Here is a 124,485-nt window from a genome sequence, read left to right as displayed (position 1 = left end):
TGCAAGTCCAGTGTACGATAACATATCTAAAATGTCGGATTAAGTTTTTACATTTATTGTCGCCATCACAATTAGGTAACTAATAAAACGGATACATTCGTAACACACGTGCAATGCAGAACGCCATGTTTATAAATCACGTGAGCATATTTCCATAAATTACTAGCCAATCATCTTTCTATAAGTGATGTGATATTTGATTGGGTGGCTTGTGGCCCCGCCTCTGCATGTAACAGTTACTAGGAGACGGTACTGTAAACTAACAAGATAGAGGGAAGACCATGGCTACAAATTACAGTGCTAATCAGGTACTTTTCATTTACGAAATATTACTTGTACAGAGAAGACTATAGCTAAACATACATTAAGAAATAATAATATAATAATAACACATCTGACCTACCTATGAAAAATGTTGCATAGTGTGTATGTATTTGTAAATCTGGGGATGTCACAGAAAGTGCTGCCAAGACATACATTATTTAGCCTAGAGTAAACCAAGGGTAATAGTTTTAAACATATTTTTCTAACATATTTCTGAATATATTTGAAAACTAGATAATCTGTAAGCACCAGAATCCTACAGTATACTTATGTTTATAGCACTGCAGAAAAAGAAAATATATGTGCGTTAATTTATTAGTAACATTCTTACATTTTCTTTTAAACCTGACATTTGAAATGAATGCCATTATATATTCTAAGTATAGGTAGCCCTCAATTTACACCGGGGTTAGGTTCCAGAAGGAATGGTTGTAAATCGAAACCGTTGTAAATTGAAACCCAGTTTATAATGTAAGTCAATGGGAAGTGAGGGAGATAGGTTCCAGGCCCCTCTCAAAATTGGCATAAGTAACACCTAATACATTTATTTTTAAAGCTTTGAAATGAAGACTTTAAATGCTAAACAGCATTATAAACCTAATAAAATAATCACACAGCACAGAATATATAATTAAACTAAGTTAAATGAACAAAAACATTTGCTAAACAGCATTATAAACCTAATAGAATAATCACACAACACAGACTTTACTTGCATTTTTCTGCAAACAGTTCTTTCTATGCATTCCAATCTGGACTGATTTATAGACAGGAAGATCTTGTTCCTTTGAAATCTGCTCGATAGCTCAGGTCTGGTTAAACTGATTAATTTCAGCTTGCTTGGCTTTTCTGCAACACAAGCGGACAGCTCCACCTACTGGCTATTTTAATAAATGCACTGCTTCTCAATGCTTTTCAATAGCAGTCACATGACTGGAACAAAAGGTTGTTATTCTGAAACAGTGTAAATTGAACCGTTGTAAAACGAGGGCCACCTGTATAATGTTGATTTATTGATCTTTTGATAATATAATCTGTTCTGCATTTTTATGTTATCTGATTTAGAAACTATAGAAGTTTTGTATATATAAACTGAAAACAATTTATGAACTCTGTTTTGTTATGGAGAGATGGAATGTTTTGTCTCACAATTTAAAAGCAAAATAGGATAACAAGGAAATAAAATAAGAGCATAAACCAATCATATTAATGGCCATAATAGTCTAACAATTACATGCTCTAATTCGTTAGAGCATGTCATTTTAAGAATATTGACCTTACACTGCTGTTTTTTAACCCCTGCAAAGGTGTTAAACAACAGTGTAGGGTTGACAGTTTTAAAATGACATCCTGAGTCTAAGGAATTAGAGCATGTCATTTTTTATTAGTATGGCCCTTTAAATAATAACCATTATTTTATATTAAAGGGATAGTCTAGTCAAAATTAAACTTTCATGATTCAGATAGATCATGCAACTTTCTAATTTACTCCTTTTATCAATTTTTCTTTGTTCTCTTGGTATCTTTATTTGAATAAAAGCTTAGGAGCCGGCCCATTTTTGGTTTAGCACCTGGGTAGCGCTTACTGATTTGATTGGTGGCTACATTTAGACACCAATCAGAAAGTGCTACTCAGGTTCTGAACCAAAAATGGTCCAGCTCCTATGTTTACACTCTTGCTTTTTTCAAATAAAGATACCAAGAAAACAAAGCAAAATGTATAATAGGATTACATTAGAAAGTTGCTTAAAATTTCCTGCTCTATCTGAATGATGCAAGTTTAATTTTGACTAGATTATTCCTTTACGTTTGAAATGAGCCCGGGCCAGTGTTCTCCACATCGAATGTTGCCAGCTGTGTGGCATTATGATGTAGTTGGGTGAGGGCAGTGTAATACTTTGCAATATTATTTTCTGTTGCTTATCTTCCTTAAACTATCCAAATCACACATTAATTGTATAATTTAACATAAATTAATTAAATGATAATTGATGCTACAAACTTTGAACATAACATAGATGCTGGAAGGCCAAGCAGTCTTGGTTGTCACTTGCTGTTACTGGGCTTCCAGCATCTGCCTTCATCAGTGTACTGTTAAAGTGAAGGCAAACTTTGATGAATGAAAGCCCGTTTTTTAAAAATACTATTAAAAACAGGGGCACTTTCATTCATCAAAGTTTACAAAGCAGCCATTTTGATTAAAAAACTTACCTCTCTTCTTTGCACAGCCAGAGCACCAGCCCCCCCCCCCCAGAGATCCTCTCTTCACACGTCATCAATGACTAATCCATCTTCCTCCAATCACGGTTTTCCCCCCGGGTAGTCATTGCCTGAGGCCATGCCGTGATTGGAGGAAGCTGGATTAGTTATTGATGACATGTGAAGAGAGGATCTCCCGGTGGGGGAAGCTGCTCTGGCTGTGCAAAGAAGAGAGGTAAGTTTTTAATCAAAACGGCTGCTTTGTAAACTTTGATGAATGAAAAAGCCCCTGTTTTTAATAGTATTTTTAAAAAAGGGCTTTCATTCATTAAAGTTTACCTTCACTTTTGATTAAAAACTTACCTCTCTTCTTTGCACAGCCAGAGCACCAGCCCCCCCCCCCCCCAGAGATCCTCTCTTCACACGTCATCAATGACTAATCCATCTTCCTCCAATCACGTGTTCCCCCCAGGGTAGTCATTGCCTGAGGCCATGCCGTGATTGGAGGAAGCTGGATTAGTTATTGATGACATGTGAAGAGAGGATCTCCCGGTGGGGGAAGCTGCTCTGGCTGTGCAAAGAAGAGAGGTAAGTTTTTAATCAAAACGGCTGCTTTGTAAACTTTGATGAATGAAAAAGCCCCTGTTTTTAATAGTATTTTTAAAAAAGGGCTTTCATTCATTAAAGTTTACCTTCACTTTAACATATGAAAGCAGATTGCCAGATTGTTACAGACAGTGACACGGTCTGTGTCCCTATCAGTAACAATCTCCGGTGCCGGCTTATTTTATTTGTAAATAACGCTTGTGGGGAGAACCACTACACTACAGAAAAAAGAAAAAAAAAACTACAAGTACCAAAGATGGCCGCCACTAATGGGAGGGCGAGGTTTCAGGTGGGCTCACTACACTGCAGAAAAAATAATATTTATGTTTTATTTTTTTTAAATGCTAAACTGCATACTGGAAGACTATATGGCAGACCTAAGATGGTGCGGATGAGTGTTAGTTGGGGAGAAGAGAGCTGTTTGGGAGAGATCAAGGAGGTTGGAAGTGTCAGGTAGGGGGTCATATCTACATTACTATACTGTTTCCCTTACCAGCTAACTTATTGACCCCTTCACTGCCGGGAATTTCAGAAGTGTGGTGCACAGCTGCAATCATTGGCCTTCTAATGCCAAAGCAATGCATGTCTGCTATTTTAAAAAAAAGGGGGATACTATAGAAGCTTTTGCGTATAATTTGTATCATGACTGCACAAGCAGTATGTTTAATATATGATCACATTTGGTGGCGAAATGGTGGCAAGAAATATACCAAAATGGGCCTAGATCAATACCTTGGGTTGGCTATTTAAAAAATATATATATTGTTTTTTATAGGTAAATAAAAAAACTAGGCTCTATTTCTGTTTAAATTGAATTAAAAAAAAAAACGCTAAAAATTATACAGTATTTTCGGCAAGTTTTTCTCTAAAATTTCCGGTAGCAAAGGTGTTAAAAAGGCACTGGGGAGACCAAATAATAAGCAAGTAATAAAATAAAAAAAGAGAAGGGACACTGCCACCTGGACCCACAAATATGATAATGAAAAAATGTTTCCTTCTTTAAGGGAGAGTCTTATTACGGAATATATAGTCTAGGGGTATTGTACTTAGAAGGTCATTTAGGAGGGTTATGTAGTGGACTGAGGTTACTTAGTTGAGTTTGGATAGACTAGTGGGTCTTGGTATGTTTTTTTTTTGTTTTGTTTTTTACAGTGAAGGGCTTGTGGGACTGGGGATGCTAGTAGTGCTGGGAATGCTTCTAGGGATGTCCCTTCTGCAACTCCCCCTTTCCTGTTTATGTCCCAGCCATGTTACCTGACCTTACCTACGACGCAGCCTATATCTGCTGCAGCCCTCTGTAACTCTACCTAATGGCTGCACAGTCTCCAAGCTTTGTCACAATTTCCCTGATTCCAGCCTCACACTCCTGGATACTAGCCAGCAAGTTTTTGGAGGTATGTATCTCAAATGAGACATCCTATCATACATGGAATATTTTCTGGTATAACACTCCATCACCATTTTAGGATTGGGGGCGGGGGTGTTAAAGTGTTGAAATCTATCATGAAAAATATCTCAGTTAAACAGGGAATTGTAGTGTAAGGGGTTTGGGTGTTGACCCATAACAAGAACAATGCCTCAGATAAATAGTGGTGAGGTTATAACAGAAAATACCCATATTTGAAAAATATTAGTTTGACTCTCTATGTACATTTTTTAACAAGACTCTCACCTAAGTAATTTAATGTGCTATACCACCAGAGTGTACTCACAAGGTGATCTGTGCTTCTCTTTTATAGTATCAGAGTGCCTTCACTTCCTACAAACTGCAAAACTGGAGTATCCCCAAAGCATACAAGGAGGTAAGGATAACATTGGGAAATAGATAAAGATGGGACATTTTAAACACACTGTGAGTAATATTCATAATAATGCTACAATATTTTTAGATAAAAAAAATTTCATATTCATTCTTCTCAGTATGGCATAGCATGTTGGTGTTTCCACCGTTTTTTTTTATTTAATATATAGTGTCTAAAATATGTTTTATATGGAACATATGATGTCAGTTTGTATATGACAAACATTCTAAACAAATACATTTTAAATTATATTCACGTATGTCATTATTCTCTGTTATCGTTATAAGAATACCCAAAGACAATGGGCACATTGCCTCAGTAGGATAGCAAGGGTTTTGTCTTCATGTGCTCACGCATTCCTGTTGTTCGTAGAATGAGGTTGGCTGTGAGAAGAATCATAAGGAAAGACTCAGGTGTTTCAAAAGCAAAACTAAAATCTCAGAATATTGCATTTTAGCCAGTTAGTGCTGTGCTCTGCTGATTTAATGGAGGACAGGAGTGAGCACAATGTTATCTATATGGCCCACATGAATTAGCAGCTCCCTGTTGTGAAAAGCAAATAAACAAGCATGTTATAATAGGCTATATGTAGTGGCTTATAAACCTTATAAACTAAGGGACAGTAAACCTACAAAATAATGTTATATAGTTCTGCAGATAGTGCAGAATTATATAACATTAGCTAAGCGGCAATCTTATAAATCAAAAGCTTTCAGAGGTTTTTTAATCCAAAATTGAATTTACTTAAACTCCACTCCAGGCTCTACTGAGCAGGTCATGTTTTTCAAAAGCTCTTCACGAGTGCGCTGTCTAGTCACAGCGTGTCCGATCACGCCATTAAACTTAATGTAGCTCGCTCCCGCTCTGGTCTGGTAGCGGGCGTGAGCAATATTCAGTTTAATGGCGCAATCGGGCATGCTGTGACTAGACAGCGCGCTCGGGAATCGTTTTTGAAAAACAAGACCTGCTCAGTAGAGCCTGGAGCTGAGTTTAGGTAAATTCAATTTTGGATTAATGAAAGCTTTTGATTTATAAAGTTGCCGCTAAGCTAATGTTATATAATTCTGCATTAAGTGCAGAATTATATAACATTATTTTGTAGGCTTACTGTCTCTTTAACATATATTAAAAGATCTAACCGATTCAGTAACTTGAGTTAAGAAATTCTAATTATATTTCATGACAGCACATGTAGCAGGTTTTTTGTGTGAGTTCAAATGAAGATTAGCACTCCTCAGGTTATTCCTTCAATTCCATAGGAAACCTCTGATTTCAATTTTTGTTTCTCAGTATATAAGCATTTAGGAGTAATTTTGTTAGCAGTTTTGCAAATTTCCTGGTCTCCTTTATTCCAAATAATAAAGAGACATATTTAATGTGATTGGGTTCTGATCTTAGCTATCACTGTTAAGAATATTGTAGGATCAGACACATTTCACCATAAGTAAGTATAATGGAGGCACGGATGTAAGTATAATGGAGGCACGGATGTTAGTATATAAGTATAATGGAGGCACAGATATAAGTATGATGGATGCACGGATGTAAGTATATAAATAAGTTTGATGGAGGCACGGATGTAAGTATATAAGAAAGTATGATAGAGGCAAGGATGTAAGTATATAAATAAGTACGATGGAGGCACGGATGTAAGTATATAAATAAGTACGATGGAGGCACTGATGTAAGTATATGAATAAGTACGATGGAGGCACTGATGTAAGTATATGAATAAGTACGATGGAGGCACTGATGTAAGTATATAAGTAAGTATGATGGAGGCACGGATGTAAGTATATAAGTAAGTATGATGGAGGCACGGATGTAAGTATATAAGTAAGAATGATAGAGGCAAGGATGTAACTATATAAATAAGTATGATGGAGGCACTGATGTAAGTATATGAATAAGTACGATGGAGGCACTGATGTAAGTATATAAGTAAGTATGATGGAGGTACGGATGTAAGTATAGTATGATGGAGGCAAGCAAAATAAGATTTTTTTTCCCTTTTGCAACCATGTTAATTTGACATCAAACCCAAACCAGTGTTGATACTTTTTTATTTTAATGAAGGATTTATTTATTTATAGCGTCCCTCTACCCATGATGGTCACACACAGTTCATAACCAACGATAGAGGTCATCTACTGCCTGGAGTCCCAAAATCAAAAGTAAGTTTTATTTTTAATTAACCCTTTTGTCAAAATATTTTTTATATTTTATTTTGAAAAATATGTTTATGAATGATTTATTTTGCTGGCAAGATTATTTTTTTTCTCCTGCATGAAATATTGTGTTGTGCAATTCAGAAAGTATTTTATATCATATAAATACAATTAAAGGGTAATTGATGTCCAAGATATTTCATAATATATGTTTCTTTAACCTGAATACTTTGTGGACAAAGCTAAAGGCGCACAAATATGGCAATTCTGACAAACACAGTTTTGTATTATTTAAACCATTTAATTGTAAAAAAAAAATAATAATCACATTAAAAGCAGGATTTATCAATGAGAAACAAAGCTTTTAGAATTAAAATATAGCACGGAGCATCTCATAGATCCATGGGCTTCTAATTTCTCATATTGGTACTGATTAACTGTAATAATTAAAGTCAAGCAGTGGTCCTGTGATATCTTCTCATGCTGGTATATGGGACCCCTTTATTATCTCACGCTTATCCCCACAAACATCAAATATGAAATAACTAGGAGTCCAATCGCTGGGACCACTTCATGCCTACTACATAGTGCTCTTTAAAGGGATACTAAACCCAAATTTTTTCTTTCATGATTCAGATAGAGTATGCTATTTTAATCAACTTTCTAATTTACTTCTATTATCAAATTTTCTTTGTTCCCTTGCTATCTTTATTTGAAAAAGCAGAAAGCTAAGGAGCCGGCCCATTTTTGGTTCTGAACCTTGGATAGCGCATGCTGATTGGTGGATACATTTAACCACCAATCAGCAAGTGCAACCCAGTTTCTGAACCAAAAATGGGCCAGCTCCTTAGCTTAGATTGCTGCTTTTTCAAATAAAGATAGGACTGCAGGAGAATGGGGGGAAAAATTGATAATAGGAGTAAATTAGAAAGTTGCCCAAAATTACATGCTCTAGCTGAATCATGAAAGAAAAAAAATTGGGTTTAGTATCCCTTTAATGACTCAAACAGTGCACATGTTCATGTGTATTCAATACTTACTCATATGATCATGCACATAGCTCTCTGGCACATGCTCTGCAAGAGTCACTACAACGCATTTCAAATTAGAGTTGGTATAGTCATCTGTCTTTTTCTAGTTTGAGTGTCTGTAGTTTGCAGTAATATAGGTTTTATTAACCTTTTAACGCAGTTATGCCGTTCTGACGGAATAGAACGTCATAACCGTTGGCTGTCCTAAAGCCAACTGCGCTTCCATGATGTGATTGCGGTCTGGAGGGCGTGCCCTAGCGTCACAGGGACGCCTCCCTCCCTGTCTGCATCGTTGTTCCGATGTAGACAAATTAACCCGGTCATCAAAGGATTAATCTAAGGCATAACACCTGAGTATGAAACTTAGTAAACATCAAGGGCTGTGTTCTCTACTAAGTAGGTAAACTGTTCCTGTTTGTTTTATGAAATCACCTCCCCTTGAGTTTTCATTACAAGATGCTGTATAAATTACTTAGCTTTTGTGAAATGTTTCCTTAAACAAAGGACCACCGTGTTACGGAAGATTACATTTTTCTTTCAATAAGCCATTAAAAGTATTACATCAAACTTTTATTCTGATATTTATTTATATATGCACTCCATCCTCTCATCATGTGAAAAGTAAATTCACCTTCCCTGCAGTGGATCTTCTACAGTAAATTAAAGGGACAGTATACACTCATTTTCATATAACTGCATGCAATAGACACTACTATAAAGAATAAGATGCACAGATACTGATAAAAAAATCCAGTATAAAACTGTTTAAAAACTTACTTAGAAGCTGTCAGTTTGGCTCTGTTGAAAAGGTAGCTGAAAAGCCCACTGCAAGTGGCAAATAAGACACTCCCCCCTTCTTTTGCATATGAAAAGACCCTTTACACAAACAGGAGCAAGCTGGAGAAGGTAGCTGACGGTATTCACATAAAACTTTAGGGCTTGGTTAGGAGTCTGAAAATCAGAGCAATGTTATTTAAAAATAAGCAAAACTATACATTTATTTAAAAAAAAAAACCTTTATGGGCTATATAAATAGATCATCTACAAAACATTTATGCAAAGAACAAATGAGTGTATAATGTCCCTTTAAGATGGCTCTGATTGTACTTTATAATAAATTTCAGCATGTCATTGATTCATGTGTATAGTTTGCAAAGTTGATATTAAGTCAAACTTTTTCAATTACTTTTCTTTTTGAAATTAGACAACTTTAAAAAGGGAAAGAAATAAGTTGATTTAAAAAAACTAAATGCAGTGCTATTCTAACTAAGCAGTGCATTTTCAGCAGATTCCACAAGAGGGCATATTTGTGCAAGCAACTACTACACTGGAACTTTGTTGAACCTGCTTCATGCTTGGGACCAGATCTTCTATGCTGTGTTTAATCCCCTTGCATGGAGTTCCAGAGGATATAATAAAAAAAAAATACATTTTCTAATTAAGTGGTTTTCAAATTCAAATCTATTCTAATCCATGACGAAATACTGTACATTTTAGTGGGTTTACAAACTACTTTGCACTACACTCATCCAATACTTTGCTTTGAAACTCCTTATTTCAAACCATCATTCCTCATTTTATTAAAAAATATCTGATTAGAGGCCTAATACCTCTTGAAAAAAAACATTTTTTTTTGGTCCACCAAAAAAGCCTATGATCTGAGTGTAGAAAATTCAGCTGTTCCAGAAATATCTCACACGTAACTCAGGAAAGCAAATAAATTAGATTGAAGATTTGCTCTGCAAGCTCTAAAAGACTGGAATTTGGTTAGTTTGGAACATGCACCTGCTCTAAATGGTGACTTATATAACAGATATAACTTTTAATAAAAGCATGTTTGAAACACAAGTTTGCATTATCCTGTTGTGCTGGAATATAACAAATACCTATGCTCAGATGTAGATACTTTTGGTTTTCATGGGATGATACAATTATATGAAAACTTAGGAGCTGTTCAGGAGCCAAACACACTTTTTTAGAACCAGTTCAGCATTTTGTGTTTAAACACTTAGATTGACATTGGTCAGAATAAAATAGGATCAGTGAAGTCACCAAGAAGGCAAGTTTCAGCACTATTCTAACACACTGGGCATATAGAAAATACCTTTGAGTTACAGCAGCACCGAAATGATCCATCTAGGATTCTAGGTTATATATAGGGCAAGATTTATCATGAGGTGAATGCCTAGATTGGTTGCAGGCTTGTTTATTTGAGCCTCTGATACTGAAACAGCTGTTTAAACTGCTGCTTCCTAAACCCTTTCACCAACTTGGATTTGACAGATAAAAATTACCCCAAATTAATTTGACCAGTGTGATTGACAAAGCCCCACTGTTATGCAATCAGTTGCACAATGGTAGGGGTGTCGGGATTGCATGAACAATGATAAATACGGGGATCCTATGCACCCCACAATCTGTGATGGAATGTGGACAGGTTCACAACATGTGAATTCTGTCTGTGTAATATTAGCCAAACTCTGATCAAAATGTGTCATTCTGTGAACGATCACATAATACAATTCTAATTCTTGCTGAAAGGTATAGAAGCCAGTCAGGAACTACGAAGAGGTCTGACTAGCGAATCTGGAACTAATGAGCACAAATCAAAACAGCACATCATATCTTCACAAAATTGCCTGTTTTTTTGTTTGTTTTTTAAAACCGTAACCATCTTCAGCAAAATGGATTTACTGCTAAAACAATATATATATACAGTGGGGCAAAAAAATATTTAGTCTGCCACCAATTGTGCAAGTTCTTCCACTTAAGAAGATGAGAGAGGCCTGTAATTTTCATCATAGGTATACCTCAACTATGAGAGACAAAATGTGGAAACAAATCCAGACAATCACATTGTCTGATTTGGAAAGAATTTATTTGCATATTATGGTGGAAAATAAGTATTTGGTCACCTACAAACAAGCAAGATTTCTGGCTCTCACAGACCTGTATCTTCTTCTTTAAGAGGCTCCTCTGTCCTCCACTCATTACCTGAATTAATGGCACCTGTTTGAACTTGTTATCAGTATAAAAGACACCTGTCCACAACCTCAAACAGTCACACTCCAAACTCCACTATGGTGAAGACCAAAGAGCTGTCGAAGGACACCAGAAACAAAATTGTAGACCTGCACCAGGCTGGGAAAACCGAATCTGTAATAGGCAAGCAGCTTGGTGTGAAGAAATCAACTGTGGGAGCAATAATTAGAAAATGGAAGACATACAAGACCACAGATAATCTCCCTCGATCTGGGGCTCCACGCAAGATCTCACCCCATGGGGTCAAAATGATCACAAGAACGGTGAGCAAACATCCCAGAACCACACAGGGGCACCTAGTGAATGACCTGCAGAGAGCTGGGACCAACGTAACAAAGGCTACCATCAGTAACACACTACGCCGCCAGGGACTCGGATCCTGCAGTGCCAGACGTGTCCCCCTGCTTAAGCCAGTACATGTCCGGGCCCGTCTGTAGTATACTAGAGAGCATTTGGATGAAACAGAAGTGGATTGGGAGAATGTCATATGGTCAGATGAAACCAAAGTAGAACTGTTTGGTAGAAACACAACTCGTCGTGTTTGGAGGAGAGAGAATGCTGAGTTGCAACCAAAGAACACCATACCTACTGTGAAGCATGGGGGTGGCAACATCATGCTTTGGGGCTGTTTCTCTGCAAAGGGAACAGGACGACTGATCCGTGTACATGAAAGAATGAATGGAGCCATATATTGTGAGATTTTGAGTGCAAACCTCCTTCCATCAGCAAGGGCATTGAAGATGACAATGATCCCAAACACACCGCCCGGGCAATGAAGGAGTGGCTTCGTAAGAAGCATTTCAAGGTCCTGGAGTGGCCTAGCCAGTCTCCAGATCTCAACCCCATAGAAAACCTTTGGAGGGAGTAGAAAGTCCGTGTTGCCCAGCGACAGCCCCAAAACATCACTGCTCTAGAGGTGATCTGCATGCAGTAATGGGCCAACATACCAGCAACAGTGTGTGACAACCTTGTGAAGACTTACAGAAAACGTTTGACCTCTGTCATTGCCAACAAAGGATATATAACAAAGTATTGAGATGAAGTTTTGATATTGACCAAATACTTATTTTCCTCCATAATTTGCAAATAAATTCTTTCCAAATCAGACAATGTGATTGTCTGGATTTGTTTCCACATTTTGTCTCTCATAGTTGAGGTATACCTATGATGAAAATTACAGGCCTCTCTCATCTTCTTAAGTGGGAGAACTTGCACAATTGGTGGCTGACTAAATACTTTTTTGCTCCACTGTATACTGTGTGTATGTATATATATATATATGTACAGAACTAGAAAATAACCCTGATATTGTAATAACCCAGGCTGACAAGGGTGGGGCGGTGGTTATCTTAAACATCATAGATTACATGGATGAAGTCAATGTGCATCTTAGCAACACCACCACCTACACACGCCTGGGATATGACCCTACACACAGGTTCAGCCAGGAACTGTTCTCATTCCTGGACACGGCCCTGGAGTGTGGTTTTATCACTAAGGACACTATGGAGTATTTACTCATTGATGATCCCCTTACTCCTACCTTCAGGGTCGTGCCCAAGATACATAAAACCCTTACCAAACCCCCTGGGAGACCCATCGTGGCCAGCATGGGGTCGCTCTGTGAGAGATTGGGTGCCTGGTTGGATTCAGTATTACAACCCATAGTGGTAACCTTGCCTGGCTACATTAGAGACAGTGCCCATCTTCTCTACAAGCTGGAAGATATTAAGTGGCAACTAACTTTGAGTGGCTTACTATAGATGTAACTGCCCTTTACTCTAGCATACCCCATCTAAAAGGACTAGAGGCCTTAGGACACATGATTAGGAGATATACATAGTTCTCTGATGATTACATAGAATTTGTGGTTTCCACCGCAAAATTCTTACTTACACACAACTATTTTGTCTCTGGGGGGGAATTCTACCTGAAGAATTGCGGTACAGCCATGGGGGCAAAATTTCCCCCGGCATATGCCAATTTGTACATGGGCTGGCTGGAACTCAACAGCATCTATGCTGATGACTTCCCCCTCAGAGACAACATAGTTGTGTATGGTCGCTATATAGACGATCTTATAGTGATCTGGAATTCTGGCAATCACAGAGAAGCTCACTCCTTGGTAGACCTCCTCAATGACAATTCTTTCAATCTAAATTTTACACACTGTATCATCACATTCCATTGCCTATCTGGACTTACATATCCAAATAGATGATAATCTTAACATCATGTCCACGATCTACAGGAAGACTCTAGCTCGCAATACTATATTAAGAGCTGACTCATGCCACACTAGGCATACCATCAGAGGCATCCCTAAAGGCCAATATATCAGGGCACGTAGAAATTGTTCAAACATACAACATATATGTTGACACAGTTTGCAGAGTGATTTGTTGCATCGTGCAGTGCCATTCTGTGTAAGCTTCTGTTCTGTGGTTAATTTGCTGCGGACCAATCTCTGTCTCAGGTTAGGCGGTTGTTTGAATGCTAGTATGGGGGGGTTCAGGAAATATTTTTTTGAGTGTGGGGTCCTCTGAAATTAGTGGTTGTATCTCTCATCATATATGTGACAACAACACAGCCAGACACAACAACGTGTCATACAATATTAAAGGATCCTATTTGTGCTCATCTGCTAATGTGGTGTACATGATACAGTGTACAGCGTGTGACAGAAGTTGCTACATTGGAGAAACTGGCCTAAAGCTGCATCTCAGAATGAATCTACACAGACACTCGATCAAAAAACACAAGGAAAATGAATATTGTACCCCTGTTGGTCATCACTTCACCCAGACTGGTCACTCCATCCTTAACCTCAGGATTAAAATTCTTAAAGGGAATTTCAAAGACTCTCATGAACGAAAGACATTTGAGATGAAAATGATCACACATTTCAATACCAGAAATGAAGGACTTAATGTAGACTCTGGCTTTCTCACACACTACCATAACTTTCTATAATCTCTCATCTTATTGTCCTATATTGGTTTCTTTTTCCTTTTGTTTTTCCTCTCATCTGGCCTATTTACTCTCCTCTGTTTATTTATTCTTTCTGGCTATTCTCAGCTATTTTCTCCTTCAGACACATTCTCTGCTTTTATGACCCCCCTCTCACCCCCCTCCCTTCCATTTGTTGTATGTGATGTGTATCTATATCAGAATAATCAGTATTGCTTTAGACCTGAGGAAGAGAGGAAAACTCTCGAAAGCTTGTCTTTTAAATATTATGTTAGTCCAATAAAAAAGGTATCACTGCATACTGCAATACTTTGTTTTTTGAGCATCAATCTACTGGACTAACACGGCTACTCCAATCTTCACTATAAATATATATATATATATATATATATATATATATATATATATATATATATAAATATATATATATATATATATATAGTTAATTAGCCGGTGGCCCAGCACTCCAACCTTGGTGGTGTGTTTTGCCGACCTGGGTGCAATCCTCAAAGAAACTTATATAAATGTGTATATATAAAGAAGGGCACTCTCAGGATTTTTATTTAGACTATGTATATATTTATTCTGACAATATCAGAATCTCATTTGCAGAAGATCATTTGTCGACGTTTTGGCTCCTATATGAGCCTTCTTCAAGACAAAAAACACCCAACACCATGACTACACTAGATACAATTTAATTTAAAATCACTACTGGATAAACTGTAACTCTGTCTGACCGAGAAGCCAAGCACACTCAGCCAGTCAATGTTGTAAAATCACCAGAACTCAAGTTTCAAACAGCTCTCTGCCATGATGTACCAGCCACGCAGAAGGCAAATTTCAGCCTATCCCGTTAAACTTATCCAACAAACTTGCAATTATACAGAGACTAGGTTTACAAATTACTGAGGAGGTTAACCAGAGTAATACATATGTTACTGGGAGACGTCCCTTTATATAAATATATATAATAATATATTTTTTATTTTAACCATTGTTATATACATTTTTTTAATAAATATTTGATATATACTCCTAGTGGTGATATCTTTGGCTCACAGGCGCCCTCCCTATTATTCGTTTTTTAAACTTTAATACACCTTCCATACTCAGTGGTGAATCCTGCATACTGTATAGCTAGCTATGTCCGGACTGACCAAACATGGAAACTCCCAAACAAATTAACACAATAAAATATTGTCTGGTAGCAAGTCACGTACCGCATAACAATGGCTATGCATGCCTAAATTCACTAGTGCTAGATATCCTCTGAACACTTAGCTAATGCATAAGATGAAACAGAACCATTCAGAGATAAAACACAATTACTCATGTCTCGATACCCGCAAATAAAAACATTTAAGAAAGACCGTCATCCAAAACAATCTAAGTCAACAATACAGAAAGAGCAGACCTTTACCAATGGGAGAATCCTTGTTCTATTTATACAAGACTCAATATAAATCTGTGGTAGGAAATTAAAGACTATGCTCATACCTGCCAAGGGCTGAGAAACTTATAAGAATAAAAACCGCCAATCATAGTCAATACTAGCAGCAGTCTTACTGCGAGCCTCGCTGGCATTCTGTCTATGTGAGCAATCGATACACATCACCTACGTAGCACAACCCGTATGTAACAAAAATATGCAAGCAATAACAGAAAATACAGCCATAAAAGGTATAGGACTATGCCTATTGAGAAAACAAATAAACATATAATGCATAAACAACCTGCTTTTCTAAACAAAATGTAATCCCGTAACAGTAAGATAAACAACTGATGACTATACGACAGCTGCTAACAAAACATCAGAGCACAATCACATCATAATACACTGATGTTCCAGTGCTGGAACTAAACAAAAGTACAACATAAAGTGGCAGTTGCTAACACTAAGACCCTGGTAAAAGAACATACGACTTGAAACCCACTATGTAACATAAACAAAGAAAAAAGGAACACTGGGTATGTGTAAAAACAGAATTTATGCTTACCTGATAAATTACTTTCTCCAACGGTGTGTCCGGTCCACGGCGTCATCCATAACTTGTGGGAATATTCTCTTCCCCAACAGGAAATGGCAAAGAGCACAGCAAAAGCTGTCCATATAGTCCCTCCTAGGCTCCGCCCACCCCAGTCATTTGACCGACAGACAGGAGAAAAAACAGGAGAAACCATATGGTGCCGTGGTGACTGTAGTTAAAGAAAGAAATTCATCAACCTGATTAAAAAACCAGGGCGGGCCGTGGGCCGGACACACCATTGGAGAAAGTAATTTATCAGGTAAGCATAAATTCTGTTTTCTCCAACATTGGTGTGTCCGGTCCACGGCGTCATCCATAACTTGTGGGAACCAATACCAAAGCTTTAGGACACGGATGAAGGGAGGGAGCCAATCAGGTTACCTAAACAGAAGGCACCACGGCTTGCAAAACCTTTCTCCCAAAAATAGCCTCCGAAGAAGCAAAAGTATCAAATTTGTAGAATTTGGCAAAAGTGTGCAGGGAAGACCAAGTCGCTGCCTTACATATCTGATCAACAGAAGTCTCGTTCTTGAAGGCCCATGAGGAAGCCACAGCCCTTGTAGAGTGAGCTGTGATGCGTTCAGGAGGCTGCCGTCCGGCAGTCTCGTAAGCCAATCGGATGATGCTTTTCAGCCAAAAGGAAAGAGAGGTAGAAGTAGCTTTTTGACCTCTCCTCTTGCCAGAATAAACGACAAACAGAGAAGACGTTTGTCTAAAATCCTTTGTTGCTTCTAAATAGAACTTTAAAGCACGAACTACATCTAAATTGTGTAAGAAACGTTCCTTCTTTGAAACTGGATTCGGACACAAAGAAGGCACAACTATTTCCTGGTTAATATTCTTGTTGGAAACAACCTTTGGAAGGAAACCAGGTTTAGTACGCAAAACAACCTTATCTGAATGGAACACCAGATAGGGCGGATTACACTGCAAAGCAGATAACTCAGAAACTCTTCTAGCAGAAGAAATAGCAACCAAAAACAGAACTTTCCAAGATAACATCTTGATATCTATGGAATGTAGAGGTTCAAACGGAACCCCTTGAAGAACTGAAAGAACTAAATTCAGACTCCAGGGAGGAGTCAAAGGTCTGTAAACAGGCTTGATCCTGACCAAAGCCTGAACAAAAGCTTGAACATCAGGCACAGCTGCCAGTCGTTTGTGTAACAAGACAGATAAAGCAGAAATCTGTCCCTTTAGAGAACTCGCTGATAATCCCTTATCCAAACCTTCTTGGAGAAAGGAAAGGATCCTAGGAATTTTGATCTTACTCCATGAGAATCCCTTGGATTCACACCAACAGATATATCTTTTCCATATTTTATGGTAAATTTTTCTAGTTACAGGTTTTCTGGCTTGTACCAGAGTATCTATTACAGAATCCGAAAACCCACGCTTAGATAAAATCAAGCGTTCAATTTCCAAGCCGTTAGCTGGAGGGAAACTAGATTTGGATGTTCGAATGGACCTTGTACTAGAAGATCCTGTCTCAAAGGTAGCTTCCATGGTGGAGCCGATGACATATTCACCAGGTCTGCATACCAAGTCCTGCGTGGCCACGCAGGAGCTATCAAGATCACCGAGGCCCTCTCCTGCTTGATCCTGGCTACCAGCCTGGGAATGAGAGGAAACGGTGGAAACACATAAGCTAGGTTGAAGGTCCAAGGCGCTACTAATGCATCCACTAGAGTCGCCTTGGGATCCCTGGATCTGGACCCGTAGCAAGGAACCTTGAAGTTCTGACGAGACGCCATCAGATCCATGTCTGGAATGCCCCATAATTGAGTCAACTGGGCAAATATCTCCGGGTGGAGTTCCCACTCCCCCGGATGGAATGTCTGACGACTCAGATAATCCGCCTCCCAGTTTTCCACTCCTGGGATGTGGATCGCAGATAGGTGGCAGGAGTGATCCTCCGCCCATTTTATGATTTTGGTCACTTCTCTCATCGCCAGGGAACTCCTTGTTCCCCCTGATGGTTGATGTAAGCAACAGTCGTCATGTTGTCTGATTGGAATCTTATGAATCTGGCCTTTGCTAGTTGAGGCCAAGCCCTGAGAGTATTGAATATCGCTCTCAGTTCCAGAATGTTTATCGGGAGAAGAGACTCTTCCAGAGACCATAGCCCCTGAGCTTTCAGGGAGTTCCAGACTGCGCCCCAGCCCACTAGACTGGTGTCGGTCGTGACGATGACCCACTCTGGTCTGCGGAAGCTCATTCCCTGGGACAGGTGGTCCTGGGTTAGCCACCAACTGAGTGAGTCTCTGGTCTTCTGATCTAATTGAATCACTGGAGACAAGTCTGTATAGTCCCCATTCCACTGTTTCAGCATGCACAGTTGTAATGGTCTTAGATGAATTCGCGCAAAAGGAACTATGTCCATTGCTGCAACCATCAACCCTACTACTTCCATGCACTGAGCTATGGAAGGTCGTGGAACAGAGTGAAGAACTTGACAAGCGTTTAGAAGTTTTGACTTTCTGACATCTGTCAGGAAAATCTTCATTTCTAAAGAATCTATTATTGTCCCCAAGAAAGGAACTCTTGTCGACGGAGACAGGGAACTTTTTTCTATGTTCACTTTCCATCCGTGAGATCTGAGAAAGGCCAGAACGATGTCTGTGTGAGCCTTTGCCTTTGAAAGAGACGACGCTTGTATCAGAATGTCGTCCAAGTAAGGTGCCACTGCAATGCCCCTTGGTCTTAGAACCGCTAGAAGGGACCCGAGTACCTTTGTGAAAATCCTTGGAGCAGTGGCTAGCCCGAATGGGAGAGCCACAAACTGGTAATGTTTGTCCAGAAAGGCGAACCTTAGGAACTGATGATGATCTTTGTGGATAGGAATATGTAGATACGCATCCTTTAGATCCACGGTAGTCATAAATTGACCCTCCTGGATTGTAGGTAAAATCGTTCGAATAGTTTCCATTTTGAACGATGGCACTCTGAGAAATTTGTTTAGGATCTTTAAATCCAGAATTGGTCTGAAAGTTCCCTCTTTTTTGGGAACTACAAACAGATTTGAGTAAAATCCCATTCCTTGTTCCACGGTTGGAACTGGGTGTATCACTCCCATTTTTAACAGGTCTTCTACACAATGTAAGAATGCCTGTCTCTTTATTTGGTTTGAAGATAAGTGAGACATGTGGAACCTTCCCCTTGGGGGTAGTTCCTTGAATTCTAGAAGATAACCCTGAGAAACTATTTCTAGTGCCCAGGGATCCTGAACATCTCTTGCCCAAGCCTGAGCGAAGAGAGAGAGTCTGCCCCCTACTAGATCCGGTCCCGGATCGGGGGCTACTCCTTCATGCTGTTTTGGTAGCAGCAGCAGGCTTCTTGGCCTGCTTACCCTTGTTCCAGCCTTGCATCGGTTTCCAAGCTGGTTTGGTTTGCGAAGCATTACCCTCTTGTCTAGAGGCTGCAGAGTTGGAGGCCGGTCCGTTCCTGAAATTGCGAAAGGAACGAAAATTAGACTTATTCTTGGCCTTGAAAGGCCTATCTTGTGGGAGGGCATGGCCCTTACCCCCAGTGATGTCTGAGATAATCTCTTTCAATTCTGGCCCAAAAAGGGTTTTACCCTTGAAAGGGATATTAAGCAATTTTGTCTTGGAAGATACATCCGTTGACTAAGACTTTAGCCAGAGCGCTCTGCACGACACAATTGCAAACCCTGAATTTTTCGCCGCTAATCTAGCTAACTGCAAAGCGGCATCTAAAATAAAGGAATTAGCTAACTTAAGTGCGTGAATTCTGTCCATAACCTCCTCATACGGAGTCTCTCTACTGAGCGACTTTTCTAGTTCCTCGAACCAGAACCACGCTGCTGTAGTGACAGGAATAATGCATGAAATAGGTTGCAGGAGGTAACCTTGCTGTACAAAAATCTTTTTAAGCAAACCCTCCAATTTTTTATCCATAGGATCTTTAAAAGCACAATTATCCTCGATAGGAATAGTAGTGCGCTTGGCTAGTGTAGAAACTGCCCCCTCGACCTTAGGGACTGTCTGCCATAAGTCCTTTCTGGGGTCGACCATAGGAAATAATTTCTTAAATATAGGAGGGGGGACAAAAGGTATGCCGGGCTTCTCCCACTCCTTATTCACTATGTCCGCCACCCGCTTGGGTATAGGAAAAGCGTCGGGGTGCACCGGAACCTCTAGGAACTTGTCCATCTTGCACAATTTTTCTGGAATGACCAGGTTGTCACAATCATCCAGAGTAGATAGCACCTCCTTAAGCAGTGCGCGGAGATGCTCTAATTTAAATTTAAATGTCACAACATCAGGTTCTGCCTGCTGAGAAATTTTACCTGAATCAGAAATTTCCCCATCTGACAAAACCTCCCTCATGGCCACTTCAGATTGGTGTGAGGGTATGACAGAGCAATTATCATCAGCGCCCTCCTGCTCTACAGTGTTTAAAACAGAGCAATCGCGCTTTCTCTGAAATGCAGGCATTTTGGATAAAATATTTGCTATGGAGTTATCCATTACTGCCGTCAATTGTTGCATAGTAACAAGCATTGGCGCGCTAGAAGTACTAGGGGTCTCCTGCGTGGGCAAAACTGGTGTAGACACAGAAGGAGATGATGTAGAACTATGTCTACTCCCTTCATCTGATGAATCATCTTGGGCAACTTTACTATCTGTGGCAGTACTGTCCTTACTTTGTTTGGACGCTATGGCACAATTATCACACAATTTTGAAGGGGGAGACACCTTGGCTTCCATACATACAGAACATAGTTTATCTGAAGGCACAGACATGTTAAACAGGCTTAAACTTGTCAATAAAGTACAAAAAACGTTTTAAAACAAAACCGTTACTGTCTCTTTAAATTTTAAACAGGGCACACTTTATTACTGAATATGTGAAAAACTATGAAGGAATTGTTCAAATTTAACCAAATTTTTACCACAGTGTCTTAAAGCATTCAAAGCATTGCACCCCAAATTTCAGACCTTTTAACCCTTAAAATGAGGAAACCGGAGCCGGTTACAGTTTTAACCCCTCTACAGTCCCAGCTACAGCCTTTGCTGCGACTTTACCAAACCCAGGGGGGTATACGATACCAAATGAAGCCTTCTAGGAACCTTTTCAACTACTTTCAGACCCACACACATGCAGCTGCATGTCCTGCTATCAAAAGTAACTGCGCAGTAATGGCGTGAAAATGAGGCTCTGCCTACTACAGGGAAGGCCCTTCCTGACTGGGAAGGTGTCTAAACCAGTGCCTGATGTAAAAAAAACGTTCCCCAACGTTTATAAAGTGTGAATTTCAACATTAAGCTGTATAAAATGCCCAAATAAAGCAATCGATCTAGCCCATAAAAGTGTCTACCAGTTTTATAGCCCATATTAAGCCCTTTATTCTGTTTGAGACTAAGAAAATGGCTTACCGGTCCCCATGAGGGGAAATGACAGCCTTCCAGCATTACACAGTCTTGTTAGAAATATGGCTAGTCATACCTTAAGCAGAAAAGTCTGCCAACTGTTTCCCCCAACTGAAGTTATCTCATCTCAACAGTCCTATGTGGAAACAGCAAACGATTTTAGTTACTGCTGCTAAAATCATAATCCTCTCACAAACAGAACTCTTCATCTTTTTCTGTTTCAGAGTAAATAGTACATACCAGCACTATTTTAAAATAACAAACTCTTGATAGTAGAATAAAAAACTACAACTAAACACCACATACTCTTCACCATCTCCGTGGAGATGCTGCTTGTTCAGCGGCAAAGAGAATGACTGGGGTGGGCGGAGCCTGGGAGGGACTATATGGACAGCTTTTGCTGTGCTCTTTGCCATTTCCTGTTGGGGAAGAGAATATTCCCACAAGTTATGGATGACGCCGTGGACCGGACACACCAATGTTGGAGAAATAGCAGGAGTGCAGCACTTACCATTAGTCGGCTGTTGAGCCGTACTCCCAAACAAGAAAATGAGCACGTAATGGATGAGCCACCTGTTCCTCCTTAAATAATGTCAATCACGTAGCTAATAGAGAGAAATCAGCAATCAATATTTACTCTGCCGTTAAAACAGCTGATCACAACCATAACCCGATATCCTGACAGTCCGGCAAAGGAACCCCGAGACCAATAGTGTGTATGCAACAACTAGTGCATTTACAAATATTATGCCATGGAAAGAGAGACTCATACCTGACCAAATATAACAAACTACAAGCACCCACCTGGACCGCTAGACTTGAGAACAGCTTGGAACGTATATGTGTCATCTTAACCCCGCTGAACTGGTACAACAGAACTTCCACCTAAATATCATACAGTCATGTGAGACCACACTGAATGGCTGAACTCTCCGTGTACATCGAGTCGGGTAGAGATACTGCAGCAGACACCCCCCATTAGGAACAGTGCCCACTCTCCCCGGACCACATAGTTCACTGGGACATATATACAAGACTCAAAAAGTCTAGGCATCTAACACTACAGACAGCCATATAGAGCTAACCAACCACTAACAAATGGGTGCTGTCCCTCAGACTAGTCCTAGTAGTATGGTGCGGCTGGTTCATAACAGGGCAGACATGTATGTGTTGAGCAGTGCAATAATGTCAATAATAACGGCAATTAATAGAACAGAGAATAATCAAGATATATAATATTTGTCTAAATAGTGTTTTTATACCTATTAGAATAAATTAGGGAGTGTGCAATTAACAACTTGATATATTTTAGAATCATTTTAATATACTTGTATCTCTATCACAGTTTAAATGACCATTAAATACAGTAGAATTGCCCAATCAACAAGTGCATAATAAAAATACAATACAATAGCTCTTAATTTCAAATGAGCTGTAGTTTTTTTTTTTTTCTGACAAATTTACTTAAAGGGACACTGAACTCATGAATATCTTTAGAACGTCCATTTAATGGCGAGAAAAACGGTATACAATATGTGTGGGTACAGTAAATGAGAGAGTAAAAGTACAGCTAAACACAAACACTGCAGAAACATAAAAATACTGGTCCTTAACAGTAAGAAAATTGAAAAATGGTCTAGTCACTAAGGGGTTAATGTGTTTCTAATCTATTGTGCTCATTAGCCATAAAGTGCATTTAATTTCTTAATCATGATAAAACCAGCTTTCCTCTTTATGGGGTAGTGAGTTCCCCAAACATTCCAAATATTTTAAATATTTTCAAAACTAAATCAATCAATGTCAGGGTGCCAGGAATCAGACTGAGACAAGAAGTACAAAAATAATCACACCTTTATTAATAGCAAAAAATAATCAAAAGTCCACAAGTCAAATAACAAGCCAGGAGTCAGACGAGCCGAGTAAGGAGCCAAAGCGAATAGTCAGACGAGCCGGAATCTGGAACAAGGAAACAGCAGAGTCAGGAACAAGCCAGGGATCAAGAACCAGGAAGGACGTCAGGCAGTCAGGTAATACACAGGAACTCTCACAAACAGGTCTGAGACAACGCAAAGGCAAAGCATACTGAACAGAGGCCCTTTAAATAATAAGTGATGACATCACAATTCTGAGACTGCATCCTGTCTCACATGGATGATGCACACCAGTCTGGCCATAAAAAGAAGTGCAGGAAATTAGCAGCATCCCCCACAATGCACCATAGTCAGGAAGAGAGGTGAGTAACATGGCAAACACAACAGGGAGAAAACCCTGACAGTACCCTCCCCTGCGGGAGGACAAAAGGCTTATTGGGGAAATGGGCATGGAAGGCACGGAGTAGGGCGGGAGCATGAACATCAGAGGAGGGAACCCAAGAACGCTCCTCCGGACCGTAGCCCCTCCAGTGAACCAAATACTGTACACAGCCCCTGGACATACGAGAGTCAATAATGCTGCTGACCTCATATTCCTCATGGTTGTCAACAAATATAGGACGGGGACAAGGCAACACAGTGGTAAACCAATTACAAACCAATGATTTCAAGAGGGAGACATGAAAAACATTGGAGATGCGCATAGCAGGAGGAAGGTCAAGAGTGTAGGCCACAGGATTAACCCGTCAGAGTATTCGAAAAGGGCCAACATAACGGGCAGCCTGGAACTTTTGGCGCTGCATAGAACGATGAAGCAATCCTGAATCTGCACCCACGTGGAACGGAGTTGCCGGAGATGCTCCTCCGAAGCCGGAATACCCTGAGACATGAATGAATTGGGCAACAAGGATGGTTGAAACCCATAATTCGCCATGAACGGGGATAACTTGGAGGAAGCATTAATAGCACTATTACGAGCAAACTCTGCCCAAGGTAACAGTTCAGACCAATTATTGTGGTGATCTGAGACATAGCAACGGAGGAACTGTTCCAGAGCTTGATTAGACCGTTCCGCAGCCCCATTGGATTGAGGGTGATATGCCAAGGAGAAGGAAAGCTGGATCCCCATTTGAGCACAAAAGGAACGCCAAAATCTGGAGACAAACTGGCTACCCCGTCCGACACTATCTCCTTGGGTAACCCATGTAAACGGAAGACCTCCCGGGCAAAAATTGAAGCAAGCTCCTGAGTGGTAGGCAGCTTCATCAAGATAATGCAATGTGACATTTTAGAAAAACGGTCAACCACCATAAGGATAACAGTATTGCCATTGGAAACAGGGAGCTCGACAATGAAGTCCATGGAAAGATGTGTCCAAGGACGCTCACCATTAGCAATAGGTTGAAGAAGACCCACAGGAAGACGTTGAGGAGTCTTATTCTGTGCACAAACTGAGCAGGAGGCAACATACGCAGCAACATCAGAACGAAGACCTGGCCACCAGAATTGTCGAGTGACAAACCAAATCATTTGGTTCTTGCCTGGGTGACCTGCGGCTTTAGGATAGTGGTAAGTGTGAAAAAGTTTAGTTTGAAGATTCTCAGGAACAAAACACTTACCACTAGGTTTCTCAGGAGGTGCATTGGTTTGTGCAGCCAGGATCTCCTCCCCCAAGGGAGAAGTCAAATTAGTACATATGGTAGCCAAAATATGGTCAGGAGGTATAACAGGAGTAGGTGCAGACTCCTCCTTGGACAGAGGCAAAAATTGTCGAGAGAGGGCATCAGCCCTAACATTCTTACTACCAGGCAGGTAGGAGACCATATAATTAAACCGAGACAAAAATAGCACCCATCTGGCTCGCTAGTACCCCCAAGAAGATGCCTCCATTCCTTAAGTGCCAAAATTATGGCCAGTAATTCCATGTCGCCAATTTCATAATTGCACTCCGCTGGAGACAATTTCTTAGAGAAGAAACCACACGGATGCAAGGAACCGTCAGGCGTAGGACGTTGAGACAAGAGGTCACCTACTCCAGTCTCAGACGCATCAACCTCAAGAACGAAAGGCAGGACAACGTTAGGATGAGCCAGAACTGGAGCGGCAGCAAAGGCAGTCTTAAGACTATCAAAGGCCTTAATGGCAGTAGGTGACCAATGGAGTGGATCATTCTCTTTACGGGTCATGTCTGTGATAGGTTTTACCAAGGTTAAAAAGTTTTTAATAAACTTTCTATAGTAATTGGCGAACGCCAAAAAACGTTGAATAGACCATAGACCAACTGGGCAAGGCCACTGCAGAACCGCAGATAACTTGTCAGGATCCATGGAGAACCCTGCAACGGAGATAACATAACCTAGGAAGGTTACTTGAGTCTGATGGAACTAACATTTCTCGAGTTTACAAAACAGACCGTTCTCGCATAGTCTCTGAAGAACCCGTGTAACATCAGAACGATGAGCCTCAAGTGTGGGTGAGTGTATGAGGATGTCGTCTAAGTACACCACAACACACTGTTGCAACATATCTCGTAGGACATCGTTAATAAATTCCTGAGAAACAGCAGGAGCATTACATAGGCCAAAGGGCATTACAAGATACTCATAATGCCCGCTCTTGGTGTTAAATGCTGTTTTCCATTCATGGCCCTCCTTAATCCTAACGAGATTGTATGCTCCTCTCAAATCAAGTTTAGTAAAGACTGTAGCTCCCTTGAGGCGGTCAGACAGTTCCGTAATAAGCGGAATAGGGTAAGCATTCTTAATGGTAAGACGATTAAGACCCCTATAATCGATGCATGGTCTTAACTCGCCACCCTTTTTCTTCACAAAGAAGAAGCCAGCCCCTGCAGGAGAGCAGGATTTGCGGATGATCCCCTGCGATAGAGCATCGGCAACATACTCCTCCATAGCACAATTCTCTGCAACAGACAGAGGGTACACCCGGCCCGAGGAAGAATGGCTCCGGGTTGCAGGCCTATGGCACAATCGTAAGACCGGTGAAGAGGCAACGTACCGGCATGCACCTTGTCAAACACTTCTAGGAACTCTCGGTACTCATCTGGCAATTGAAATACCGAAGAAGTGCACAAGACTTTAACTGGTTTCCGAAGACAAGTGGAAATACATTGCGGGGACCATGACAAAATTTCGGGCCTGTGCCAGTCGAGACTGGGATTGTGCTTTGGGAACCAGGGATAACCCAGAACAACCGAAAAATGCAGAGAGTTTATCACCTGGAACTGAAAGGTTTGAAAACGGAGCAGTTTTGTGAGTAACGAGTGTGGGCTGAAGGGGTCTGCCATCAATGGCCTCAATGGCAAGCGGAACGGACCGAGGCAAAACAGGAATGGAGTGCTTTGATACAAAAGCACTGTCAATGAAATAGCCCGCAGCACCAGAGTCAACAAGAGCCTGAGTGACTATGGAGGAGTCCACCCAGGAAAGGACAACCGTGACCAAAGGTTTCTCCTTAAGCGGTTCCGGGGACGAGGATAAACCACCCAAGGTCTGCCCACGACAGGACCTTAGGTGTGAGCGTTTCCCAGCCGTGTAGGACAAGACTTCAAAAGGTGGCCCTGTAAGCCACAATAGAGGCAGAGCTCCTCCCTCCTCCTAAAGGCCCTCTCTGCCTCGGAGAGACGCGTGAATCCCAGCTGCATCGGCTCAGCAGTACCTGGTGACTCGGGACCAGGTGGCATGGGTGGGAACGAACACATAGGAGACAACGGAACAGCAAGCAAGCGCTCCTTGAAAGAGGGCCTCTCACTGAGTCTAATGTCAATTAGGAAAAAAAAAACACCAATGCCTTGAGATCCTCTGGTAAGTCTCTGGCAGCAACTTCGTCTTTAATCGCATCAGAGAGCCCATGAAAGAAGGCGGCAACAAAGGCTTCATTGTTCCAACCTACCTCTGCGGCAAGTGTAAGGAACTCAATAGCATACTGAGCAACAGATCTTGTACCTTGCTGAATGGACATGAGTTGTTTAGCAGCAGAGGAGTAGCGAGGCGGAACAAAATACCCTTCGAAAGGAGGCCACAAATTCAGGGTAATTTGAAATCACAGGTTTATTAGTCTCCCACAAGGGATTAGCCCAGGCAAGAGCTGTGTCAGAGAGTAACGAGATGAGAAATCCCACCTTAGGGAAACACCTGAGGTAACATCTCAAAGAAAATGCCCACCTGGTTCAAAAACCCTCTGCACTGAATAGGATCGCCTCCATATCGCTGAGGTAGAGGTGCAGAACCGGACATGCTCCTGGTAGGACTAGGTGCAGCAGCGGAAACAGGAGCAGCCATAACTTGCGGGACACTTTGGTCCAAATGTGCAGTGTGAGTCAGCAGGGTTTGCAGGGCTAGTGCAAATTGATCCAAGCGGTGATCCTGTTCATCCATCCTGGAAATGATGGCAGGTAAAGGTGGATTATTAGCACCATCAGGATTCATAGCCTTTGCGTAATGTCAGGGTGCCAGGAATCAGACTGAGATGAGAAGTGCAAAAATAATCACACCTTTATTAATAGCAAAAAATAATAAAAAGTCCACAAGTCAAATAACAAGCCAGGAGTCAAAACCAGAGCTGGTAGTCAGACAAGCCGAGTAAGGAGCCAAAGCGAATAGTCAGGCGAGCCTGAATCAGGAACAAGGAAACAGCAGAGTCAGGAACAAGCCAGGGATCAGGAACCAGGAAGGACGTCAGGCAGCCAGGTAATACACAGGAACTCTCACAAACAGGTCTGAGACAACGCAAAGGCAAAGCATACTGAACAGAGGTCCTTTAAATAATAAGTGATGACATCATAATTCTGAGACTGCATCCTGTCTCACATGGATGATGCACACCAGTCTGGCCATAAAAGGAAGTGCAGGAAATGAGCAGCATCCCCCACAATGCACCATATTCAGGAAGAGAGGTGAGTAAAATGGCAAACACAACAGGGAGAAAACCCTGACAATCAAGTGTCATTGTACTCATTTCCCCTTTCTAGACCTATGGTCTTCAATGATATCTTCTCTCTTCTTCGGTTTCCAATCTTTTCCTTCCTTCCCTCCCATTTCTCTCTTCCTTACTCTTTCCTCCCTCTCCCCCCTCATACTTTTCTCTTGTGCACATATTATGTACTTGAAACGCCAGAATAGAACCACACTCATGTAGTAGAGCTTATTGGTTGTTATTATTATTATCAGTTATTTGTAGGGCGCCAAACAGATTCCGCAGGGTTATTTGACAAAACAATAATTTATGCTTACCTGATAAATTCATTTTTTTCATGGTGGTGAGTGTCCACAATCCATTAATCCTGGAATTACTCTTTCCTACCACTAGGAGGCAAAGATTCCCAAACCCCCAAAAATTTATGAAAAAACAAAAAACACCACCACACCAGTACTTCATTCTAACATATTCTAACATATAGCCGAGCACAAAGAGGAAGGAAAAGTAATAAGAGCCAACAAAATAGGAGCAGGGAAAAAAGAAAACAAAAAAAGCCCCAGAAAAATAACAGGGCCACGTGGACTCTTACCACCATTAAATAAATTATTTTTTTAGGTAAGCATAAATTATATTTTCTTCCATAAAAGGTGGTGAGAGTCCACAATTAATTACTCCTGGGAACTAATAACCAAGCAGTGGAGTTCACGTGTAATAACAGAAAAGGGTGACATCTAAAATAAATATTTTTTCACTGAGAAACTCTACCAGCTCCTGGCTATCATGTGCGGGGACTTTCAAATGTGGTCACAAAGAATGTAGAACCTGTGAATACGTCAAAGTAACCAAGTAGTTTACTTAATTTTTCACTGGTGAGACCTTCGATATCAGAAACTGTGTCAACTGCTTATCGACTTTTGTCGTTTATCTAATCAGATGTCACCAATGTAGACTTCAGTACGTAGGTCTCACTACACGTGACATGAACCCTCGTATTAGGGAACACCTTTCGACCCTCACGACAGAACATTCATCCACACCTCTGATCCAACACTTTACCCATGTTCATAATAGAAGTTTGAATACCTTTAGTTGGAACATTATTAAAAAGGTGTTCAAACCTAAACGAGGTGGGGACTTATGCCAGATATTAGCTAAGAGAGAGAGATCTATTGGATCTTTAGTTTAAGAACTAGAATACCTGAAGGTCTAAACTCACATTATGATCTTATAAATTTCTGGGAAAAGACCAAATAGTGGTGCTTTTAGGTCCATTGTATAAAATATGATGCATTGGTATTCTGTATCCCATATAAAAAAAACAGCAAAAAGGAGCTTTTGCCTCACACCCGTCTGGAGGACAACAAATAAAGAGGAATACTGCTAAACTATTGGTTGTCTAAACCTCAACTGAACCCTACCTACGAAAAAAACAACTAAAGGTAACGCCTCTATTTGCGGCAGACTCTATAACTTCTCTAGATTATAGGATGGACCCCTTTCGGAAACACTTCAGAACTGTTTATCAGTTAACGGAATTTTTACCCCACAGGGACTTTTTATTATATTAGCCTGTCTATGCCTTATTTTTAACCCTCAGCAGCTCATATTGTTATAAATACATTATTTTAGTATCTTATTTGTTAGCACAACTATATAGTTGACCTTTTTATATAATTTTAGTTATTAGTGCCGGCATACTTCTGTCTATTATATGTACTTTTTAAATAAATTGTATATTTTATCATTTATATCCTTGGGCCTCAATTAATATAGTTGTAATATTTAATCACTTTTAAGTAGTCCTGTCAGCCTCTCAGTAAGAGCTTGGATGAAAGTTAGAGTTGGAGATGCAGGGAGAGTCTTTCTGCGAAACCATCCCGACTCATATTAACAGCTCCATAAGCAATCAGCATTGACGAGTTTCGCTGCCTGCTTTTTTCACTCAAGTCCATGTCAGAAGTGATGCTACTATCTGTCACACTTGAAGGGCCGTGTTACTGTTCAATGGCATAGATTCTGGTAAGATTGTTTCATTTTTTTATATACATGTATGAGAACACAAGAAGACAGGGTCACAGTGTGACTCCTTTTAGCTGTATAGAATCAAGGTTTAATATCTCCTGAGTGGGATTATTGAACAGTGGGGAATAATCATATGTTTATTTGATTTTATGTGTGAGATGTTACGGGCTCTTAGGCTGTTATGGAATATACAGGTTTCACTTTGAGAGCCATGCAGCTTACAAGCTTGGAGCGCTTTTTCTCATAGCAGGGTTGGTCCTGCATTGTGCACTATGTGATTCTTTCCCTCTTTCCTGACCGGGTGTCTATCAGAGAGGAGTCCTAAATCTCTGTACTGTCTGGGTCATGGGAGGTGGTGAGTGCCCCAGGGATATAAAGGTGCAGTTTATTTTAATAAAAGAAGATGTTTTATTTCTATAGTTCCTGGACCAGCACTTCCAGTTTATTGATCTTCCGTCTGGTCTAGCTACGGCTCCAAGAAATTTTTTGAAGAGTGGACCATTCGAAATCTCTCCTCTGTCTTCTTCGATCCCATGAATGGAAGATAAATCTAGAGAGAGTGTTCTCTTCTCAAGTACCAGGGTAGAATTCTCGGGTACTATAATAGACTCCATAGACATGAGAATTTTTCTAACAAACCAGAGACGTTGCAAGCTAGCTTCAACATGTCTTGCCCTCCAGACCTCCTTAAGGCCATCTGTGGCTCGGTGTATGGAGGTGATTGGTCTCATGGTGTCCAGCATGGACATTATTTCCTTTGCCAGGTTTCACCTCAGACTATTGCAACTGCGCATGCTGAAGCAGTGGAATGCCGATCATTCGGATCTGTCTCAACAGATTTCTCTGGACAACCGGTCGAGAGAATCGCTCTCTGTGTTTTTGTCCGGATCACTTGTCCCAAGGGACGTCAGTCTCAAGACCATCCTGGGTGATTGTGACCTTGGTTGCGAATCTCTCAGGATGGGCAGCTGTTTGGGGTGCCAGGAAGAAACAGGGCCTATGGACTCAGGAGGATAAGCTCCTTCCCGATCGCATTTTGGATCTTTGGGCAATATACAATGCTATGAAGGCTTGGCCTCTGCTGGGTTCGTCCCAGTTTTATCAGATTCCAATCAGACAATATATCCTCGGTGGCTTACATCAACCATAAAGGGGGAAACGAGAAGCTTCCTAGCTATGAGGGAAGTATCTCGGATTCTGGAGTGGGCGAACCCACATTTGTTAGCTGTCGGCAATCCACATTCCGGTTGTAGACAACTGGGAAGCGGATTTCCTCAGCAGACAATCCTTTCATCCAGGGGAATGGTCTCTACATCCTGAGTGTTTGCAGAGATTTGCAAGAGGTGGATCTTATGACGTCTCAATACCAATCTACCCAAATATTGGTTGAGGTACAGGGATCCTCAGGTGAAGCTAAAAGATGCATTAACGGTGCCTTGGAGATTCAATCTAATTTATCTTTTCCGGCCGTTACCACTACTTCCTATGGTAGTGGCTCGAATCAAGCGGATTTCCTCAGCAGACAATCCTTTCATCCGGGGGAATGGTCTCTACATCCTGAGTGTTTGCAGAGATTTGCAAGAGGTGGATCTTATGACGTCTCAATACCAATCTACCCAAATATTGGTTGAGGTACAGGGATCCTCAGGTGAAGCTAAAAGATGCATTAACGGTGCCTTGGAGATTCAATCTAATTTATCTTTTCCGGCCGTTACCACTACTTCCTATGGTAGTGGCTCGAATCAAGCAGGCGTCAGCGATACTGATTGCTTCTTCTTGGCCGCGAAGGATATAATTCATGGACTAGTGGGGATGTCATTATCTCAACTGTGGAAGTTACCTTGTCGCAGGGATCTGCTGACCAAGGTCTCTTTGTTCATCTATGTCTAGATTATCTGAGGCAGACTGTGTGGACATTGAACGCTTAGTCCTAGCCAAGAGAGGGTTTTCTGAGTGTGGAGAACCTACGTATTCTGTTCTCCAGGATGAACTGGAGAAGGGCTTTTCTGCTAGTCCCCTAAGGGGACAGATTTCGGCCCTGTCTGTGTTACTGCACAAGAGGCTCGCTGAGCTTCCTGATGTGCAGTCATTTGTTAAGGCTCTGCTAGGATCAGACCTGTGTTTAGATCTATTGCTCCTCCTTGGAGTTTAAATCTTGTTCTTTAAGTTTTGCACACGCTCCATTGGAGCCTATGCATTAAGTAAACATTAAAGGGCCATAATACCCAAATGTTTAAACACTTAAAAGTGATGCAGCATAGCTGTAAAAAGCTGACTAGAAAATATCTCCTGAACATCTCTATGTAAAAAAGAAAGATATTTTACCTCAAAAGTTCCTCAGTAGCCACCTCCCATTGTAAAGGATTTCTAAGCAGCATTTTAGTGTGTCTGTCCTGGGACAGCTGAAAGGACGAGCCTCGTGAACTCTCATATTATTTCATCAATCAGGTAAAGGAAGCTTACTATGAAATCTCATGAGAGTTAAGTCAAATCTCATGAGATCACAGTAAGAGTTCATGACCTCAGCACTGCTGATGCTGATTGGCTACTGTTCATTTCTTCATTTTTTTATTTTTACCTGCAGCTGGGAGCAGGTGAAGTTTAACTTTTTACACAGAACTTACTCTGCTGAGCTGAGGAGATTGTGAGGTAAAATATCTTCCTTTTTTACATAGAGATGCTCAGGTGATATTTTCCTGTCAGCTTTTTACAATTATACTGCATCACTTTCAAGTGATTTAGCATATGAGTATTATGTCCCTTTAAATTGTCTTGGAAGGTTCCTTTTCTATAGGCTATTGGTTCTGCGCGCAGAATATCTGTGATTGCTGCATTGCACTGCGTTCCTCCTTATCTGGCTTTTCATGCTGATAAGGCTGTTCTAAGAACCAAGTTAGGGTTTCTTCCTAAGGTTGTGTCAATTCGCAACATCAATCGCCGAAGGAACGTTTTCAACGTAATTCTGGATGTGGTTTGTTCCTCTAAGTCCTATCTTCAGGCCACGAAGGAATTTAGACAAACTTCTTTCTCTGTTTGTTATCTTTTCCGGGAAGCGTGGGGGTCAGAGGGCCTCTTTGACTTCCTTATCTTTTTGGCTGAGGAGTGTCATCCGTTTAGCATCAAGACAGAGGGACATAAGCCTCCTCTGAGGATTACGGCTCATTCTACAGGAGCAGTGGTTTCCTCTTGGGCCTTTAAGACTGAGGCCTCTATGGATCAGATATATATATTTATTTATAGCAGCTACCTGATCCTTCTTACATACTTTTTCCAGACTTTACAAGTTTTATGTTTTTTACTTCTTGTTTTTGGGAAAACAATACCCAAGCTATAGAGGACACTGAATGCAAAACGGGAGGGAAAAAAGCAGCCTTCGGGAGAGGTTTTGCAGGCTGTGGTGCCCTCAGATTAGGGTCCGTCTCTCTTTTTCCCCTCCCGTTTTGCATTCAGTGTCCTCTATAGCTTGGGTATTGTTTTCCCAAAAGTAATGAATGCAGCTGTGGCCTCTCCCCGTTTAAGAAGAAAAAACATAATTTATGCTTACCTGATAAATGTATTTCTCTTGTAGTGTATCCAGTCCACGGATCATCCATTACTTGTGGGATATTCTCCTTCCCAACAGGAAGTTGCAAGAGGATCACCCACAGCAGAGCTGCTATATAGCTCCTCCCCTCACTGCCATATCCAGTCATTCGACCGAAACAAGCCGAGAAAAGGAGAAACCATAGGGTGCAGTGGTGACTGTAGTTTAATTAAAATTTAGACCTGCCTGAAAAGGACAGGGCGGGCCGTGGACTGGATACACTACAAGAGAAATAAATTTATCAGGTAAGCATAAATTATGTTTTCTCTTGTTAAGTGTATCCAGTCCACGGATCATCCATTACTTGTGGGATACCAATACCAAAGCTAAAGTACACGGATGATGGGAGGGACAAGGCAGGAACTTAAACGGAAGGAACCACTGCCTGTAGAACCTTTCTCCCAAAAACAGCCTCCGAAGAAGCAAAAGTATAAAATTTGGAAAATTTGGAAAAAGTATGAAGGGAAGACCAAGTTGCAGCCTTGCAAATCTGTTCAACAGAGGCCTCATTTTTAAAGGCCCAGGTGGAAGCCACAGCTCTAGTAGAATGAGCTGTAATCCTTTCAGGAGGCTGCTGTCCAGCAGTCTCATAGGCTAAACGGATTATACTCCGAAGCCAAAAAGAAAGAGAGGTTGCCGAGGCCTTCTGACCTCTCCTCTGTCCAGAGTAAACAGCAAACAGGTTAGATGTTTGGCGAAAATCTTTAGTAGCCTGTAAGTAAAACTTCAAGGCACGGACTACGTCTAGATTATGCAAAAGACGTTCCTTCTTTGAAGAAGGATTAGGACATAATGATGGAACAACAATCTCTTGATTGATATTCTTGTTAGAAACCACCTTAGGTAAAAACCCAGGTTTTGTACGCAGAACAACTTTATCTGAATGAAAGATCAGATAAGGAGAATCACAATGTAAGGCAGATAACTCTGAGACTCTTTCGAGCCGAGGAAATAGCCAGAATCAGAAAAAGAACTTTCCATGAAAGAAGTTTTATATCAATAGAATGAAGGGGCTCAAACGGAACCCCTTGAAGAATTTTAAGAACCAAGTTTAAGCTCCATGGAGGAGCAACAGGTTTAAACACAGGCTTAATTCTAACTAAATAAAAAGAGAGAAGCGCTCAACCTGGAAACGAACATTAGCATAATAGCTTGTTCTATGGCTAGTTACCACCCAAGAAGCAGCCTCTTTTTGCTCAACATGTGCCTTTCACAGAGAAAAACTTTCCTGAAGCATATCAGTCTGATCCTGACATCACAGTACAGTCCAGCCCCGAAATACCAGGCAATTCTTCTCTGAACGAGAGAAACAGCAAAACCCCAGACGTACGTTTCGGCCTATTGTGGGCCTCGTCAGTGAGGTGCAGCCATATCCCTCTAGGCACACTGAGCAACGGGTCCACGTCTGGATTCCCGCATCACACTTAGGGAAACTTCCCAAAATGTCATAATTTGCATAAATAAAAAGAGAGAAGCGCTCAACCTGGAAACGAACATTAGCATAATAGCTTGTTCTATGGCTAGTTACCACCCAAGAAGCAGCCTCTTTTTGCTCAACATGTACCTTTCACAGAGAAAAACTTTCCTGAAGCATATCAGTCTGATCCTGACTTCACAGTACAGTCCAGCCCCGAAATACCAGGCAATTCTTCTCTGAACGAGAGAAACAGCAAAACCCCAGACGTACGTTTCGGCCTATTGTGGGCCTCGTCAGTGAGGTGCAGCCATATCCCTCTAGGCACACTGAGCAATGGGTCCACGTCTGGATTCCCGCATCACACTTAGGGAGACTTCCCAAAATGTCATAATTTGCATAAATAAAAAGAGAGAAACGCTCAACCTGGAAACGAACATTAGCATAATAGCTTGTTCTATGGCTAGTTACCACCCAAGAAGCAGCCTCTTTTTGCTCAACATGTGCCTTTCACAGAGAAAAACTTTCCTGAAGCATATCAGTCTGATCCTGACTTCACAGTACAGTCCAGCCCCGAAATACCAGGCAATTCTTCTCTGAACGAGAGAAACAGCAAAACCCCAGACGTACGTTTCGGCCTATTGTGGGCCTCGTCAGTGAGGTGCAGCCATATCCCTCTAGGCACACTGAGCAACAAGTCCACGTCTGGATTCCCGCATCACACTTAGGGAGACTTCCCAAAATGTCATAATTTGCATAAATAAAAAGAGAGAAGCGCTCAACCTGGAAACGAACATTAGCATAATAGCTTGTTCTATGGCTAGTTACCACCCAAGAAGCAGCCTCTTTTTGCTCAACATGTGCCTTTCACAGAGAAAAACTTTCCTGAAGCATATCAGTCTGATCCTGACTTCACAGTACAGTCCAGCCCCGAAATACCAGGCAATTCTTCTCTGAACGAGAGAAACAGCAAAACCCCAGACGTACGTTTCAGCCTATTGTGGGCCTCGTCAGTGAGGTGCAGCCATATCCCTCTAGGCACACTGAGCAACGGGTCCACGTCTGGATTCCCGCATCACACTTAGGGAGACTTCCCAAAATGTCATAATTTGCATAAATAAAAAGAGAGAAGCGCTCAACCTGGAAACGAACATTAGCATAATAGCTTGTTCTATGGCTAGTTACCACCCAAGAAGCAGCCTCTTTTTGCTCAACATGTGCCTTTCACAGAGAAAAACTTTCCTGAAGCATATCATTCTGATCCTGACTTCACAGTACAGTCCAGCCCCGAAATACCAGGCAATTCTTCTCTGAAAGAGAGAAACAGCAAAACCCCAGACGTACGTTTCGGCCTATTGTGGGCCTCGTCAGTGCGGTGCAGCCATATCCCTCTAGGCACACTGAGCGACGGGTCCACGTCTGGATTCCCGCATCACACTTAGGGAGACTTCCCAAAATGTCATAATTTGCATAAATAAAAAGAGAGAAGCGCTCAACCTGGAAACGAACATTAGAATAATAGCTTGTTCTATGGCTAGTTACCACCCAAGAAGCAGCCTCTTTTTGCTCAACATGTGCCTTTCACAGAGAAAAAGTTTCCTGAAGCATATCAGTCTGATCCTGACTTCACAGTACAGTCCAGCCCCGAAATACCAGGCAATTCTTCTCTGAACGAGAGAAACAGCAAAACCCCAGACGTACGTTTCGGCCTATTGTGGGCCTCGTCAGTGAGGTGCAGCCATATCCCTCTAGGCACACTGAGCAACGGGTCCACGTCTGGATTCCCGCATCACACTTAGGGAGACTTCCCAAAATGTAATAATTTTCATAAATAAAAAGAGAGAAGCGCTCAACCTGGAAACGAACATTAGCATAATAGCTTGTTCTATGGCTAGTTACCACCCAAGAAGCAGCCTCTTTTTGCTCAACATGTGCCTTTCACAGAGAAAAACTTTCCTGAAGCATATCAGTCTGATCCTGACTTCACAGTACAGTCCAGCCCCGAAATACCAGGCAATTCTTCTCTGAACGAGAGAAACAGCAAAACCCCAGACGTACGTTTCGGCCTATTGTGGGCCTCGTCAGTGAGGTGCAGCCATATCCCTCTAGGCACACTGAGCAACGGGTCCACGTCTGGATTCCCGCATCACACTTAGGGAGACTTCCCAAAATGTCATAATTTGCATAAATAAAAAGAGAGAAGCGCTCAACCTGGAAACGAACATTAGCATAATAGCTTGTTCTATGGCTAGTTACCACCCAAGAAGCAGCCTCTTTTTGCTCAACATGTGCCTTTTCAGCCCCAAAATACCAGGCAATTCTTCTCTGAAACAGCAAAACCCCAGATGTACGTTTCGGCCTATTGTGGGCCTCGTCAGTGAGGTGCAGCCATATCCCTCTAGGCATTTATGCAAATTATGACATTTTGGGAAGTCTCCCTCACTGACGAGGCCCACAATAGCTAGCAACACTGAGGTTCATCAGATTTCAGTCGGACAACATCACGACTGTGGCTTATGTCTGATGACTTCACAGTACAGTCCAGCCCCGAAATACCAGGCAATTCTTCTCTGAACGAGAGAAACAGCAAAACCCCAGACGTACGTTTCGGCCTATTGTGGGCCTCGTCAGTGAGGTGCAGCCATATCCCTCTAGGCACACTGAGCAACGGGTCCACGTCTGGATTCCCGCATCACACTTAGGGAGACTTCCCAAAATGTCATAATTTGCATAAATAAAAAGAGAGAAGCGCTCAACCTGGAAACGAACATTAGCATAATAGCTTGTTCTATGGCTAGTTACCACCCAAGAAGCAGCCTCTTTTTGCTCAACATGTGCCTTTCACAGAGAAAAACTTTCCTGAAGCATATCAGTCTGATCCTGACTTCACAGTACAGTCCAGCCCCGAAATACCAGGCAATTCTTCTCTGAACGAGAGAAACAGCAAAACCCCAGACGTACGTTTCGGCCTATTGTGGGCCTCGTCAGTGAGGTGCAGCCATATCCCTCTAGGCACACTGAGCAACGGGTCTACGTCTGGATTCCTGCATCACACTTAGGGAGACTTCCCAAAATGTAATAATTTTCATAAATAAAAAGAGAGAAGCGCTCAACCTGGAAACGAACATTAGCATAATAGCTTGTTCTATGGCTAGTTACCACCCAAGAAGCAGCCTCTTTTTGCTCAACATGTGCCTTTTCAGCCCCGAAATACCAGGCAATTCTTCTCTGAAACAGCAAAACCCCAGATGTACGTTTCGGCCTATTGTGGGCCTCGTCAGTGAGGTGCAGCCATATCCCTCTAGGCATTTATGCAAATTATGACATTTTGGGAAGTCTCCCTCACTGACGAGGCCCACAATAGGCCGAAACGTACGTCTGGGATTTTGCTGTTTCTCTCGTTCAGAGAAGAATTGCCTGGTATTTCGGGGCTGGACTGTACTGTGAAGTCAGGATCAGACTGATATGCTTCAGGAAAGTTTTTCTCTGTGAAAGGCACATGTTGAGCAAAAAGAGGCTGCTTCTTGGGTGGTAACTAGCCATAGAACAAGCTATTATGCTATTGTTCGTTTCCAGGTTGAGCGCTTCTCTCTTTTTATTTATGCAAATTATGACATTTTGGGAAGTCTCCCTAAGTGTGATGCGGGAATCCAGACGTGGACCCGTTGCTCAGTGTGCCTAGAGGGATATGGCTGCACCTCACTGACGAGGCCCACAATAGGCCGAAACGTACGTCTGGGATTTTGCTGTTTCTCTCGTTCAGAGAAGAATTGCCTGGTATTTCGGGGCTGGACTGTACTGTGAAGTCAGGATCAGACTGATATGCTTCAGGAAAGTTTTTCTCTGTGAAAGGCACATGTTGAGGAAAAAGAGGCTGCTTCTTGGGTGGTAACTAGCCATAGAACAAGCTATTATGCTATTGTTTGTTTCCAGGTTGAGCGCTTCTCTCTTTTTATTTATGCAAATTATGACATTTTGGGAAGTCTCCCTAAGTGTGATGCGGGAATCCAGACGTGGACCCGTTGCTCAGTGTGCCTAGAGGGATATGGCTGCACCTCACTGACGAGGCCCACAATAGGCCGAAACGTACGTCTGGGATTTTGCTGTTTCTCTCGTTCAGAGAAGAATTGCCTGGTATTTCGGGGCTGGACTGTACTGTGAAGTCAGGATCAGACTGATATGCTTCAGGAAAGTTTTTCTCTGTGAAAGGCACATGTTGAGCAAAAAGAGGCTGCTTCTTGGGTGGTAACTAGCCATAGAACAAGCTATTATGCTATTGTTCATTTCCAGGTTGAGCGCTTCTCTCTTTTTATTTATGTTAATTCTAACTAAAGCCTGACAAAATGCCTGAACGTCTGGAACTTCTGCCAGACGCTTGTGTAAAAGAATAGACAGAGCAGAAATCAGTCCCTTTAAAGAACTAGCTGATAATCCTTTGTCCAAACCCTCTTGGAGGAAGGACAATATCCTAGAAATCCTAACCCTACTCCATGAGTAATTCTTGAATTCACACCAATGAAGATATTTACGCCATATCTTGTGGTAAATTTTCCTGGTAACAGGCTTTCGTGACTGTATTAAGGTATCAATTACTGACTCGGAGAAGCCACGCTTTGATAGGATCAATCGTTCAATCTCCATGCAGTCAGTCTCAGAGAAAGTAGATTTGGATGATTGAAAGGACCTTGTATTAGAAGGTCTTGTCTCAGAGGCAGAGTCCATGGTGGAAAGGATGACATGTCCACTAGGTCTGCATACCAGGTCCTGCGTGGCCACGCAGGCGCTATCAATATCACCGATGCTCTTTCCTGTTTGATTTTGGCAATCAGACGAGGGAGCAGAGGAAACGGTGGAAACACATAAGCCAGGTTGAAGAACCAAGGCGCTGCTAGAGCATCTATCAGTGACACTTCTGGGTCCCTGGACCTGGATTCCGTAACAAGGAAGCTTGGCGTTCTGGCGAGACACCATGAGATCCAATTCTGGTTTGCCCAACAGAGAACCAATTGAGCAAACACCTCCGGATGGAGTTCCCATTCCCCCGGATGAAAAGTCTGATGACTTAGAAAATCCGCCTTCCAGTTCTCTACACCTGGGATATGGATCGCTGACAGGTGGCAAGAGTGAGTCTCTGCCCAGCGAATTATCTTGGAGACTTCTGACATCGCTAGGGAACTCCTGGTTTCCCCTTGATGGTTGATGTAAGCCACAGTCGTGATGTTGTCCGACTGAAATCTGATGAACCTCAGTGTTGCTAGCTGAGGCCAAGCCAGAAGAGCATTGAATATTGCTCTTAACTCCAGAATATTTATTGGGAGGAGTTTCTCCTCCTGAGTCCATGAACCCTGAGCCTTCAGGGAGTTCCAGACTGCACCCCAACCTAGACGGCTGGCATCTGTCGTTACAATTGTCCAATCTGGGCTGCGAAAGGTCATACCCTTGGACAGATGGGCCCGAGATAACCACCAGAGAAGACAATCTCTGGATTCCTGATCCAGATTTAGTAGAGGGGACAAATCTGTGTAATCCCCATTCCACTGACTGAGCATGCATAATTGCAGCGGTCTGAGATGCAGGCGCGCGAATGGCACTATGTCCATCGCCGCTACCATTAAGCCGATTACTTCCATGCACTGAGCCACCGTGGGGCGCGGAATGGAGTGAAGAACACGGCAAGCATTTAGAAGTTTTGATAACCTGACTCCGTCAGGTAAATTTTCATTTCTACAGAATCTATTAGAGTCCCTAGGAAGGAAACCCTCGTGAGAGGAGATAGAGAACTCTTTTCTTCGTTCACTTTCCACCCATGCGACCTCAAGAATGCCAGAACTATCTCTGTATGAGATTTGGCAATTTGAAAGCTTGATGCCTGTATCAGGATATCATCCAGGTAAGGAGCCACCGCTATGCCTTAGGACTTAGGACCGCCAGAAGTGAGCCCAGAACCTTTGTAAAAATTCTTGGGGCTGTAGCCAACCCGAATGGAAGAGCTACAAATTGGTAATGCCTGTCTAGAAAGGCAAACCTCAGGAACTGATGATGATTCTTGTGAATCGGAATGTGAAGGTAGGCATCCTTTAAGTCCACTGTGGTCATGTACTGACCCTCTTGGATCATGGGTAAAATGGTTTGAATAGTTTCCATCTTGAATGACGGAACTCTGAGGAATTTGTTTTGGATCTTTAAATCCAAAATTGGTCTGAAGGTTCCCTCTTTTTTGGGAACCACAAACAGATTTGAATAAAACCCCTGTCCTTGTTCCGTCCGCGGAACTGGATGGATCACTCCCATTACAAGGAGATCTTGTACGCAGCTTAGGAATGCCTCTTTCTTTATCTGGTTTGCAGATAATCTTGAAAGGTGAAATCTCCCTTGTGGAGGAGAAGCTTTGAAGTCCAGAAGATATCCCTGAGATATGATCTCCAACGCCCAGGGATCCTGAACATCTCTTGCCCACGCATGGGCGAAGAGAGAGAGTATGCCCCCTACTAGATCCGTTGTCGGATAGGGGGCCGCTCCTTCATGCTGTCTTAGAGGCAGCAGCAGGCTTTCTGGCCTGCTTGCCCTTGTTCCAGGACTGGTTAGGTTTCCAGGCCTGCTTGGATTGAGCAAAAGTTCCCTCTTGTTTTGAAGCAGAGGAAGTTGATGCTGCACCTGCCTTGAAATTTCGAAAGGCACGAAAATTAGACTGTTTGGCCTTTGATTTGGCCCTGTCCTGAGGAAGGGTATGACCCTTACCTCCAGTAATGTCAGCAATAATTTCTTTCAAACCGGGCCCGAATAAGGTTTGCCCCTTGAAAGGAATGTTGAGTAATTTAGACTTTGAAGTCACATCAGCTGACCAGGATTTGAGCCATAGCGCCCTACTCGCCTGGATGGCGAATCCGGAATTCTTAGCCATTAGTTTAGTCAAATGAGCAATGGCATCAGAAACAAATGAGTTAGCTAGCTTAAGAGTTCTAAGCTTGTCAACAATTTCAGTCAATGGAGCTGTATGGATGGCCTCTTCCAGGGCCTCAAACCAGAATGCCGCCGCAGCAGTGACAGGCGCAATGCATGCAAGGGGCTGTAAAATAAAACCTTGTTGAATAAACATTTTCTTAAGGTAACCCTCTAATTTTTTATCCATTGGATCTGAAAAAGCACAACTGTCCTCAACCGGGATAATGGTACGCTTTGCTAAAGTAGAAACTGCTCCCTCCACCTTAGGGACAGTCTGCCATAAGTCCCGTGTAGTGGCATCTATTGGAAACATTTTTCTAAATATAGGAGGTGGGGAAAAGGGCACACCGGACCTATCCCACTCCTTACTAATAATTTCTGTAAGCCTTTTAGGTATTGGAAAAACATCAGTACTCACCGGCACTGCATAGTATTTATCCAGCCTACACAATTTCTCTGGCACTGCAATTGTGTCACAGTCATTCAGAGCAGCTAATACCTCCCCAAGCAATACACGGAGGTTCTCAAGCTTAAATTTAAAATTAGAAATCTCTGAATCAGGTCTCCCCGAGTCAGGGATGTCACCCACAGACTGAAACTCTCCGTCCTCAGGTTCTGCATATTGTGACGCAGTATCAGATATGGCTCTTACAGCATCTACGCGCTCTGTATCTCGTCTAACCCCAGAGCTATCACGCTTGCCTCTCAATTCAGGCAATCTGGATAATACCTCTGACAGGGTATTATTCATGATTGCAGCCATGTCCTGCAAAGTAATCGCTATGGGCGTCCCTGATGTACTTGGCGCCAAATTAGCGTGCGTCCCTTGAGCGGGAGGCGAAGGGTCCGACACGTGGGGAGAGTTAGTCGGCATAACTTCCCCCTCGACAATCCCCTCTGGTGACAATTCTTTTATAGATAAAGACTGATCTTTACTGTTTAAGGTGAAATCAATACATTTAGTACACATTCTCCTATGGGGCTCCACCATGGCTTTTAAACATAATGAACAAGTATCCTCTGTTTCAGACATGTTTGTACAGACTAGCAATGAGACTAGCAAGCTTGGAAAACACTTTAAAGCAAGTTAACAAGCAATATAAAAAACGTTACTGTGCCTTTAAGAGAAACAAATTTTGACAAAATTTGAAATAACAGTGAAAAAAGGCAGTTACACTAACGAAATTTTTACAGTGTATGTAACAAGTCAGCAGAGCATTGCACCCACTTGCAAATGGATGATTAACCCCTTAATAACAAAAACAGAATAATAAATGACAAAAATGTTTTTTAAACACAGTCGCAACAACTGCCACAGTCTACTGTGATTGTTATACTCCTCAAACACGACTTTGAAGCCTTTTGAGCCCTTCAGAGATGTCCTGTATCATGCAGAGGGAAGCTGAATGTCTCTGTCAGTATTTTTAGCTGCACAGAAAAGCACTAAAATAGGCCCTTCCCACTCATATTGCAACAGTGGAAAGCTTCAGGAAACTGTTTCTAGGCAAAAATCAAGCCAGCCATGTGGAAAAAAACTAGGCCCCAATAAGTTTTGTCACCAAACATATATAAAAAAGATTAACATGCCAGCAAACGTTTTATATTACACTTTTATAAGAGTATGTATCTCTGTTAATAAGCCTGATACCAGTCGCTATCACTGCATTTAAAGGGACAGTATACTGTAAAATAGTTTTTCCCTTAATGTGTTTACAATTGCTTTTTTTACCAACTGCAGAGTAAAAAATGTATGAAAATTAGCTTTTTAAGGCTTATTTGTGTATATTAAAGCTCTGATTTTGTGTTTTGAAGCCACAACCTAATAAAAGGGGTTGAGCTTGTAGGTATAATCAGATCTCATTACTGTATCACATTGTGCACATATACCTGCTTCTTTATCTTATATCTGTCCTTAAAACAATCACCACTACTTTGAGAGAACAATGGAAAATCAACATTGTATTACCTTATCTCTGCTATATCCGACTGGGAGTGTAATTTCTTCTGCTGGCTATGTTTACAAAGCTTATCTATAGCTGGTACGCGCGGCCACAAACTTTCAGAATAGGTGGGGATACCACATGCTAAAACAGCAATTTCAAATGCCAATATAAGGGTAAAGGAGCTACTTGTAAACAATTTAATACACTCCAGCAGGTAAAGTGGATCATTGGGAACAAATTAAAGGGGAGAACATTTTTGAGTAAACTGTCCCTTTAAGGCTTAACTTACATTAATCCGGTATCAGCAGCATTTTTCTAGCAAATTCCATCCCTAGAAATATATTAACTGCACATACCTTATTGCAGGAAAACCTGCACGCCATTCCCCCTCTGAAGTTACCTCACTCCTCAGAATATGTGAGAACGGCAGTGGATCTTAGTTACTTCTGCTAAGATCATAGAAATCACAGGCAGATTATTCTTCTAATGCTGCCTGAGATGAAACAGTACACTCCGGTACCATTTAAAAATAACAAACTTTTGATTGAAGTTAAAAAACCAACTATAATACACCACTCTCCTCTTACTACGTCCATCTTTGTTGAGAGTTGCAAGAGAATGACTGGATATGGCAGTGAGGGGAGGAGCTATATAGCAGCTCTGCTGTGGGTGATCCTCTTGCAACTTCCTGTTGGGAAGGAGAATATCCCACAAGTAATGGATGATCCGTGGACTGGATACACTTAACAAGAGAAACTTAAAATTATGCTTACCAGATAATTTTCTTTTCTTCTGACGGGGAGAGGCCCCAGCTCCCCGCTCGTTTTTATTTTATGGAGCGGCCTTATATTTTATTTCTTCTTCTGGCACCTTTTTCACCCTATTTCTCCTTGTTCCCTCGGCAGAATGACTGGGGGATGAGGGAAGTGGGGGAGGTATTTAAGCCTTTGGCTGGGGTGTCTTTGCCTCCTCCTGGTGGCCAGGTTCTGTATTTCCCAAAAGTAATGAATACAGCTGTGGCCTTTCCCTGTCAGAAGAAAAGAAAATTATCTCTCTCTGTAAAGAAAGAGATAAAAGTCTGGAATTTGAAATCATGTAAGCAGACAAGATTCTTATTCTAATGCGCTTCTAGAAGAAACAGCTAAAACATACTCTAGCATTAATCAGTGACAACAAAATGTGCATATTTAAACAACATAGGAGGTTTAAAAAAATCTCACTGCCAGAATCAAGAGAAAATTGCCCAGAAAGACAAAGATCAAGCAACAGCCACATCAGCAACAGATACCACTAGATGGAAAATATAACTTGCTTGCAAATAAGCCTTCCTAAGGAGGTAAATAAACTTCCTAAAGGGACTATAAAGGAACAACCATCTTCCAAATGAATACTTTAACATACAGTATAGCCAAAGTAAAAATGGCCCCAACCATTTTAGGACTAGCTTCCAAGAGGTCAATAATAATAATAGAAGACTTGAGAAGAAATAGAAGGATATAATGAGATTTAACAGAATATAACATTAAACGGATTTATCCCCATCGTTAGTATCATGTAACCTCTAAAGTAGGTATAAATAAAAAGGAAATTTATTCTTACCTAAATTTGTTTCTTTTACGATACGATGAGTCCACGGATTTCATCCTTACTTGTGGGATATCGCCTCCTGGTCAGCAGGAGGAGGCAAAGAGCACCAAGGCAGAGCTGTATATATAGCTCCTCCCTTCCCTCCCACTCCAGTCATTCGACCGAAGTTAGGAAGAGAAAGGAAAAGCCAAAATGCAGAGGTGACTGAAGTTTAACAAAAATAAAAATAAAGACCTGTCTCGAAAAAACAGGGTGGGCCATGGACTCATCGTATCGTAAAAGAAACAAATTTATCAGGTAAGAATACATTTCCTTTTCTTTTACAAGATACGATGAGTCCACGGATTTCATCCTCACTTGCGGGATACAATACCAAAGCTATAGTACACGGATGAAACGGGAGGGACAAGACAGGGAACCTAAACGGAAGGCACCACTACTTGAATAACTTTCCTCCCAAAAACAGCCTCAGACGAGGCAAAAGTATCGAATTTGTAAAATTTGGAAAAAGTTTGAAGAGACGACCAAGTTGCAGTTTTGACAATCTGTTCAACAGAAGCATCATTTTTGAAGGCCCATGAAGAAGCCACAGCTTTAGTGGAATGAGCCGTAATTCGTGCAGGAGGCTGCTGTCCAGCATGATACTCTTCAGCCAAAATGAAAGAGGTAGCCGTAGCCTTCTGACCCCTATGCTTCCCAGAAAACACAATAAACAGGGAAGACGATTGACAAAAATCCTTAGTGGCCTGTAAGTAAAACTTTAAAGCACGGACCACGTCCAAATTATGTAACAGCTGCTCCTTCTTAGAAGAAGGATTAGGACACAAGGAAGGAACAACAATTTCCTGATTAATATTTTTATTGGAAACAACCTTAGGAAGAAAACCAGGTTTGGTACGTAACACCACCTTATCAGAATGGAAAATAAGATAAGGAGAATCACATTGTAATGCTGAAAGCTCAGAAACTCTGCAAGCAGAAGAAATAGCAACCAAAAATAAAACTTTCCAAGATAATAACTTAATATCTATGGAATGCATAGGTTCAAACGGAACCCCTTGAAGAACATTAAGAACTAAATTCAAACTCCAAGGAGGAGCAATTGGTCTAAACACAGGCCTGATTCTAGTCAGAGCCTGACAAAAAGATTGCACATCTGGAACATCTGCTAGACGCTTGTGTAACAAAATAGACAAAGCAGAAATATGTCCCTTCAAGGAACTAGCTGACAACCCTTTCTCCAATCCTTCTTGGAGAAAAGACAAAATCCTGGGAATCCTAACCCTACTCCATGAGTAGCCCTTGGATTTGCACCAATAAAGATATTTACGCCATATCTTATGGTAAATCTTTCTAGTAACAGGCTTACGTGCCTGAATCAAAGTATCAATGACAGAATCAGAGAACCCTCGCTTAGATAAAATCAAGCTTTCAATCTCCAAGCAATTAGCTGCAGAGAAACTAGATTCGGATGATGGAAGGGTCCCTGAATGAGAAGGTCCTTTCCTCAATGGAAGCTTCCATGGTGGCTGAGATGACATGTCCACCAGATCGGCATACCAAGTCCTGCAAGGCCACGCAGGAGCGATGAGGATTACTGAAGCCCTCTCCTGTTTGACTCGAGCAATCACCCGGGGAAGGAGAATAAATGGAGGAAACACATAAGCTAGGCTGAACAACCAAGGCATCTATCAGTTCGGCCTGGGGATCCCTGGACCTGGACCGGTATCTCGGAAGCTTGGCATTCTGACGAGATGCCATAAGATCCAACTCCGGCCTGCCCCATCTGAGAATCAGATTGGCAAATACCTCCGGATGGAGTTCCCATTCCCCCGAATGAAAAGTCTGTCTGCTCAGAAAATCCGCTTCCCAGTTTTCCACTCCTGGGATGTGGATTGCCCGACAGAGAACAAGAGTGAGCCTACTTCTGTCATCGCTAAGGAACTCCTTGTTCCTCCCTGATGATTGATGTAAGCTACAGTCGTAATGTTGTCCGACTGGAATCTGATGAACTTGGCCGAAGCCAACAGACTGCTCCCCATCCTAGTAGGCTGGCGTCCGTTGTCACTATCACCCATGAGGGTCTGCGGAAGCATATCCCCTGAGACAGATGATCCATCGACAACCACCATAGAAGATAGTCCCTTGTCTCCTGATCTAGATTTATTAGAGGAGACAAATTTGTATAATCTCCATTCCACTGTCTGAGCATGCTCAGTTTCAGAGGTCTGAGATGAAAATGAGCAAACGGAATGATGTCCATTGCTGCTACCATCAATCCAATTGCCTCCATGCACTAAGCCACTGGCGGCCGAGGATTGGACTGAAGGGATCGGCATGTATTCAGAATCTTTAACTTTCTGACTTCCGTCAAAAATATCTTCATGGATAGAGAGTCGATTAGAGTTCCCAAGAAAGGAACCCTTGTCTGTGGAACTAGCAAACTCTTTTCTAGATTCACTTTCCACCCGTGAGTCCTTAGGAAGGACAGAACAATGTCGGTATGAGACTTTGCTAGCTGATAAGACGACGCCTGGATCAGAATATCGTCCAGATAAGGGGCCACTGCAATGCCCCACGGTCTGAGAACCGCCAGCAGAGACCCCAGAACCTTTATGAAAATTCTGGGTGCCGTGGCCAGACTGAAAGGAAGAGCCACAAACTGAAAATGTTTATCCAGAAAGGCAAAATAGATCTGTGGATAGGAACATGTAGATATGCATCCTTTAGATCCACGGTAGTCATAAATTGACCCTTCTGGATCAATGGAAGAATGGTACGAATAGTTTCCATCTTGAAGGATGGAACTCTGAGAAACTGGTTTAGACTTTTGAGGTCTAGAATAGGTCGGAACGTTCCCTCTTTTTTGGGAACTACAAAGAGATTTGAATAAAACCCCAACCCTGTTCCTGTAATGGAACGGGACATATTACTCTCATAGAAGCAAGGTCTCCTACACAACGTAAGAACGCCTCTTTTTTATCTGGTTTGCAGATAATCTTGAAAGAAGAAACCTTCCTCTTGGGGAAGAGTTTCTGAACTCCAACCGATATCCCTGAGACACAATTTCCAGTGTCCAGTGATCCTGAACATCACTTATCCATGCTAACCCTGTTCCTGTAATGGAACGGGACATATTACTCTCATGGAAGCAAGGTCTCCTACACAACGTAAGAACGCCTCTTTTTTATCTGGTTTGCAGATAATCTTGAAAGAAGAAACCTTCCTCTTGGGGAAGAGTTTCTGAACTCCAACTGATATCCCTGAGACACAATTTCCAGTGTCCAGTGATCCTGAACATCACTTATCCATGCCTGGATGAAGAGAGAGAGTCTGCCCCCACCAGATCCGGTCCTGGATCGGGGGCTGACCCTTCATGCTGACTTAGCAGCAGCAGCAGCAGGCTTCTTGGATTGTTTACACTTGTTCCAGGATTGGTTGGGTCTCCAAGTGGCTTTGGTTTGTGAATAATTCCCTTCCTGTTTAGTGGAAGAGGGAACTCCCTTGAAATTTGAAAAGGAACGAAAATTACTCTGTCGCCCTCTCTGTTTGGACTTTTTATCCTTAAGGGAGGAGATGACCCTTGCCTCCCGTAATGTCAGAAATGATCTCCTTCAAGTCAGGCCCGAACAGGGTCTTCCCCTTTTAAGGAATAGTCAAAAGCTTAGATTTGGATGAGGATGACACATCCGCAGACCAAGATTTTAACCATAAAGCTCTGCGTGCTAAGATGGCAAAGCCCGAACTCTTAGCCACCAATTTAGTAATCTGCAGGGAAGCATCCGTAATAAATAAATTAGCTAACTTAAGAGCTTTAATCCGATCCTGTATTTCTTCCAAAGGAGTCTCAGTCTTAAGAGACTCTTCCAGAGCATCAAACCAATAAGCGGCTGCAGTGGTGACTGACAATGCAAGCCGCAGGTTGTAACAGGAATCCCTGATGAACGTAAAGCTTTTTAAGGAGACCCTCCAATTTCTTATCCATAGGGTCCTTAAACGCACAACTAACCTCAAGAGGAATAGTAGTACGCTTAGCCATAGTAGAAATAGCCCCCTCAACTTTAGGGACCGTCTGCCAAGAATCTCTAATAGCATCGGCTATAGGATAATTTTTTTTTAAAACAGGAGAAGGAGAGAAGGGAATACCTGGTCTCTCCCACTCTTTTGCAATAATCTCTGAAGTCCTTTTCGGGACTGGAAAGACATCCGAATAAGATGGGACTTCCAGATATCTGTCCAACTTACTCAATATCTCTGGAGGGACCACTATTGAGTCACAATAATCCAGAGTAACCAACACCTCCCTCAGTAATAAACGGAGGTGCTCAAGTTTAAACCTGAAAGAAACTATGTCAGAATCAGTCAGAGGTAAGGTACTCCCTGAATCAGACAGTTCACCTTCTGAGAGTACCGCAATACTCTCCAACTCAGAACCCCGGGCGGGTACGTCCATAATCGCCACCATAGAATCAAAGGCAGAATTTACTACATAGTTGTCCTGTCTAGAACGCTTGCCGTGCGATATGGGAAAATTAGCTAACGCATCAGAAAGTTTAGAGGACATCACTGCAATGTCTTTTAATGTAAAAGCTGCAGAGACTGGTGAAATTCAAGGTCCAGCGTGAGAGGGTGTTAAGGGCTGAGACGCTTGGGGAGAAAGCTGCGGCATGCTCTGCATCTCATCTGTAGACTCTTGAGAAGCATTCATTTTAGTCAAAGATTTGTCAAAAACAATTTTGTCTCTAAAATGCAAGGCCCTCTCAATACATGAGGGACAAAAAGGAGCAGGGGGTTCCACAGTGGCATCCAAACACATTGAACATGCTACAGTTTGGATATTATCTGCATCCATCATAAAAGAAAGCAAGAAGCAATTTGGTCTTAAAAATATTTATAGCCAATTAGCATAGAAAAAACAGCGGCACAGATTATTTTAAACCTGGGCAGCTACTGTGCCTTTAAAAGCTAAATATGTATTAACAATGTCAAAGCCTGAAAGGGTTAACAATCTAAGTACACTGTATAGATTTTACTTCAGCCCCTCGCCTCAACAGCTCTGCTGAGGCGCCTACCTGCCTCCACGGTCTTCCGACCACACTTGACAAAGGAACTGGAGGAATCTGATAAAACGCCTAAGACCGCTCGTGTTCTTACTAATAACCATGCGGTCGCAGCGTGAGCTTAGTCTGATCCAGCAGCCGGATGTAATTTAAGTCTGCGTCGCTAAACAGCGCCAAAGCAAGTCCCGCCCATCGTGGGCGTCGCATCGGTCGTAACTCCACGCGGTAAAGAACTTCCATATTCTATGAAGTTCCCCGCGCGGCAATGAAAAGCCGAGTCTCAACCCCTGCTACAGTGGAAAAAAGGAAATTTATGCTTACCTGATAAATGTATTTCTTTTACGATATGACGAGTCCACGGATTTCATCCTTATGGGATATCACCTCCTGGTCAGCACGAGGAGGCAAAGAGCACCACAGCAGAGCTGTATATATAGCTCCTCCCTTCCCTCCCACTCCAGTCATTCGACCAAAGTTAGGAAGAGAAAGGAAAAGCCAAGGTGCAGAGGTGACTGAAGTTTAACAAAAATAAAGACCTGTCTTAGAAAATGACAGGGTGGGCCGTGGATTCGTCATATTGTAAAAGAAATACATTTATCAGGTGAGCATAAATTTCCTTTTCTTTTACAAGATATGACGAGTCCATGGATTTCATCCTCACTTGTGGGATACAATACCAAAGCTATAGTACACGGATGAAACGGGAGGGACAAGACAGGAACCTAAACGGAAGGTACCACTGCTTGAAGAACCTTTCTCCCAAAAACAGCCTCAGACGAGGCAAAAGTATCAAATTTGGAAAATTTGGAAAAAGTGTGAAGAGACGACCAAGTTACAGCCTTGTTAATCTGGTCAACAGAAGCATCATTTTATAATGCCCATGAGGAAGCCACAGCCCTAGTAGAATGAGCCGTAATTCTTTCAGGAGGCTGCTATCCAGCAGTCTCATATGCAACACGGATGATACTCTTCAGCCAAAAAGAAAGAGGTAGCCGTAGCTTTCTGACCCCTACGTTTTCCAGAAAAAACAACAAACAAGGAAGATGTTTGACAAAGATCCTTAGTCGCCTGCAAGTAGAACTTCAAGGCACGGACAACACTCCTTCTTAAAAGAAGGGTTAGGACAAAATGAAGGAACATTTCCCAGTTAATAGTCTTATTAGAAACAACCTTAGAAAGAAAACCAGGTTTGGTACGTAACACTACCTTATCGGAATGAAAACTAAGGTAAGGAGAATCACATTGTAGAGCCGAAAGCTCAGAAACTCTGCAAGCAGAAGAAATAGCAACTAAAAATAAAACTTTCCAAGATAACAACTTAATATCTATGGAATGCATAGGTTCAAACGGAACCCCTTGAAGAACCTTAAGAACTAAATTCAAACTCCAATGGGGAGCAATAGGTCTAAACACAGGCCTGATCCTGGTCAGTCCTGACAAAAGGATTGAACATTCGGAATATCTGCCAGACATTTGTGTAACAAAATAGATAAAGCAGAAATCTGTCCCTTTAAGGAACTTGCTGATAACCCCTTCTCCAATCCTTCTTGGAGAAAAGACAAAATCCTAGGAATCCTAATCTTACTCCACGAGTAACCCTTGGATTCACACCAATAAAGATATTTACGCCATATCTAATGGTAAATCTTTCTAGTAACAGGCTTACGTGCCTGAATCAAGGTATCAATGACCGAATCAGAAAACCCTCGCTTAGATAAAATCAAGCGTTCAATCCCCAAGCAGTCAGCTGTAGAGAAATTAGATTCGGATGATGGAAGGGTCCCTGAATGAGAAGGTCCTTCCTCAATGGAAGCTTCCACGGTGGCAGAGATGACATGTCCACCAGATCGGCATAGCAAGTCCTGCGAGGCCATGCAGGAGCGATGAGAATCACTGAAGCCCTCTCCTGTTTGATCCAAGCAATCACCCGGGGGAGGAGAGCAAACGGTGGAAACACATAAGCTAGGTTGAACGCCCAAGGCACTGCCAAGGCATCTATCAGTTCGGCCTGAGGATCCCTGAACCTGTATCCGTATCTCGGGAGCTTGGCATTCTGACGAGATGCCATAAGATCCAGCTCCGGTCTGCCCCATCTGAGAATCAGGGTGGCAAAGACCTACGGATGGAGTTCCCATTCCCCCGGATGAAACATCTGCTTAAAAAATCCGCTTCCCAGTTGTCCACTCCTGGGATGTAGATTGCTGACAGATAACAAGAGTGAGCCTCCGCCCACCGAATTATCTTGGATACTGTCATCACTAAGGAACTCCTTGTTCCTCCCTGATGATTGATGTAAGCCACAGTCGTTATGTTGTCCGACTGAAATCGGATGAATTTGGCCGAAGCCAACTGAGGCCAAGCCTGAAGCACATTGAAAACTGCTCTCAACTCCAGAATATTGATTGGAAGTAGAGACTCCGACCGGGTCCACACACCCTGAGCCTTCAGGGAATTCTAGACTGCACCCCATCCTAGTAGACTGGCGTCCGTTGTCACTATCACCTATGAGGGTCTGCGGAAGCACGTCCCTTGGGACAGATGATCCTGCGACAACCACCAAAGAAGAGAGTCTCATCTCTTGATCCAGATCTATCTGAGGAGACAAATTTGCATAATCTCCATTCCACTGTCTGAGCATGCTCAGTTGTAGAGATCTTAAATGAAAACGAGCAAATGGAATGATGTCCATTGCCGCCACCATCAATCCAATTACCACTGATGGCCGAGGATTGGACTGAAGGGCTCGGCATGTATTCAGAATATTTAACTTTCTGACTTCCGTCAAGAAGATTTTCATGGATATAGAATCTATTAGAGTTCCCAGGAAAGGAACCCTTGTCTGTGGAGTCAGTGAACTCTTTTCTAGATTCACCTTCCACCCGTGAGTCCTTAGAAAGGACAGAACCATGTTGGTATGAGACTTTGTCAGTTGATAAGACAACGCCTGGATCAGAATATCGTCCAGATAAGGCGCCACTGCAATGCCCTGCGGTCTGAGAACCGCCAGTAGAGACCCTAGAACCTTCGTGAAGATCCTGGGTGCCGTGGCCAGCCCGAAAGGTAGAGCCACGAACGGAAAATGTTTGTCCAGGAAGGCAAACCTTAGGAACTGGTGATGATCTTTGTGGATAGGAATGAGAAGATATGCATCCTTTAAGTCCACGGTAGTCATATATTGACCCTCCTGGATCAATGGAAGAATTGTCCATATAGTCTCCATCTTGAAGGATGGGACTCTGAGAAACTTGTTCAGACTCTTGAGATCTAAAATGGGTTGGAACGGTCCCTCTTTTTTGGGAACCACGAAAAGATTTGAGTAAAAACCCCTGCCCCTGTATTGGAACAGGACAAATTACTCCCATAGTGGAGAGGTCTTTTACACAATGTAAGAACGCCTCTCTTTTTATCTGGTCTACAGACAATCGTGAAAGAAGGAACCTTCCCCTTGGGAGGGAATTCTTGAACTCCAGCCGATACCCTTGGGACACAATTTCTAGTGTCCAGGGATCCTGAACATCTCTTATCCAAGCCTGGACAAAGAGAGAAAGACTGCCCCTACTAGATCCGGTCCCGGATCGGGGGCCGCCCCTTTATGCTGTCTTGGGAGCAGCAACAGGCTTCTTTGGTTGTTTACCCTTGTTCAAAGCCTGGTTGGGTCTCCAGACGGACTTGGCTTGTGCAAAATTCCCTTCCTGTTTAGCGGAAGAGGAGACTCCCTTCAAATTTCGAAAGGAACGAAAATTACTCTGTCTACCCCTCTTAGATGTTTTATCCTGAGGTAGGAGGTGACCCTTACCTCCCGTAATGTCAGAAATTATCTCTTTCAAGTCAAGCCTTAATATGGTCTTTCCCTTGAAAGGACTAGCCAAAAGCTTGGATTTAGAGGACACATCCGCAGACCAAGATTTTAACCATAAGGCTCTGCGCGCTAAAATGGAAAAATCTGTATTCTTAGCCGCCAATTTGGCGATCTGAATGGCAGCATCTGTAACAAAAGAATTAGCCAGCTTAAGGGCCTTAATTCTATCCATTATTTCCTCTAAATAAGTCTCAGTCTTAAGAGACTCTTCCAAGGCGTCAAACTAAAAGGCAGCCACAGTTGTGACTGGTACAATGCAGGCCGTCGGTTGTAAGAGGAACCCTTGATGAATAAATAGCTTTTTTAGAAGACCCTCCAACTTTTTATCCATAGGGTCTTTGAAAGCACAACTGTCCTCAATAGGGATAGTCGTACGCTTAGCCAGGGTAGATATAGCTCCCTCCACCTTAGGGGCCGTTTGCCAAGAATCCCGAACGGTGTCAGCTATAGGGTACATTTTCTTAAAAGTAGGGGAAGGCTAAAACGGAATACCCGGTCTTTCCCATTCCCGTGTAATAATTTCCGAAATTCTCTTAGGAACCGGAAAAACATCAGAATAAGAAGGAACCTCTAAGTATTTGTCCATCTTACACAATTTCTCTGGTGGTATCCACAACAGAGTCACAGTCGTCCAGAGTCTGCAAAACCTCCCGCAACAACAGACGGAGGTGTTCAAGCTTAAATCTGAAGGACATTACGTCCTAATCTATCTGGGGCAATGTACTTCCGGAATCAGACAATTCCCCTTCAGATAGAATCTCCCTACCTCCCACTTCAGAGCCCTGGGAGTGTACATCGGAGATCGCCATCAAAGAGTCAGAAGTCGCCTGGACCACCTGGTCCTCTCTTCTACTACGTTTGCCTTGCAACACTGGCAACTTAGAAAAAAACCTCTGTAAGAGTGGATGACATAACTGCCGCAATATCCTGCAGAGTAAATGAGGTGGACGCAGTTGATGGCGCCTGAGTGGGTGTTAAAGGCTGTGACGCTTGGGGAGAAAGTTGCGGCATACCCCGAGTCTCATCAAGCTGAGAAGCATCCTTAGATATGCTAGCCTTAAAGAAAATCTGTTCTTTAAACTGTAAAGCCCTCTCAGTACATGAGGGACAAAATGTAAGAGGGGGTTCCACATTGGCAGCTAAACACATAGAACAAGTATGTTCCAGTAGATCAGCCATGATAAAAAGAAAAACAAAGTGCAATATTGGTCGTGGTACAGATATAAAATATAAATAACAAAACGTGTGCTATGCCTTTAAAATTTAAACCGGTACAAATTTTACTGCATAGAGTTCAACAATAAAGAATAGGGAGTTGAAATAAGTAACCTATTTACTTTCGTTAGGTCACAATATTCCTTTTTTATGTTACCTGCTATATTGACTAAAAAATAACCCCTGCACCAAGCCACAGCTCTGCTGTTGCGCCTACCTTCCTCACAACCAACCAAAAAAAAAACCTCTGTGAACTACTGCCTAAGTCCGCTTACGATGTTGATAAACTTTAGACAAGTGGACGTAGGAAACACAGGAGCCTCAAAGTACCCCTCCATGACTGTCGGAAGCCAGAATAGTAAGTGCGCGGCTAAGCGCGCAAATGTTAAGCCCTTCCCTTCGTGGGCAGTAGAAAAACCTTACAGGAAAAACCGCATGGGAAATATCAATGTCGGATTGACCCGACTTGAAATACAACCAATGTGCCCCCTCAAAAACTGTTCCACAATAAACAAATGTAAAAAATATGTAAAACCAACGGAGTAAAAGCTCCCAAACAGTCCCCAGCGTCAGCCAGTATTGAAAATGTCACCGTAATAAAAACGGGTCATATATACACGCCAACCCACTGTTATACATATAGGCAATATAAGAGGGGAAACAGCTAAGCAAATAAGAACTCTTGCAAGATGATTGCCCCTTTTGTGTTGCAGCAAGTAACGTCCAGTCTGTTCTGAGCTACACTGTCTCCCCAGAATCAAAAAGACTGTACATACCGCAGTGCTGATCACATCATAAACTTGTTCCACACAAAGAGGTCCCTTGTCATCACCTCCTGTAGTTCTGTGGGGACAAACAGGGCCTTATGTAATATCTTATAAGACCATCAGCAGGGCAGCACCAGCATGGGGAGTGAAGCGAGAATGTAGTATCTCCTGTTCCCATAGTTGAAAAAACCCTGATGCTCTACCCTGAGAAAAATAGTACTCACTGGCACCATTTAAAAACAATAAACTCTTGATTGAAGATCTAAATTAACACCTCACTTTACCTCTTCCTACACTAACACAGGCAAAGAGAATGACTGGGGTGGGAGGGAAGGGAGGAGCTATATATACAGCTCTGCTGTGGTGCTCTTTGCCGCCTCCTGCTGACCAGGAGGTGATATCCCATAAGGATGAAATCCGTGGACTCCTCATATCTTGTAAAAGAAATCAATATGCAGCCGTAAACCGGAGTCCTAATGCAAGACTCCGGTAAGCACTCCCAGCATTAACATAGACACCATAGCTCGTTGTGAGAAACATTCTAATGATGCATAAAAGCCCCATTCATAGGATCACAATAGGCCATCTTAATAAACATTAGCCTCTAATGTAACCCCCCCTTGTGCCGGTTGACCCCTGGACAACTCAGACACACCGCTATAGAACAGCCCTGTTAACCTTTGCAAAGGCTCTTGTTCCAACAGCTCCTAAGTACACAGTCCCTTCTGAGTTAGCCAGTGTCCCAGAGAATAGAAGACTGCACTTACCTCAGTGCTGATCAACAGCATGAGAAGGTCCACAGGATCAAGAGGTCTTCTTCCTCCAGCAGCTCTTTGGACACAAAAGGGCCTTAATTAATATTGCTAAGACCATCAGTATACAAAGGGCAGCACTAGTATGGGAGGCACACTGAGGGTAAAACCCCACCAGTTCCCATTGCTTTAAAGCCACCTGTAGCTCTACTCTAGAGGCCGACAAGGAATACGGCTACACCCTATAGAAAAATAGCACACTTAGGTACCATTTTAAAAATAATAAACTCTTGATTGAAGAATCTAAACTAACACCTGACTTTACCTCTTCCTATCACTAACACAAGCAAAGAGAATGACTGGAGTGGGAGGGAAGGGAGGAGCTATATATACAGCTCTGCTGTGGTGCTCTTTGCCTCCTCCTGCTGACCAGGAGGCGATATTCCACAAGTAAGGATGAAATCCGTGGACTCATCGTATCTTGTAAAAGAAATGAAATAAAAGGTTGTCAGAAAAACATAATTTATGCTTACCTGATACATTTATTTCTCTTGTAGTGTATCCAGTCCACGGATCATCCATTACTTATGGGATATTCTCCTTCCCAACAGGAAGTTGCAAGAGGATCACCCACAGCAGAGCTGCTATATAGCTCCTCCCCTAACTGTCATATCCAGTCATTCGACCGAAAACAAACAGAGAAAGGAGAAACCAAAGGGTGCAGTGGTGACTGTAGTTTAATTAAAATTTAGACCTGCCTTAAAAGGACAGGGCGGGCCGTGGACTGGATACACTACAAGAGAAATAAATTTATCAGGTAAGCATAAATTATGTTTTCTCTTGTTAAGTGTATCCAGTCCACGGATCATCCATTACTTATGGGATACCAATACCAAAGCTAAAGTACACGGATGATGGGAGGGACAAGGCAGGATTAAGCGGAAGGAACCACTGCCTGTAGAACCTTTCTCCCAAAAACAGCCTCCGAAGAAGCAAAAGTATCAAATTTGTAAAATTTGGAAAAAGTGTGAAGCGAAGACCAAGTCGCGGCCTTGCAAATCTGTTCAACAGAGGCCTCATTTTTAAAGGCCCAGGTGGAAGCCACAGCTCTAGTAGAATGAGCTGTAATCCTTTCAGGGGGCTGCTGTCCAGCAGTCTCATAGGCTAGGCGTATTATGCTCCGAAGCCAAAAAGAAAGAGAGGTTGCCGAAGCTTTTTGACCTCTCCTCTGTCCAGAGTAAACAACAAACAGGGTATATGTTTGACAAAAATCTTTAGTAGCCTGTAAGTAAAACTTCAAGGCACGGACTACGTCCAGATTATGTAAAAGACGTTCCTTCTTTGAAGAAGGATTAGGACACAATGATGGAACAACAATCTCTTGATTGATATTCTTGTTAAAAACCACCCCAGGTTTGGTACGCAGGACTACCTTATCTGCATGAAAAATCAGATAAGGAGAATCACATTGTAAGGCAGATAGCTCAGAGACTCTCCGAGCCGAGGAAATAGCCATCAAAAACAGAACTTTCCAAGATAAAAGTTTAATATCAATGGAATGAAGGGGTTCCAACGGAACTCCTTGAAGAACTTTAAGAACCAAGTTTAAGCTCCACGGGGGAGCAACAGGTTTAAACACAGGCTTAATTCTAACCAAAGCCTGGCAAAATGCCTGGACGTCTGGAACCTCTGCCAGACGCTTGTGCAAAAGAATAGACAGAGCAGAAATCTGTCCCTTTAAGGAACTAGCTGATAATCCTTTGTCCAAGCCCTCTTGGAGAAAAGACAATATTCTAGGAATCCTAACCTTACTCCATGAGTAATTCTTGGATTCACACCAATAAAGATATTTACTCCATATCTTGTGGTAGATTTTCCTGGTAACAGGCTTTCGTGCCTGTATTAAAGTATCAATGACTGACTCGGAGAAGCCACGCTTTGATAGAATCAAGCGTTCAATCTCCATGCAGTCAGTCTCAGAGAAATTAGATTTGGATGATTGAAAGGACCTTGTATCAGAAGGTCCTGTCTTAGAGGCAGAGTCCATGGTGGAAAGGATGACATGTCCACTAGGTCTGCATACCAAGTCCTGCGTGGCCACGCAGGTGCTATCAGAATCACCGATGCTCTCTCCTGTTTGATTTTGGCAATCAGTCAAAGGAGCAGAGGAAACTGTGGAAACACATAAGCCAGGTTGAAGAACCAAGGCGCTGCTAGAGCATCTATCAGCGTTGCTTCTGGGTCCCTGGACCTGGATCCGTAACAAGGAAGCTTGGGGTTCTGGCGAGACGTCATGAGATCCAACTCTGGTTTGCCCCAACGATGAATCAACTGAGCAAACACCTCCGGATGGAGTTCCCACTCCCCCGGATGGAAAGTCTGACGACTTAGAAAATCCGCCTCCCAGTTCTCCAGGCCTGGGATATGGATTGCTGACAGGTGGCAAGAGTGGTACTCTGCCCAGCGAATTATATTTGAGACTTCTAACATCGCTAGGGAACTCCTGGTTCCCCCTTGATGGTTGATGTAAGCCACAGTCGTGATGTTGTCCGACTGAAATCTGATGAACCTCAGTGTTGCTAACTGAGGCCAAGCCAGAAGAGCATTGAATATCGCTCTTAACTCCAGAATATTTATTGGAAGGAGTTCGCTCTTAACTCCAGAATATTTATTGGAAGGAGTTTCTCCTCCTGAGTCCACGATCCCTGTGCCTTCAGGGAATTCCAGACTGCACCCCAACCTAGAAGGCTGGCATCTGTTGTTACAATTGTCCAATCTGGCCTGCGAAAGGTCATACCCTTGGACAGGTGTACCCGAGACAACCACCAGAGAAGAGAATCTCTGGTCTCTTGATCCAGATTTAGCAGAGGGGACAAATCTGTGTAATCCCCATTCCACTGACTCAGCATGCATAATTGCAGCGGTCTGAGATGAAGGCGCGCAAATGGCACTATGTCCATTGCCGCTACCATTAAGTCGATTACCTCCATACACTGAGCTACCGAAGGGCGCGGAATGGAGTGAAGAACACGGCAAGCATTTAGAAGTTTTGATAACCTGGACTCAGTCAGGTAAATTTTCATTTCTACAGAATCTATAAGAGTCCCTAAGAAGGAGACTCTTGTGAGTGGGGATAGAGAACTCTTTTCCTCGTTCACTTTCCACCCGTGCGACCTCAGAAATGCCAGAACTATCTCTGTATGAGACTTGGCAACTTGAAAGCTTGACGCCTGTATCAGGATGTCGTCTAGACACGGAGCCACCGCTATGTCTCGCGGTCTTAGAACCGCCAGAAGTGAGCCCAGAACCTTTGTAAAGATTCTCGGGGCTGTAGCCAACCCGAAGGGAAGAGCTACAAATTGGTAATGCCTGTCTAGAAAGGCAAACCTTAGAAACCGATGATGATCTTTGTGAATCGGTATGTGAAGGTAGGCATCCTTTAAGTCCACTGTGGTCATGTACTGACCTTCTTGGATCATGGGTAGGATGGTCCGAATAGTTTCCATTTTGAAAGATGGAACTCTGAGGAATTTGTTTAAGATCTTTAGATCCAAAATTGGTCTGAAGGTTCCCTCTTTTTTGGGAACCACAAACAGATTCGAATAAAAACCCTGTCCTTGTTCCGTCCGCGGAACTGGATGGATCACTCCCATAACTAGGAGGTCTTGCACACAGCGTAGGAATGCCTCTTTCTTTATCTGATTTGCAGATAGCCTTGAAAGATGAAATCTCCCTTGTGGAGGGGAAGCTTTGAAGTCCAGAAGATATCCCTGAGATATGATCTCCAACGCCCAGGGATCCTGAACATCTCTTGCCCACGCCTGGGCGAAGAGAGAAAGACTGCCCCCTACTAGATCCGTCACCGGATAGGAGGCCGTTCCTTCATGCTGTCTTAGAGGCAGCAGCAGGCTTTCTGGCCTGCTTGCCTTTGTTCCAGGACTGGTTAGGTTTCCAGGCCTGCTTAGATTGAGCAAAAGTTCCCTCTTGTTTTGAAGCGGAGGAAGTTGATGCTGCACCTGCCTTGAAATTTCGAAAGGCACGAAAATTAGACTGTTTGGCCTTTGCTTTGGCCCTGTCCTGAGGAAGGGTGTGACCCTTACCTCCAGTAATGTCAGCAATCATTTCCTTCAAACCAGGCCCGAATAAGGTCTGCCCCTTGAAAGGAATGTTGAGTAATTTAGACTTCGAAGTCACGTCAGCTGACCATGATTTAAGCCATAGCGCCCTACGCGCTTGGATGGCGAATCCGGAATTCTTAGCCGTTAGTTTAGTCAAATGAACAATGGCATCAGAAACAAATGAGTTAGCTAGCTTAAGTGTTCTAAGCTTGTCAATAATTTCAGTCAATGGAGCTGTATGGATGGCCTCTTCCAGGGCCTCAAACCAGAATGCCGCCGTGGCCGTGACAGGCGCAATGCATGCAAGGGGCTGTAAAATAAAACCTTGTTGAATAAACATTTTCTTAAGGTAACCCTCCAATTTTTTATCCATTGGATCTGAAAAAGCACAACTGTCCTCAACCGGTATAGTAGTACGCTTTGCTAAAGTAGAAACTGCTCCCTCCACCTTAGGGACCGTCTGCCATAAGTCCCGTGTAGTGGCGTCTATTGGAAACATTTTTCTAAATATAGGAGGTGGGGCAAAAGGCACACCCGGTCTATCCCACTCCTTGCTAATAATTTCTGTAAGCCTTTTAGGTATAGGAAAAACATCAGTACACACCGGTACCGCATAGTATTTATCCAGCCTACACAATTTCTCTGGTACTGCAACTGTGTTACAGTCATTCAGAGAAGCTAATACCTCCACAAGCAACACACGGAGGTTCTCAAGCTTTAATTTAAAATTAGAAATCTCTGAATCAGGATTCCCCGAATCAGAGATGTCACCCACAGACTGAAGCTCTCCGTCCTCATGATCTGCATATTGTGATGCAGTATCAGACATGGCCCTTACAGCATCTGCGCGCTCTGTATTTCTCCTAACCCCAGAGCAATCGCGCTTGCCTCTTAATTCAGGCAACCTGGATAATACCTCTGACAGGGTATTATTCATGATTGCAGCCATGTCCTGCAAGGTAATCGCCATGGGCGTCCCTGATGTAATTGGCGCCATATTAGCGTGCATCCCCTGAGCGGGAGGCGAAAGGGTCTGACACGTGGGGAGAGTTAGTCGGCATAACTTCCCCCTCGTCAGAATCTTCTGGTGATATTTCTTTTATAGTTAAAGACTGATCTTTACTGTTTAAGGTGAAATCAATACATTTAGTACACATTCTCCTATGGGGCTCCACCATGGCTTTCAAACATAATTAACAAGTAGTTTCCTCTGTGTCAGACATGTTTAACAGACTAGCAATGAGACTAGCAAGCTTGGAAAACACTTTAAACAAGTTTACAAGCAATATAAAAAAGCGTTACTGCACCTTTAAGAAACACAAATTTTGTCAAAATTTGTTTACACTAACGAAATTTTTACAGTGTATGTAACAAATTAGCAGAGCATTGCACCCACTTGCAAATGGATGATTAACCCCTTAATACCCAAAAAATAATAAAAGACAAAAACGTTTTGTTTTGTTTTTCAAACAGTTACAACTGCCACAGCTCTACTTTTTTTTTTTTTTTTTTCAAACAGTTACAACAACTGCCACAGCTCTACTGTGGCTTTTTACCTCCCTCAAAAACGACTTTGAAGCCTTTTGAGCCCTCCAGAGATGTCCTGGATCATGCAGGAAGAAGCTGGATGTCTGTGTCTGCAATTTTTGCTGTGCAAAAAAAACGGCAAAATAGGCCCCTCCCACTCATATTACAACAGTGGAAAGCCTAAGGAAACTGTTTCTAGGCCAAATTCAAGCCAGCCATGTGGAAAAAAACTAGGCCCCAATAAGTTTTATCACCAAATACATATAAAAACGATTAAACATGCCAGCAAACGTTTTATATTACATTTTTATAAGAGTATGCATCTCTATTAATAAGCCTGATACCAGTAGCTATCACTGCATTTAAGGCTTTACTTACATTAGTTCGGTATCAGCAGCATTTTCTAGCAAATTCAATCCCTAGAAAAATATTAACTGCACATACCCTATTGCAGGAAAACCTGCACGCCATTCCCTCTCTGAAGTTACCTCACTCCTCAGAATATGTGAGAACAGCCATGGATCTTAGTTACTTCTGTTAAGATCATAGAAAACGCAGGCAGATTCTTCTTCTAAATACTGCCTGAGATAAACAGTACACTCCGGCACCATTTAAAAATAACAAACTTTTGATTGAAGAATAAACTAAGTATAAAACACCACACTCCTCTTACGACCTCCATCTTGGTTGAGGCTTGCAAGAGAATGACTGGATATGACAGTTAGGGGAGGAGCTATATAGCAGCTCTGCTGTGGGTGATCCTCTTGCAACTTCCTGTTGGGAAGGAGAATATCCCATAAGTAATGGATGATCCGTGGACTGGATACACTTAACAAGAGAAAAAGATTGGAGTAAGACTCTTGATCAACAAAGAGAAAAACACCCCTGAGGACACCGCAGCCTAATAACTAGAAACATTAGAGCTAGAAGAAGGTAAATTCTGAACTGACCTTTTACGCTTAATTGAAAGAGGCATGGCCACCATCATTTAAGCATTGTTCAAATGAAGTTCATAATCAGAGAATAAAAAAGTTGTGTATTCTTCCTCTAAGGAACAAACAGAAGCAATAATACCCTTTGAAACAAGAACCGTAGTAATGGTCAGAATGCATTAAAACATTAAAGGGACAGTCAGCACAAGAATTTTTGTGGTTTTAAAAGATAGATAATCCCTTAATTACCCATTCCCCAGTTTTGCATAACCAACACAGTTTTTAATGTTTTACATCTGTAATTACCTTTTATATAAGCCTCCGCAGACTGCCCCCTTCACATGCATGAGCTCAATGTCTATATGAAACACATGAACTAACACTCTCTAGTGGTTAAAAAAATATCAACAAGCATTTAGATTAGGGGCGGCCTTCAAGGTCTAAGAAATTGGCATTTGACCCTCCTAGGTTTAGCTTTCAATTAAGAATGCCAAGAGAACAAAGCAAAATTGGTGATAAAAGTAAATTGGAAAGTTGTTTAAAATTACATGCCCTATTTAAACCATGAAAGGCTTTTTTGGACTTGACTGTCCCTTTAATGCATTTCTTGTATTAGATTAATGAAGGAAATACCTAAGCATATAACTATATAAAACATTTAATACTGGTACTAAAACGGGCCGCAACTCGATCTGAGAACCCCTATTTCTGAAGAATCAAATGCACATCTTCAACCACCTCCAGCAGAGGCAAAGACAACACAGGAAATGCTAGTGAGGTGGGAGTAGTTTTATAGTGTTCTTGGGGTTTGAGAATCCTTGCCTCCTCCTAGTGGTAGGGAGAATTCCAGGACTCTCACCACCTGTATGAAATAAATGTTTCTATACAAAACCATTTTTCCAACTGTGACCAACCTATGGAACATTTTTCTTTTTGCAGGCCAGTCCATGGGGAACATTCATTGGGACCTGGGATATACCCTTGAAAATCCCACCTTCCAAACTTAACTTGACTTCCCGCTCTGCAAATGCTTCTAAACGACTTGTAAACTGGATCCAGAGTGCAACTCCTCTCATTAGCGCTTGTAATGGTCTGCAACCTCAAATAACTGGCAAGGTAGGGGCAGTTTCCAAAAAATAATAGAATTTCCCGTTTTGTAAAAGGCCACTGTACAGTGATAAAGTTACACCTCTATAAAATATTAAACAGATTGCTAGACATTTAAAAAAGAGGGGTGGGGATCTTTCTTGAACTTGAATTATATTTTTCAGCATATAAAGATATTCCAGCAAACATGTGCATAAGCACATCTTGACAGAAAGGTGATGGATGCATTTAATATACAGAGTTGATATTGATAAATATGCATAGTTCAGACATTGATTTCCATAAGCGTATCCTGATAATTATTTAAAGGAAACAGTAAACACCTTGAGATTTGTAGCAGCTGCAACTTTATACTAAATTTACGACTGTTACTAGCCTTGTTGTCGGAGGACTAAACCCCATATTGGGTCCTCCAAATAATGCGAATGGTGAGTGGAGTTTGGCAATTGACAAATAAAAGGATGTTAATTTATTCCTAAAATCTTAAAACTTGGCTAATCTGTTAATCTATAGCAACAAACAGAAATGCTTTGTTATTATAAAGGTGTTTACTGTACTTTTCAGCCTATTTTTAGCTAAGAGTTTCAGGTTAACTTTAAGGGTCTTTAGCTTCTTATCTGCTTTCAAACTGTTTATTATGATGCACCCAACTAAACATGAAACACATTTTTTTTCCTCTTTCATTATTCAGATAGAACATACAATTTTAAACAACTTTCCAGTTTACTTCTATTATCTAATTCCCTTCATTCCCTTGATATCCTTTGTTTAAGAAGCAGTGATGCATTACTGGGAGCTAATTAACTCTTTGGGTGAGCCAATAACAAGAGGCTACAGTTAGACACCAATTATCAAGCGCTACCCAGGTCTGAACCAAAAAACAAAGACAAATTGATAATGGGAGTAAATTAGAAAGTTGCTTAAAATTGCATGCTCTATCTGAATCATCAAAGAAAGAAAATGGGTTTCATATCCCTTTAAATAAGGCAGTTAAAGAGCAGGGTTTGGTAGAATAGTATGTATGTACCGTTTTACAATGTAGTACCTAAATATCAATTGCGTTTCCCTAACATTCTTTCAAACAGGTATCTCAAAGTGCAGACAACATGGAAGATAACCCTGTAATCCACAAACCTAGTAAGATGATCAGTCAAGAGGATACTCATTTTTTAGAAGGAAATGCCGGGAGAAACTCACAAGAGAGCCGACTAGGAACATGTAAAGAGTTCCCAGAGAAGATAGACAGTGGAGAGAAAGAAAGGTCTTTATTGTGCTAAGGGATGCATGCTTGTTTTAGTGGATGGGATAGACTCTTTATCACACCAGTAGCCAAACTAATAAAAAAAAAAAAAAAAAAAAACACATCAATACCTTTTGATTAAATAATCTCTGTTTTTTTAAAGTTTGTGGGTTGGTCTGGTAAAGACGAGTAAAGATATCTGAGATAAAGTATAAATTAACTACTTGGTGAAAAATACTATAGGTACGTCTGGATCAGGTAAGGCATGTGCCTCATTTGAATATGGTTAGGTACTATGGGTTCTTAATTCTCAGGATATTGGTGCAGTTCAGCACCTATAAACGGTCAAGGACAACTGATTGATGGAGTTTATACTTTAATATACTAAACATTTTTTTTATTTTTTTTTTGCTCTGCCTGGTCCATAGTTCTTGTAATCAAACAGAGCAGGAACTTTCAACTTTGTGGTTCATATCTAATTCAAAACTCAAGCCAGAATTACAAGTCAATTAGTCATTTAATTTTACAACAACAATCGGCTTCATGAAATCCTGTGTACCAAAATGACATTTCTTGACATTGCTGAAGACCAAATGCTAGTAAAAGAATGTACTATTTTTACCCCAATCTACTGCCTCTTATAGACAATGTTCATTTATTATATTACTAAATGTGAAAAATATTGCTAAATGGTTCTAAAGCAGTCTAGTGCAAAAATATAAAATTCTAGAGGGTGGGAGAAGTGTGAGCAGCATTCCATCTACATACAATAATCTTTTATGATTAGTAAAATAGAATAAGTGTCTGTTGGAGGGTCAAAAGCAGTTGCTCTCATCATATTAGGATAAAAAAACAAATACACTTGTATTATATAATATAGTTTTAATGAATTATACAGAAAATTGGTTTAATTACAAAGTAAAGCCATTTCTTATGCTTATAAAAGTCACTTGCCCTTAATTTGGATTTAGCTCTGCACAAATATTAGCAGGGGCAAAACATTTTCCCTTGAAGAACAGAGGCCCCCATAGATGCCATTACTTGTACATATCTGCTTTCCTCCAAAATCAGGAATATTCCTCTAGACTAAATTATTTCCATTGTACAGATAGTGCAACTTATATTGAATAATTGAAAATGTATGAATGAGCATTGAGGACGGCAGAAGAATTACTGATAACATAACTAAAACTATGGTCAAATTGTTGTGTTCATTCCCTTAATATTTAACAGGTTTCTGGATTTCCCTTTACAGTGTGAAATGAATTCACTACAGGACAACAATGAGGATGATAACAATTAGTCACCAACACTCAAAGTATTAATAAAAAAAATATGCTGGTAGACTGTAAAACATATTGACTACATCTGTCTCTGAGATCTAGAAATCTTCTAACCCCTACAACATTTCTTGTACATTAATTTTAATAGGATTAAACTCCCACAGTATGATCTCTTGAAAAAAAAATGTACTTTTTGTATAGCAAACTATAGAAAATACATGTTGGTTACTTTATCAAAACCATCTGACCCTGTCATCAGCACCAAAGGCAAACAGAGAAGTCCATTTGCCCTTTTAACGGTTCCCACACAAAAGCTGCAGCAGCTACTGGAATTTTCATGCTCTTCCTACCCTAATAAATTAGACAAAGGCCTTGATTGTCCCAATCCAGAAAGCAGAAACACATGTTATGTTATGGTGGAGGAAGCAAACAAATGCATCTTATGGTTTTTTTTCTCTCCAATGAAGTCTTAATTTAACAGAAATTTTGGGTGATTATCTTGAAACCAAAAACAATGGAAATAAACAGGTGGTGTGAGCTGGTATTAAAGTGTTTTTTCTGGTTAAAGCACTAGTATCTCAAACAACCATAGGTTTAGCTAAATCATAATCAAACACCCTCCCCCTCTACATATATCTCTCCCCAATATAATTTCTCAATACACACAGACAAGATAATCCAGAAATTTGGGGTATAGGAAATGTGAAGCTAAATGCTATCTACAAACAAAACATTTTCCTTTTTTTAAATTCCTGCAAAGCTAAGTACACAATCTACCAGTGCATTCAAAGGGAACAACTAAACTAGGAAAGTTACTTGCAGTTACAAACACAGACATTGGTGCTACATAAAACCAATTACTACAGAAATGACACCTGCAACAAGAGAAACCTGAAAAAAAATAAACAAACCTATACAACTGTAAAGGCCTTCAGCTGCGCACAAAACACTGACAATGTCAATGGTTTGGACTATGGGGCAGCCTGAGAAAAGCAAGGGCCCATATGGTAAATTTTGATATAATTTTGCACAAAGATTAGTTTTACAAGTTTAAAAGATCTAGAGGGGGCAAGAAGTGGTTGCATGTCTTGGCAAAAACAAACTTATAGAAGTACTATTGAAATATGTGGGCTCTCAATGTTAAAGAGATTTGCTTAATGTTCAGTCTTTCCAATTCACATGGCAGCAATGCTGGCAGTGGATATGAAGGTAAGAGCCAGCACGATGATCGCAGACTGATATACTTGAGGGATCTTAAATCCTTTACCCATGTCCCACACCTGTAGAAAGAACACATTGCAATTTATTATTATTATACTTTATTTATGAAGTGCCAATATATTCTGCAGCGCTGTCCATAGGTACAAATCATTTAAATAAAATAATGATATAAAAGTGATTGGTCACAAGCAGCATTCTCAATACAAACACATTTGCTCTCTGCCTCCAAATAGGCCAGGATTTGAAGATATTCCTGCCACTGATTAGTGAGTTGTGCTCAAGCAGAGATGTCACAGATTTGTAACCTGCTAGTCCTAGGCACTGGTGTTAGGTCAGGATGCAAATTGTCTAACAGATATACAAACTACCAAAAATACTCACCAAGTGCCTGATTCCGTTCCAGGTGTGGAACATTAAAGGGAAAGCAACTGCAAACTTAGCGGAGTAGATAAGGGCGGGCCCCAAATGTAACGATTTTATTAACTCCAGATATGTTGCATAGTCTCCAGGAAGAGTGAGAGCCGCCAAACTGAATAGAGAGACTCCTAGAACAAAACAGAGCAAATTCTTGTCAATTTAGTTACATGACACTAATGTACAAAATTGAAACATTTTTACTGAAAAATAGGTTGTTATATTTACCAGTGCCAATATACTGGTGACTTATTAGACCTAACCTAGAGCCGTATGTGCAGTTAGGGAGATGGAGTCTCCAAAATGACAAAAAAAAAAAAAAGGAGGAAGGATATGCTATTCAACCAATGAAATAGAAGCAAACGAAGAAACAAAACACATACAATAACAGCTTTCATTTTCAAGGTTTAAAAGTAATGCATTAAAGAAATATTATAAGTGGAACGGTAGACCAGGCTTTATGGGCCTATTTATTCAACTAGTTGTGTGTGTACTACAAAGTTAAACAAACATTCTATAATAAAAATAAAATAAACCAATAATTGCTGATAACTACACATTAAACCCCTTACAGGTGCACTCGTGTGCTGGTCCTGAACTCCTGTCTGACTCGTCAGCTGTTGTACACCACTTATGGCTAGAGACGTTTTCCACAAATATCATAGTGTCAATACATAAATAAGAGATTGGGTATCTTAAACAAACTATATATATATATATCCACGTGCATACATTATAACAACCTCAAATTTGTTCCAATTCTTGAGCATGTACAGTTTAGAATTCAAGAAATCACTTCATATCTAGCAGAGTGCTGTATACAATGTGCAGTCTGAAGTTATATGTACACAGCTCTCTACTGCATTAACTGCTGTGTTAAGAGTTCATGGGCAGGACATTTTACTGTACTGATATTACCAATGAGATCAATGAGGATGTGACGGCAGCCACATACATGAACTAAGGAGCCTGAAGGACCGAAACTTCATTGGCCAGTTGTATCTCATGAAAACTGCAGTGTAAGAGATATTGACCCAAATACAACAACATTAAAACTTGTAGATTTAGAACACACAAAGACCAATAACCATTGTAACATTTTGTAATATGGAGAAAGCGTTTTGAGGTGAATCAAATTTATTTATAGCTAACTATGCCTTTTGTTATAATTTCTCCAACATTGGTGTGTCCGGTCCACGGCGTCATCCTTACTTGTGGGAATATTTCTTCCCCAACAGGAAATGGCAAAGAGTCCCAGCAAAGCTGGCCATATAGTCCCTCCTAGGCTCCGCCAACCCCAGTCATTCTCTTTGCCGTTGCACAGGCAACATCTCAACGGAGATGGTTAAGAGTATGTGGTGTTTAGTTGTAGTTTTTTTTATTCTACTATCAAGAGTTTGTTATTTTAAAATAGTGCTGGTATGTACTATTTAGTCTGAAACAGAAAAGGATGAAGATTTCTGTTTGTGAGAGGAAGATGATTTTAGCAGACAGTAACTAAAATCGATTGCTGTTTCCACATAGGACTGTTGAGATGAAGTAACTTCAGTTGGGGGAAGCAGTTAGCAGACTTTTCTGCTTAAGGTATGACTAGCCATATTTCTAACAAGACTGTGTAATGCTGGAAGGCTGTCATTTCCCCTCATGGGGACCGGTAAGCCATTTTCTTAGTCTCAAACAGAATAAAAGGCTTAATATGGGCTATAAAACTGGTAAGACACTTTTATGGGCTAAATCGATTGCTTTATTTGGACATTTTATACATGTTTATGCTGATATTTCACACTTATAAACTTGGGGAACGTTTTTTAACGTCAGGCACTATGTTAGACACCTTTTCCAGTCAGGAAGGGCCTTCCCAGTTGTAGGCTGAGCCTCATTTTCGCGCCATTACTGCACAGTTGTTTTTGAGAGCATGACATGCAGATGCATGTGTGAGGACCTGAAAGTAGTTGGAAAACTTCCTAGAAGGCATTATTTGGTATCGTATTCCCCTCTGGGCTTGGTAAAGTCACAGCAAAGGCTGTAGCTGGGACTGTATAGGGGTTAAATCTGTAACCGGCTCCGGTTTCGTTATTTTAAGGGTTAAAGCTCTGAAAATTGGTGTGCAATACCTTTAATGCTTTAAGACACTGTGGTGAAATTTTGGTAAATTTTGAACAATTCCTTCATATTTTTTCACATATTCAGTAATAAAGTGTGCTCTGTTTAAAATTTAAAGAGACAGTAACGGTTTTGTTTTAAAACGGTTTTTGTGCTTTATTGACAAGTTTAAGCCTCTTTAACATGTCTGTGCCTTCAGATAAGCTATGTTCTATATGTATGAAAGTCAATGTGTCTCCCCCTTCAAAATTGTGTGATAATTGTGTCATAGCGTCCAAACAATGTAAAAACAGTACTGTCACAGATAATGAAGTTGCCCAAGATGATTCATCAGATGAAGGGAGTAGACATGGTTCTACATCATCTCCTTCTGTGTCTATACCAGTTTTGCCCACGCAGGAGGCCCCTAGTACTTCTAGCGCGCCAATGCTTATTACCATGCAACAATTGACGGCTGTAATGGATAACTCCATAGCAAATATTTTATCCAAAATGCCTGCATATCAGAGAAAGCGCGATTGCTCTGTTTTAAACACTGAAGAGCAGGAGGGCGCTGATGATAATTGTTCTGTCATACCCTCACACCAATCTGAAGGGGCCATGAGGGAGGTTTTGTCAGATGGGGAAATTTCAGATTCAGGAAAAATTTCTCAACAGGCTGAACCTGATGTTGTGACATTTAAATTTAAATTAGAGCACCTCCGCGCACTGCTTAAGGAGGTGTTATCTACTCTGGATGATTGTGACAATTTGGTCATTCCAGAAAAATTATGCAAGATGGACAAGTTCCTAGAGGTTCCGGTGCACCCCGACGCTTTTCCTATACCCAAGCGGGTGGCGGACATAGTGAATAAGGAGTGGGAGAAGCCCGGCATACCTTTTGTTCCCCCTCCTATATTTAAGAAATTATTTCCTATGGTCGACCCCAGAAAGGACTTATGGCAGACAGTCCCTAAGGTCGAGGGGGCAGTTTCTACTCTAAACAAGCGCACTACTATTCCTATCGAGGATAATTGTGCTTTCAAAGATCCTATGGATAAAAAATTGGAGGGTTTGCTTAAAAAGATTTTTGTACAGCAAGGTTACCTTCTACAACCCATTTCGTGCATTGTTCCTGTTACTACAGCAGCGTGGTTCTGGTTCGAGGAACTAGAAAAGTCGCTCAGTAGAGAGACTCCATATGAGGAGGTTATGGACAGAGTTCACGCACTTAAGTTGGCTAACTCTTTTATTTTAGATGCCGCTTTGCAATTAGCTAGATTAGCAGCGAAAAATTCAGGGTTTGCAATTGTGGCGCGCAGAGCGCTTTGGCTAAAATCTTGGTCAGCGGATGTATCATCCAAGACAAAATTGCTTAACATCCCCTTCAAGGGTAAAACTCTCTTTGGACCAGAATTGAAAGAGATTATCTCAGACATCACTGGGGGAAAGGGCCACGCCCTCCCACAAGATAGGCCTTTCAAGGCCAAGAATAAGTCTAATTTTCGTTCCTTTCGTAATTTCAGGAACGGACCGGCCTCTTAATTCTGCATCCTCTAAGCAAGAGGGTAATGCCTCACAGTCCAAACCAGCCTGGAAACCGATGCAAGGCTGGAACAAGGGTAAGCAGGCCAAGAAGCCTGCTACCGCTAACAAAACAGCATGAAGGAGTAGCCCCCGATCCGGGACCGGATCTAGTGGGGGGCAGACTCTCTCTCTTTGCTCAGGCAAGAGATGTTCAGGATCCCTGGGCGCTAGAAATAGTTTCTCAGGGTTATCTTCTGGAATTCAAGGAACTACCCCCAAGGGGAAGGTTCCACATGTCTCACTTATCCTCAAACCAAATAAAGAGACAGGAGTTCTTACATTGTGTAGAAGACCTGTTAAAGATGGGAGTGATACACCCAGTTCCAATGACGGAACAAGGAATGGGATTTTACTCAAATCTGTTCGTAGTTCCCAAAAAAGAGGGAACCTTCAGACCAATTCTGGATTTAAAGATCCTAAACAAATTTCTCAGGGTACCATCGTTCAAAATGGAAACCATTCGAACGATTCTACCCACTATCCAGGAAGGTCAATTTATGACTACCGTGGATCTAAAGGATGCGTACCTACATATTCCTATCCACAAAGAACATCATCAGTTCCTAAGGTTCGCCTTTCTGGACAAACATTACCAGTTTGTGGCCCTCCCATTCGGATTAGCCACTGCTCAAAGGATTTTCACAAAGGTACTCGGGTCCCTTCTAGCGGTTCTAAGACCGAGGGGCATTGCAGTAGTACCATACTTGGACGACATTCTAATACAAGCGTTGTCCCTTTCAAAAGCAAAGGCTCATACAGACATCGTTCTGGCCTTTCTCAGATCTCACGGATGGAAGGTGAACATAGAAAAAAGTTCTGTCTCCGTCGACAAGAGTTCCCTTCTTGGGAACAATAATGGATTCCTTAGAAATGAGGATTTTTCTGACAGATGTCAGGAAGTCAAAACTTCTAAGCGCTTGTCAAGTTCTTCATTCTGTTCCACGTCCTTCCATAGCTCAGTGCATGGAAGTAGTAGGGTTGATGGTTGCAGCAATGGACATAGTTCTTTTTGCGCGAATTCATCTAAGACCATTACAACTGTGCATGCTGAAACAGTGGAATGGGGACTATACAGACTTGTCTCCAGCGATTCAAGTAGATCAGAAGACCAGAGATTCACTCCGTTGGTGGCTAACCCTGGACCACCTATCCCAGGGAATGAGCTTCCGCAGACCAGAGTGGGTCATTGTCACGACCGACGCCAGTCTAGTGGGCTGGGGCGCGGTCTGGGAATCCCTGAAAGCTCAGGGACTATGGTCTCGGGAAGAGTCTCTTCTCCCGATAAACATTCTGTAACTAAGAGCGATATTCAATGCTCTCAGGGCTTGGCCTCAGCTTGCAAAGGCCAGATTCATAAGATTCCAATCAGACAACATGACGACTGTTGCGTATATCAATCATCAGGGGGGAACAAGGAGTTCCCTGGCGATGAAAGAAGTGACCAAAATAATACAATGGGCGGAGGATCACTCCTGCCATCTATCTGCGATCCACATCCCAGGTGTGGAAAACTGGGAAGCGGATTATCTGAGTCGTCAGACATTACATCCGGGGGAGTGGGAACTCCACCCGGAGATCTTTGCCCAGTTGACTCAATTATGGGGCATTCCAGACATGGATCTGATGGCGTCTCGTCAGAACTTCAAGGTTCCTTGCTACGGGTCCAGATCCAGGGATCCCAAGGCGACTCTAGTGGATGCACTAGTAGCGCCTTGGACCTTCAACCTAGCTTATGTGTTTCCACCGTTTCCTCTCATTCCCAGGCTGGTAGCCAGAATCAAACAGGAGAGGGCCTCGGTGATCTTGACAGCTCCTGCGTGGCCACGCAGGACTTGGTATGCAGACCTGGTGAATATGTCATCGGTTCCACCATGGAAGCTACCTTTGAGACAGGACCTTCTTGTTCAGGGTCCATTCGAACATCCAAATCTGGTCTCCCTCCAGCTGACGGCTTGGAGATTGAATGCTTGATTCTATCAAAGCGTGGGTTTTCAGATTCTGTGATAGATACTCTGGTTCAGGCCAGAAAACCGGTAACTAGAAAGATTTACCATAAAATATGGAAAAGATATATCTGCTGGTGTGAATCCAAGGGATTCCCATGGAATAAGATAAAAATTCCTAAGATTCTTTCCTTTCTGCAAGAAGGTTTGGATAAGGGATTATCTGCGAGTTCTCTAAAGGGACAGATTTCTGCTTTATCTGTCTTACTACACAAACGACTGGGAGCTATGCCAGATGTTCAAGCATTTGTTCAGGCTCTGGTTAGGATCAAGCCTGTTTACAGACCTTTGACTCCTCCCTGGAGTTTAAATCTAGTTCTTTCAGTTCTTCAAGGGGTTCCGTTTGAACCTCTACATTCCATAGATATTAAGTTGTTATCTTGGAAAGTTTTGTTTTTGGTTGCTATTTCTTCTGCTAGAAGAGTTTCAGAGTTATCTGCTCTGAAGTGTTCTCCGCCCTATCTGGTGTTCCATGCAGATAAGGTGGTTTTGCGTACTAAGCCTGGTTTTCTTCCAAAGGTTGTTTCTAACAAAAATATTAACGCAGGAGATAGTTGTACCTTCTTTGTGTCCGAATCCAGTTTCAAAGAAGGAACGTTTGTTACACAATTTGGACGTAGTCCGTGCTCTAAAATTCTATTTAGAAGCTACAAAATATTTCAGACAAACATCTTCTCTGTTTGTCGTCTATTCTGGTAAAAGGAGAGGTCAAAAGGCGACTTCTACCTCTCTTTCCTTTTGGCTTAAAAGCATCATCCGATTGGCTTACGAGACTGCCGGACGGCAGCCTTCTGAAAGAATCACAGCTCACTCCACTAGGGCTGTGGCTTCCACATGGGCCTTCAAGAACGAGGCTTCTGTTGATCAGATATGTAAGGCAGCGACTTGGTCTTCACTGCACACTTTTGCCAAATTTTACAAATTTGATACTTTTGCTTCTTCGGAGGCTATTTTTGGGAGAAAGGTTTTGCAAGCCGTGGTGCCTTCCGTTTAGGTAACCTGATTTGCTCCCTCCCTTCATCCGTGTCCTAAAGCTTTGGTATTGGTTCCCACAAGTAAGGATGACGCCGTGGACCGGACACACCAATGTTGGAGAAAACAGAATTTATGCTTACCTGATAAATTACTTTCTCCAATGGTGTGTCCGGTCCACGGCCCGCCCTGGTTTTTTAATCAGGTCTGATGAATTATTTTCTCTAACTACAGTCACCACGGTACCATATGGTTTCTCCTATTTTTTCCTCCTGTCCGTCGAATGACTGGGGTGGGCGGAGCCTAGGAGGGACTATATGGCCAGCTTTGCTGGGACTCTTTGCCATTTCCTGTTGGGGAAGAGATATTCCCACAAGTAAGGATGACGCCGTGGACCGGACACACCGTTGGAGAAAGTAATTTATCAGGTAAGCATAAATTCTGTTTTTTCCAGTTTTTGACTAGGAGCATTAAGAATTTGTCACTTGTGTATTGTGATTATATCCAGTTAAATGGACTTTGTAGCCAAAAAAAAATTTAATGGCAAAAAAAACAAACACACATTCCATAAATTCCCACACACACACACACAAATATCTGTGCAACAGAAATTTGTGTTTCACTTTTACTCTGATTCCAGCACCAAAATAAGCCAAATGCACATCCCTAGCATTTCATGTTTAACGTCCCTTTAAATACTCAGCATTCACAACAGCAAAAACAGATATAGCTGCATTTGATAATGTCTTAAGTAGGAGTATAACTCTCCCTCTACACAGGATACATTTAGGTCAAGTAATCTTTTTCTTGTGTGTATAACTATTATAAGTATTTTTTGCCATATTTAATAAAAAATTCCCTTTCTTTTGTAGGCGCAGATAATTTCCATACCATCTCTCTATTTTTCTGCTGTGTTTACAACATTGGTAATATATAATAATGTTTTTTTATTAAAGGGACAGTCAACACCAGAATTTTTGTTGTTTTAAAAGATAGATAATCCCATAATTACCAATTCCCCAGTTTTGCATAACCAACACAGTTATAATTATACACATTTTACCTCTGTAATTACCTTGTATCTAAGCCTCAGCAGACTGCCCCCTTATTTCAGTTCTTTTGATAGACTTGCATTTTAGCCAATCAGAGCTGGCTCCATGGTAAATTAACAAGCATGAGCTCAATGTTATCTATATGAATCACATGAACTAATGCCCTCTAGTGGTGAAAAACTATCAAAATGCATTTAGATTAGAGGCGGCCTTCAAAGTCTAATAAATTAGCATATAAACCTCCTAGGTTTAGCTTTCATTTAAGAATACCAAGAGAACAAAGCAAAATTGGTGATAAAAGTAAAATTGGAAAGTTGTTTAAAATTACATGCCCTATCTGAATCATTAAAGTTTTTTTGGATTTGACTATCCCTTTAAGTACAAGGTTCACCCTTCCAGTTTTTCCGTTTAAGACATGTACCTCAGTGACATTTTTAGATCTCCATGTTACTATTTAAAATGAAATGTTTGTCATAGGGCACATATGAAGACAGAGTTGAGTCTGTACATATCCATATGAAGAAAAAAAAAAAAAAAGTCTCACACTTGTCTATACACCCATGTAATTTTATTGCATTGTTCCTTCTAACATGTAGATTTAAAAAACATAATTTATGCTTACCTGATAAATTTATTTCTCTTGTGGTGTATCCAGTCCACGGATCATCCATTACTTGTGGGATATTCTCCTTCCCAACAGGAAGCTGCAAGAGGATCACGCACAGCAGAGCTGTCTATATAGATCCTCCCCTAACTGCCACTACCAGTCATTCGACCAAAGACAAGCAAGAGAAAGGAGAAACTATAGGGTGCAGTGGTGACTGTAGTTTAAAAATAAAAAAAACACCTGCCTTAAAATGACAGGGCGGGCCGTGGACTGGATACACCACAAGAGAAATAAACTTATCAGGTAAGCATAAATTATGTTTTCTCTTGTAAGGTGTATCCAGTCCACGGATAATCCATTACTTGTGGGATACCAATACCAAAGCTATAGGACACGGATGAAGGGAGGGACAAGGCAGGCGCTTAAACGGAAGGCACCACTGCCTGCAAGACCTTTCTCCCAAAAATAGCCTCTGAAGAAGCAAAAGTATCAAATTTATAGAACTTTGAATAAGTATGAAGCGAAGACCAAGTCGCCGCCTTACAAATCTGTTCAACAGAAGCCTCATTTTTAAAAGCCCATGTGGAAGCTACCGCTCTAGTAGAATGAGCTGTAATCCTTTCAGGAGGCTGCTGGCCAGCAGTCTCATAAGCTAAGCGTATTATACTCCTTAGCCAAAAAGAAAGAAAGGTTGCCAAAGCCTTTTGGCCTCTCCTCTGTCCAGAGTAGACAACAAACAATGCAGATGTTTGACGAAAATCTTTAGTAGCTTGTAAATAAAACTTTAAAGCACGAACCACGTCAAGATTGTGTAAAAGACGTTCCTTCTTTGAAGAAGGATTAGGACACAGTGACGGTACAATCTCCTGATTGATATTTTTATTAGATACCACCTTAGGTAAAAAACCAGGTTTGGTACGTAACACTACCTTATCTGCATGAAAAATGAGATAAGGGGAATCACATTGTAAAGCAGATAACTCCGAAACTCTTCGAGCAGAGGAGATAGCTACTAAAAACAGAACCTTCCAGGATAAGAGCTTAATATCTATGGAATGCAAAGGTTCAAACGGAACCCCTTGAAGAACCTTAAGAACTAAATTTAAACTCCAAGGCGGAGCAACAGGTTTAAACACAGGCTTGATTCCGACTAAAGCCTGACAAAACACCTGCACGTCTGGAACCTCAGCCAGACGTTTGTGCAAAAGAATAGACAGAGCAGAAATCTGTCCTTTTAAGGAACTAGCTGACAAACCCTTCTCCAATCCTTCTTGGAGAAAAGATAATATCCTAGGAATCCTGACTTTACTCCATGAGTAACCCTTGGATTCACACCAATGAAGATATTTACACCATATCTTATGATAGATTTTCCTGGTGACAGGCTTTAGCGCCTGTATTAAGGTATCAATGACCGACTCGGAGAAACCACGCTTTGATAAAATCAAGCGTTCAATCTCCAAGCAGTCAGCCGCAGAGAAATTAGATTTGGATGGTTGAAAGGACCCTGAAGTAGAAGGTCCTGCCTCAGCGGCAGAGTCCATGGTGGAAAGGATGACATGTCCACCAGATCTGCATACCAAGTCCTGCGTGGCCACGCAGGTGCTATCAAAATTACTGATGCTCTCTCCTGTTTGATCTTGGCAATCAGACGAGGGAGCAGAGGAAACGGTGGAAACACATAAGCCAGGTTGAAGGACCAAGGCGCTGCTAGACCATCTATCAGCGCTGCCTTGGGATCCCTGGACCTGGATCCGTAACAAGGAAGCTTGGCGTTCTGGCGAGACGCCATGAGATCCAGTTCTGGTTTGCCCCAACGTTGAATCAACTGTGCAAACACCTCCGGATGGAGCTCCCACTCCCCCGGATGAAAAGTCTGACGACTTAGAAAATCTGCCTTCCAGTTCTCTACTCCTGGGATATGGATAGCTGATAGATGGCAAGAGTGAATATCTGCCCATTGAATTATCTTTGAAACCTGAAGAGCATTGAATATCGTTCTTAGTTCCCGAATGTTTATTGGAAGGAGTGCCTCCTCCTGAGTCCACGACCCCTGAGCCTTCAGAGAGTTCCAGACTGCACCCCAGCCCAAAAGGCTGGCATCTGTTGTTATTATTGTCCAATCTGGCCTGCGGAAGGTCATAACTTTGGACAGATGGACCCGAGATAGCCACCAGAGAAGAGAATCCCTGGTCTCTTGATCCAGATTTAGTAGAGGGGACAAATCTGTGTAATCCCCATTCCACTGACTGAGCATGCAGAGTTGCAGCGGTCTGAGATGTAGGCGGGCAAACGGAACTATGTCCATTGCCGCTACCATTAAGCCGATTACTTCCATACACTGAGCCACCGAAGGGCGAGAAGTATAATAAAGAACACGGCAGGAATTTAGAAGTTTTGACAACCTGTCCTCTGTCAGGTAAATCCTCATTTCTACAGAATCTATCAGAGTTCCCAGGAAGGAAACTCTTGTGAGAGGGGATAGAGAACTCTTCTTTTTGTTCACCCAAGAGACCTCAGGAATGCCAGAACAATGTCCGTATGGGACTTGGCAATTTGGAAATTCAACGCCTGTATCAGAATGTCGTCTAAATAAGGGGCTACTGCTATGCCCCGTGGCCTTAGGACCGCCAGAAGTGACCCCAGAACCTTCGTAAAGATTCTTGGTGCCATAGCTAACCCAAAGGGAACAGCCACAAACTGGTAATGCCCGTCTAGGAAGGCGAACCTGAGAAACCGATGATGATCTTTGTGTATCGGAATGTGAAGATAAGCATCCTTTAAGTCCACGGTAGTCATGTATTGACCCTCCTGGATCATAGGTAGGATGGTTCGAATAGTCTCCATCTTGAAAGATGGGACCCTGAGAAATTTGTTTAGGATCTTGAGATCTAAGATTGGTCTGAAGGTTCCCTCTTTCTTGGGAACCACAAAGAGATTTGAATAGAAGCTTTGCCCCTGTTCCTCCTTTGGAACTGGGTGGATCACTCCCATAACTAGGAGGTCTTGGACACAATGTAAGAATGCCTCTCTCTTTATCTGGTCTGCAGATAATTGTGAGAGGTGAAATCTTCCTTTTGGGGAAGAAGCTTTGAAGTCCAGAAGATATCCCTGGCACACAATTTCCAACGCCCAGGGATCCTGGACATCTCTTGCCCAAGCCTGGGCGAAGAGAGAAAGTCTGCCCCCTACTAGATCCGTTACCGGATCGGGGGCTGATCTTTCATGCTGTCTTAGAGGCAGCAGCAGGCTTCTTGGCCTGCTTACCTTTGTTCCAGGCCTGGTTAGGTCTCCAGACCGGTTTGGACTGGGCAAACTTTCCCTCTTGTTTTGCATTAGAGGGAGTTGATGCCGCTCTTGTCTTAAAGTTTCGAAAGGCACGAAAATTAGTTTGTTTGGTCCTTAATTTATTAGATCTATCCTGAGGAAGGGCATGACCTTTTCCTCCAGTAATATCAGAAATGATCTCCTTCAGTCCAGGCCCGAATAGGGTCTGCCCCTTGAAGGGAATGTTGAGAAGCTTAGACTTTGAAGTAACGTCAGCTGACCAGGATTTAAGCCATAGCGCCCTACGCGCCTGTATAGCAAAACCTGAGTTCTTAGCTGTTAGTTTGGTTAAATGAACAAGGGCGTCAGAAACAAATGAATTGGCTAGCTTAAGCCTTTAAGCTTGTCAAGTATATCATCCAATGGGGTTTCTACCTGTAAGGCCTCTTCCAGAGACTCAAACCAGAAGGCCGCAGCAGCAGTGACCGGGGCAATGCATGCAAGAGGCTGGAGAATAAAACCTTGTTAAATAAACATTTTCTTAAGGTAACCCTCTAACTTTTTATCCATTGGATCTAGGAAAGCACAACTGTCCTCGACGGGAATAGTTGTACGCTTAGCTAGGGTAGAAACTGCTCCCTCCACCTTAGGGACCGTTTGCCATAAGTCCGTGTAGCGGCATCTATTGGAAACATTTTCTTAAAAATAGGAGGGGGAGAGAACGGTACACCTGGTCTATCCCATTCCTTAGTAATAATTTCTGAAAACCTTTTAGGTATTGGAAAAACATCAGTGTAAACAGGCACTGCATAGTGTTTATCCAATCTACACAATTTCTCTGGCACTATAATGGTGTCACAGTCATCCAGAGTAGCTAAAACCTCCCTGAGCAACACGCGGAGGTTGAAGCATCTTCCCTGAGTCAGAAAAATCCCCCACAGAAAGAAGCTCTCCTGCCTCAGCTTCTGCATATTGTGAGGGGATATCAGACATAGCTACTAAAGCGTCAGAGAGCTCTGTATTTTTTCTAGTTCCAGAGCTGTCTCGCTTTCCTTGTAACCCTGGTAGTTTGGACAATACCGCTGTAAGGGTATGATCCATAACTGCCGCCATGACTTGTAAAGTAAACGCCATGGGCGCGCTAGATGTACTTGGCGCCACTTGAGCGGGAGTCAAAGGTTCTGACACGTGGGGCGAGTTAGTCGGCATAATTTCCCCCTTGTCAATTTCCTCTGGTGATAAATCCTTTAAAGACAGAATATGATCTTTATAACTTAAAGTAAAATCAGTACATTTGATACACATTCTAAGAGGGGGTTCCACAATGGCTTCTAAACATAATGAACAAGGAGTTTCCTCTATGTCAGACATGTTTAAACAGACTAGCAATGAGACCAGCAAGCTTGGAAAACACTTTGATAACTGTAAACAAGCAAAAAATAAAAATGGTACTGTGCCTTTAAGAGAAACAAATTTTGTCAGAAATTGAAAAACAGTGATAAAAAGCAGTAAATCTTACGAAATTTTTACAGTGTGTATAATAGACTAACAGAGCATTGCACCCACTTGCAAATGGATGATTAACCCCTTAGTTTCAAAACCGGATCAAAAAAACGATAAACGTTTTTTAACAGTCACAACAAATTGTCACAGCTCTGCTGTGGCCCTACCTGCCCATACAACAACTTTTGAAGGCACAAAAACCTGTACTCACAGTGAGAGGGCCATAAAAAACTATCCCTAGGCAAAATCTAGCCAGCCATGTGGAAAAAACTGGGCCCCAATAAAGTTTTATCACCAATATGTAGAAAAAAACGTTTAAACACTTCCAGCAAACGTTATCTTATTTTCAGTAATGTGAGAAAGTAATAAGAATATTACCTTTTACAGCAAGCATGATACTAGTCGTTATTAAATCACTGTAATCAGGCTTACCTTACATAAATCCGGTATTAACAGCATTTTCTAGCATATTCTTTTCTCTAGAAAAATTTAAACTGCACATACCTCATAGCAGGAGACCCTGCACGCCATTCCCCCAGCTGAAGTTACCTCATCTCTTCAGTTATGTGTGAGAACAGCAATGGATCTTAGTTACAACCTGCTAAGATCATCAAAAACCACAGGCAGACTCTTCTTCAACTTTCTGCCTGAGGCTAAAACATTACAACTCTGGTACCATTTGAAAATAACAAACTTTTGATTGAAGATAAACTAAATAAACACCACATCTCTCTAGCTACTTCCTTTTTTGTCGAGAGCTGCAAGAGAATGACTGGGAGTGGCAGTTAGGGGAGGAGCTATATAGACAGCTCTGCTGTGGGTGATCCTCTTGCAGGTTCCTGTTGGGAAGGAGAATATCCCACAAAGTAATGGATGATCCGTGGACTGGATACACCTTACAAGAGAAATATATAGTCCATAGGTTTGCTATTTGCACTGTACATACTCACCAGCTGTCATTGCAACGCCAGTGCCTCGGTGTGTGATAGACAACATCATTGGCAAAGACCACCTATGAGGAACAGCAATGGGGAACAAGTTTCAGAAGTAAATACAATCTAGTAACAGATAATAGAACATCCTCAGGCCACAAATGTCACGATTCATATTTGCATAGACTTGGAGGTACATTGCCATTTTTATTTTTAATTGTTTATAAATAGATATACATGAAGAAGAAAAAAACCGTAAGGCGCTGGAATACCATATAATAGAGCAAAAGTAATTTAGAAAAGTAAAGATTATGAGGAGAGGTGAACTGATGAGTCACTACAAAAAAGTCAGTGTCTGAGATCCGTAACAATAAACCCCCAAAGAAACCACCAGTCCTCACAATCGTACCACTCATCTGGCTGAGGCTATGCTTGGACTTAGTTCTCAGCACGGCTTAGTAAATGCAGTAAAGTGCCTGCTGTGATTGCAGACCAGTAAATCTAGCTGCATAGGTAGCTTAAAGGGACAGTAAAGTCATAATTAGACATTCAGGATTTAGATAGAGAATTATTTTTTTTAACAACTTTCCAATTTACTTCTATTATTTAATTTGCTTCCTTCTCTTGTTATACTTTGCAGAAAGGTTTATCTAGGTGAGCTCAGGAGCAGCAAAGAACCTAGGTTCTAGATGCTGATTGGTGGCTGCATAAATATACTGACTGTCATTGGCTCACCCATTTGTTCAGTTAGAAACCAGTAGTGCATTGCTGCTCCTTCAACAAATTATATCAAAGAATTAAGCAAATTTGATAATAGAAGTAAACTGGAAAGTTGTGTAAAATTGTATGTTCTACCTAAAGCATGAAAGAACAATTTTGGTTTTATGCCCCTTTAAGGGCTCACAAATGAGACACGTGGCTCAGTTTTTAAGATAACACTGCGTGGGCATCCTGACTTCACACCTTTGTAAACACCTTGTAATTACAATACATTTCTGTTGTGTTGCTGACTACAAGGCTAGCTACAGTTATAGTATAAACTGCATTGTTTTGCAGTTGATAACAGTTAAATCCAATTAGGCATAGATATGTATCAGGGTTAGCCTTGAGAATTTAGTGTGCATTTTAAAAAAATCCTCTATTTCCAGAGCCAAACTACATGAAAAAGGAGGCAAAATAAACAGTTTATACAAATCTGGAGGCGTTTCTGTACCTTTAAATCCTTTTTTTTTTTTGGAGTCTCATATGCTATATTAAAAAGAGATAGATCCAGAAGGGTTCTAAAAGCCTTTTGAAGAGAAAAGAATACATTAACTACATTATTTTTTTATGCTTAGTAGCTTTCTTGGGGAGGTATCACTGTTCACATGCACCGGACTTGAAAGAGTCACAAGGATGAAAGCTTACAACCTCACCTTTAGGAAATAGCCTACTTTTATAGAGAGAGAGCTTAGCCAGTATTATCCCCCACTTACATGTCCCTAAAAAAAGGTAAACTGGATGAGATATTACAGAACCCCCACCCCGTTTGCAGATATTTCACATATGATGCAACACAGACGTTGTGTGTGTACAGTGTAACGTAAATTAAAAGTGTGTAACACCCTCCTTTTTATGATAGAGAAAGTGTATATGTTTAGGTAAAAAAAATAATCTTATTAGTCAATTGTTTAATACTTTTTTTTTATTATTTAAAACAAACTTGCTATACTGCAGAGTTTAATAGCATGTACAGAATGTATGTATACATACTAAAACTGCATACAAAGACTGTAAACCAGTAACAATAATGCATTGATAGATATACTGAATGATTCCATCCTATATGAACTTCTGTATGGAGACATCATAAAATAGATTTTCCCAAATTAAAGTAAGGTTTTTGCCCTTATTTAAATAGTTGTTTTTTTGTCCAGCAGATTCACACTGAAAGGGATACGTATTGTCCATCAAGCATAAACAAGATTAGTCTGTGATCTAGAAATAAAAGAATCTTTAATTTAATTGCACGAAAGGGACTTGGTTAGCACTGGATTCATCCGACAGTACTATGACCAGCAATGTTAGCACATTCTAAGCCTAGGCTCTGGTAAGAATTTAACAAGAATGTTGTGAGGGGGAGACAGAGTGTGCGCAATTCTCACCCTGTGTTCCCTAGATAGCAGAGCTATTCATGGTACCGTGGGGCTCTGGTATTTGTGCGGGAGGATGAACTGCAGGCCCTGGCAAGAAAGTGTAAGTAGAGAAAGATCACTGAGTAAATGGGGGGAAAAAGAGAGGAAGGTTGCTGAAAAGACTGCTTTATCTTGAATTGGGCAGTGAAAGCCCACTCTGTGTCTGCAGAAGGAGAGGAATTTTCATATCCCAGTCCTCACAAAAGAATAAAAACAGTGTTATAAGCACTGGGAAAACCGATTGTGTGAATCAGAAGATAATATTATTGCAATACATTGCTAGTATACAATTTATATATTAAAGGGACATAATGGTCAAAATTGAAAAAGTACACAAGTGCATTTAAAGTTTAATAAGTATTTTTGCAGTATACTTCCATTAGTAAGAATGCTTCTAGTAAATGTTATTACTGTTTTTAAGTGGCATACGCACATATGCTGTAAGGGCCTGTGCACCAGTATTCCAGCTCAGAGAGCTGCCGGTGGTGTGTATTGTGTCTGTGAAGACTTAATTTGTGTCATACTGCTGACTCTCTGAGACGGTTTGGTGTTTGAATACTGGTGCTAACATATTCCAAAAACGCTTTTATTCAAGTCTGAAATGCACTTGTGCATATTTCAATTTTGAACTCTATGTCCCTTTAAAAGAACAGCTTTTTATTTAAATTTTCTTCCACTCAATCTTAAAGAACATGAAACCCAATTTTAAACAATTTTCTAATTTACTCCTGATCAATTTGTAAGTAAACATTAATGCCATTTTTTTTTCAGTTTGAATAGTAAACAACAAAATTAATCTGTTTTCTACTTAAAAAGGACAGTAAAGTTAAACTTCCATGATTCACATACAGCATGTCATTTTAAACAACTTTCCAATTTATTTCTATTATCTAATTTACACCTTTTTATTTGTATACATTGTTGAAAAGCATACCTAGGTAGGCTGAGAAGCAGCAATGCACTACTGGGTCACTCTCTAACAATCCTCAGTTGGTGTCGGTGGGAGGGAAGGAGGGAGGTGGTTGGGTGGCCCAGTGGAGGAGGGGGATTCCCTACACTACAGAAAAGAAAAAAAAAATGGTTGGAGCGGTAGGGGGACACTACACAACAGAAAAAGGTGATCTTGAAGGGTAGGCCCTACCCTACAATAAAAAAAAAATGCTAGGTGCTTATTGTTGGCGGCACATAAATGCCTCGTCATTGGCTCGCTCAGTATATTCAACTGGCTCCCAGTAATGCATTGCTGCCCTTTGAAGAAAAAATGACAAAAGAAGTAAATTGGAATGTTGTTTAAAATTGCATGCTCTATCCAAAAGTTTAAATTTTAACTTTACTGTCCCTTTAAGTAGAAAACCTTGTTTTTGTTGTTGTTTACTATTCAAACTGAAACCAAAAATTAAATTAAAGGGGAAGTTGATCTTATAGGGAGAGGAAACCCCAATATTTTCTCATGATTTGGATAAAATATACAATTTTAAAACACATTTAAATTTACTTCTATTATCAAAATTTGCTTCATTCTTTTGTTATCCTTTGCTGAAGGAACAGCATTGAACTACTGGCAGCAAGATGAACACATCTAGTTAGCCAATCATAAGAGACAAATGTGTGCTGGCACCAATCAGCAGCTAGCTCCCACTAGTGTAGGATATGTGCATATTCATTTTCAACAAGGGATACCAAGAGAACGACGTACATTTGAAAATAGAAGTAAATTCAAAAGTGTCTTAAAATTACATACTCTGTCTAAATTAAGCAATTTTAATTTTGACTTTTCTATCCCTTTAAATACATTTTAGAAACGTGAAGCCCACCCACATTGCTGAAAAGCTCCACAATGACCACTGATACAGTCAACTAAGCTGTTATTCATCAGCAACATTAACCCCTTGAGCCAATTGGACAAATGTTCTAGGTCACACAGTACTTTGCCCAGCGCACTGTGTGAACGTAGTACCTACGTCTAACACAGAGGTGCATACTGCAGTCCCCACAGCTGGAAGCAAACAGCATCTGCCTTCATATGGTAAGGAAGAACCGATTGTGCAACCTTACAATATGAAGCCAGATCGCCGATTATCACACTGTGTCACTCTCTGTAACGATCCTCTGTTGGTGCCAGTGGGAGGCAAGGGTGGGATTCCCTACACTACAGGGGAAAAAAAAAGTTTGGCAAGGGAGAGGTGGGACCCTATGCTATGAAACAATATGGGCTGGCGGGGAAGGGTGGGCCCATACCCTACAGGAAAAAAGGAAATTTATTCTTACCTGATAAATTTATTTCTTTTACGATACGATGAGTCCACGGATTTCATCCTTACTTGTGAGATATCGCCTCCTGGTCAGCAGGAGGAGGCAAAGAGCACCACAGCAGAGCTGTATATATAGCTCCTCCCTTCCCTCCCCCTCCAGTCATTCGACCGAAGTTAGGAAGAGAAAGGAAAAGCCAAGGTGCAGAGGTGACTGAAGTTTAGCAACAAAAAAAAATAAAAAGACTTGTCTTACAAAAACAGGGTGGGCCATAAACTCATCGTATCGTAAAAGAAATACATTTATCAGGCAAGAATAAATTTCCTTTTCTTTTACAAGATCCGATGAGTCCACGGATTTCATCCTTACTTGTGGGATACAATACCAAAGCTATAGTACACGGATGAAACGGGAGGGACAAGACAGGGAACCTAAATGGAAGGCACCACTGCTTGAAGAACTTTCCTCCCAAAAACAGCCTCAGACAAGGCAAAAGTATCGAATTTGGAAAAAGTGTGAAGAGACGACCAAGTTGCAGCTTTGCAAATCTGTTCAACAGAAGCATTTTCAAATGCCCAGGAGGAAGTCGCAGCCCTAGTGGAATGAGCCGTAATTCGTTCAGGGGGCTGCTGTCCAGCAGTCTCATATGCAAAACGGATGATACTCTTCAGCCAAAAGGAAAGAGAGACAGCCGTAGCTTTCTAGCCCCTACGTTTCCCAGAAAAAAATCAACAAACAAGGAAGATGATTGACGAAAATCCTTAGTCGCCTGTAAGTATAACTTCAAGGCAAGTTTGGTACGTAACACCACCTTATTGGAATGGAAAATAAGATAAAGAAAATCACACTGTAACGCCGAAAGCTCAGAAACTCTGTGAGCAGAAGCAATAGCAACCAAAAATAAAACTTTCCAAGATAACAACTTAATACCTATGGAATGCATAGGTTCAAACGGAACCCCTTGAAGAACTCCAAGGAGGAGCAATTGGTCTAAACACAGGCCTGATTCTAGTCAGAGTATGACAAAAAGATTGAACATCTGGAACATCTGCCAGACGCTTGTGTAGCAAAAAAAAAAAAAAAAAAAAAAAAAAAAAAAAAAAATGCAGAAATATGTCCCTTTAAGGAACTTGCTGACAAACCTTTTCTCCAATCCTTCTTGGAGAAAAGACAAAATCCTGGGAATCCTAACCCTACTCCCCGAGTAGCCCTTGGATTTGCACCAATAAAGATATTCACGCCATATCTGATGGTAAATTTTTCTAGTAACAGGCATACGTGCCTGAATCAAGGTATCTATGACCGAATCAGAAAACCCTTGCTTAGACAAAATTAAGCATTCAATCTCCACGCAGACAGCTGCGGAGAAGCTAGATGTGGATGAAGGAATGGACCCTGAATGAGAAGGTCCTCCCTCAACGGCAGTCTCCAAGTGATGGAGATGCCATCTCTATTAGTTCCACATACCAAATTCCTTGATTCGAGATGCCATCAGATCCAACTCCGGCTGTCCCCACTCGAGGATCAATTCGGAAAACACCTCCAGATGGAGTACCCACTCCCTCGGATGGAACGTCTGTCTGCTCAAGAATCCGCCTCCCATTGTCTACACCCGGCATCTGGATCGCTGACAGGCAACAAAAAATGGGTCTCTGCCCATTGAACAACTTTATATACTTCTGTCATCGCTAGGGAACTTCTTGTTCCCCCCTGACGATTGATGTAAACCACAGAAGTTATGTAGTCCAACTGGAACCTGATAAACATGGCCGCGGCTAACCAAGGCCAGGTCAAAAGCGTATAAAGAATCGCTATCAGTTCTAGAGAGTTTATAGGGAGAACTGACTGACAGTCCAAAGACCCTGAGCCTTCAGGGAGTTCCAGACAACTCCCCACCCCAGAAGGCTGGCGTCCGTTGTCACAAAATCCCCAGCCGGCCTGCGAAAGCAGGTTCCCCGGGATAGAGGATCCAGAGACAACCACCACTGAAGAGAATCCCTTGCCTCCTGATCTAAAGTTATCAGATGAGACAGGTCTGTACAATCCCCGTTCCAATGCCTGACCACGCTTAAAGGATTACTTTCTGTTATAATTTTTAAGCTAAACAACTAACATATTAAAGTTAATAAACATTAATTAAAACCTACTGACCTATATTTTCTCAAAAACGAAGTTTCATAACGTTCTAAAAGTTATATCTTTTATTCGCCGATGATGTTACGTTATCCTGCCCACTATTTTCAGCACTGCATGTTCAAAATACTTAAACCAATAACTTTGTGTTTAAAGCGCCATTTTGAAACCTAGGTATTGTAAACGGATTGGTACAGAGCAAAGGATGCCCACGGAGTGGGTTTGGAAAACAAATTTGCAGACAAGATTTCTGATATACGGTAGAGATATGTTAATGAAATGCTATTGATAAAAAGCGTATTTGGGATAGTTAGTAACAGGCATAGAAAATATTTACTTACAGTGGCCCTTTAACCGTAGAGGTCCGAGATGGAACCAAGCAAAAGGGATGACATCCATTGTCACCACCATCAGCCCAATACCTCCATACATTAAGCCATGAAGGTCGGAGAGCGGACTGAAGGGCACGACAGGTATGTAACAACTCTGTTTACCTGACCTTTATCAGAAAAACTTCTATTGACAGGAAATCTATTATGGTCCCTAGAAGGGTTACCCTTGCACTTGGAAACAAGGAGCATTGTTCCATATTTATCTTCCACCCATGAGTACACAGGAAGGATAACACCAGGTTGGGCCAAAAACAGCCTCAGAATCTGGCGAGGTGAAATAATGGCGCTTGAATTAGAATTTCGACCAGATACGGCGCCACTCCAAAGTCCTGCGGTCGAAGAACCACCAGAAAAGATTCCAGTACCTTTGTAAATATTCTTGGAGCAGTGGCCAGGCCGAGAGGTAACGCCACACACTGAAAATGTTTGCAAAAAATGCAAACCTCAGAATTGGAAATGGTCCCAGTGAATGGGAACATGTAGGCATGTATCCTTTAGGTCCACCATGGTCATGAACTGACCCTCTTGAAGCAGTAGTAGCATGGAACATACAGAGTCCATCTTAAGAGACGGAACTCCAGGAAATTTGTGAAAAAATTTTGAAGTCTAAAATCGTTCTGAAGGTTCCCCTTCTTTTTGGGAACCACAAACGGACTTGGGCTGTAGATAATCTGGAAGGCACGAACCTGCCGATAAGGGAAAATTTGTGAGCTCCAATTTATACCCCTAAGACACTATTTCTAAAGTGTGGGAGGGGTCCCGGGCGCCAACTAACGGAGGCTAGGTGTACTACAATTGTTTAAAATACAGAAATTTATTAAAAACAATAAAATAAAAAATATATCTCATGGATCCATGGTACAGCGAAAAATGTTTAACATAAAACAATCAACATTAATACATAGTTAGATATAGTAGAAACAAATGTTGCAAATTTAAGCACTGGCTAATGGAGTCTTTATATTAAAAAACAATCAGGTGAAGTGGTCTGATCCAAGAAAGTACGATAAGACCACAAGTAATATCCAAATAATAAATGATAAATATCCGAACGTGACTATATCTAACTATGTATTAATGTTGATTGTTTTATGTTAAACATTTTTCGCTGTACCATGGATCCATGAGATATATTTTTTATTGTATTTTTATTGTTTTTAATAAATTTCTGTATTTTAAACAATTGTAGTACACCTAGCCTCCGTTAGTTGGCGCCCGGGACCCCTCCCACACTTGCAGTTTTTCTAGGTGCTTGCTAGGTATCACCTCTCCCAGGCCAATAGGTGTTTGCTGGCGCTTTGAGTACACCCACCACTCAACACTATTTCTAAAGCCCAGGGATCCTGAACATCCCGCACCCAAACCTGAACAAAAAGGTATAGTCTGCCCCCTACCAGATCCGGCCTCGGATCGGAGGCATGCCGTCACGCTGACTTAGTCCCATTTTCAGACTTCTTGGTTTGCCTAGGCTTCCAAGAAGGGTTGGGCCTCCATGCAGGCTTAGGAAGTTTCCACTGTCTTATCCTGCGTGTTAAAGGGTATTGAACTCGGGGTACCCTCTTCATATGCAGTGTCAATGCCCACTATGCTACGGAAGTAGCCCGAGATATCAGAAATGATCTCCTTCAGAGCAGAACTGAATAAGGTCTTACCCTTGTAAGGAATAGTAAGGAGCTTAGTCTTAGAAGACACATCCGCAGACCAAGGCTGTAACCATAAGGCTGTCCTGCGGGCAAAGACCGAAAGCCCGAACTCTTCTAAGGTTCTCACGCTGTCATTATTAATAAAATGGCCAGCCAGCACCTTGTGATCAACAACCCTTGAGCTGCAAGCCACAGGACCACTGAAAACGAACCTGCAACCTTTGGGTTGCTACAGAGTTAAGCCCTAGTGTCTTAGCATGTGTCGAGCTACCTGACCGGCTAAATTCATTTATGTGTATTTATACCATCCTATAGTCACAAAGGATGACCTAACAAAAAACAGTTCCAATTTGTTTAAGAAAATTTTCCAAAAAATTGTACTGTCTCTTTAAAATAAAAAGGGCATCTTATTTCTGTCATGCAGAACCAGAGGGATATTAATATAATATTGCTGGAACCAGACATTGTTAAGAACCTCAAAGCAATGTCTAAGCAAGGAACCGCAGAGCACTGCCTGTGGGTAAGCAAGAATTCCAGACACTATAGGTAGAAAATGTGGAAAGGATTGGCCGGTGACACCAGACTCCTAACCGTCACATTAGAAGGAGTATATAAAAGAAAAATCAATAAAAGCAAATATGTTACTCTCTCTCTTTAAATTTTAAAAGAATAACATTTTTCCTCTACAGTAACTCACAGAAATAACAAGATTTAATGTAATATTTAAATCCTCTCATTTCTGTGACCAAAATTATTCAAGCATTATGTTAACCTTGCTGGAAACATATATTGCTAAAGACATTAAAGCAACCCAGACTTGCTGCAAGGAACCGCAGAGTACTGCATGTGGGAGAAGAAAGATCTTTATTTCATGTGAACACTTGTTCCCTGTTAAGTACCAAGCAGTATTTTACCATAAACAGCAGAATGTATCAAATAAAAGGGACCCCACAAAAAACGGTACTGTCACTTTAATTGAAAAAAGAACGACACTTTAATTAGTAGAGACACCCCATATATGTTTAATCACTACATGTAAAAATGAAAACAATGGAGTAGGGCAGTTGAGCTGTGTAACTACAAACAGAGGACACAGAAAACATTGTATAAACTGTATACTACTAGTGCAAGAAAACATTGCCGATAACCCTTGCGTCAGCTAAAGTAAGACTGACCGTAAGGGTATGCAATACACCCCAGCTAATAGCCCATCAGTGCACAATGCGTTCCTGGAACGGCATAAACAGGGGCGCATAAAACCTTCTGTATCATAGCCTAGCTCCCCCCATCGTGGGCGTATCAAGCTGAAACATCCGAAAACACTAGGATGAAAATAGAGAGACAAGTAGCAGATGCACTGTAACACTCTCTTTAGAAACTCCCATTGCAACAAAACGGGGTAAATATTCCGGAATAAGCTCTTTCAAAAGCTGTCCAGTGCAATCATTCTTCCGTTTCAGGAAGAGCAAAACATATAAAGTGCGCAACTAAAAAAGGCGCCAAACATAACTCCGCCCTTCGTGGGCGTTATCAGTATCCTCTCCCGGTCGCCATTTACTTATTAAAAAGGCCTACAGGGGAATAGTAATGCACCAAACAGTCGAATCCGAATACATAAAAAAGGCGGATTCCCCAAAACTAAGCCATACAAGCATAGCTTATAAATTGTGGCCATAATAGATCTTCCGGTCGGCTATAAGTGAACCGCCGAGAGAAAATAAACTAAGTCCCTTACGCTACTGAGCCTCTCTAGCCCAGCAATATGAGAACTCCCGGTCGGCTATAATTAAACCACCGGGAGAAAAAAAATGCAAGAGCAGTGTCCTGCTTTACTTCAAATCTGGAGTATATACTCATATAAAAAACCCAGTCTCATGTATCGCCTCACACTGAGCCTTGCTTTTGCTAGCTCTACAGTGAAGGCTTTTTATACACACAGGGCTCGTTCAATGCGTGGCTCCTTTTTAGCAATGCAGAGAGAGCCAAACCTTGCGTGTAACTGTCCCAAAGTATCCCCTAAAGCTCTGAGGAGGTCTATCTATATATGCAAGGGAGTTAAATCTGATGAGGTCTAAAACAAAGTGCCCAACTTTCTCACCCCCAGAATAAAGTTAGCACTTACCTCATCTCCTGCCGGACAGTAAGGCAGTCTCCAGGTGTGTGAGGTCATCTCCCTCACATGGACCTGTAAATGAAAAAGAAAATCCTGAGTAAATATCCCTCAGATTTTCTTGGAAAGGGCTGCAAACAGTACATAGGAGGCGCAGTGAGAATAATGTTCCACAAGTTCCCATTGCTTTAAAGCCACCAAATGCTTCTCTTTTTACTGAAGAGACTGATCTGGTCTAGGCTACACCCCAGAACAAAGTAGCACTCTGTGACACTACTTTAAAAATAATAAACTCTTGATTGAAGAATCTAAAACTAACACCTCACTTTGCCTCTTCCTATCACTAACACATGCAAAGAGAATGACTGGGGGGGGGGGGGGAGCTATATATACAGCTCTGCTGTGGTGCTCTTTGCCTCCTCCTGCTGACCAGGAGGCGATATCCCACAAGGATGAAATCCGTGGACTCATCGTATCTTGTAAAAGAAAAATAAATACATTTGTTACTGTCTGCCAGTGGCAAATATGAAAGGGAGCAATGGGAGGGGGAGAGTTAAAGAACTATATGGGAGAGGAACAGGGAGGTTAGAGGGATCTACAGTACAGATATAAGAAAGAAAAAAAAAATAGCCTTTAACTGCATACTATGAAACAAAAAAAAAAAAGTTAAAGGAGCACCAGGATGGGAGTTAAAAAAGTATAGACTTTATTATTTACAAGTGTAAACGCAGGGTATCCATAACCCAGAGGTTAAAATACAGTGTTCCAAAGAGAAACAAAACTCTGGCTGACCAGTTTCGGCTTGTGTCTTACTAAGTCGAAACTGGTCAGCCAGAGTTTTTGTTTGTCTTTGGAACTCTATTTTACCCTCTGGGTTATGGATACCCTGTGTTTACACTTTTAACTAATAAAGTCTATACCTTTTAACTCCCATAATGGTGCTCCTTGAACTTTTTTTTTTTTGTTTCATATCCTGGCTTGGCCATTTGAGAGCACGTGATAGTGGAGCTAACCTGCGGAGGATTGGCTAGCAGAGGCGGAGGACAGGTTTGAGGAACTGGGGAATTGAACGGCGTATTCAAACAGTGTCCACAAGCACTGATCCCACTTGATGGTCCGGGCACCCCTGTGGAGAGTAGTAAGCTGAGGACGCTGCTCTGGGGGAGCATTGTAAGGATTGCGTGGACAGTGGAGATAGAGGCTTGTAAGCATGACCGGTTTGTGGTGAGTCACTACACTTTTATGTGGAACACTCATGTGTAATGTTTGCATACTCGCAATAGCACTCAGTGGGAGTTTGGGGAATTCCCTCATTGTGTTAGCTGAGACTGTCAGTTCATCGTATGGAAAAAGGTTGCTAGCCTATTACCTTTTTTAACCTTTATGTGTAACACTCCACCTTCCTTTTTCCCCTGAACACTGTACTTAACTGCATATTGTCAGACTGTCTGCAAGTACCTAAGATGGTGGTGACCAGTGGGGTGGGAGGAAGGAAGGAAGAGAGGTGTTTGGCAAGGATCAGGTAGGGATCTGTCAGGTGGGAGGGTAATCTTTACACTACAGCAAATATTAACCTTACAAGTTAACCGATTAACCAATTCACATGCATGTCTGCTATTTCTGAACAAAGGGGATTCCAGAAAAGCTTCATAATCATTTGTCTTATGATTGCAGCAGTTGTGAGTAACTAATTTCAGTTAGAAACCCACCAAAGTTTCTGAAAAAGTTTTTTTTTTTATATGACCGCATTTGGGGATTTAATATACCAAAATTGGCCTAGATCAATATATATTTTTTATTTATTTATTTCTAATTTGTTTTCATGGCTTTTAAAAGGGACATGAAACCCAAAAAAAAAATTTCAGGATTCCGACAGAAAATACAATTTAAGACAACTTTCCAATTTACTTCTATTTAAGTTGTTTCAATCTCTTGTTATCCTTGGTTGAAGAAGCAGCAATGCATTGCTGGGAGCTAGTTAACACATTGGGTGAGCCAATAAGATGAGGCAAACATGTGCAGCCACCAATCAGCAGCTCCCGAGCCTACCTAGGTATGCTATTCAACAAACTATATCAAGAGTACAAAACAAATTAAATAGAAGTAAATTGGAAAGTTGTTTCAAATCACATGCTCTGCCTAAATCGTGAAAGAAAGAAAAAAGTGGGTTTCATGTCCCTTTAACATTGAGTGGACTAGTAGCACAGCCGCTTGGGTAATGTCAGTTTTACCTGGGTAATCCTAGGAATACCCAATATCTGACTTTACCCTCAACATATATATATATATTATATCTTTCAAGGAGAGTGGCCGGGGGAAGACTTAAAGGGACATGAAAGCCAATTTTTTTCTTTTGTGATTTAGAAAGAGCATGCCATTTTAAACAACTTTCTAATTTACTTCTATTATCTAATTTGCTTCATTCTCTTGATATCACTTGCTGAAAAGCATATCTAGATATGCTCAGTAGCTGCTGATTGGTTGCTGCACCTAGAGGCCTTGTGTGATTGGCTCACACATGTGCATTGCTATTTCTTCAACAAAGGATATCTAAAGAATTGAGCAAATTAGATAATAGAAGTAAATTGGAAAGTTGTTTAAAATTGCATGCCCTATCTGAATCATGAAAGTTTAATTTTGACTAGACTGTCCTTTTAAATTATATAAAATAAGTTATTAAAGAAAATATACCTGCATTGGTGATCTACTGTAATAGTGTAGAAGGTTTTTTTAAACTGTTTATCATCATAGATCCAGGCCTGGACTGACCATAGGGCACACCAGGCAACTGCCCGGTGAGCTGCCAGGTACTTTAGCCCCATCCACCATTACCGCACACACCAAGTGCTTATTCACTGTGTCTCTTAGTTAGCCCCAGAGCACTGCTGCCTCAGCTCTTTATATTCTCAGATAGCAAAGCTGCACATTCTTCCTGGCAAAAAGCCTCCAGCTCCTGTAAATTCTTGGACTGTCTTGCATGAACTGCACGTTTGAGATTTCCCCAGAGTGGCTCAATGATATTGAGGTCAGGAGACTGAGATGGCCACTCCAGAGCCTTCACTTTATTCTGCTGTAGCCAATGACAGGTCGACTTGGCCTTGTGTTTAGGATCATTGTAATGTTGGAATGTCCAAGTACGTCCCATGTGCAGCTTCCGGGCTGATGAATGCAAATTTTCCTCCAGTATTTTTTGATAACATACTGCATTCATCTTGCCATCAATTCTGACCAAATTTCCTGTGCCTTTGTAGCTCACACCCCCCCAAAACATCAGCAATCCACCTTCATGTTTCACAGTAGGAATGGTGTACCTTTCATCATAGGCCTTGTTGACTCTTCTCCAAATGTAGCGTTTATGGTTGTGGCCAAAAAGCTCAATTTTGGTCTCATCACTCCAAAATGACTTTGTGCCAGAAGGTTTGAGGCTTGTCTCTGTACTGCTATTGTAAGCGGGATACTTTGTAGCATTTGCGTAGTAATGGCTTTCTTCTGGCGACTCAACCATGCAGTCCATCTTTCTTCAAGTGCCTCCTTATTGTGCATCTTGAAACAGCCACACCACATGTTTTCAGAGAGTCCTGTATTTCACCGGAAGTTATTTGTGGGGTTTTCTTTGCATCCCGAACAATTTTCCTGGAAGTTGTGGCTGAAATTTTAGTTGGTCTACCTGACCATGGTTTGGTTTCAACAAAACCCCTCATTTTCCACTTCTTGGTTAGAGTTTGAACTGCTGATTGCCATTCTCAATTTGTTGGATATCTTTTTATATCCCTTTCCTGTTTTATACAGTTCAACTACCTTTTCCTGCAGATCCTTTGACAATTCTTTTGCTTTCCCCATGACTCAGAATCCAGAAACGTCACTGCAGCACTGTCAGAAAGATGCAAGGGTCTGTCAGGAGTCCAGAAACTCATTGACCTTTTATACACACTAATTACAAGCAAACAGATCACAGGTGAGGATGGTTACCTTTAATAGCCATTCAAACCCCTTTGTGTCAACTTGTGTACATGTTATCAGGCCAAAATCACCAAGGTATGTAAACTTTTGATCAGGGTCATTTGGGTAGTTTCTGTTGTCATTGATTTAAAAACAGTAAACGCAGTTGATTGATAATAAATAGCTTCAGCCAAACACTAACCATGAGTGAAAGAAAAGTTTGTGTTATCATTCATATTCTCTGAAAAATGGCCAAGAAATCATAAATTCTGCCAGGGTATGTAAACTTATGACCACAACTGTATGTGTAACTTAATGTAAATGTTGATGGCTATGGCAGTGAAAAGTGGAGTTAAATTAATTCTACTTTCTGTGCTGTTATAGTATATTATGAAGACTGTCAAACTATTAATTTTTTATCTAAAAAATACGGGGATTAAAAAAACGCCTATTTGAATTCCCTTTTACAATTAACCAGACGAGGGACTAGGTAGGATTCTGTAGGATAAAAACACTCTCATAGATTTAGGGATTCAACCTGCTTAGGGATGATGTGTCAAGTGGTGACACAAAAATGTTAACAGCTTTTAATTAAATCTTTTCTTTCAAAATCTTTTTTTTCCACCCCAGTCAAATTTGAGCTTTTTTACCTACCTACATTTAAAGCCTATAGTAGGTTAAATTTCAGTAAGTGACCCACACAAATTATATATTTTTTTAGCAGCCCCAGCAGATTCACAATTATTATATTGATAATTCATGGCATGTGTGATAGCTGTGTAAAAACTGTAAAAATATGTATAATTTTTGTATAGATTTTAGTAAATAACATTGAAAATGGCCAAGTGACCACAGCTGTTACTGTGATCTCCTGACTAAATTGTCATCAAGGGTAAAAGTCCTTAACACATATATACCCTCCTCATGTTGTGTGGCCAGGGCATACTTTATTGTGGTACAAACGTTTTTACTTCACCCTAGCACGTCTTACAGGTCACTAACCAGATAGTAATAATCTAACCTCATCTCGGCCAGGGCCTCCAGCGGCTGTTAGCCCCTCCTACCAAGTGACAATATGCCTGGCCACTGGTTGCTCAGAGTCACCACGATCAATAGCTGTTCTTATCGCTGATCTGTGGTTGGCCATTCTTGTACGAAGATCGTCCACAGTTTTCCCCACATAAAACAAACCGCATACACAGTGTAACAAATACACTATGTATTTGGTTGTACATGTGACCCGATGTCTGATGCTGTAAGTCCTATTCTTGTAGGGATGTCTAAACACTTTACTTTTGTTAATCCATTGCATGTTGTACATCCTAAGCAGCGGTAACAACAGTTTTACTATAACAGGGATTCCGCCGGGAGGCGTCCTGGTTGCTATGGCAACCGGTGACGTAGGGTTCTGCGCACGGCAGCTGACTTCCGGTACGCCGCCGGCGGGATTGCACTTGGGAGCGGGTTTGTTTGTGTATAAAGGGTGAGTAAATGTATATGCCTGTAATTGTTGTCTGAGGATGGGGGCAACCCCGAAACGTCACAAATTAAAAGGATTTTTTGCTGAATAAGACCCGGTGAGTGCTTTTCTTTTTGGATGCTCATATTGTCAGTTTAAAGCACCCCGGGCAGGCTAAATAATGACTGTGTTACCGTGAGTGCTGCTACCTCTTGGGATATTGTATTATTATTGTATTAGCACCCGGCTGATATTGTTATACAGACTGTGACTCCTGAGGATTCTCATATTTTCTTTGTTTTTATGGACAATTGATCGTGGTGACTCTGAGCAACCAGTGGCCAGGCATTTTGCCCTATTGAAACATTCAGTTGCTGATCTAAAGTATATCATCATTGATCATGTGCCCCCTCTTACAAGAGGGGGTGACAGAGGTAGAATACTACTACAGCGAGAATCTAAATGGATTTACAATCTGGGCACCATGGCCCCCAGGGGCCTGAATGTCAACTTAGATTGGCATTGCTTTTTGTAAAATACCTCTTTTTGATATCATCTTGTTGCATGTTTCTTGGTTCTTCCTTTATTTCTCCTCTTTTTATTTTTATTCTTTTTGTTTTCTTCTTCTTCTTTTTATGTTTGTTTTCACTCTTTTGATTTTTCATTTTCATTTTTATTTTTATTGTTTATTATTCTTGATTCTATCACCCTTATATTTTTTCTAATTCTATATGTGTATTATTTTTTATTTCATTTTATTATTTTTTCATTTATTATTTTTCACTTGGTGATTTTTCTTTTTGTTCTCTTTGTATCTTATTGTTTATAATTTTTAGTATATTTGCTTTTATTTCTATATTTTTTATATGATTTATTTTCGGCTTTTATATTTTCTGAACCTAGATTCATGGATTTTGATAGTTTGTTTTTCTGTAGGTTTAGTGGCTAGAGTCCTAATAGAAAGTAAATTGAGTGGCTTGTTTAGCTCTTTTTTTGTTAGTTACGGTGTTAGGATAAAGCATAATTTTCCCCGTTTTGGTACTTAATATTATCATGATGTCTAAGCCCATTATTACGACATGTTGTTATGTCAGCATATATCAATTCCTATACAGCCTTTGTAAATAATGCACTTTTTAAGTTTTACTATAACAGGGATTCCGCCGGGAGGCGTCCTGGTTGCTATGGCAACCGGTGACGTAGGGTTCTGCGCACGGCAGCTGACTTCCGGTACGCCGCCGGCGGGATTGCACTTGGGAGCGGGTTTGTTTGTGTATAAAGGGTGAGTAAATGTATATGCCTGTAATTGTTGTCTGAGGACGGGGGCAACCCCGAAACGTCACAAATTAAAAGGATTTTTTGCTGAATAAGACCCGGTGAGTGCTTTTCTTTTTGGATGCTCATATTGTCAGTTTAAAGCACCCCGGGCAGGCTAAATAATGACTGTAACCATGAGTGCTGCTACCTCTTGGGATATTGTATTATTGTATTAGCACCCGGCTGATATTGTTATACAGACTGTGACTCCTGAGGATTCTCATATTTTCTTTGTTTTTATGGACACTGTGCATTGACCAATAATTAAATATCTCTGTTACATTATGGCTGAGGGGATTGAAACAACACAGGAATTGGATCTGGGGGATGAAATAAAAGGTGCAGAAGAATTCTTTTTTACTGAAGAAGATGCATCTCGCATACGCTTTGCAGCAATACCCCAGAGGGCTATCATAGAACAAACAAAAAATATTTATGAGAAACTGGCCAAAATGAAGAAAAAAGATATTGACTATGCATTACATGGAGCATATTTATCTGAGTATCACCGCAAGAAATTCATTCCTAGGGGCTTCCGTATCAGGAATGTCCCCACGATAGGCAGGAACAATCCTGAATTTTGCCTTAAATGGTGTAATATACTTAATAAGTGCTCCCTGGACCTGATATTACTCGTAATACAGGAGGTTTCCAGGCTTCTGGAACTAAGCAAAGTAGAAATATCTAAATATGAGGGCAAATATCTGCCGGTATTGGAGGATGAGAGGGAGCAGAATTGGCTTGGCAAATTAAAAGAGGATATAAAAAAGTATGAAGACGAGTTGATTACATTCAAAAATCGCAAACTAGAAGACGTGACCAACGATTATAAAAACAAAAGTGTCAATAGATGGCAATTGGGTCCCGAAGAAAGAGCACAATATCGCACAAATAGACAATGGCGCCACAGATACAATAGAAGAAGACCTATGGATACAGTGGACAGCTCGGGCAATAGTACTGACTCTGATGGCAATACGACGACCGTTACCACTGCACAGATGCATAATGATTATAGAAGTGGTATGACAACAAGATCAAAAAACGGGGAAGGACGAGGAACCACACAAGGCGGGGGGGGTTCAAGTCTACCACCCAGACCCCCCAGGAGAGGCCGGCCGAGGAGGACCTAGTTGTCAATCTAAGCAATCATGTACTAACTGAGAATGAGAGAAAGGTTTTAAATAAGGGCTTGTCATTCATACCAACTGTCAAGTGTGATGATTTTGGACTATTTATAGATATCCAGAAGTTCTCTAGGAATTTGAGACTGAAAGAATACTTCAAGGATTATCAAGAACAACCAAAAAAGATATTCAAAGAGAAGAGTAAGTTTGACCCTACAAGCTATAACCCCTCTATAAGAACCTTTTCCAGGATGGTACAACAGGATACTTTAAGTCCACATCAAAGGAAGGGTCAGTATAGACATAATCTGACCAAAGACGAAAGAAGCGCTCTCATTGACTTACAAGACAACACTTCCATAGTTCTAAGGGAAGCGGACAAAGGGGGTGCCATTGTCGTTCAAAACTATACTGATTACAGGGCTGAAATTATGCGACAATTGATGGATAAAGATACCTACATAAAACTAAGAGGTGATCCTACTAGCATATACAAGAGAAAACTTGACAACATGCTTCAACACTTGCATGAGACTAGCTGTATAGATGGTGACTCCCTGGGCTTTATGACAGTACAACATCCAAGAGTTCCTGTAATCTATACGCTACCAAAGATCCACAAGGATATGGAAACCCCCCCAGGGAGACCTATAGTCTCGGCTATAGGCTCATTGCTTCAGCCAATTGCTATCTATTTGGATAACATACTCCAACCATTAGTCAGGAGTATGGATTCTTTCCTCTTGGATTCAAGCGCTATGATAAGAAGACTCAGCACCATTAATGATATACAAGAGGATACCCTGCTGGTCACTATGGACGTGACCAGCTTGTATACAATAATACCTCACAATGAGGGAATAGCGGCAGTATGCAGGCAATTGGCCAAATACCCGTATGTGGGTCCACCTGTTGATGTAATCCAGGAACTTCTAACAGCATGCTTGGAGATGAATTACTTTCGGTTCGAGAAGGAATTTTACCTGCAAATTGCGGGGACCGCCATGGGGTCAAATGTGGCACCCACATATGCCAACTTGTTCATGGCAGAATTCGAAAAAGAGAGGAACAACACTATTCCAGGATGACAGAATCTCCCATTACAAAAGATATATAGATGACCTCTTCTTGATATGGCGTGGTACAGAGGAAGATTTACTATTATGGTTTACAAGTGTCAATGCAGCACATCCAACTATTAAATTCAAACTGACGTACAACAGCTCGAGTGTGGATTTTTTGGACCTGAGAATTTTTAAGAAAGAAGGTCGACTGTGCACGACACTATACACAAAAGAAACAGACCGTAATTCTCTACTACATGCCCACAGCTGCCACCCTCCAGCCCTCAAACGTGCTCTACCTTTATCACAATTCAAGAGAACAGCAAGGAACAATACCATAGCTGATCTTCGGGAACAACAAATGCACACTATGGAATCACGTTTCATTCAGAGGGGGTACAATAAACAAGATCTAGCACTACAGAAGATGGATACACTGAAGCTACAGCAGGAGGATCTACTAACCTACAAGGAAACATCTTTGGAAGATAATAGAATGACGTTCTCCACAACCTTTGATGTTGACAAACCAGCTATTGCTGAGAGCATACGTAAACATTGGTCTCTTATATCTTCAGACCCGGATCTACCGTTTGAGGGGACAGCACCTCCTAGAATGGGATATCGGAGAGCGAGGTCTTTAAGAGACCAGCTTGTCAAGACAGACCCCAGGGGCTGTTATATGAAAGAGACCTGGTTGCAATCTAAACCTGGTTGTTACCGCTGCTTAGGATGTACAACATGCAATGGATTAACAACTGGTAAAGTGTTTAGACATCCCTACAAGAATAGGACTTACAGCATCAGACATCGGGTCACATGTACAACCAAATACATAGTGTATTTGTTACACTGTGTATGCGGTTTGTTTTATGTGGGGAAAACTGTGGACGATCTTCGTACAAGAATGGCCAACCACAGATCAGCGATAAGAACAGCTATTGATCGTGGTGACTCTGAGCAACCAGTGGCCAGGCATTTTGCCCTATTGAAACATTCAGTTGCTGATCTAAAGTACATCATCATTGATCATGTGCCCCCTCTTACAAGAGGGGGTGACAGAGGTAGAATACTACTACAGCGAGAATCTAAATGGATTTACAATCTGGGCACCATGGCCCCCAGGGGCCTGAATGTCAACTTAGATTGGCATTGCTTTTTGTAAAATACCTCTTTTTGATATCATCTTGTTGCATGTTTCTTGGTTCTTCCTTTATTTCTCCTCTTTTTATTTTTATTCTTTTTGTTTTCTTCTTCTTCTTTTTATGTTTGTTTTCACTCTCTTTTGATTTTTCATTTTCATTTTTATTGTTTATTATTCTTGATTCTATCACCCTTATATTTTTTCTAATTCTATATGTGTATTATTTTTTATTTCATTTTATTATTTTTTCATTTATTATTTTTCACTTGGTGATTTTTCTTTTTGTTCTCTTTGCATCTTTTATTGTTTATAATTTTTAGTATATTTGCTTTTATTTCTATATTTTTTATATGATTTATTTTCGGCTTTTATATTTTCTGAACCTAGATTCATGGATTTTGATAGTTTGTTTTTCTGTAGGTTTAGTGGCTAGAGTCCTAATAGAAAGTAAATTGAGTGGCTTGTTTAGCTCTTTTTTTGTTAGTTACGGTGTTAGGATAAAGCATAATTTTCCCCGTTTTGGTACTTAATATTATCATGATGTCTAAGCCCATTATTACGACATGTTGTTTTGTCAGCATATATCAATTCCTATACAGCCTTTGTAAATAATGCACTTTTTAAGTTTTACTATAACAGGGATTCCGCCGGGAGGCGTCCTGGTTGCTATGGCAACCGGTGACGTAGGGTTCTGCGCACGGCAGCTGACTTCCAGTACGCCACCGGCGGCATTGCACTTGGGAGCGGGTTTGTTTGTGTATAAAGGGTGAGTAAATGTATATGCCTGTAATTGTTGTCTGAGGACGGGGGCAACCCCAAAACGTCACAAATTAAAAGGATTTTTTGCTGAATAAGACCCGGTGAGTGCTTTTCTTTTTGGATGCATATATATATATATATATATATATATATATATATATATATATATATATATATATGTTCTGTGTCTGTCTGTTGTGTGTTGAGTGTCTGTGCATATATTTGCTTTCGAGAATCTTTTGTATAAGCCCCGCATATTTTTTTTTCTTCATACCAACCAATTCACAAAACATGCATTATACTTGTCATATTTGGTATACAGTTAAAGGGACATGAAACCCACATTCTTTCTTTCATGATTCAGACAGACTATACATTTTTAAACAACTTTCCAATTTACTTCTGTTATAAATTTTGCTTAATTCTCTTGGCTTCTTTTAATGAAGAAGCAGCAATGCACTCCTGAGTGCTAGCTCAACCCATTTGTAAGCCAATGAAAATGGGCATACAAGTTCAGCCACTAATCAGCAGCTAGCTCCAAGCTCCTGAGTCTAAATGTTCTTTTAAAAAAATACCAAGAGAATGAAGTAAATTGTACAGTTGTTTAAAATTGTATGTTCTACCTGAATCATGAAAGAACATTTCCCTTTAAATAAGAAATGGGGTGGGGGTGGAGTGGGATGCTTTGCCTTAAAATGCCCGGGCCTATTTTTGGTCCCAGTCCGGCCTTGCACAGATAAGTGAGGTTACCAGCTTTTTGACAGCTGTACCTTGCAGAACAGAAGCAATGCAGCCCTTGCAAAAACACAGCTCCCGCTCTGTATTGTGCATGGTAAACAGAAGTGCATGATACAGCTGGTCAAGAAGACAACAATATCACTGATCTGTGAATGTGCACTGCTTCTGTCAAAGGATGCAAGAATACTTAAAGGGCCATAATACACTCATTTTTTCTTTGCATAAATGTTTTGTAGATGATTTATAAAGCCCATAAAGTTTTTTTAAAAAAAAAACATATAATTTTGCTTATTTTTAAAGAACATTGTTCTGATTTTCAGACTCCTAACCAAGCCCCAAAGTTTTATTTGAATACCGTCAGCTACCTTCTCCAGCTTGCTCCTGTTTGTGTAAAGGGTCTTTTCATATGCAAACTCCAAGATGGCAGAAACCAGTTTGAAGATGTAGAGCTTCACTAACCATTACTTGTAAAATGGTGAAAATAAGAGAACAGCTCTGAAGAGAGCTGCAGGCACAGGAGGAAAAACAATAGCATAGTGAGTGTGCTATTGCAATTGTGCCCAGCAGTTTAATGTCTATTCAAGCCTCGTCCAAGTACTGAAGTAGCGTTGTGGATTCCTAAAGCAACCTCTACATGAACATTAGTCCATAAATCCACAAGACCATCCGTGCAGAAGGAGGGAAACTGCTAGTGGCAAAACGTGACTCCTTGTTCGGATAAGTCTTCACTAAGACAAGTGGAAGAGCAAGTGAGGGATAAGAGAGCCAACAAGCAGATTACACTAAAACAGGTAAAAAAAAAAAAAAAAAACACACACCACATTTGCATGTACTTCCTTACTTGTAGACGGTAATGTGAGGTGACACAGGGCGATTTAGACGGATGTTTTTTTCAAAAATGCGGTCAGCTTCCTGTCGAGCCGTCGTTGTCATTGGAATGGCACTGAGGGGGGAAAAAAAAGGCCTAATCATGCAGGATCGAATACTAGGATTACTTCAAATGTATCTTTTAGTTTTAAAAAGCAATGATCATGCACTTGACAATGAGAGGTTTTATGCATATATGACATTCTTGAGTTTTAAGCCATGCATGTGACAAAACATTAAATCACTAAGTTTTATTATGCATAGTAAAAAAAAGAAAAAAAATTGCAATGCTCTTTGATAATGTATTTTGCCTTATGTTCCTGTAATTTGAATGGATAAGAAACGGTGCTGCCTACAGGAAGGGAGCTGCTATGTTACATAATTTATGCAGTAAAAGTCCTCTAATGATCACGGGCAAAACAACCGACTTCCTGTTAGTGCATGTGTATCCTGTGAAGCCAGCTCAGCTAAGTACTTTTTTCTATTTTAACTTTTATTTGTCCTTTTCCACATCATTTGGCATTTCAAGGTAATGACTACAAATGTAAATAATAATCCTAATCGTAGCAAGAATCAGATTATAAAAAAAAAAAAAAACACAATTTTCAGTAGTAGTGCAAACTTTGAATTGCCATTAGAAAGAGACAGTATTTGTAAATAAGCATTGTTACCACCTCTTCTGATAGTCAATTCAAGGAAATTGCTGCTTCTAAAAATAGTATGAATCATAAAATAAATATAAAAAAATGGGCAAATATTTTCAGAAGTAGTACATATTCTGAATTTACTTTTGGAAGAGATGGTATGTGTACATTATTAGCTTTTGCTTTTTATGCATCCTGTCATGATTTTGACAGTAAAGGTCCTCTACTGAGCATGGGTAAGAAACTTACTGCAGGAGTAAAAACTAGTGTAGGTGTCTCCTAGGAAGCACTTAGAAAGCTCCTGTTTTTCCTTCCTGTAGATACCAAAGACCCCTTATGGGCTGTGTCAGGAAGTAATGGACCCTGCACAAGTTAAAGGGACACTGAACCCAAATTTTTTCTTTTGTGATTCAGATAGAACATGAGATTTTAAGCAACTTTCTAATTTACTCCTATTATCAATTTTTCTTCATTCTCTTGGTATCTTTATTTGAAATGCAAGAATGTAAGTTTAGATGCCGGTCCATTTTTGGTGAACAACCTGGGTTTGTTCTTGCTGATTGGTGGATAAATTCACCCACCAATAAAAAAGTGCTGTCCAGAGTACTAAACCAAAAAATAAAAGCCAAGATGCATTCTTTTTCAAATAAAGATAGCAAGAGATCGAAGAAAAATTGATAATAGGAGTAAATTAGAAAGTTGCAACATTTTTGGGTTCAGTGTCCCTTTTAAAAAAAACAAAACATAAATAAAAAGGGGAAATCCTTTTAAAATAATGAGTAATAAATATTGCAATTATTTATATTAAGTATAACCCACTGTTTAGTGATTTTTAGAACAACAATGAAACACTGTTTTCTTTCCTAAAATATGGTGAGTCCACGGCTTAAGTAATTACTGTTGGGAATCCCAGAAGCAGAACTTTTTTTTACTTTCTGCGATGAGTTTTTTTTTTAGTTAAAATTTTTCTGCAGGTCATTTTGAAATAGAAATCAGTTTTAAATCGTTTATAAACAATATTTATTTCAAACATAAATGCTAATACAGTATATAGACAGACACACATAGATAGATTATAGATTGAGATTTGCCAATATATCTATCTATCTCTAACATAAGGATCATGGGCAGGAAAATATATGAACCGCCGGTATAAATACTGGCATCACACCTTGTAAAAGTAAAATATTGAGGGGAAAAATATGGGGAAGTGATACAAAAAGAGCAGAGGGAAAATTAGCAGGTTACAAGAGAATGATGAAAAAGGGGAAAGAGGTGTAACAAAGAGAGAGCTAACCTAATAAGAGAGTGGGGTGAAAATGGGAAGAGATGAGTGAGGGGGACATAGAGCTGAGACAGAGAAAGAAAGATAAGTGGGAAAGATGAGAAAGGCAGAAAGAGAAATTAGTTGCATGACAGATAATGAGAATGAGAGAGTGAACATGCAGATGAGAAATTCATGTTTTGTTTCATTATATATCAGGTCACATCATGTTTCTTTATTCAGACTTCCTCATTGACTTGCCAAATACCAGTAAGGGGTCAGGTTCCTTGCCCAATGCCCACTAAACTAATATACCAGTCCAGTGTTATACATAACAATAACTAAAGTGCAATTTAAATATAAAGTCCGTTTCCGTTGATGCTTTGCTCTGACTTTGGCATCATTTCATTATATTGTATGTATGTTTTAACCTTTACAAACAGCCCCAGGGGGTATATAATACATCTACTGCCTGTGACTTTATATGCTTTTCACACAGTAAACATAGCACTCCAGTGTCGCGCTACGGAGGGAGGGGCGAGTGTGAGTGTGCAGGAGCCGAACACCGGTGAGACATTTAGAGATCAGATCCCCCCAGCTGCCTTGTCTGCAAGTAACACTTGTAACCCTTCTCCTCCCCGGCTCAAAGTGTTAATAGCACCGCACAGGGGGAAAAAAAGCGTTATCCCTGCTGCGGTCTGCTTGTGAAGACTGTTAGCTTAAAAGAGATGTGTGTGGGTGGAGTTCCGGGAATTGCCGATTCCCATTTTTGATAATCAATCACCATTGCCAAATTAGACACACACACAACCAACCGGTATAAGCTTTCATGGAGTTGGTAGTGTTTTTAAAAAAAGAACATGAAGGCTAAAGCTGGCGCTAGGCGCACATTCGCAAAAAAATGTTTACAGCCTGGGCTTCAGTAGAGAGGGGGGGGACCGCCTCAGTTTTAAGCAGCGCTAGCTTCTGTTCTTTTTTTTTTTAAAACACTACCGACTCCGTGAAAGCTTATACCGGTTGGTTGTGTGTGTGTCTAATTTGGCAATTGTGACTGATTATCAAAAATGGGAATCGGCAATTCCCAGAACTCCGCCCACACACATCTCTTTTAACTTGCTAACAGTCTTCACAAGCAGACCGCAGCAGGGATAACGCTTTGTTTTTCCCTGTGCGGTGCTATTAACACTTTGAGCCGGGGAGGAGAAGGGTTACAAGTGTTACTTGCAGACAAGGCAGCTGGGGGGATCTGATCTCTAAATGTCTCACCGGTGTTCGGCTCCTGCACACTGACACTCGCCCCTCCCTCCATAGCGCGACACTGGAGTGCTAAGTTTTCTGTGTGAAAAGCATATAAAGTCACAGGCAGTAGATGTATTATATACCCCCTGGGGCTGTTTGTAAAGGTTAAAACATACATACAGCCCCAGGGGGTATATAATACATCTGCTGCCTGTGACTTTATATGCTTTTATGATATCACACAGAAAACATAGCACTCCAGTGTCGCGCTATGGAGAGAGGGGCGAGTGTCAGTGTGCAGGAGCCAAACACCGGTGAGACATTTAGAGATCCCCCCAGCTGCCTTGTCTGCAAGTAACACTTGTAACCCTTCTCCTCCCCGGCTCAAAGTGTTAATAGCACCGCACAGGGAAAAACAAAGCGTTATCCCTGCTGCGGTCTGCTTGTGAAGACTGTTAGCTTAAAAGAGATGTGTGTGGGCAGAGTTCCGGGAATTGCCGATTCCCATTTTTGATAATCAATCACCATTGCCAAATTAGACACACACACAACCAACCGGTATAAGCTTTCACGGAGTTGGTAGTGTTTTTAAAAAAAGAACATGAAGGCTAAAGCTGGCGCTAGGCGCACATTCGCAAAAAAATGTTTACAGCCTGGGCTTCAGTAGAGAGGGGGGGACCGCCTCAGTTTTAAGCAGCGCTAGCTTCTGTTCTTTTTTTTTTTTAAAACACTACCGACTCCGTGAAAGCTTATACCGTTTGGTTGTGTGTGTGTCTAATTTGGCAATGGTGTTAAGCTAACAGTCTTCACAAGCGGACCGCAGCAGGGATAACGCTTTTTTTTATCCCTGTGCGGTGCTATTAACACTTTGAGCCGGGGAGGAGAAGGGTTACAAGGGTTTTTCCTCTGTGCTATTAACTAACACTTTGAGCGGGGAGGAGAAGGGTTAGAAGTGCTTGCGCCCACAATATAAATGGCCTGGCTGCACACTTACCTCAGTCGCAGAAGCAGACGTTTTGGCGGCTAAAAGTAACTAAATAAGTTATTAGCAAAGCATCTAAAAAATGTATCAATTTCATGAGCAGCAGCCAATAATGTGAAAGCAAAAATGTGCTGGTTGCTATGCACAATAATAATTTTAAAAAAAACCTAAAAAAAAACCTGTTGAAGAAAAATATGTGCTTGACAGAACTGGCCATTCTTTCTGCAGGCAGGCTCCACTTTCTGCGATATTATCGCAGATCGCACTATGTTCTGCCTTGGGGTTGGGAATATCACTCCTGGCCAGCAGGAGAAGGAAAAGAGCACCACAGTTAAACTGCTAAGTATCACTCCCTTACCCACAATCCCCAGTCATTCTCTTTGCCTTCTGTGCATGGAGGCGGTGAAGTTTAGGTGTCGGAAGAAAAATATTGATTTAATCTACATGCAAGTTTTGGGGTATAGCCGTATTCCACGTCATTCCTTGCAATCGGGTAGTGGTGGCTTTAAAGCAGTTAGGAACTTGTAAAGAGGTAGTTACTGAGTTTTCCTAACAATTGCTGTCTTTGAAAAAGAAAGAACAGAGTAGCCAACTCTGGCTTTCTAAACTAAGGTCTCTGTGAAGAACTATCTTCTCATACCTTGTAACTGTCTACATACCGGACAGCAGGTAAGTGCTTTTTCTTCCAGTTGGGGAGACCATGCACTTAAATTAAAAGACACTGCTTTTTTTATTGGGACATAGATAATCCTGTTGTATGGGTTACACTGGAGCATGAAGCAAGCACTGTAGCCTGTGTGAGACTAACATTTAAACTCTTTTAAAAAGAAAGGGTAAAATGTTTTTCTTAACCCCTTAAGGACCAGCGACGTACCCTGTATGTCGCTGGCCTTTTTTTGGGACGTGATTGTTTTATAGCGCGGTCTTGCCACCAGCGTTGAGACTGCTCTATTCCACAAAGCCTGCTGGAGGGAGGGCATTAATAGCGTGTTCTTGCTAGACTTGTGCTATTATGTCCTGAAAAAACCCTTAACGACCAGTGACATATAGGGTACATTGTGGTCATTAAGGGGTTAAGCTTTATTTTCTGACATATTTACTTGATAAAACAATACAAGTTTAAACTGAAAGTAAAGCTGAATTTTCTATTTCAGCAGCTTATTCATTTTCCCCTTTTTTGTTTCATGAATTCATGCTTATGTTTAGATGCACAAATTGCAGCTCCAATGCAATTTTGTTCTTCATGTGTCCAGAAAACCTTGCAAAATAAAGGTAACATTTTTGAGCCTAAAGTCTCTCAGGATGATGCTGTTAAAATAATACCTCAGCTTTCTCCTGCTACGTCCCAAGCCTCAATGGCATCACATGCAGTGCCCTGCAGTTCCTCTAACTCCTAGTGGAGTTTATTTAAAAGCAGAAATTGCTGCACAGTTATCTTATCTGCGGCATTAGCTGCCATTCTCAGATTACAGGGAAAACGCAAGAGGAAATGTAGAAAATCAGAAAGTAAGGTGCCTGTCCTCAGTTCTGCTTCCCAAATTGTCCTTTCTCATACGTCTGATGAGGAAGATACATCAGGACTTTCTGAGAGTGAAATCTCAAATTCAGACAGTATAATTCCTTCTTCTGAGACTGAGGTGGTATCCTTCAGATTTAAGCTTGAACACCTTTGTGTATTGTTAAAGGAGGTTTTTGCTACTTTAGATGACTCCAATACCATTGTCGTTGTCACTCCTAAGAAATCTAGTAAACTTAATAGTTTCTTTGATGAACCTTCCACTTTGGAGGTTTTTCCTGTGCCGGACCGTGCTAGGGAGATTATCTCACAGGAATGGGAGAAACCAGGGGTGTCTTTTTCCCCGTCTCCCATTTTTAAGAAAATGTTTCCTGTTGAGGACTCCATTACAGACCCTTGGTATACTGTACCCAAAGTTGAAGGGGCCATTTCCACTCTGGCTAAGAGAACAACTATTCCTATTGAGGATAGCTGCTCTTAAGGATCCGATCGACAAGAAGCTGGAAGCTTAATTTAAAAAGGTTTATGTTGATCAAGGTCTCCAATGGCAACCTGCGGTGTGTATTGCCACCCTGACTAGTGTGGCATCTTATTGGTTCGACACCTTGTCTGATTCTCTTCAAGTATAGACTTCCTTCGATAAAATTCAAGATAGGATTAAAGCTCTTAAATTGGCCAATTCCTTTATTGCAGATGCCATTTTACAGATTGTTAGACTAAGAGCTAAAACTTCTAGTTTCACTATCCTAGCCCGCAGGGCATTATGGTTGAAATTCTGGTCTACGGACGTTTCCTCTAAAGTCAAGCTTTTGGCGATTCCTTACAAGGGCAAAATCTTGTTTAGACCCGGTTTGGCAAAAATTATCTCTGATATTACGGGTGGAAAAGGGTCTTTTCTACCTCAAGATAAGAAGAATAGGCCTAAAGGACGTCAAGAGTAATTTTCGTTCCTTTAGTAACTTCAGAGGAAAGCCTTCCCATTCTTCTTCCAAGCAGGAACAATCCAAGTCTTCTTTGAAACCCAATCAGTCTTGGAACAAGGGGAAACAATCAAAGAAACCCGTAGCTGATTCCAAATCAACATGAAGGGTTTGCCCCCGATCCGATCAGGTGTGGGGCAGACTTTCTGAGTTCTCTAAAGCCTGGATACAAAATGTGGACATAGTATCCCAGGGTTACAAATTGGAATTCAAGACTTTTCCTCCCAAAGGCAGATTCCTTCTCTCAAGATTACCTGCAGACCAGATAAAGAGGCGTTCTTGAAATGTATACAACATCTTTCCTCCCTGGGAGTGAGAGTTCCAGCTCCAGTGCAGTAACAGGGTTTCGGGTTCTACTCCAACTTATTTGTTGTTCCCAAAAAGAGGGAACTTTCCGTCCCATTCTAGACTTGAAGTGTCTAAACAAGTTTCTTAAAGTTCCATCCTTTAAGATGAAGACTATACGCTCCATTCTTCCTTCAGTACAAGAGGGTCAGTTCATGACAACCATAGACCTAAAGGATGCATATCTTCATGTTCCTATTCACAGGGACCATCACAGATTCCTGAGATTTGCCTTTCTGGACAAACATTTCCAGTTCGTGGCCCTTCCATTTGTTCTAGTCACGGCTCCCAGAATTTTTTCAAAGGTTCTGGGGGCTCTTTTGGCAGTGATCCATCCTCATGGAATTGCTGTGGCACCCTACCTGGATGACATATTGGTTCAAACGCCATCTTTTCAACTAGCAAAGTCTCACACAGAGATATTGTTGTCTTTTCTTTGTTCCCACGGATGGAATGTGAATCTGGAAAAAAGCTCCCTTTCCCCTGCTACAAGAGTAGTGTTCTTGGCAACCATAATAGATTCTCTATTGATGAAGATTTTTCTGACAGAGGTCCGGAAAAACAAAGTAATTTCCTCTTGCCTCTCTTCGGGTTTCTGCTCATCCTTCAGTGGCTCAATGTATGGAGGTAATCGGTCTGATGGTGGCTTCCATGGACATCATTCCTTTTGCTCAATTCCATTTGAGAACTCTCCAGTTGTGCATGCTCTGACAATTGAATGGCGACCATGCAGATATATCTCAGAGAATAGAGTTAGATCAGTCGTCAAGGGATTCTCTCCCATGGTGGATTTATCAGGAACATCTGTCTCAGGGCACATGCTTTCTGAGACCTTTCTGGGTGATCGTGACCACAGACGCCAGCCTGCTGGGCTGGGGAGCAGTCTGGAACGCGTTAAAAGCTCAGGGCCTTTGGACTCGGGAGGAGTCTGCTCTTCCGATCAACATCTTGGAGTTCAGGGCAATTTACAATGCTCTATTGGCTTGGCCTTAGTTGTCCTCAGCCCAGTTTATCAGGCTCCAGTCAGACAACATAACCTCTGTGGCTTACATCAATTACCAGGGAGAAACTCACAGTTCCTTAGCCATGAAGGAGGTTACTCAAATTCTTCAGTGGGCTGAGACCCACAATTGCTGTCTGCCATCCACATTCCAGGAGTAGACAACTAGGAAGCGGATTTTCTAAGCAGACAGAATTTTCATTTGGGGAGTGGAGACTCCATCCGGAGGTGTTTTCCAGTTTAGTCCTCAAATGGGGGGTGCCGGAGTTAGATCTGATGGCGTCCCGCCAGAACGCCAAGCTTCCAAGGTACAGTTCAAGGTCAAGAGATCCGCAGGCCGTTGTTATAGATGCTCTGACGGTTCCTTGGGTTTTCAGGTTGCAATACCGGTTTCCTCCATTTGCTCTCCTTCCACGAGTCATTGCTCGTATTAAACAGGAGAGGACATCGGTGATTCCAAAAGCCCCTACGTGGCGTCGCAGGATCTGGTTTGGATACCTAGTGGAGATGTCATCTCGCCCACTTTGGAGACTACCTCTGAGGAAGGACCTCCTGATTCTGGGTACCTTCCTTCATTCACATCTTGTTTCTCTGAAGCTGACTGCTTGGAGATTGAACGCTTTATTCTGTCTAAGGGTGGTTTTTCTGAGTCGGTCATTGAGACCATGATTCAGGCTCGCAACCTTGTTACTAGAAAGATTTACCATAAGGCGTAAATATCTTTATTGGTGTGAATCCAAGGGCTACTCTTGGAGTAGAATTAGAATTCCTAGAATTGTATCTTTTCTTCAGGAAGGCCTGGAGAAAGGATTGTCAGTTAGTACCCTGAAGGGTCAGATTTCTGCTTTACTACATAAACGTTTGGCAGATGTGCCAGATGTGCAATCTTTTCGTCAGGCCTTGGTAAAAATCAGGCCCGTCTTTAAGTCTGTTCCTCCTCCTTGGAGCCTTAACCTTAAAGTTTTACAGCTGGCTCCATTTGAGCCGCTGCATTCAATAGACATTAAGTTATATTGAAAGGTTTTGTTTCTTGCTGCGATCTCTTCTGCTCAAAGGGTCTCGGAACTCTCAGCTCTGCAGTGTGATTCCTCATCTTATTTTTCATGCCGATAAGGCAGTTCCTGATACTAAGTTAGGTTTCCTCCTAAGGTTATTTCTAATATAAATATCAATCAGGATATTGTTGTTCCCTCTCTGTGTCCTAATCCTCTTTCTTCCAAAGAAAATTTGTTACACAATTTGGATGTTGTATGTGCTCTTAAATTCTACTTACAGGTGACTAAGGATTTTTCGCCAGTCCTCTGCTCTCTTTGTCTGTTTCTCTGGGAAACGTAAAGGTCAGAAAGCTACTGCTACTACTCTTTCTTTTTGGTTACAAAGTATAATTTGTTTGGCTTACGAGACTGCAGGACAGCACCTCCTGAGAGAATTATGGCTTATTCCACAAGAGCTGTTTCCTCTTCTTGGGCTTTCAAAAATGAAGACTCTGTTGAACAAATTTGCAAGGCTGCAACTTGGTCTTCTCTACATATTTTTTTTAAAATTTTGCAAATCTGATACTTTTGCCTCGGCTGAGGCTTCTTTTGGGAGAAAGGTTCTTCAAGCGGTGGTGCCTTCTGTTTAGGACTGTCTGTCTTGTCCCTCCCTATTTATCTATGTCCTCTAGCTTGGGTATTGGTTTCCAACAGTTATTACTCAAGCCGTGGACTCACCATATCCGGAAAGAAATTGATCAGGTAAGCATACATTTTTGTTTTATATCCATTTAAACCTGAATATTGCAGTTTTTCACTGTACCATAGAGAGGCTGCAATGCATTTAGTGAAAACCAGGATCACAATCCTCTTACATGATGCAAAATGGTTGCTGTGTGCCAGAGTACATTTATATCTTTACCTAACTGGCCACAGCAAAGGAGATAACATTTGCAAAACACAAGAAGCTTCTCAAGGGGTGTCTGGATTGCGAAAACAATTAAACTTTTTTGTTTGTGAAATTTGCATTACTTGTTTTGTATGCAGATCTTCTGCAAGTCAGAGATTAATTTCAAATATCTAAAAATTATTTTAATGTTCCTTTATGAATCGCAGAAGATCAAAGAAAAATTATGCTTGAAAAGGGACATTAAAACTGCATTTGTCTTAAAATGTTGAATTATGTGTATAGTAAAACAGCTATGCAATGTACTTTGAAATTGTGTTTTTTTTTCCCAGTGCCCCTAGAGTGCACATTTTGTATAACATTTATTTTGTATTAAGATATTTTGCTTTGCAGTGTTTAAAGAAACACAGACACATTTTTCTTTCATGATTCAGACGAAGAGTAGAATTTAAAAAAAAAGTTTCCACTTCTATTATCAAATATACTTTGTTCTCTTAGTATCCTTTATCATAAAGCAGGTAAGTAGGCTCAGGAGTGCACACTTGTCTGGAGCACTAGATGGTGCATACATGCAAGAATACTTTTAGCAATGTAATACATTTGCAAGGACACTAGATGAAATCAGTGTTTCCTCCCAAGTAGTGCTCCAGACATGCACACAAAGACTACCTAGGTATTCTCTTCAACAATGAATACCAAAAAAACAAAGCAAATTTGATAATAGTAGTAAATAAGATTTTTTTAATAATATATGCTCTGTCTGAATCACAATCCCTTTATATCTGCAATTATAAAAAGAAACGTTATCACTTTAATGTACTTACTTTCTAAGACAGAAAACAGGAGACAGTTGAGAGCGAAGACATTGCCGCCCAGCGTGTCTAAAGTACAAAAGTCAAAAGAGTTTGAGTTAGAATTAAATAAAGGTTTATTAAATTGCACCTCCTGACCAGATACAATATTAAAGGGATATGAATGCAATGTATTCAGTTTACAGAATAAGGCTGAGTTGATACTGCTCATGTTCACATTGCTGCATCAGCAAAAACAAGAGGACAGTAAAGTAAAAATTATGCTTTCATGATTCAAGGACCAGTAAAAAAAAAAAAAAAAAAAGTACATTTGCATAAACAACAAATGCATGATAACAAGATAATGCAAAAGTCAAGAGCATAATTTCATGTGTACCTAATTTGCCAATTTTTAGATAATGATATCGCTCAAATCTCAATAACTCTCCCACCCTAACTCTCCATTCCTGTAGGCTTGGGGTGAGCTGTTTTTTCTAGTATGCTGGTATTAAACCCTTCGCCCCATTCAACATTAGCAAGAAGAGCAGATAACTATCTTCCCCAATAATCTTGGGCAATTCATGGTAGATTAGGTAATTTGGCCTAGGGGGGATAATAGAGGATTTTGCTCATTTCTCTCAAGATATCTTCCCAAAAAGGGCGTATGCGCGGGCATGTCCACCAGATGTGAAGGAGAGTACCCCTTTCCCCACAGCCCCTCCAGCACCCCCCACCTGCGTGCGGGTATATTTTTTATAAATTTAGAATTCTAACCGAAACTAACGCTTTTTTCGCTCTTTCAAAGATTTTTAGCCAATCCTTAAATTCTATGTCCAGTCCCATGTCAGCCTGCCAGGCGTGTGCGTATGTCGGAAGCGTGAGTCCTCCCTTTGTCAATAGGAGCTTGTACAATTGTGATATTAGATGGGTTGTGGCCTGAGACATAGTGCATAAGGCCTCAAAGATTGTTCAGCGTCTTGTCAGTGCGGACTTCTCTTTATAGGAATTAAAGTAATGTGTAAGTTGCGCTACTCTAAACCATGACAAGAAGATATTTAGATCCCATTTGGCCAACTCCGCCTGGGTTTTATTTTATCTTGTTGGAGTATATTAAATATCGAAGATTCCGCGAGAGGGTAAGATCTGCCAGGAGCATGTGGCCCGAACTCCAAGCCCAGATCGGGGTTCTCTCTTATGGGAGTGACCAGTGAGCTGAAGGTGGAGACATAGAGGCCCATTTATCAAGCTCCGAATGGAGCTTGAGGGCCCGCGTTTCTGGCAAGTCTTCAGACTCGCCAGAAACAGCAGTCTAAAGACCACTGCTCCATAACCCTGGCAGCCTGCTCTGAGCAGGCGGACAGGAATCGCCACAATTCAACTCGATAGAGTACGATGGGGTTGATTGACACCTCCCTGCTGGCGGCTAATTGGCCACGAGTCTGCAGGGGGCGGCGTTGCACCAGCAGCTCTTTTGAGCTGCTGGTGCAATGCTGAATACGGAGAGCGTATTGCTCTGCACATTCAGCGAGGTCTTGCGGACCTGATCCACACTTTTGGATCAGGTCCGCAAGACCTTTGATAAATAGGCCTCATAGGGTTCCCCACAAATTAGCTTGTCCCACCTTATGAATACCTCCTACAATAACGGCACACCCTCTATTTTTAAATTATTGGATATTAATGCATGTGTTTGTGAGCGTAGCTCTTCACTAAATATTCTGGCCCTCCTAGGTATTATATACCTTTGTTAACTTAACACCTATATTACCCAAATACAAATATTACCAATATTGCTTATCAATAATTATGTTTAAAAAGGAGATGGATTTGATTCCCCCATTAGCCCTAACAATAGAACAAAGACTTGGTCTCAGTGTTTTTATGAAAGTTGTGTAAAATATTTCATAGTGAATAAGAGCAAATAAGTGTTTTGAAAACCTTAGGACTACTACTACAGCTTTATTGATGGATATTTGGGGGGAAAGTTGTGCAACATGGTTATGCTAATTGATGAGCAATATTGGTCATTTGTGTAATCAGGTAATACATATTTGGCTTGATTTATTAATCAGGGGCGGACATATTCGCCCCTCTCCACCCCAGCTTGCTTGTGGCGGGCAGCAATACGCTGACGGAATTCAGCATTGCACACAAGCACTATTTTGCGCTTGCGTGCAACACCACCCCCTGCCAGTGCACAGCCAATCACATGCGGGCAGGAACTGTCAATCTCCCCAGTTGGACTAGACCGGGAAATTTAAATTCTCCACCTAAGAGGTAGAGAAGAGGGTAGGAAGCAGCAGTCTGATGACCCCTGCTTGATAAATACTGACTGCAGGTTCTCGTGTGAGAACCTGCAGTAATGGGGGTGGGGGGCGAACAGCTGAATAAATCGAGCCCATTAAGTAAAATTGTGTGCCAGATTTTTTATAATTTCAGGTTAAGAATATGAACACTTCCCACTTTTTCACTTGGTTTTCATGGTGCAAGGGAGGGGCATTACAGATTAAAATTATTTAAGGTTAAAAGGACATTCTAATATTATACAAATGTTTTTTTCTGAATACGGCCATAATTACAATCAGTTCAAATTTGCACACAATAGGTCTATTTCAAAGCAAGAACAAGTTGCTGCTTGAATTAGAAACAAGCAGGAATGTACACATAGGAGCCGGACCATTTTTGGCTTAGCACACTGGATAGATAGCGCTTGCTGATTGGTGGCTACATTTAGCCACCAATCACCAGTTAGGTTCTTTTTTCATACCATCTACTCCAACTAGGCACTTTACTCTCTATACATCAAATTACACTCACCTTTCTTTCCCTTACAGTATGAGATGGTCAGTCCCTAAACTTCCTTGCTACTCCTCTCTTCAGCTGCCCCACCACTGCTCCGTCTTCACAGCTTTCTCCCCTTTTAAATCAGTCACCCTTGTGCCCTTGCCACCCCCCCTTCTCAAGTCAAGCACCAAGCCACACCCACTACTCAATCTCAGCACTTAGCCACCCCCCCTGCTGCCCCCCTTCTCAAGTTGAGCCCCTAGCCCCCCTTATCAAGTCTGCCCCCCTTCTCAAGCCCGGCGCCTAGCCACACACCACCCTTCTCAAGCCCGGCGCCTAGCCACACACCACCCTTCTCAAGCCCGGCACCTAGCCACACACCCCCTTCTCGAGCCCGGCATCTAGCCACACACCCCCTTCTCGAGCCCAGGCACCTAGCCACACACCCCCTTCTCGAGCCCAGGCACCTAGCCACACACCCCCTTCTCGAGCCCAGGCACCTAGCCACACACCCCCTTCTTGAGTCAAGCACTTAGCCACACACCTCCTTCTGGAGTCGAGCACCTAGCCACACACCCCCTTCTTGAGTCGAGCACCTAGCCACCCCCCCTTCTAAAGCCAAGCACCTAGCCACCCCCTCTTTTCAAGTCAAGCACCTAGCCACCAACTATTTGATCCCTTTTAAATTGTACATCTACCCATCACTTAACAGACCCATTTTGAATAGTGCATACAGCCACCACCTCTCTAATTGTTCATCTAGGTGCCCATACCAGTTCTGTTTCCATCCTTCTAGTCACCCCTACCAGCCCACTCAACTCATTCATCTAGCTGTCCAACTGATCCCTCTACCTCCCTTCATCAAGCAGCACCTCTATCATCCTCTCTCCTCTTCCCGTGGCTCCTCAAGCAGCCCATCTATCCTACTACTCTAGCAACTACATTGTCTCCTGCATTCCACCTCTGGCCCCCTCAAAGGTGGATTGCAACCCTTGTCCCTTTCAGCAACCTCTCCATTTCCATCTCTTATGTGCCCTCTAGAAATGTATATACCCTGCCAACTTTTAGTCCACTAGTGAACCTTTTACCCTGTCTCCTCGTTTCCTTCAGATATCTCTCTGCTTCCTCTCTTCCATGTCCACTAGCAACCCTTTCATCTTTTTTCCTCTTGTCCTCCAGCCACTCATCTGCCCCCCCTGACGTTCTCTACTGGTCTTTCCATGCCCCTATTCTCCTCAAGCAACCCCTTCTGCAGCCCCTTTAATCCTGTAGCAAACCATATCATCAACTAAGTCATCCAATCTGTCCATTCTCTCTTCTTTCGCAACTGGCCACCAACTCCACTCTCCTCGCTCTTTCCTCTTGCCTAAGTTGTTTTGCCCCTCTATTTGCTCTCCTGTAATAACGCATCGAATATCCTATTTTCTAAAACATTCCCATGTCCCCATTCCTACAATTGTAATATCTAGGCCAATTCTCTCCTGATAGTCCTGCACATTAAAACATTGTATTATTGTATCTTTACATGTTACCTCTATCTACACTCCGTGCTAGATCATCTGATTTTCAATCATCTGTTGCTTTCCCAACCTTAGTGGTTTACCAGTTTCTTTCACGTACTGGTACCATAATTTTCTTTAACCCTTAACGGATGTGTATGCCCTCTCCTTTTCTTCCTCGCTGCTCCTTCATTATATACCTCTTTCTAACGATCCACATAGTTTTAAAGATTTTAATAGACTGTTTCGCGTGGTGTCCAATCTTTGCTTTCGCCCAATATCCTTTTGACTCCTACACGTGACCCTTGTGTCCGCTCTATCCCTGCTTCTGTGGTCTTTCATTCCCGTCATGTCAACAGCGTCTGCTGACTTTTCACTCTCAGTGCCTCCTCTCACTTTCCTACTATGTCCCTTCCCTCTATTTCCTCAGTTCTTATCTTAACCTTTTCTACTGTTCCTATAACCCAATTCCCTTTTACAGTAAACTTCGTTCACGTTAGTAAAGTCACCTCAATAACAAAGCTGCCATCTTGGACTCTCAGGATATGACGTTACAGTACTTGCTGTCTGTCACTCTTACGTAAAGCTAGTTCCCGCCCCTCTCGTTTTACCGAAAGAGATTGTGGGAGCCTTGACCAGATAGACGAGTCTTGTCCTGACGTCACGTGGGTTGCTGTCACTAAGTGGTCGGACTCGTCGTGATGCATTGCATAGTCAGTGATGCGGTCTGGTGCTCCGTCTGGAATCTCATACAATATCATTTGATTCCTGTTAACTGTAGTTACACATTTATTATCTTTTTTTTATTATTGATTTCTGGATTAAATATGTGTGAATAATATGTTTCACTGAAACAAAGCCATACATGTGAATAGAGGAAGCAAATAATACTGCCTTTTATTATCCAGACTCTAAATTCACTGTATATTTTCTAGTGTAACCTGTATTAAAAGGGATAGTAAACCCCAACATGTTATTTTATGATTCAGATAGAACATACAATTTTAAACAACTTTCCAATTTAATTCTATTATCAATTTTTTTCCATTCTCTTGTTATCCATTGCTGAAGGGAAAGCATTGCACTACTGACAGGAAGCTGAAAATATCTATTTAGCCAATCACAAGAGACAAATGTGTGCAGGCAAAAATTAGCAGCAGCTCCCACTAGTGTATGATATGTGCGTATTCATTTTATAACAAGGGATACTAAGAGAACGAAGCACATTTGAAAATAGAAGTTAATTTAAAAGTGTCTTAAAATTACATGCTCTATTAGAATCATGCAAGTTTAATTTTGACTTTCCTATCCCTTTAATCCCAATTTTATAGAATAATAAAGGGACTTTGTTAACAAAACAAAAAAACAGAACTATTCTCATTGGCTGATAGCGAAAGGTTCCTCAGCTGTGTCGGTAGAGGGCAGAGCATTCATTAAAAATCAGTATTAGAAAAAGATTACCCGTTGGAATTTTTTTTTAACCAACTGTGTCCCTTAAAAGTAACTTACATAAAGGCAGCAGAAAACCCATATTTCCAACGAGAAGTTTATCAATTATGTCCCTTAAAAAGTATCTTACCTAAAGTCAGCAGAATATTTAAGTCCATGATTAAAGGGACACTGAACCCAAATTTTTTCTTTCATGATTCAGATAGAGCATGCAATTTTAAGCAATTTTCTAATTTACTTATATTATCAATTTAAATTCGTTCTCTTGCTATCTTTATTTGAAAAAGAAGGCATCTCAGCTAAGGAGCCAGCAAATGTTTGCTTCAGGACCATGGACAGCAATTGTTTATTGGTGCTGACCAATCAGCAAGGACAACCCAGGTTGTTCATCAAAATGGGCCGGCATCTAAACTTACATTCTTGCTTTTCAAATAAACATACCAAGAGAATGAAGAAAATTTGATAATAGGAGTAAATTAGAAAGTTGCTTAAAAATGCATGCTCACGAAAGAAAATTTTTGAGTACAGTGTCCCTTTAAAGGGATGTTTTTCATATATGAAACCCAACAGTTTTCTTTCATGATTCAGATTGAAAATGCGATTTTAAACAACTTTCTAATTTACTTCTATTATAATTTTTTCTTTATTATCTTTATATCTTTTGTTGAAAAGCAGGGAAATAAGCTCAGGCGCCGACCTATTTCTGAAGCACTATATGGCAGCACTTTTGCAAGAATGTTATCCGTTTGCAAGAACACTAGATGGCAGCACTATTTACTACCATGCAGTGCTTCCAGATGCATATTAAGGTATTTCTTCAATAAGGAATATCATGGGAACGAAGCATATTTGATCATAGAAGTAAATTGGAATTTATTTTAAAATGGTATGCTCTGAATCACAAAAAAAAATGTTTGGGTTTCATATTTGCTTCCTCTATTCACATCTTTTGTATGAAAACATTTTTCAAAATACTTAAAGGGACCTAATACTCATATGCTAAATCACTTAAAACTGATGCAGTATAACTGTAAAAAGCTGACAGAAAAATATCACCTGAGCATCTCTATGTAAAAAAGGAAGATATTTTACCTCACAATTTCCTCAGCTCAGCAGAGTAAGTTCTGTGTAAAAAGTTATACTTCAGCTGCAGCCCAGCTGCAGGTAAAAAAAAATGAAGAAATGAACAGCAGCCAATCAGCATCAACAGTGCTGAGGTCATGAACTCTGTTACTGTGATCTCATGAGATTTCACTTAACTCTCATGAGATTTCATTGTAAACTTCTTACACTGAATAGGGAAATAAGATGAGTGTGCACGAAAGCTCGCTCCTTCTGCTGTCCCAGGACAGAGATAATGATTTGCTGCTTAGAAGTCCTTTACAATGGGATGTGGCTACTGAGAAACTTTTGAGGTAAATTATCTTTGTTTTTTACATAGAGAAGTTCAGGCAATATTTTCTAGTCAGATTTTTACAGCTATACTTTATCACTTTCAAGTGTTTAAACATTTGGGTATTATGGCCCTTTAATTTACAGCCGACTGATTTACCTTGTGCAGGAGTGCGCTACGTGTAGTTGAATGGTGTGATCGGGTGCACTATGATTAGATAGTGAGCCTCTGGGGCCAATT

The 124,485-nt window shown here is 41.3% G+C and overlaps 2 protein-coding genes across 3 annotated transcripts; one reads left to right on the top strand and one right to left on the bottom strand.

The window, feature by feature from the left end:
- The first annotated feature begins 4,404 nt into the window (after positions 1-4,404).
- On the top strand, positions 4,405-67,066 carry CFAP126 (cilia and flagella associated protein 126). Its single transcript, XM_053704720.1, has 5 exons — positions 4,405-4,523; positions 4,869-4,931; positions 7,025-7,105; positions 65,032-65,208; positions 66,285-67,066. The coding sequence occupies exons 1-5, from the start codon at positions 4,440-4,442 to the stop codon at positions 66,474-66,476; spliced, it is 597 nt and encodes a 198-aa protein (XP_053560695.1). The 5' UTR covers positions 4,405-4,439; the 3' UTR covers positions 66,477-67,066.
- Positions 67,067-67,301: 235 nt separating this feature from the next.
- Positions 67,302-122,009, bottom strand: SDHC (succinate dehydrogenase complex subunit C). 2 transcript variants are annotated; one of them, XM_053704726.1, is made up of 6 exons: positions 121,913-122,009; positions 117,154-117,210; positions 106,453-106,554; positions 83,381-83,442; positions 69,325-69,488; positions 67,302-69,002 (listed from the first exon to the last, which is right to left on the bottom strand). In XM_053704726.1, exons 1-6 carry the CDS (start codon positions 121,930-121,932, stop codon positions 68,898-68,900), a joined length of 510 nt encoding a protein of 169 aa, XP_053560701.1. In that variant the 5' UTR covers positions 121,933-122,009; the 3' UTR covers positions 67,302-68,897. The 2 variants fall into 2 exon arrangements, with proteins under 2 accessions (XP_053560701.1, XP_053560709.1); XM_053704734.1 differs by lacking the exon at positions 121,913-122,009 and adding an exon at positions 121,604-121,638.
- Between the last annotated feature and the right edge of the window lie 2,476 nt (positions 122,010-124,485).

Source organism: Bombina bombina, chromosome 1 (assembly GCF_027579735.1).
Source record: "Bombina bombina isolate aBomBom1 chromosome 1, aBomBom1.pri, whole genome shotgun sequence".
Classification (NCBI taxonomy): domain Eukaryota; kingdom Metazoa; phylum Chordata; class Amphibia; order Anura; family Bombinatoridae; genus Bombina; species Bombina bombina.
Note: the sequence above shows the minus strand (reverse complement) of the source record. Positions and strands in the feature narration are given on the sequence as shown.

Excerpts from the sequence above, each read along its gene's own strand:
- SDHC (XM_053704726.1), bottom strand. The coding sequence starts at position 121,932 with ATGGCAGCTTTGTTATTGAG. Across the intron at positions 117,211-121,912 it reads ATGGCAGCTTTGTTATTGAG|ACACGCTGGGCGGCAATGTC; the intron begins GTGACTTTACTA and ends TTTGTACTTTAG. Across the intron at positions 69,489-83,380 it reads TGGCGTTGCAATGACAGCTG|GAGTCTCTCTATTCAGTTTG; the intron begins GTGAGTATGTAC and ends GTTTTGTTCTAG.
- CFAP126 (XM_053704720.1), top strand. The coding sequence starts at position 4,440 with ATGGCTGCACAGTCTCCAAGCTTTGTCACAATTTCCCTGATTCCAGCC. Across the intron at positions 4,524-4,868 it reads TAGCCAGCAAGTTTTTGGAG|TATCAGAGTGCCTTCACTTC; the intron begins GTATGTATCTCA and ends TCTCTTTTATAG. Across the intron at positions 7,106-65,031 it reads CTGGAGTCCCAAAATCAAAA|GCCAGTCCATGGGGAACATT; the intron begins GTAAGTTTTATT and ends TTCTTTTTGCAG.